Genomic DNA, 144,179 nt, shown 5'->3' with positions numbered 1-144,179 from the left:
GGCAAGCACTGTAAAGCACAGAGAGGTATGCTAAAGCATAGGTAACCACTGCAAAGCAGAGAGGTCTGGTAAACCATATTAAAAAAACATGGTAGTTAATGGTAAATGCATTGTATAACCATGGGGGAAGCATGGGGGGTGTGGGGGGGGGGGGGGGGGGGTGGCTGCAAAATGACTTGCTTATTTACCATAAGGAGGGTGCAACCCCTGCCTGCCATGCAATCCCGGGTCCTTCTCTCTCAGCTTCGGCTCCCTTGTCTCTGATCGAGATGCCATCTCTTAAACAATCAGACCCCCCCCCCCCCCACACACACACAGCCAGCGGATGCCCTTCTAGTATAATACAGTATAGCACTGAGTCCCCACTAGACCTGAGCAGCTCTCAGTTAATCTGCGTCTCAGAGCTTTGCAGGTTCGTGTTCCCTGATTGAATTTCTATTAGGGCTGGCAGTGCATGAATGTTCAGCACCAGTGTGTGTAAGGAAGTGATAAATGATGAATGCTCTCCCTTCCAAGTGCAGGACTGCAGCGACAGCGCCATCAATACAACTGTCAAGACCGTCCTGCCCTGCGACACATCACACAGGATTATTATATTTGATAGTGCAGATGCATCACCCCTTATATGCTGAAAACAGACATGTTATATATTTGAATATATTGACACACTGTGCTGACAAATCAGCATTCAGCCATTAGGCAGTCCACAAAACCCCGGCTCTTGCAAAGTTTCTACATCGCAGACTACTGATGCAAACATGACAGAAATATGAACTGGTACTCGGTTGTAAAGGTGAGGGAAGGACCGCTTTTCTTGTTTTGAAATCAACACCTTAATGAATGGATTTATTGACTACCCGCTGCTAAAGATTTACACATCAAAGTACATTGTAACTATGCATGACAACGTTGTAATTATGTGTAAGTAGACACGTATTCACTAAGTCAGTGGTTCACAAACCTGGTCCTTGTATCTTGTGGTAAGCCCTTAATTGAACTAATAATTAGCTTAATTAGGGTGTTTTAATGGTTTTCTGCTCTTAGACAGTTGGAGATTTCAGCTTAACTACAAAATGTTATAAGTAACTTAAAATAAGCAAATTGTTAGGAGCTGAGAACAATTAAAAAGGTCTAATTAAGCTACTTGTTAGTTCAATTAAGGGTTTGATTAATTGAGAGCTCAGTTGGAATGAAAACCAGAAGACACAGGGGGTCCCCAGGCCCGGAGTTGAGAAATACTGCACTAAGTAACTGCTATATAAATACACAGCAATTAAGAAACACTTAATATAAAGTGTTACCACACTTCTGTAAGGGGGGCTTGAGGGGGAGGTAACTAACGGTGTGGGTTCTCTCCACACACACCAGCACCGGCATTGCCACTGAAGATCATTTGAGAAGGGTGTAGTTAGCACACTGTGGTATCATTCTACCGTCCCATTACCCCCCTCAGTATAATACAGAACCACTGTATCGCCATTGATGATCATCATCATCTGTTTACTCTGCGCTTGTAGATCTCTTGATCCGCCCCTCCTGCTCTGCACTGGACTCGCCTGACCTCAGCACCATGTTACTGGATCCTCAGCTGATGCACTATCCTTGCACTATCGCACTGCTAACATGTCACTGTAGATATAACTTGCTGTGATCCTAAATTGTTATTATTATTTATTTCTTAGCAGACACCCTTATCCAGGGCAACTTACAACTGTTACAAGATATCACATTATTTTTACATACATTACATTATTTTTTACACATTATTTTTACATACAATTACCCATTTATATAGTTGGGTTTTTACTGGAGCAATCTAGGTAAAGTACCTTGCTCAAGGTGTCCCCCACCTGGGATTGAACCCATAAGCCTCCGGTCAAGAGCCCTAACCACTACTCCACACTGCTGCATCCTAGTTGATATTGTATTCTAGCAGTGTTATTATTTGCACTTACTGTAAACTGCACTGTGTTTAAATATGAAGTTTGCATTGTGACCCTGTACTGCCCTGGAACACCTGTGAGTCACCTTGGATAAAAGGCATCTGCCAAATAAATACATAATACATAATAATATTTTTAATAATCTCACATACAAGAGAAGCTTGTTTATCTGACCCTGTGTGTCCAAACTCAGTGCATTGTAAAGTGACACAGAGAATGTGCTTTTAATATTTCAATGTAGCTGCTTCCAGGGCTGGCAGATCTGTCCTCAGCTAAACTGTCGCTGGCAGATTCATTTCTCTGCCGGTATGATTTTAATTCCCGTGCCTCTCCCAGCATCCAACAAACATCTATTATCCCTGCTTAGTCTGTCTTGATCAGGTGGATAATGTGACGATCAGGAGCAGATGGAAGGCAGCGTTCCTTTTTAAAACACGTCCCTTCGGATTTTTTTCCCAAGAAATAATGATTGCTTTTACAAAGCCCTGTTAAAACAAGCTGTCAGAGTTGTGCTAAATCAGAATTAAGTTAAGATGAAGTTTTCTGTCTATCTATCTATCTATCTATCTATCTATCTATCTATCTATCTATCTATCTATCTATCTATCTTATAACACAGATGTGTTTTTATAAAGTTTTGGAACGCCCAAAGAATTCAAAAATGAAATTTAAAACCGACAAAGGAGATATTATGTATGTACAGTGGTGTTCAAAAGTTTGGAAACAGCCAATGATTTACAGCAAGACTAGGGGTGGGGACTGTATTGCCCACGTCTCCTCACTCGGACCCCTTACTTACTAAACACCCTGGTATCTCTGAATAGATCATTGTCTCCTCTTTATAAACATGCTCAATATTTTAATGAGCAAGACTTCTCACAAGTTGAACGGTCCCCCGAAATGTTCTCCTTTTTCTAGGAAAGCAGCACAATTGGGGATGGGGAGATTGCTGCCGGATAATGTTGAAAATATTATAGGAAAGTTGGTGTTTCTTATCCGTTTCACTTAAAACCGGACATTAGGGCGTCCGGGCTTGTTAATGTGGAATGACCTTCCTACAGATGTCAGGACTGCCCAGTCCCGGACCCCCTTCCGGCGCCTCCTCAAGACTCACCTCTTCAGACAGCACCTGTAGAAACTCCTCTTTTCCCTCTGGACACTTTATCACTCTTCCTTTAATGCGCTTTACTTGCTCTTCTGTCCCCTATTTTACTGCATCTAATCCTGTACTTCAGAGTACTGTAATCTGTCACAAGTGTTATTTAATCTGTAGTATTTTGTATTTAATTATATCCTGATGTAATTATCACTGACACTGTTATCTGCTCCGTTATTGAATCGTATTTTGTCATACTTGTACTTGCTAGAACCAAAGTCACTGTATTTATCTTGCTCTTAATTGTATTATCACTTGTACTGTGATTCTTGAAATGTATTTGTTTACGACTGTAAGTCACCCTGGATAAGGGCGTCTGCTAAGAAATAAATAATAATAATAATAATAATAATAATAATAATAATAATAATAATAATAATAATAATAATAATAATAATAATGAACACAACACAGAATAAACTGCTACACTGAGCCCACTGTTCCAACTCATATCACTAGGGTCCTGAGCAGATGGATAGGAACCCAGACCTACACAGGGAGGTGAAAAGGCAGGATTGAGAGGCGAGTGAATCTGCCAGCATCTCTCTGTCTCTCTGCACCTCCTGGTCCCCAAACTCTTTCCATTTTCACTGTGAAGCACTGAAGCCATCATCTCACTCAGGCGCTTATTCTGATGGATGTGTTATTTTGCAAAAGCAGGTAATGGATTTGCAAGGTCAAAACATCCAGGGAAAAACAAAGTTTCAATTTATCTGTCGAGAATTGTCTGCGCAATATTAATCACCTTAGAAGTCAGTCTAAGCCCGTGGGTAAGAATTACTTTAGCGCCTTTTCCAAATCACTTACAGTGGCATTTCAGACAGGCAGCCGCACCACAGTAGTAACGGTTATGTGTAGGGACCTACTTAAATCGTGAAATTGAGGGGTCACCGCGAAATTCACCTCTTAGGGGCCAATGCATACAAACAAGTACGGAGAGGAAAAAAAAGAAACTTGTTTAAATGAACTACTGCACAACGCAAGTGACGCAAACTACGCATCTTCCTTCTGCAGATAGCCCTTTTTGATTCCTTCGCCGTCCCGTGTGCATTGCACTTAAGCAGAAAACAAACAAACAGAAAATGTCCACAAATAACATTTACAAAATAAATTCTACAAAGCAGTTAACGTTCTTGTTTACTATTCAAATGGGGGTGGGACAAAGTTGGTGCTGCATTGTTTTGATTTAGGTTGCCAAAATCTAGTTTTCAGCATTGGAGGTAAAATAGTAGAAATGGACGACAAAGAAAGCAAAGTATATTTCGGCTGATGATCGTTTCAAGATATTTCCCAGAGAAACTGTACATGCAGACTGAGGTCATTGTTTTGCATATCTTAATGTATATTTGGAGAAAATACGATCGATCGCTTTTTAGCTTCAGAATCACACATTAAACAAAAGGCTACTACAGAGGCTGCTGAACAGAACGGAAAATAAACAGCTTTCAGAAACCAAACTGGAAAGTCAGCCCAGACTAAAAGTATTCCTGTCTGCAAGTTAAATCAGTACTAAAACGATCCAGCACAGCCACCTCGCTTCAACCTGCTGATTAGTTGTAATTTTAGACCCGAATAGTCACGTCTTCTTTGTTTTGACTCGGTACTAATAAAATAAATTATTGGATGGGACAAATAACATGACAACGAACGTGCTGCATACATTGACTTTATTAAAGGATGCCAGATGCCCTTGTGTAACCGAGTTTTTGGGCTGTTTCTAATCGATTTCCACATCTGTATAACTTGATAAAGCTTTGCCTTAACTTCCAACCAATTCAGTGGATGCAGACGTGCAGTCTCAATGTATGGGCAAGTCAACTGCAGGGGGATGCTGCATGCGTGCCTTTAACAAATGACAGCACTCTGTTTTAGTAAGGAAGCAAGTACCACTATTTTTAGGCTTTATAGTGTTCTGAAATACTGTCTACTTATGTTTATTTAATGTTTAAAAAGGTCCGCGAAATCCTAATTTTATTCCGCAACATACCCATGAAAAATACTTAAATTTACCGCGATTTAAGGAGACCCCTAGTTATGTGCTAGGGGCAATGGTAGCACGTTAGGACGCACACAATTGTGAAGGGACGAGGGGGTCAAAACGTTATTCTTTTTGTTAACCCTGTAAAAACGGGTATCTGTATCACACATTTTATAAATAAAAGAAGCCGTTTTCTTTTTTGTTATAATTTGCAAACCATTTTTTGGGGGGGTGTTCTTTCGATAAAAAACAAAACAAAACAAAAATCGTTCACCTCTAATACTTTTAAAGCGGAGCTTCGAGCCAATAGCCACTGCTTGTGAGCTGACTGACAGGGCAGAAGTTGGAACTAGGATCGTCATGGTGACAAGCGGTAATTAAGCAACAGTTAAATAACTGACCCCGTGTCAGAGCAGCTCGAAAAGAACCCACAACGGCTCGGTTCCGCTTTATTATTTCTTAGCTGACGCCCTTATCCAGGGCGACTTACAATTGTTACAAGATATCACATTATTTTACATACAATTCCCCATTTATACAGTTGGGTTTTTACTGGAGCAATCTAGGTAAAGTACCTTGCTGAAGGGTACAGCAGCAGTGTCCCCCACCTGGGATTGAACCCACGACCCTCCGGTCAAGAGTCCAGAGCCCTAACCACTACTCCACACTGCTGCCTTAGCCCATTGAGCTAGGGTTACCATGTGGCTCCAGATTAACCGGACGCTGTGAGAGAGAACGGGATTTCAAACTTGCCCCTAAATTGAAACAAATGAAGGTGTAAATGAACCATCCTTAGCTACAATTAATAATGGTGCTTAAATACCCGCATGCGCGTCAAATAATTGTATTATACCAAGAATGAATTGCAGCCATGCTATTTTTTTCTGTTTGTTAAAATTCAATCGCCCATATTATTCTGCAAATACAATCGCATCATCATCTCGTTGCTCTATCGATAAATTAGCTATTCGATAAGATCTGATCAGAAGCAGCTGATCAGTGTGAATTGTTTGCCGCGCCCAAGCAATTCCATCACAGCAGGATTAATCTCAGCAAAGGCGGAGCTCATTTATACGTGAATTACCTTCAATTTAGGGGGAATTTTGAAATCCCGGTCTGTCTCAAAGCGTCCGGTTAATCTGGAGCCATATGGTAACCCTAATTGAGCCCATGGCCAAACACAGACGTTGATGAAAAATGGGACACAGACGGGACAACTACCCAAAAGCGGGACAAAAGCAACATTTTACTAAACCTGTGGGGACACCAGGACGTGCTCCCTAAAAAGGGTGACTGTCGCGGGTAGCTTAATACCAAGAACAATTATATTCCTGAAATATTTCACCGACCCTTTTTCAACCCCTTTCTAATGTTGAATTTCTTAGTGGATGTTGTGTGCGTTCTGTAGGCTTCTCAGCTCGGATCATTATGTCAATTACTTCAGAAGAGTCTTAGTTAGTGAGCCTGGCAAATGGCGTGCTAAGCAGAAACAGCCCTAGAGAACGATACAGAACTCACGGGTAATAGGATGTCAGACAGGTACAGAATCATAGAGTCTTGCAGGACTTTCTCATATATTGCTTGGTTGTGCTTTAAAATGATTTTTATATTTCTTATAAAAGGGGATAGCGTTCAGTATCTGTTTTCCTCCCAGCCCTGGGTTTTAAGTGCAAAGTCAACGATAGCTGCTTAGCGCTGGAGCTTTATATAGGACCTCAAAAGGATTTGACCAGCGTTGCAGAATTAGGAAAAGATAATTCATAAGCCTTTACTTATATTTTTTGATGCGCTTTACACATGTTTTGTTTTCTCTCCACCGCCCCCGAGACAAATGTAATTGAAAACGCAGCCGTGTCAAAGATTGAGGTTAGTTGTGAAACAAGCGATTGCTGCCGTGTCTTTATATTAGCATGACAAACGCGAGGCTGTATTCACTCGCTCCCCCCTCGCCTGATAAGCAATATCCTGTACTGCAGCGGCAGTCAGAAGCGCTCTGCAGAAAGATTTCAATCTCTGCCGCAGCTGAGAGAAGCATGGTAATTGCCTTTCATGCAACACAAAATACTCCAAGGGCTGCTCTCTGAGGGCGACTTTGCATCCCAATATTGAATTAATTACTTATTCTATTACGTGCGTTCGGCAATATTCCTTATTGTGGTTCTTGCTCAGATCAGCTCAGCAGCGGCTTCTGAAGAAACTCTAACATATTAACGTCGCGCTCGGTATAACACTGGCGTTATGTTATCAGTTGCAGTATTATTGAGTCATTTAGCAGACGCTTTTATCCAAAGCGACTTACAGAGACTAGGGGGTGAACTATGCATCATCAACAACTGCTGCTGCTGCTGCTGCAGAGTCACTTCCAATAGGATCTCGTTTGTTTTACGTCTCATCCGAAAGACGGAGCACAAGGATTTTAAGTGTGGTTAACATGTAGAAAACAGGGCAGCAGTGTGGAGTAGTGGTTAGGGCTTTTGACCGGAGGGTCGTGGGTTCAATCCCAGGTGGGGGACACTGCTGCTGTACCCTTGAGCAAGGTACTTTACCTAGATTGCTCCAGTAAAAACCTGTATAAGGGTGTCTGCTAAGAAATAAATAATAATAAAAACAGAGAGTACTGATTAGAGGAGAAACCTCAAAATGGAGCAAGGTAACCAGTGGTGTACCACAGGGATCAGTATTAGGTCCTCTGCTATTCCTAATCTACATTAATGATTTAGATTCTGGTATAGTAAGCAAACTCGTTAAATTTGCAGACGACACAAAAATAGGAGGAGTGGCAAACACTGATGCAGCAGCAAAGGTCATTCAAAATGATCTAGACAGCATTCAGAACTGGGCAGACACATGGCAAATGACATTTAATAGAGAAAAGTGTAAGGTACTGCATACAGTCAATAAAAATGTGCATTATAAATATCATATGGGAGATGCTGAAATTAAAGAAGGAATCTATGAAAAAGACCTAGGAGTTTATGTTGACTCAGAAATGTCTTCATCTAGACAATGTGGGGAAGCTATAAAAAAGGCCAACGAGATGCTCGGATATATTGTGAGGAGTGTTGAATTTAAATCAAGGGAAGTAATGTTAAAACGTTATAATGCATTAGTAAGACCTTGTGTGGAATATTGTGTTCAGTTCTGGTCACCTCGTTATAAAAAGGATATTGCTGCTCTAGAAAGAGTGCAAAGAACAGCAACCAGAATTATCCCAGGTTTAAAAGGCATGTCGTATGCAGACAGGCTAAAAGAATTGAATCTATTCAGTCTTGAACAAAGAAGACTACGCGGTGATCTGATCAAGCATTCAAAATCCTAAAGGTATTGACAATGTCGACCCAGGGGACTTTTTCAACCTGAAAAAAGAAACAAGGACCAGGGGTCACAAATGGAGATTAGATAAAGGGGCATTCAGAACAGAAAATAGGAGGCAGTTTTTTACACAGAGAATTGTGAGGGTCTGGAACCAACTCCCCAGTAATGTTGTTGAAGCTGACACCCTGGGATCCTTCAAGAAGCTGCTTGATGAGATTCTGGTATCAAGCCCTTTTCTTTAACCACACTGGACCACTATCAGCCTTGAAAAGTACATGTGTTTTAATGTATTTATTTAAAAATGTACACACACACTCACACACACACACAAACACACGCACACGGCGCAAAACCTCATTAACTTGTTCTCAGCAGGAATCCAGGAAACAAAGTAGATAGATACACGTTTAACACAATCAATTCTCACGGACGTTTCTCATTTGTCACCGACTGCATTTACTTCGAGCAAGAAAGCAATTATGAATCGAATGTTTAAATGCACTCCGTGTAGCTGCATTTTGAAGGCATCGCGTTTTTTAACAGTAAGCATGAGAAACGATTGTGTAACTGCCGGCGTAGCGTGATGCACGGCCGGTACGGATTCTGTCCCCTGTCGGTGAGACGAGATGAGGTCAAAGCCTCTGAAACCTTGAATGTAGCCCGGCTCTTTTGCACGCTTGCGGTCCGCAGAGTTGCTGGTTCGAGCCCAGCCTCCATCTTGTTACATAAGCAGATGACACATATTATTATTATTATTCATTTCTTAGCAGACGCCCTTATCCAGGGCAACTTACAATGGTTACAAGATATCACATTATACATTATTTCACATTATACAGTTATCACATTATTTTTACATACAATTGCCCATTTATACAGTTGGGTTTTTACTGGAGCAATCTAGGTAAAGTACCTTGCTCAAGGGTACAGCAGCAGTGTCCCCCACTGGGGATTGAACCCACGACCCTCCGGTCAAAAGCCCTAACCACTACTCCACACTGCTGCCCATAATATTAAACAATCAAATATAAAGTATAATAAACAAAAAGGGGAAGAGAATTACAGTTATGTTATACTAAAACCTCTAAAATTGCTATTATAATATATTGCTTGCTTTAATATATTTATTAAAATGTGTATTTAAAATCCAGACTAGGTCTCTTGTCAGCCACACCGGCACAACATACAACATCTGTAAATATGCAGGAGAAGGGCTGAGGAAAGAACTGTAATTTACAAATTAAAATTCCTTTCACAAAATATAATCCGCTGTGTGATAATGGCATCTGGCACAAATATGTTAAGCTAATTGTGTGAGAGACAGAGAGAGAGAGTCACTCAGAAATAATGATCCTGAACTTTACCCAAAATGACAGCCTTTCTGCTGGTTTTTGTGTCAGTTAATGTCACAGTGGCTGTTGCAGATTTGTACAGCAGAACACTATGTGACCACAGACAGATTAATTTCCCATTTATTAGTATTAAAAAAGGCAGTATTTAATGACTGAACGAGATTCCTTCACACGGACGCGCAGGTCTAGTACATCCTTACTATAGTGCTAGTGTGACTGGATTAAACAGGGCTTCGTTCCTCAGGATTTGCTCTTGGAAATGCAGACACACAGGGCCACTACAATGGCAATGGTTATGTATTATACTAAGGGGCAATGGTAGCACATAAGGGTAGCTATAATGAGATAGGACTTCCACAGTGTGCTAACCACACCCTTCCCGAATGATCTTCAATGGCAATGCAGACCATCAGGGGCACTACAGTGGAAATTATTATTATTATTATTTATTTCTTAGCAGACGCCCTTATCAAGGGCGACTTACAATCGTAAGCAAATACATTTCAAGTGTTACAATACAAGTAATACAATAAGAGCAAGAAATACAATAACTTTTGTTCAAGCAAAGTACAAGTGTGACAAACCACAATTCAGTAATACAGCAGATAATAGTGATAGTTACATCAGGATATGATTAAATAGTGATAGTTACATCAGGATGTGATTAAATACAAAGTACTACAGGTTAAACACTTGGCAGATTACAGTATTCTGAAGTACAGGATTAAATGCAGTAAAATAGGGGGCAGATAAGAGCAAAATAAAGCACTTTTACATGAAGGGTGATAGTGTCCCAGGATACAAACAGAGGAGTTCTACAGGTGCTGTTTGAAGAGGTGAGTCTTGAGGGGGTGCCAGAATGTGGTCAGGGACTGGGCAGTCCTGACATCTGTAGGAAGGTCATTCCACCACTGCGGAGCAAGGGTGGAGAAGCAGCGGGCTCTGGAGGCAGGGGAGCGTAGCGGAGGTAGAGCTAGTCTTCTAGTGCAGGCGGAGCGGAGAGGTCGAGTGGGGGTGTAGGGAGAGATGAGGGTCTGGAGGTAGCTGGGTGCAGTTCCTGCAGTACCACAGTGTTTTAACAATACCCTTCCCATATTAGTTTCAATAGCAGCGTCGATACAGTTGCTCTGCACTGCGTTTAGAACAAGTTGCTTTCCTGTTATCTCACTTTGCTGCATAATGATTTGCATGAGCAGCCTAGCTACAGTTAATGTGCATTGAAGTATCCGGACATGCATTTGTATTCTGTAAGCAGTAGCAGGTAGACACTTCTAAAAGGTTACCAGCATTATTTAGTCATTTATCCAAAGCGACTTACAGAGACTTGGGGGTGGACTATGCATCACAACTGCTGCTGCAGAGTCACTTCCAATAGGATCTCGGTTTCACATCTCATCCAAAGGACTATGGCAGGTCTCCAACCCTGGTCCTGCAGAGCCCCAAATCCTCAGACTTTATAGGTCTCTGTGTCATCAATGGCTAATGATCGGAACATCTGTTAATCTTGACTAATTAAGCCAATAATTGGTGCAATTAAGTAACAGAGCTTGGTTGAAATGAAAACCAGCAGACCCAGTAGCTCTCCAGGTCCGGATCTGGAGACCCCTGGACTATGGTAAAGCCCGGCAAAGCGGCCTACTCAAGTATTGGGAAAATAAAAAAAATGTAGCCAAGCTAAAGAAAGGTTTGATACGTTTAAAAATGCAGGTAGATTAACTGTACGCTATTTAAAACAGAATAATATGGCCAGGAATGGTGTGTGTGTTCGGAACATAGGGTTGGCAGGGAGGGGGTTAAAATTCCTCACTGCCCTAGAACATGTGAGGATGCGGCTGGAGCCTTAATTGAATGATTAATGGTTAATTAGACTCCAGCCATGTGGGATATAAGGAAGTGAAAGCCCTTTGTTTGGGAGTTGGGGTTTGAGAGGAGTGCTGCGGAGTGTTTAGGAGCTGTGTGTTTATACGTGGTCAGTGAAGGTGAATGTCCAGCCTGACTGTCCAGTTGCTTTAGTTTAACCTTTTATTTTGGCCCTTGTGCCTGCTTATTTGTTTGTGTGTTTTTTGTTTGTTAATAAACGTTCTCGGAGTCTCATTCCTGACGCTGTCTGGTTCCAGAGTCCTGGACTCACAGTCACAGAATTGAGGTAGCGCATTTTAACGGTAAGTGCAGCGATAACTACTGTAGGCGCAGTTAATGCGTCTGTATTTTGTGTTCGAAATGTCTGGACAGCTTGTAAAAAAAACTTATTGAATGAAACAATTGTCTCCTGGGATAAGAAAAAAATGATTTTCTTAAGTTCAGCGTGTACAGGATGTGAGTCACTGATAAAAGGTGTCAAGGGCAGCTATTTCAAAGCTCTGTTTCAGAGCCCCGTGTGAAACAATGCTTTCTTCTGGTGCTATGAATATATGTTTGGGGTAGGGGGGTGGAGGGGGGCTACCGTTGGGGTGTAATCATCAGCTGCTCTCTGTCACTGATGGTGCAAAAAACCTGCCTTCTCTGTCTCCATTATCCTCTCTAAGTGCCTCCTGTGTTATCACGCTGGTCCCCATTGCTCTAAGAGCCTGCAATTTCCACTTGAGACCGAAAGCAAATTGCACAACATAATGCTGCAAATCACCACTCTGCAGTCTGTGAGTGAAGCCAGGCGCTCAGCACAGCACTTCTGTGAGTGGAAGCTGAATAGTTCAAGCAAACAGGACTTTTTATTCCCCAGGAATGGAGAGTGGGCAACACCCCCAACCCTATCCTAACCCTATCCTAACCCTATCCCAACACTATCCCAACCCTATCCTAATACTACCCTAACCCTATCCCAACTCTATCCTAATACTACCCTAACCCTATCCTAACCCTATCCCAACCCTATCCTAATACTACCCTAACCCTATCCCAACTCTATCCTAATACTACCCTAACCCTATCCTAACCCTATCCTGACCCTATCCCAACCCTATCCCAACCCGATCCCAACCCTATCCTAACCCTATCACGACCCTATCCTGACCCTATCCTGACCCTATCCCGACCCTATCCCGACCCTATCCCGACCCTATCCTAACCCTATCCTAACCCTATCCCAACCCTATCCCAACCCTAACCCAACCCTATCCCAACCCTATCCTGCCCCTATAACTATTATATACAGCTCTATTATTAATACACACGCTAAAAATCCAGCTATATTTGTTTTCTACTCATTGTAAAAATATAGCGTTGCACGTCCAAACTGTTTAAATAACGTACCTGTCATTTTTCTTTTCATTGCGAACATCCTGACAACTTTTTACGCTTATAACTTTAAAGTCTGTTTCAAAGATCTTTTCAATATGTCCGCTCTAGTGCACTGAGGTTTGAGATCTGTCCTCTAAATCACTGCAGGAAAAAAAAAAACATAACGCGTGCTCTGGCTTTTCAGTTCCGTGCCACATCGTGGATCGTTTTTGCTGTGTTACCTGTTTGACAATGTGGGCAATAATCCTGACGCTGTCAGTGCACTAGAGCAGACATTTTGAAAAGAGCTTTGAAACAGACTTTAAAGTTCTAAGTGTGAAAAGTTGTCAGGATGTTCACAATGAAAAGAACAACGACAGGTACGTTATTTAAACAGTTGTAGCAGCCCCTGGGGGGCGGGTAACGCTAGATTTTTCGGAACTTACTTTTTAATATACATTGAATATACCTGGTTTGAAGCTGTGTAGATTCTGCGCTTTGACAGCTTCCCTTATTATAAATTGCTGTTATGAATGAGTCATTTAGCAGACTCTTTTATCCAAAGCGACATACAGAGACCAGGGGGTGAACTATGCTTCATCTGCTGCAGAGTCACTTCCAATAGGACCTCGTCTGTTTTACGTCTCATCCGAAGGACGGAGCACAAGGAGGTGCAGTGACTTGCTCAGGGTCACACATACACAGTGAGTCAGTGGCTGAGCTGGGCTTAGAACTGGGAACCTCCTGGTATCAAGCCCCTTTCTTTAACCACATTGGACCACCAAACCTCCATTAGAAGGGCCATCCCAGTTCTGCCAGTTTCCCTTCTGAATAAATCCTCCTGACAATTATTAATCGCTTTTAATGTATAGCTGAACAGCTGCCTGCCAATCTGCAGTAAAGTTAACCTACAGCTTTTTGTAATGCCGGCCCTCGCATTAAACTGCTCTCATAAAAAATGTTCTAAGAAGAATGATCGCGATCTACGATTTTTTTTTAAGTTAGAAGAATGAACAGCTTTAACCAACTCATCCCGTTCATAAATCATTTCGGTTTTCATTAAGAAGCTATAGGCCTTACCAGGAGCAGTGATCTCATCATGAAGAACTGTTTAATAGCTCCCACTGGGCAGGGATACAGTGTGTGTGCTAATAGTCAATTACTGGGCTTTTTCTAACCCGTCACAGATAGAATAGAAGGTGTTTATTTCCACAGCTTTGTATGTCCCGCATTGACGTGCGTTCTGCTTGAATTACTGTGCTTCGTTTTATTCGCTTCTTGTGACTGATAGTCTGGGAATGTAGCATGTTCTTTTCTTTAAATAAAGCCACAATTGTATTTAATCCATAAAAGCAGTTTCATAGCAGTGGTGCAGCAGTTTCCTCCATCCTTTAGTTCATTCCTATTTTTTGGAAAGGAGAAATACAAAAACGTGATCATTTTAAGAACAAAACACCTCGAGAGTGCTTTAGAGAACTTAAAATATGTAATTTAGTGGCTTGGTTCAAGATTTGCAAGATTAACAGGGGTTTTGCCCCCTGGTTTTTTATGTAATGGAAATCTGTTAGCCATTAGTGGGACCAATCAACACATTCAATAAAACGAACCAAAATTTAGTGAGAACTACAAAATAGAACGAATAAAGTGGAAGCAAAACATTTTAAATAATAATAATAATAATAATAATAATAATAATAATAATAATAATAATAATAATATAAAGTGAATAAAGAGCTATACATGTGAAGATATAATGAAACAATCAGTGAATTAAATCATTCAGTACACAAAATAAAGAATAGGTCGAGATACACGGTCAGTAAAGGCATTACCGTGCTGGAGTGCAGGGGGAGTTTGAATACTGTTTGAATCCAGTTTGAATCCTGCTTCAAACTCGTTTCAATTCTGTTTCAATCCTGTTTCAACCCTGTTTTAATCCCGTTTCAATCCCATTTCAATCCTGTTTTAATCCCGTTTCAACCCTGTTTCAATCCCATTTCAATCCTGTTTCAATCCGGTTTCAATCTCATTTCAATCCTGTTTTAATCCCGTTTCAACCCTGTTTCAATCCCATTTCAATCCTGTTTCAATCCGGTTTCAATCTCATTTCAATCCTGTTTTAATCCCGTTTCAACCCTGTTTCAATCCCATTTCAATCCTGTTTCAATCCGGTTTCAATCCTGTTTCAATCCGGTTTCAATCTCATTTGAATCCTGTTTGAATCCCGTTTTGCTCTTGGGTGGGTGGGGTGATTTGAGCTCTCGTGGGTTGGGGAGGCAAATTGTCTGGGGAAGCTGGGTCTCTCCTCCATGTTTCAGTAGCTCAATAACAGTCTGTTCAGGTTCAGTGGTTGAAAAGAGGCGACTGGCTTAACAGGCAAGGAGACCCTCGTACTGGGCATTGCAAAACTGGGTAGTAAACCAAACAAACAGAGGAAATGCTTTTTAAGATGCAGAGAATAAAATGCAGGCCCATTCTGTATCTGGAAACGAGACGAGAAGAGACAAAAGGATTGGTATCATCTACATTTCCTTCCCTGTTTAGTTTCATATTATGTGTGTTCTGCATGCTGTTTCTGTCGCTGTTCTGCTTTAGATCCTGATCCTAACTAATCCATCTTCCTCAAGGCTGACTGTGGGGAAGTTTATCAGTGTTGCACAGGATTCGGTCCTCCTCAAGGCTGACTGTGGGGAAGCTTATCAGTGTTGCACAGAATTCGGTCCTCCTCAAGGCTGACTGTGGGGAAGCTTATCAGTGTTGCACAGGATTCGATCCTCCTCAAGGCTGATTGTGGGGAAGCTGATCAGTGTTGCACAGGCTTAGGTCCTCCTCAAGACTGATTGTGGGGAAGCTTATCAGTGTTGCACAGGATTAGGTGCACGACGCATCACCTGTGGGCCGTGGTGAGCAGCGCAGAGCTAACAAGCCCGATTTAATTTCTCTCTGGAACAACACTAATGGCCATGCAGCCGAGTCAAATGAATCCTCACTCCTGCAAAATGAGACTTGCATTGACTCAGGGATCTGCAAATGACACCCGAGTTCAACAGACAACAATGTCTCGTTCCACTCCCTGCAGTAAGGAGGAACAGCAAGGAGATGCGTGCAGCGGCTTGCGTTTCCACAGCGACGCGCACAGCGGCTTCAGATTAACTTCCATGTACAAAACGAGCGCCGGGTTTCGCGGACTGGAATTGTTTTTTTAATGAAGTGATATCCTGCTGGAGTTGCTCTCTGGTAAGATGCTCCACACAGAGAGACAGACCCCCCCACTGATCTGTCAGTTTCCCTGTTTTAAATGAAGGAAATGGATTTAACATTCAGCTCTTCCGAAGTCCAGTATCTCATTATTGATCATGTATTGATTTTAATTTGCCCCGGCAGATTCTCCCAGGTGTAAAACGCTGACACACACCCCCCCCACCTCCCCCAGCGTGCTGAAAAGCCGCACACTAATTAAAGACATCAATTCAGCATCTCTCCTGTATTATTGACCTTCATCTACATTAAACCCTGATCCAATTCATTCTTTATTAATAAGGAATTGGCGATCGGTGTTCCTGTGGTGACACAAGCAAACTACAGACAGCCCTGCAGGCAAGGAAAAATTGGAGAGAGGACCGGGACTGAATGGTAGGGAGGCAGCAGAGAGTGTTCAGGTCAGGATTGAGGTGCTCCCTGTCCCTGCCTCTCCCTGTCTCTGTCTCGCTCTTTGTCCCTGTATCTATCGCTCTCTCTCTCTCTCTCTGTCTCTGTCTCTCTCCCTGTCCCTGTATCTCTCTCTGTCTCTCTCATCTCTCTCTCTCTGTATCTTTCTGTGTCTCTCTGTCTCTCTCTGTCGCTCTCTCTGTATCTCTCTCTCACTCTCTCTCTGTATCTCTCTCTCGGTATCTCTCTCTCTCTGTATCTCTCTCTCACTCTCTCTCTGTATCTCTCTCTCACTCTCTCTCTGTATCTCTCTCTCACTCTCTCTCTGTATCTCTCTCTCTCTGTATCTTTCTCATTCTGCCTGCCTGTAGCCAGTGTCATTACCCCTCTCCTTTCATGAGCTCTACAAAAAGGAAGAAAAGAAGGATAAAAAGGGGATTTGCTACAGAGCTCCGAGTCTCTTGGCCTGCTTCCCAGACGCTCGCTCGCTCCCACGCTTGCTTGTTTTTATAACGATGAGCAGAGGATTAAATCCAAGCTCGCCGTTTAATTTAGATCCAAGGAAGGTGAAGTTTCTTTGACATGGAAAAGAACTGTGGATATTGAAACCTGATATTGCTATAACAGGTCTGTTTAATTACACCCCTAACCCTAAACCCCACCTGCTGTCACCAGCCTTCAAACCAATCCCCAAGGCTTTCAAATACATTGTAGGGATGTGAAAAGGGGAAGGGCGCACGTTTCGCTTCCCCGTCTTGTTTTCCCCACAATCAGCATTGATGGGTTAAAAAAAACTATTTTAAGTTTGAAGTAAAGCTGAAATCACATAGGAGAATGATACAGAATGAAGCCTGACGAATGTGGAAATTGCACGCCTTTAAAGCATAGCTTACAATTCATTAACCCTGTGAATATAAAGTATGTAATTACCTAATAATTTGGCCTCAGTCTTTTTTTTATAGCACAGCATTAAAATCAATTGCAGAACCTTACTTGGTTGTCTTTGCTTGAGGGTGACGTTCTCTGTAATACCCCATAGGCTTTATAAATGAGCTGAAGCCGTTGTCTGGATGTCAGAAGCAACGACCTGAAGAATTCAGAATTCCCTGTGAATGTTAGACTGGACAATAAAACCGCTGGCACCCAGCCTGAGCGCGGTCTGTGGCATTGCAGAGCTGCCTGATTGAAGAAGACTGCGCCTTCAGCATAACGGATTTAAAGGGGGCAGGTGGCACAGAGTGTAATACCAGCCTTTCAGCTTCCTCTGGAGGTCTGGGTTCCAGTCTGGGGGGCTAGGTGGCGCTAGCGGGTTCATGTTAATACACTAGACCAGCATTTCACCTTCCTCTGGAGTCCTGGGTTCCAGTCTGGGGGGCTAGGTGGCGCTAGCGGGTTAATGTTAATGCACTAGACCAGCCTTTCACCTTCCTCTGGATGTCTGGGTTCCAATCTGGGGGGCTAGGTGGCGCTAGCGGGTTCATGTTAATGCACTAGACCAGCATTTCACCTTCCTCTGGAGGCCTGGGTTCCAGTCTGGGGGGCTAGGTGGCGCTAGCGGGTTCATGTTAATGCACTAGACCAGCCTTTCACCTTCCTCTGGAGGCCTGGGTTCCAGTCTGGGGGGCTAGGTGGCGCTAGCGGGTTCATGTTAATGCACTAGACCAGCCTTTCACCTTCCTCTGGAGGCCTGGGTTCCAGTCTGGGGGGCTAGGTGGCGTAGTCGTAGTGGTTGAGTTTGCATACAAAGCCCTCCAGCTTCTAAAAGGGATTCAGAAGTCAGATGCAGCACAGAAGCACAGGCAGCATCCGTCTTCTTTATTTGATTTTGTGACCGTTTGGGCTGCCGTGGATTCAGGTCACCCAAAATAAAAGAAGACATCAAGTACTGAAGGTTATTGATGGCTCAATTATCTCCCCCTGACCTCTTCAAGCTGGCCGAGACACCAGTATTTATGGTGACGATGCAACAGCGGCCGCTGGCCTTTCGTGTGCACCATTGCACTAACATGTCACTGTAGATATAACTTGCTGTGATCCTAACTTACTGCATCCTAGTTCATATTGTATTCTAGTAGTATTATTATTATTTGCACTGACTGTAAACTACACTGTGTTTAAATATGAACCTTGCATTGTAACCCTGTGCTGCCCTGGAACACCTGTGAGTCGCCTTGGATAAAGGCATCTGACAAATCAGTAAATAATAATAATAATAATAATAATAATAATAATAATAATAATAATAATAATAATAATAATAATAATAATAATTCATCTGGCTTTGTGGAGTGATCAGTAAGCCAGGATGAGGCTGGCTTGTCCAGACCTCGTTTACATCAGGCTGTTTCTCAACAGGATGAGCAGGTACAAAATAGAAGGCTGGGGGACCTCTTAAATTAGCTGGGAAATTGAATTGCATTTTTTTTTCTCCTCTTCTTCCAATGCACTCAATTTATAAATGAGCTGAAGCTGCTGTCTGGATACCTTTTTTTATGCTCTCTGGATTTGGCTGAACTGAAGGAGGCATTATAGAATGAAATACAGTACATGGGGGGGTTGGGAGTTTCCTGCATTCAATTTAAATCTAATCTAACACAGTTTAGCAAAATTGACTGTCCCTGAAATTGAAATTTGAATTTTTAATTCCGTGCCACAGCGCCCCACTTTTGCAGGGGTGCATTTTCTCAGAGTTTTGTGGGGTGCTAAAACATTTTGTGGGAGCCCTGCCACCCCACAATCAAAAACTCTCCCATAGTCAGCTTTCAATTTGCATAATTTTTTAGACCTATGCTGGAAAATGTGCACTTAAACCATGCACCAATTATTTTTGTTTTAAATAAACTTTGATTAATCCTTTTATATTATATTTTTTTAATTGAACAACGTTTCCATCTGTTTTGACTTTGCACACAAAGTGCCCCGGCGATGCTGTAATTAACAGATTATTAAAAGCAAGACTCACTTCAAAGTGCTATTTGCAAAGCAAAGAAGGGCAGGGAATGCCCCTCCTGTGGAGAATGAAAAGGATTTCAGTGGAGAGATGTGCAAATCTGAAATCTCTCTTGTGCTATAAAGATGATTCCCTTCAAGCACTCCCAAGCAGGGAGGGATTTGTTCATTTGCAATCAAAAGAAGAGCTAACTAAAATCAATGTTCTTACCTCTCATTAGCACTGGCAATCACTGCCAGTCTCTACAGGACTTCCAGCCAAGACTTAAATACATTTTCTTACATCTTATTAGTAGTAGCAACATTATCATCCCCCTACCCCCCTTCCTCTCTCTAACCAAGGCTTTCAAAATGTGTTACTTTTTATAGACACACTACATAATCACAACCCTTTCCCCAAGACTTACGAATCAATTTTCCAACCTCCTGTTTGCTCCATTAAGTGCCTCCTCTCCACCATCCTGTCTTCCTTTTAAAGGATTGCTAACTATGGCTTTCAGATCTATTACTTCCCTCTTATGATCTCCAGTAACATAACCACTGCTCCCAGCAGAGCTGGGACCAGATTTAAGCATTGAGACCCAATCTGGGGACAACAGTCATCCCATCGTTGAGCAATTTAACCAGGAGAGCTTTTGGGTCTTCCCCTTTCATACTGGTACCCTCTACCTGGGTCGTGACCCGGTGTCACGCCACTTTACACCACTTTTTGAAGAAGCAGTGTTGAGCTGGGTGACAAGTCCATGATGATCTGGAAGCAGCCATGTTCACGTGACCACGCTTTAGTCTCTGCACTGGGCTGGCGTCCCTCGAAATCCAGCTTCAGCCAGCCTCTGGCAGTCGTTTTGGAAGACGTGCTTTTGTTCCGGACGCTTCCATCCCAAGCTTCTCTGGATTGAACCGTCGGCCCAAATGTTGATCAGAGCAAACGTTTCTTCATCCCTGCTGCAATCTGGCTCATGCTGCCTCTCAATCAACAAACCGTGAACAAGCAGAAGCGGATCGCGAGTTCCTTGTGGAAGTGAAACCTTCACGCAGGTGTGGCTGTTTGTTACTATCTCCGCTAACAAGCGCCAATCATGCATTTTGTCTCGACTCGGGTACAACCTGGGTCCGTGGTTTCACACTACGTTGGCTTGTGACCTGGGTAGCTACACCTAAGGTGCAAAATCCTGCCAGACGATATTATTTGTCACAACATGGCTGCTGGGCAGGATGCACCCTACAGCCTGGAGATCGCAGGTTCGAATCCAGGCTATGTCACTGCCGACCGGGAGTCCAGGGGGTGGCACACAATTGGCCGAGCGCCGAGCGCCGCCAGGCTAGGGAGGGCTTAGGTCCACGGTTCACTGCGCACCAGCGCCCCCTGTGGCTGATAGGGCGCCTGCGAATCTGCTGTAGAGCCGTTCAGATCTGTGTTGTCCTCCGGCACCATGGGTCTTATAGCTTCACTGTGGATCCGCAGTGCGAAAGAAGACGGCTTCGGAGGACGCGTGTGTCTTTTTTTATTTATTTACAAAGATAAATTAAATAAATAAATAAATAAATAAATAAATAAATAAAAAGATTTCTCTCTGCAATGATAATGCACTTTCTTCAATTTCGTGAGGCTGCTTGGAGTGGACTGCATTAACATGACAAAGAGGATGAACGCTACAGCATGCTTTAATTCACCATAATGCTCTGTAATGCGGTGCGCGCCTCGCTGCAGATAAACGCAGGCAAATTCTGTGTGGTTATCAGGGCAATTAAGAGAGCCGTTTCGCAGATGAAAGAACCAGGTGCTGTTTTTGAAAACGAGTATTAGGACACAGGCGTGGACCTGAGGGTCAGTAATACAGCAGCTTTGTTCATGATTTCACTGTACACTACTGCTGTTATTGCAATTTTAAAAATAGCTTGAGGATTAGTCACCTTCTTTAAATAGAAAGATGTTTTGGCTTTGTTAGTAGCATGTATATACAGACGTGCTCAAATTTGTTGGTACCCTTACAGCTCATTGAAATAATGCTTCATTCCTCCTGAAAAGTGATGAAATTAAAAGCTATTTTATCATGTATACTTGCATGCCTTTGGTATGTCATAGAATAAAGCAAAGAAGCTGTGAAAAGAGATGAATTATTGCTTATTCTACAAAGATATTCTAAAATGGCCTGGACACATTTGTTGGTACCCCTTAGAAAAGATAATAAAGAATTGGATTATAGTGATATTTCAAACTAATTAGTTTCTTTAATTAGTATCACACATGTCTCCAATCTTGTAATCAGTCATTCAGCCTATTTAAATGGAGAAAAGTAGTCACTGTGCTGTTTGGTATCATTGTGTGCACCACACTGAACATGGACCAGAGAAAGCAAAGGAGAGAGTTGTCTGGAGATCAGAAAGAAAATAATAGACAAGCATGGTAAAGGTAAAGGCTACAAGACCATCTCCAAGCAGCTTGATGTTCCTGTGACAACAGTTGCAAATATTATTAAGGAGTTTAAGGTCCATGGAACTGTAGCCAACCTCCCTGGGCGCGGCCGCAAGAGGAAAATCGACCCCAGATTGAACAGAAGGATAGTGCGAATGGTAGAAAAAGAACCAAGGATAACTGCCAAAGAGATACAAGCTGAACTCCAAGGTGAAGGTACGTCAGTTTCTGATCGCACCATCCGTCGCTTTTTGAGCGAAAGTGGGCTCCATGGAAGAAGACCCAGGAGGACTCCACTTTTGAAAGAAAAACATAAAAAAGCCAGACTGGAATTTGCTAAAATGCATATTGACAAGCCACAATCCTTCTGGGAGAATGTCCTTTGGACAGATGAGTCAAAACTGGAGCTTTTTGGCAAGTCACATCAGCTCTATGTTCACAGACGAAAAAATGAAGCTTTCAAAGAAAAGAACACCATACCTACAGTGAAACATGGAGGAGGCTCGGTTATGTTTTGGGGCTGCTTTGCTGCGCCTGGCACAGGGTGCCTTGAATCTGTGCAGGGCACAATGAAATCTCAAGACTATCAAGGCATTCTGGAGCGAAATGTACTGCCCAGTGTCAGAAAGCTCTGTCTCAGTCGCAGTTCATGGGTCCTCCAACAGGATAATGACCCAAAACACACAGCTAAAAGCACCCAAGAATGGATAAGAACAAAACATTGGACTATTCTGAAGTGGCCTTCTATGAGTCCTGATCTGAATCCTATCGAACATCTATGGAAAGAGCTGAAACTTGCAGTCTGGAGAAGGCACCCATCAAACCTGAGACAGCTGGTGCAGTTTGCTCAGGAAGAGTGGGCCAAACTACCTGTTAACAGGTGCAGAAGTCTCATTGAGAGCTACAGAAAACGTTTGATTGCAGTGATTGCCTCTAAAGGTTGTGCAACAAAATATTAGGTTAGCGGTCCCATCATTTTTGTCCATGCCATTTTCATTTGTTTTATTATTTACAATATTATGTTGATTAAAAAATCAAAAGCAAAGTCTGATTTCTATTAAATATGGAATAAACAATGGTGGATGCCAATTATTTTTGTTAGTTTCAAGTTATTTCAGAGAAAATTGTGCATTCTTCGTTTTTTGTGGAGGGGTACCAACAAATTTGAGCACGTCTGTATTTATTATACAGCAAGTTAGCTGCTTTCAGTCGAACTCACTCTTAAATGTAATTATTTAATGTGTTCTTTATTTTACTCTTATTTGATTTATCTGCTACTGATTTTATTGAACTTTATAACAGCTCTTATCTGTAATGTGATATTCTGTAACAACTGTAAGTCGCCCTGGATAAGGGCATCTGCTAAGATATAAATAATAATAATAATAATAATAATAATAATAATAATAATAATATAAATATGTTTTCTCTGTGTTTATATATTTGAGTCGGTTATGTCATGTATGTGCTTTGGCAACACAATTCTTTTTATTGTCATGCCAATAAAGCTAATTTGGAATTTGAATTTGAAATATATGCCATCTCACGTCATCATCCTGCTGGACGTTCCTCTTGAAGGACAGCTCGTTTATAGCAGCAGCTTGTTTGCAGCGCTGCTTTTCCCATCCCGCTGCAGAAGGACTTGGAGTCCCAAACGTCAAACTGATATCATTGATTTTGTTTTATCAGTTATGTGAATAATATTATAATAGTATTCAGACCCCTGACCAATTCTCTCATATTACTGAGTTACAAATGGTACATTGAAACCAACCTGAACAACCTGGAGCAAATCTGCCAAGAAGAATGGGCCAAAATCACTCCGACACTGTGTGCAAAGCTGGTACATACTTACCCAAAAGACTTAAAGCTGTTATTGCAGCGGAAGGTGGCTCTACCAAATATTAATGTGTGGGGGTTGAATACTTATGCAAGCAAGATATTTCAGTTTTTTAATTTTCTTAAATATTTCCCAACATAAAACCAATGTCACCTTACAATAATTGATTTTGAGTTTCAGTGCTTTAAATTAAAATATCAAACAGAACGAAATTTCGATGTACCATTTGTAATTCAGTAATATGAGAGAATTGGTCAGGGGTCTGAATACTTTTGCAAGGCACTATATATATATAACCTCAAGGCTTGTCATTTCTATCCATGGCACTTTGAATGGACTCACACAGGTGGCTTCCATTCTCCATCTCCTCCAGTCTGTCTTGACGATCAATCATTCTGTCATGCACTGAGCAGGCGGCAGCGTGCTGTCAGCAACATAATGGCTTCAATTTAACAGGTTTGGACTGAGGCAAAAAGGCTGTCGTTCTATTTATTATGATATTTATTAATTAATTATTCATTTAGCAGACGCTTTTATCCAAAGCGACTCAGATTAGGGGGGTGAACTATGCATCATCAACAACTACTGCTGCTGCAGAGTCACTTCCAATAGGACCTTGTTTGTTGTACGTCTCATCCGAAGGAGGGAGCACAAGGAGCTGAAGTGACTTGCTCAGGGGCACACACAGGGAGTCAGTGGCTGAGCGAGGGGCTATCTCATGGGTTCAGGTTAGGGTTCGAATGTGGATGGAAATACCGTGTTTTTGCGGCTGCTCCTGTCTGGGATCCAGTTGAACGTGGTTTGAAAGCATATTAACGAACATGGCAAAAGCATAGGATAACCATGGCAAAAGCATGGGGGACAAACTGCAAATTTACTGTGGTAGACTTTCATAAGGATATATGAAAAAAAAGCTTCACACCGACGAATCAAATGTGTCCACAGTGCTTCTGTTCAGAGTGTATGGGGATTGAAGAGGATTTAACATAGAACAACAGTGACCCCCAGTGGTCATGCTCTTCAATGACAACACAAAGGCTCCACTGAACTCTCGTTTTATCCAGTGTTGTCAAACTCCAGTCCTCGATTCAAGGTACCCTACTTATAAAACATTTTGAGCCCTGGAGAGAAGTGTTAAAATGTGTCCCAATAAATCAAATAATTAGAGCAATTAAGTAATTGAGAGCTCGGGGCTGAACGAAAGCCAGGAGACTCTGCGGCCCTCCAGGAACAGAGTTTCACAGCCCTGGTTTAATTTTAAATCTCAAATGGAGATATTCCCCATTCATGTGGATTTGAGTTTCTGAGAACGTCACCTGGCATTTATTCTTGCGGAGCGGGAACCGATTTGAAAAGCAGTTCTAGAGAAAGTTTATATAGTGTGCTGTATTCTGCCTATCGTTTGAATAGGTTGTTTCATCGCTCACAATCTCGGGTTTTATTAAAGAGAGAGAGAGCAGTACTGTCAGACCTGGGCCCTGACAGTAAACATGAACAAGACCAGAGTCATGATATTCCAGAAGAAAGCCAGATCTCAGGGAAATAAGTACCACTTCACTCTAGGTAACACCACCCTAGAGCACACCAGCAGCTACACATACCTGGGTCTGACCATCAGTGCATCAGGGAGCTTTAACCTGGCAGTGAATGCACTAAAGGAGAAAGCACGCAGGGCTTTTTATGCCATAAAGAGGAGGCTCTACAATATAAATCCCCCCGTCAAAATTTGGCTCAAAATTTTTCAAAGTGTAATTCAGCCAATTGCTCTCTATGGCAGTGAAGTGTGGGGTCCAATCACCAACCAGGACTACACAAAATGGGACAAACACCCCACAGAAACCCTGCATGCAGAGTTCTGTAAAAACATCATGAGATTACAAAGAAAAACACCAAACAATGCATGCAGGGCTGAATTAGGCCTTTATCCATTGATTATTAACATCCAAAAAAGAGCATTAAAATACTGGATTCATCTAAAAACTAGTGACCCAAACTCACTCCATCATAAAGCCCTGCAATACCAAGAGCTCAGCCCAGAAAAGAGTCCCCTCAGCCAGCTGGTCCTGAAGCTCACTGAGCTGAGCAACACTGACATCAGTCAGCTTCAGGACAGCACTGCAAAAACAATTCCAATTAGTGTAAACCAAATTATAAAACACCTGAAACACTCCTATCTGGACCATTGGGATACAAATACTAAAACACAAAACAAACTATAGAGTGCTATCGGACCTTAAATAGAAATTACACCCTGGCAGAATACCTGGTAACTGTCAGAAACACAAAGCAGAGGCAGATCCTGACCAAATACCGGCTCAGTGACCACAACCTGGCCATTGAAAAAGGCCGACAGAGGCAAACCTGGCTGGCCAGGGAGAACAGGCACTGTGGTCACTGTGAGACAGGAGAGGTCGAGACAGAGATTCACTTCCTGACACACTGTGAAAAATATAAAAACATAAGGGACATTTTCTTCCCCAAATTCTGTGATTTAGTCCCAGAATTCCCAAAAATGTGTGATACCCAGAAGCTGTCAATCCTGCTGGGGGAAGACAAACACACAGCCAGACTGGCTGGTCAATACGTGGAGACCTGTCATAGCCTGAGGGACAGACCGTGAACACGTCACACTAGAGAGGGAAAAGAGAGAGGGAGGGAGGGAGGGATTCTGTTTAATATAGAGAGAGGGAGGGAGGGAGGGAGGGGGTATTGTTTAATTGAGGGAGGGGGGATTCTGTTTAATAGAGGGAGGGAGGGGGATTCTGTTTAATATAGAGGGGGGAAGGGGGTACTGTTTGATATAGAGGGGAAGGGAGGGATTCTGTTTACTGTATTAATATAGAGGGAGGAGGGATACTGTTAGTATTAAGAAAAATTCTTTGTCTGTATATTTGAGTTGGTTATGCCATGTATGTGCTTTGGCAACACAATTATTTTTATTGTCATGCCAATAAAGCCAATTTGAATTGAATTGAATTGAATTGAGAGAGGCGGGCCCTCATGGGCTCACACAGAGAGAGCGAGAGAGCGAGAGAGCGAGAGAGAGAGAGAGAGAGAGAGAGAGAGAGAGAGAGAGAGAGAGAGAGAATATGCAATGTGTCTCTTAAAGGGAAAGCCACTTCTGTAGTCACCGCACCTCAAACAAACAAAACAACGTATATAGATGGCAATCGTTTTTTATTCCACAAGAGGGCGCCACATTATAACATTTACAACTTTAAACTATTATTATACAGTCATTCTGAATATTCACTTTTTTCCATTTCTTTTTCTTTTAAAAAAGATCCACCAACATTTATATAGAAAATATTAAATCTTTCTCAAGAAAAAAAAGAACTAAAAATCTCGTTTGGCTCAGTCATATTATTATTATTATTATTACTATTATTATTATTTATTACTATTATTATTATTAGTATTAATATTATGTTTATTGCTATAGGTAAAAAAAATAGTCTGCATATTTAACAGCATTTGTTAAGTTTTATGAACAACATTAGAACTCCAGTTTTAAATCGACTAAAACGGAAGATTTTTCTTTCTAACCAGAGCGATTCATTTCAAACTCCGTGAACTGTCTACCTATAAACTGGTATGGAAGATTACATTTGAACCTTTTTCAATAAAAGACTTTCAGGCAACGGTCTTGAACACTTTCAAGTTTAAACCAATTGCAGAATTTGCAAAACCGCTTGTTCGAGGAGTTTTTATTTGACATGAATAAAAAAATAAAATGTACTTTCACTTTCAACATCCAGTTTTCTATATTGTAACAGTGGGTGTGTACATTTATTAAAACACCCCATTGCTTTTGAATTGCTGTGTGTATAACATCAAACCGCTGGAATTAAAAATCTTGTAGACTCTGCAGTCAAAATGCAGCACAGTGATGCTGTGTTTTACACATCCTGCAACATATTAAAACAAGGAGGAAACTAATGAATCCGTGTCCTGGTGTAGCTGATGCTGGTCGGTCATCTCTGCGTCTCTTTGCCCATACAGCACAGCACAGCAGAGTGTTTGTGAGCGAACTACATTCAAAGTCTTTCTGGGACACCCTGTCAAACATTAGCAAGGACCAGGGTTATTCAAAAGCTACCTTGCTTTACGCAGGGACAAATTATAATTTTTTTTAAAACATCCAGAAAAGTAATCCACATTCTAATTAGCCCAAGCCTTTTAAAACTAAGATTGTACCCCCATTTGGCACGATGGTAGCTTCCTTGCTAACACCTGCACTGGGAGGTGGCGCAGTCCAACACAGAGATAGGGGTATTTCCAATCTATAAAACTACATCCCCTAAATTAATAAGTTATATAATACAGCCAGCTGGCAGCACTATGTACAGTTAGATTTAAAAGGTGCACAACTTATTTAAAAGGTGAGGTTATTTTGGCATAATATATATTTGCTTCAATATAGACCACTATATTTAACACGCTATCTAATTTGCAATAAAGAGTTTTACAGTAGTTTCACATAGTAGCAAGTCTTAAGCACATCTAGGACTAGACTCTGCAGGTGAATAAATACAGTGGAGAGGTTCATCTACACAAGTCTCTACAGAGACCATAAGTCACCACATTTCAAAGGCGTAGTCAAAATACATTTTCCTGCCTTTAAAAGGAGCTATCGTTACCCTTTTACTGGCCCCTAGATTATCGCTTCATTCAACGTGCATAAAAAATAAATAATAATAATAATAATAAAGTTGTCTTGTTAAGCAACATGTTGGTCCGCCAATATTATGCTTCCCCAGTTTGTCCCCCTCCTGCCAAAACCCTGCTGAATTGTGTCTGCATCATATTACGTACCTGAACCTTGTGTAATTGTAATCCATATAACCGACTGATCGCATATCATTTGTCATTCTATCGTTATTGTATTTTCAACCACTTTTCAATACTGCTAATAATAATTTAATTAATAACAGTAATTTAGCAGACGCCTTTATCCAAAATAACACTGTAATTGAAATTGAAATTACTGCAAACAATTCTGCTGTCATTGTAATTGCAAATCAGAATTGACTCCAGCGATGGTCCAATTATCTGCTAATTAGTATTTCAACTACCTCTGGATTAATGATTAATGATCGTCAGCTCTCAGGAAATCATACGAGTGAAAACGGGCGCGGTGCTGAATGGATGAAGGAATGAGAGAGCGATATGAGAGCGCGATTTGTTTTACAGGGCCACGTGACACGCGGAGTTAACGGCTCCAGGAAGGGGCCGGTTTCACTGCGCGCGCGGTGGGGGTGTGGTTTCAGAGGTTGGTGAGTCTCGCTTATATAAGAAAATACTTAAATAATGAAATAAATAAATAAATAAGAAGACAAGGAGCAGATTGTTCGAGACCTCTCAGGTTTTCGCTACACCTTCAAATCCAGTCCTGTGACTCAACACTCACGAGAAAATAGTCTGGTTCGACAGCAAAACTTGTCACTCTAGCCTGCCTTGCACGCATTAGCATGGGTTAGTGTCAATTTTTAGAAATCCCTCCACACAACCCTTCTAGAATTCAGCCTCCTTTCTCTCATCGCTGGCAGGATGATCAAGGTGTAATTCCTGGAGGTTCCAGCAGAGGGGGCTGTCTTAACATTTCCTCTACGGCGCCTTCCCAGAACCCTTCAGTGCATAAACATGTCAATCTTTTTTTTTTTTTTTTTTTTTTTTTAAACGGAAACTTGGTAGTCCAGGTTTGGTTGCATGAAAACTGTTATTGCTATATTTACAATTGTGCTCTCTGTGGGTGCATCGCTCTTCCAGTCTCTCTCCCGTCTTCCTGCTCTCCGATTGGTGCAGAGGTTCAGTGCTGCCCCGCCTCCCGGATCCTACAGGCCACTGCCGTGATAAGCGCTGCCCCTTTTCCGCTCCCGTCTTCCGATTGGAGGAATGAGACTGTGCACTTTGGGGCCAGGTCCCTCACGGTCTCGTGGAGTACGTTAGAGAAACTGGCAAAAAAAAAAAAAAATTTTTTAATTAAATTACGCTTAAATGAAACGTGTTTAGCATTATGTATTTGATTTCTTAATTTGCATGATTTTTAGATATCGCATGATTCCATTCTCACGTACTGTGGGTGTAGCTTGTACAGCGTGCCGTCCACGCCCACGGTGACGCGCAGCGAGTCCAGGCCACGGTTCTCCCGGATCTTATCCACCACGGCGGCCAGCCCGGCCCCGCAGAGCTGCGCGCCACGGCGCGCCACGGCCGTGCACACCTCCTTCACGATGATGCTGTCGTCACACGTGCTCTCCAGGCCCAGGTGCTGCAGGATGGAGCGCACCTGCCTCAGGGCCAGGCGGTCACTGACAGGGAGAGAGCAGAGAGAGTCCATAAGCATACAGCAAGGGAAGGGGGGAAGGGGGAGGGAGAAGAGGGGAGGGATAGATAGATCGATAGATAGATAGAGGGAGAGGGGGAGAGAGAGGGGGGGGAGAGAGAGAGGGGGGGAGAGGGAGAGAGAGAGAGAGGCAGACACACAGAACCATACAGCAAGGGAAGAGAGAGAGAGAAAGCGCAAAAGAGAAAGGGGGAAGAGAGGAGAGACACACAGCCATACAGCAAGGGAAGAGAGACACACACACACACACACACACACACACACGCAGACGCAGGCACTGACCCGCACACACACACACTCTGTTACCTCTCTATCTGGGACAGGAACTTGGTCTGGAAGATTCCTCGAGTCTTCAGCCTCTCTGAGATCCTTCCCCTGAAGAGCAGCCCTCTCTTCGTGAAGTCAATCAGGATGTTCCGCACAATCTCTCCCAGATACATCCCACTGATCATCTTCTCAAACCTGCACAGAGAGAGGAGGTGGTGAGAGAGAGAGAGAGGGAGGAGAGAGAGGAGAGGGGAGAGAGGAGGAAGAGGAGAGGGAGAGAGGAAAGAGAGGAGGGACAGAGGAGGAGGTGGGAGAGGGAGAGAGGGGGGGAGAGACACAGAGATCGTGTGAACACACGTCTTCCGAAAAGTAGCTGGTTTGTAAGTTTAAGCTAAAGAAGCTATGAATCTAGTTCTCGAGCGTGTGATCATCAGTTCTTGTATTGCTTCAAAAGTGTAGAGGACGGGAATGTTTATTTATCAGGGGCAAGAGGGTTGGTGCATAACAGGGGTCTCCAGCCCTGATCCCAGAGAGCCCCAGTCCTGCAGGTTTTCCAGGTGTCTTTACCTCACCATTGGCTAAAGACCTGGAACACCTGTTCATCTTGACTAAGACAATAATTGGTTCAAGTAAGTAACAGAGCTCAGTTGAAAGGAAAACTAGATGACCCTGTAGCTGTGCAGGACCAGGGCTGGAGACGCCTGGTGTAGAACACTCCCCAGGTAATTATTCTTTATCTCTTAGCAGACGCCCTTATCCAGCGCGACTTACAATTGTTGCAAGATATCACACATAATTTTTACATACAATTGCATTATTTTTTACACATTATTTTTACATACAATTACCCATTTATACAGCTGGGTTTTTACTGGAGCAATCTAGGTGAAGTACCTTGCTCAAGGGTACAGCAGCAGTGTCCCCCACCTGGGATTGAACCCACGACCCTCCGGTCAAGAGTCCAGAGACCTAACCACTACTCCACACTGCTGCCCTATGAAAAAGCACTGGGGATGTGCCACCTTTTCCCTATGCAAATTATATATATTATTTTTTACAAAGAAAAAACATTGTGTTCCCTGTATCATTTATGCAGCAGGACCAGCATCATTACGAGGTCAAAGACACCTCCAGCAGCACAGTAGCTGACTGTAGCGCTATGGAGGTCTCTGCGTACCTCTGCTTGCCCGGGTTGAGTGACAGCTCGTCCACGGCGCAGTCGAAGGGAGTCCTCACGTCGTCCAGGCAGCCGCTGTCCCCGAAGGCGCCCCACTCCATGTTGACACACATGCGTCCCTCGTCCCCGTCCACCAGCTCCACGTTGCACATCTCCTCCATGTAGCAGGTGTTACTGCCGGTGCCTGAGAGAGACACAGGAGCACAGCACTGAGACCTCGCACCCCTCTGTAGCAGGGCGGTAGGAAGCCCTGCTGTTTAAATGTATTAGATGTTGTAAATATGACAGCGTAGCTGTGTTTTTATTATTATTATTATTATTATTATTATTATTATTATTAGTTTATTTAGCAGATGCCTTTATCCAAGGCGACTTACAGAGACTAGGGTTTGTGATCTATGCATCAGCTGCAGAGTCACTTACAACAACGTCTCACCTGAAAGACGGAGCACAAGGAGGTGAAGTGACTTGCTCAGGGTCACACAACGAGTCAGTGGCTAAGGTGGGATTTGAACCGGGGACCTCCTGGTTACAAGCCCTTTTCTTTAACCACTGGACCACACAGCCTCCATGTTTTTGTTTAGTAGCGTGGATGGGTAGTCCCATCCACAGTAATTTAAAAACCTCGTGCAGAAGGTGGCCATCTCCCGAATTAAGCGATTAATTTGTTGCTAAATCGGGAGATGGTCACCTGCATAAAAGCCTGCAGCTCTCTACCCTCGGGGTGGGTGTTAAGAGCGGAGAGAGCGAGCGAGCGAAACTAAAAATTAAATACAGGATCAGTGAAGGCTACAGCCCAGCCTGACCTGTACTGTTTAATATTTTGTGTTCGAGATTTTATTTTTGAATTATTTAAATAAAAACGGCGCCGTCGTGCCTTTGTTATTCTGAAACTGCAGTACTGCTGGTGTCAGTTTGTTTCCCTTCCTGCTTCTGCCTTGATGTCACCACCCAGCCACCCAATCACACCCTCTCCCTGCTAACCCCTCCCCCCTCTCCCCCTCCTCCACCAGCTGCTCCATGCACAGCAGCACACACACAGACCGCTATCCTCAGAGATTAAAACCTCCCTCTCCACACGACCAATTGAGAGAAGTGCGAGCCTGCGGGGGGATTAAAGGGGTCCCTCACCTACGATGAGCCCCACTTCACAGCACGGATCCTCATAGCCGCAGGTCATCATGGTCCCAACTGTGTCGTTCACCACAGCGACCACGTCCAGGTCAAACTCCTGCAACACACACGCCAGGGAGGAGTCAGGCATCTTCAAAACTGATCTTAACTAACAAACACTCAAGGGATGGCAATAAGACTCCTGTTGCATAGCATTTTGATCCATTCCTGGTTTCACTGTGAGTTTAATAAGACACACCTGAGCTCTCGTTACCTATACACACTGTGGCTAATCAAGCTGCTAGTAAAACCTGGAATGGGTGAAACTGCTGTGCAATAGGAGTCTTATTTCCATCCTTAGTGCGAATAGAGAAACACTAAAAGAAGCTTAGTAAATTGAATGACGTTTTGACTAGATGTCTTTCTGAAGGTCTTCAATATTGAAATGAGTTTTGGTTCAAACTCCTATCTAACTGGGTGGTAAAGTGTGATGGATCTTTACACGATATTTATAACTACAAACTCCTGTAAAACCTTTTTTATTCCCCCAAAAAAATCTCCTCACCCGTGACAACCATGGCGATACCGAAATAGCAAGATAATACAAAATAAACACATTTAAATCTAGACCCGATCTTCATGCAAAGCGACGCGATGGTTTTGAGAATGAAAGGGTTGGATTTGATTGTGTTTATTTGCTGGTTTAAGCGTTCAACGCTGACCTCTCTCCGATGAATGGCGTCTTTGAGCAGACGGACCACGTCTTCACCCTCACAGCCCGTCGCTTTGAAACCCTTCGTCCACTTCAACAAGATACCCTGAACCAGGGAGAGAGGGGGGGGGGGGGGAGGGAGAGAGAGAGAGAGAGAGAGAGAGCGCAGTGGGGGGTGGAGAGAGAGAGAGAGAGAGAGAGAAATCTTAAATACTGTACCACTATTACGGCTTCCGGTGGACTTTTTTCTTTTGAATTATGTCTCAATCCTAAAATTCTAGGTGATGCAAAACTTTTGGCTATAGCTGTAATACAACTACTATCATTATTATTAATTTGTCATTTAGCAGCTTTTATCCAAAGCGACTTACAGAGACTAGGTGGGTGAACTCTGCATCACAACTGCTGCTGCAGAGTCACTTCCAATAGGATCTCGTTTGTTTCACGTCTCATCCGAAGGACGGAGCACAAGGATACGGTGTCCATATTAGGACAGCGTCATTTCTCATGTCTCAGCGTCAGTTATCAGGAATTTCTTTGTCATGGATCAATTAGTTTGCGATCAGTCGTCATTTCTCAATCATTTTTTCTGTCATCCCTCATGTGTTTATGTCAGCCATTATTTCTATCAGGTATCATTTGTATTTTGTGTCCTCCGTCACTTGAATTTCAAGTCATGGAAAACCTCTGTCAATTAAATTCTCTGTCAACCATCAGACAGCATTTCTAAGTTTGCATATCCTATGATTTCATTGGCTACTGCCGGGATTTGAACCTCCTGGTATCCAGCCCTTTTCTTTAACCACCAAGCCTAAATTACACACGCTCCTGCTCTAGCTGTGTCCGGTCTTCACACTGCGATCGCGAGACCCAGTCCCAGCCCGTTACCTCGTCCAGGCTGTTCTGCTGACAGGGGAAGGAGAAGGTGAATCCCATGGGCAGAGCCACGCCCTTCATCCCCATGTACTCCAGGAAGTCAGCGATGCAGTGGACAATGTGGTCAAACAGCTGCAGGAGAGGAGACAGAGTTTCAATACCGTAGTCTCCAAGTTTTCTCTTAGCCAAAGTGTTCTCTAAAGGACAGAGCTGACCACCAGACACAGTAAGTCAATCACAATATGAACCAATAAATACAAATGTGTTTGTTACTTGTGTCATGACGCACGTGCGTCAGCATATGAAATGAACAGCAGAGAAAAGCAACAGGCAAGCGTACCTTAATAAACTACAATAATAAACTTGGACGTTCTGCTGCCCTTTGTAGACATCTTTCTGTCCTGTGTCTCCCTCTCTCTCCAGTCTCTCCCTCTCTCTCCAGTGGGATGCATTAGATCTTGTTGTGCATCTCCTCTCCCCCCTCTCTCTCACCTCCTCTCCAGTCCCCTGCATGGCCTCCAGTGGGATGGAGTAAATCTTGTTGTGCATCTCCTCTCCCCCCTCTCTCTCTCCCCTCTCTCTCTCTCACCTCCTCTCCAGTCCCCTGCATGGCCTCCAGTGGGATGGAGTAAATCTTGTTGTGCATCTCCTCTCCCCCTCTCCCTCTCACCTCCTCTCCAGTCCCCTGCATGGCCTCCAGTGGGATGGAGTAAATCTTGTTGTGCATCTCCTCTCCCCCTCTCTCTCTCTCTCCCCCTCTCCCTCTCACCTCCTCTCCAGTCCCCTGCATGTCCTCCAGTGGGATGGATTAGATTTTGTTGTGCATCTCCTCTCCCCCTTCTCTCTCCCCTCTCTCTCTCTCACCTCCTCTCCAGTCCCCTGCATGGCCTCCAGTGGGATGGAGTAAATCTTGTTGTGCATCTCCTCTCCCCCCTCTCTCTCCCCTCTCTCTCTCTCACCTCCTCTCCAGTCCCCTGCATGGCCTCCAGTGGGATGGAGTAAATCTTGTGCATCTCCTCTCCCCCTCTCTCTCTCACCTCCTCTCCAGTCCCCTGCATGGCCTCCAGTGCGATGGAGTAAATCTTGTTGTGCATCTCCTCTCCCCCCTCTCTCTCCCCTCTCTCTCTCTCACCTCCTCTCCAGTCCCCTGCATGGCCTCCAGTGCGATGGAGTAAATCTTGTTGTGCATCTCCTCTCCCCCCTCTCTCTCTCACCTCCTCTCCAGTCCCCTGCATGGCCTCCAGTGGGATGGAGTAGATGTTGTTGTGCATCTCCTCTCCCCCCTCTCTCTCCCCCTCTCTCTCTCACCTCCTCTCCAGTCCCCTGCATGGCCTCCAGTGCAATGGAGTAAATCTTGTTGTGCATCTCCTCTCCCCCTCTCTCTCTCACCTCCTCTCCAGTCCCCTGCATGGCCTCCAGTGGGATGGAGTAAATCTTGTTGTGCATCTCCTCTCCCCCCTCTCTCTCCTCTCTCTCCTCTCTCTCACCTCCTCTCCAGTCCCCTGCATGGCCTCCAGTGGGATGGAGTAAATCTTGTTGTTCATCTCCTCTCCCCCTCTCTCCCCTCCCTCTCTCTCACCTCCTCTCCAGTCCCCTGCATGGCCTCCAGTGGGATGGAGTAAATCTTGTTGTGCATCTCCTCTCCCCCCTCTCTCTCACCTCCTCTCCAGTCCCCTGCATGGCCTCCAGTGGGATGGAGTAAATCTTGTTGTGCATCTCCTCTCTCCCCTCCCTCTCTCTCACCTCCTCTCCAGTCCCCTGCATGGCCTCCAGTGGGATGGAGTAAATCTTGTTGTGCATCTCCTCTCCCCCCTCTCTCTCCCCTCTCTCTCTCACCTCCTCTCCAGTCCCCTGCATGGCCTCCAGTGGGATGGAGTAAATCTTGTTGTGCATCTCCTCTCCCCCCTCTCTCTCCCCTCTCTCTCTCACCTCCTCTCCAGTCCCCTGCATGGCCTCCAGTGGGATGGAGTAAATCTTGTTGTGCATCTCCTCTCCCCCCTCTCTCTCCTCTCTCTCACCTCCTCTCCAGTCCCCTGCATGGCCTCCAGTGGGATGGAGTAAATCTTGTTGTGCATCTCCTCTCCCCCCTCTCTCTCCTCTCTCTCTCTCACCTCCTCTCCAGTCCCCTGCATGGCCTCCAGTGGGATGGAGTAAATCTTGTTGTGCATCTCCTCTCCCCCCTCTCTCTCCCTCCCTCTCTCTCACCTCCTCTCCAGTCCCCTGCATGTCCTCCAGTGGGATGGAGTAAATCTTGTTGTGCATCTCCTCTCCCCCCTCTCTCTCCCCCTCTCTCTCTCACCTCCTCTCCAGTCCCCTGCATGTCCTCCAGTGGGATGGAGTAAATCTTGTTGTGCATCTCCTCTCCCCCCTCTCTCTCCTCTCTCTCCTCTCTCTCACCTCCTCTCCAGTCCCCTGCATGGCCTCCAGTGGGATGGAGTAAATCTTGTTGTGCATCTCCTCTCCCCCCTCTCTCTCTCTCTCACCTCCTCTCCAGTCCCCTGCATGGCCTCCAGTGGGATGGAGTAAATCTTGTTGTGCATCTCCACGGTTCTCTTCTTCCCGTTCCGCACGCGCACCAGCAGCACGCGGAAATTCGTCCCGCCCAGATCCAGCGCCAGGAAATCACCCTTTTCTGGAAAAAGAAAAAACACATGACTTTAAAGAACTAGATTTTCCCCTACGTTATTTATTTATATATATATATTTAAAAACGACTGTAAAGAAATGTTCCCCTGCATTTGACTGGCCGTTTTAAAACTACACTAAGATCAATAAACCAATCTAATCAAATCAAATGCAATCAATACCCGAGCCTCTGTGCGTGGCCCTGACGTTTTGCATCTATATAAATATCTATATCTATATATAGATCTGTAAGTCGCCCTGGATAAGGGCGTCTGCTAAGAAATAAATAATAATAATAATAATAATAATAATAATAATATATCCCCTTCAGTCACTGTGTGCACAATTGCCCTATATGAAGTTTCTATCTATATCTATCTTATAATGCATAATGTTATGGCAGGGCTCCATAGAGTTCACACAAACTGTTTTAAAAATACCTAAAAATTAAACTACATTCATGACCAAAGTGGATATCTATCTATCTATCTAAAAAGACTGAAAGAACATTTTCCCCCTGCAGCTGACCGGGCCATTACAAACTAAACAATCTAATCATACTAAATAATTAAAAATAATGTGTAAAAAATATATAATTGTATGTAAAAATAATGTGATATCTTGTAACAATTGTAAGTCCTGGATAAGGGCATCTGCTAAGAAATAAATAATAATAATCATACTGTATATAACTTTTGTTTAAAACAAACGCAGTCACTATAATGGGTTGAAAATGCATGAATAAATGATCGCATGACAAACGCGTGCCTCAACTATAAAATCAATCATTTACAATTACGCAGATGTGCCGAGACTCCAGTTACAGTTCCACTGTAATTGCAATGGATTCCGAATTGCACAGTTACAAACTCCTTGACCCCAGGGCTGAATTCCGAATTGCACAGTGACAAGGGCTTGGCTGGCTCATCTTACCCGTGCCGTCGGGTGTGGAGCGCACGTACGTGGGCAGCATCTTGACCGTGGCCGCGTCGTGCGTCTCCTTTCTGAGCCCCCTCTCCATCTCCTCCCTCATGCGCTGCTTCACCCCGGCCAGCTGCTCCTTGCTCAGGCGGAAGGCGTCCAGCGTGGCCCGCCGCTCCTCCTTCTGACTGCTCAACCGGTATGCCACGGCGGTCACCATGGCGGCGCCCTTCCCACTGCCATCCTCCGAGCGCAGGAAACGCACCCCGCAGCCCGGAGCCAGCCTCCGCACCATCTTCTGCAGCTGCCGTGAGAACCTGCGCGGGGGGAGAGAGGCGGGGGGGAGAGGGTTACCTCTGCAGGCAGGAAAGACAGACAGACAGCGGACCTCTGTATTTTTTTTTAAAATGCTGTGTGGTACCACAGGGTTAAGGGTCAATTCCAATTCTATTACCCCAATTCCAAATCCCATTCCCTTTTAATCAGTTCCGACACATCATTGATCCAAATTGCAATTACACTAGCTGGTTACATACAAGTCCATTCATACTAGCTGGTTTATATTATAGGTCAATTCAGACTAGCTGGTTTCATACAAGTCAATTCAGAGTGGCTGTTTTTTCTAATACAGGACCATTCAAACTAGCGGTTTCATATTATAGGTCAGTTGAGGAGTAGCGTTTTTTTGTTTTGTTTTTTTAAATACAGGTCAGTTGGGACTCGCTGTTTTTTCTAATACAGGTCAATTCAGGCTAGCTGGTTTTAGATTACTGATCAATTCATAGTAGCTGTTTTTTATAATAAAGGTAAATTCAGACTAGCTAGTTTTAGATTATAGATCAATTCAGATTAGCTAGTTTTTAGATTACATGTCAATTCAGGCTAGCTGGTTTTAGATTACATGTCAATTCAGGCTAGCTGGTTTTAGATTACATGTCAATTCAGGCTAGCTGGTTTTAGATTACATGTCAATTCAGGCTAGCTGGTTTTAGATTACATGTCAATTCAGGCTAGCTGTTAAATGTGGATCTGGATTAGACCTGGATGTCTAATCCAGGTCAGTTTGCACTAGCTGGCTTGAGAGGACATGCCCAGCGGGGTCTGTGTTTAAGCTGCAGACGGACAGGCAGGCAGCGAGTAAGAGTGCTGCTCACTGCGGGTGCTTCTTGTAGACCGATCCGTCGACCCCCACGGTGCTTCGGAGCCGCTCCGCGCCCTTGTTCTCTCTGATCCGCCACAGCACCGCGGCCAGCGTGGCGGCGCACAGGTTAGCGGCGCGCTCGGACACGATCTGGCAGATCCGCTGCGTCGCTACGCAATCCTCCTCCGAAGCCTCCAGACCCAGCCGGGACAGGATCTCCTCTGCCTTCGACAGACCCTCCTTCTCCCTGAGCAGAGAGGGGGGGACAGGGTCAGGAACGCACACTCAAAAACTCTCCGAAAATCAGTAGGGCAAAACTGGAAGCAAGAAGGACTAGGAGTTTAATAAGACTCACCTGAGCTTGTTACCTATACGCTGCGGCTAATCAAGCTCGTAGTAAAACCTGGAATGGGTTAAACAGCTCTGCAATAGGAGTCTTATTGCCATCCCTTTAGGAGAGGCCATAGTAAAAGGCTAAATTCCTAAAGCTATTTACATTAGTCACCATCACAGTTGTTACAAATGAAATACAACAGAAGCCCGCTACGACCCCAGAATGGAAAGCTCTGGTTTGTGTTTTGAATTATCCTGCGTTAAACCATTGAAGCCTCCTTACTTCTCGATGGCCGAGACGAACTTGGTCTCGAAGTGGCCGGTGGTCAGCAGGTCAGGGGTGGTCCTGCCTCTGAACAGCTGGCCCTCCTTCGCCATCTTGACCAGGATGAGCCGGACCAGCTCCCCCATGTACATCCCGCTGATCATCTTCTCAAAGCTGAGGAACCAAAGAGACAGACTGTCAATGCACAGAGACACACGCTGTCAATGCACAGAGACACACGCTGTCAATGCACAGAGACACACGCTGTCAATGCACAGAGACACACGCTGTCAATGCACAGAGACACACGCTGTCAATGCACAGAGACACACGCTGTCAATGCACAGAGACACACGCTGTAAATGCACAGAGACACACGCTGTCAATGCACAGAGACACACGCTGTCAATGCACAGAGACACACGCTGTCAATGCACAGAGACACACGCTGTCAATGCACAGAGACACACGCTGTCAATGCACAGAGACACACGCTGTCAATGCACAGAGACACACGCTGTCAATGCACAGAGACACACGCTGTCAATGCACAGAGACACACGCTGTCAATGCACAGAGACACACGCTGTCAATGCACAGAGACACACGCTGTCAATGCACAGAGACACACGCTGTCAATGCACAGTGACACACACACTGTCAATGCAGAGACACACGCTGTCAATGCACAGTGACACACACGCTGTCAATGCACAGTGACACACACACTGTCAATGCACAGAGACACACACTGTCAATGCACAGAGACACACACACTGTCAATGCACAAAGACACACAGTCAATACACACAGACACACACTGTCAATGCACAGAGACACAAACACACACACATTGTCAATACACAGACACAATATACACAGAGACACACAGACACACACACACACACACAGTCTTCTCAAAGCTGAGGAATCTTCTCAAAGTTGAGGGAGTTCAGAGTTGTAAAATGCTCTAATACAGTCTGTCTGTCTGTCTGTCTGCGTTGCTCACAGCTGCTTGCCGGGGTTCAGGGAGCCCATGTCGATCTCGCGGTCGAACTCCGTCCTGATGTCGTCCAGCGCCCCATCGTCCCCGAAGGCGCCCCACTCCATGTTGACACACATGCGTCCCTCGTCCCCGTCCACCAGGTCAATGTGGCGCATCTCCTCCATGTAGCAGGCGTTGGTGCCGGTGCCTGAGAGAGAAGACACAGGACGGCACACGCTTAGAGCACGCACACGCTTGGAGCACGCACACAGAGACACTGCTTATCAGGATTTCTCGGTCCCCCCCCCAATATCTTGTGTAAATAAACTGAAATTGCTGATCAGAGACAACGAAGAAATCCCCTCTACAGGCAGACTATCCCCTGGACACTTTGTTCAAACCAGCAAACTGTTTAACTCTTTCATCCATGGCGACTTCATATTAGGGCAGATTTTAAAAATAATAAGCTCTTCTAGTCCTTACATGTGGACATGTGGAAGACTAGCAAGCGAATGCATGATCACCTCATATGAGGATGCCATTTCCCCCACATAAAAGCAAATTAAAAATGAATTTATTATCCAAAACGACTTGCTGTAAAGAACCAACTGTAGCCAAGTTACTGCAAATTTTTCTTTTTTCTTCTTTTTAAATAGTGGCTCAGTCCATTCCAACACAGAGGGTGATATTTTCAAAGCATTAACTCCTGTCTACTATTAACTCCAAAGTGAATAGCTTGTACACTAGACAGACTTCTTCCCCCTCCCTCTTCTGTTCGGCACAGAGTCCCGTAACAAAATCCATGTCCAAATTTACGTAAAACAAAGTTGTTCTTTTTCAAAGCGTTAATTTTCCTAACCTATTCCTTTAAATTGGGGGCAGCAGTGTGGAGTAGTGGTTAGGGCTCTGGACTCTTGACCGGAGGGTCGTGGGTTCAATCCCAGGTGGAGGACACTGCTGCTGTACCCTTGAGCAAGGTACTTTACCTAGATTGCTCCAGTAAAAACCCAACTGTATAAATGGGTAATTGTATGTAAAAATAATGTAACTGTATGTAAAAAAAATAATGTGATATCTCGTAACAATTGTAAGTCGCCCTGGATAAGGGCGTCTGCTAAGAAATAAATAATAATCATTATTATTATTATTATTGTTTATTTCTTAGCAGACGCCCTTATCCAGGGCGACTTACAATTGTTACAAGATATCACATTATACATTATTTCACATTATACAGATATCACATTATTTTACATAAAATTACCCATTTATACAGTTGGGTTTTTTTTACTGGAGCAATCTAGGTAAAGTACCTTGCTCAAGGGTACAACAGCAGTGTCCCCCACCGGGGATTGAACCAATCCAGAGTCCAGAGCCCTAACCACTACTCCACACTGCTGCCTATTATAATAATAATAATAATAATAATAATAATAATTATAATAATAATAATAATAATAAATCTTTTTTCCCTCCTTTTTAAAAAACTATAACCAAAACTGCAAATATAATATTTCATGGACTTGTTCCTCGTTTTTTAAATTTTTTTAATTTTATTGCATTATCCTTTCATGCATGAAACTTAAACCAAGCAACTAAGTTCTATCTTTCAAGTTCTACTCTATTAAACCCTTTCAAGACTTTCTGCTTTTCTTTTTGTAACTCAGGGGCGTCCAATCCACTCCAGGTTCGTTTAACAGGTAAAACGAGAAAATTAACAACTTCAGGGTCTGGATGGAGGTTTAATTCATTGGTTCAGTTAAACAATTTAGAACAGGTCTGGAACAAAGACCAGGAGTGGAAGGGCTGGCTTTGGACACCCCTGTTTAAACATGATTGTTTGTCTTCTTTAAAAAAATAGGAGTTCATTAAAAACGAACAGAGGAAACGCTTTGAAGATACGGCCCCGCGGACTCGGGTCCGAACTCACCGACAATCAGTCCGATTTCACAGTCGTGGTCGTCGTAGCCACAGGTCATCATGGTGCCAACGGTGTCGTTGATCACAGCCAAGATATCAATATCGAAATCCTGCATAATAGCAAAATCAGAATCCTTTTCACTCTGACATCAAGGAAGCTTTCCCGTCCTGTCTGGATATTACGAACCGAACAAAACATGCAAACGTCACCCAGGACTAGAGTATGGTTCTGGGTATAAAACAGAAGAGATCTTAAACCAGGAGGCTCTCAAACTTCCTGGACGGCCGCAGTGTCTTCTGGCTTTCATTCCACCCCAAGCTCTCAATTACTTAACACTAGAAGGATCAGAGATATATTCATACCTAGAAGCCCCGCAGCAGTCTTTCTGACGGCTGTATTCAAAACACTGTAAATAGTATAACGAACGGAGAAACAGTCGGATGTAATTCACTTTTTTTTTTTTGAGTACGTCACAAACATCTGAACCACCGAAGCATAATATATGCGAACATTTATTTTACAAAGCAACGCAACAGAAATCGGTTTAGTATCAGATGCGCAAAAGCAACTGGGCAATGTAGATAAACTCAGAACAAAAATTTTTACAGAAGCACAACAAGTTATAGAAGTCACATTTATTTTTATTTTTTTCTGCTGTTACAGACACCTTCTCCTTGAGTCTAAGGCTGTTCACAATCAACACAGATCATTCTCCAGGCTGCCCTTTCTGCACAGGGCACAGCTGTCCGAAGTTTTAGTTTTATTGCACTTGCCAACCTGGCATTGGCGTCTCTTGCGGCTCTCAGCGGGGTTGCCAGCTTCAGCGGTGGGTACACGCTTGGCAGTCTCCCTCTGTTCTAAATGCTTCTTGCGAAGTTCCTGTGCTAACTGTAAAATATATTCTCTCCTTGCTAAATTCTTCTCTGTGCATGCTTTGTAAAGTACCCAGGAGTTTACATTGTAAAAATACCTGAACAGCCCACCAGAGGGAGCCAGCTTTCACAGAATACTTTCTGTGTCCTCTGATCCAAAACATCAGCTCCATATTTTGTTGCGTTGTAAAACTCCACTAGTCCTGATGGTAATTGACTGATGAAGTGTGCTGAGCAGAAGTACATTTTGACGGCTTGCATTTGTAAATGGTTCTAATTACAGCTAAACACATTGAGGACTGGTAAAAGTAATAATGTGGCATACCGTTCTGTATAATCACAATACAATTGTTTTCTGTGTGGCCGTCCATGTGACTGCTCCCGGGGCTTTTAGGTATAATGTAATATATCTCCTTTATTTCTGCACTCCCGCGTTTCATGCTTTGTGAGAATATTTAATACAGACAGACAGAACGGTATATGAACGCGCAGCCCCATGTGTGTTACACGAGTGGAGAAAATTTTAATTTAAAAAACAAAAACCACCAAAATGACTGCCGCGGTGCTTCTGTTGTTAATTGGCTTAATTATTTTATTAATTGGATATATTTAATACTTCTCTCCAGGCCTCAACATGTTTCATAGGTAGTGTACCTTGAATCAGGTGCGTTTTTAAATCATCAACTGTAAAAGACCTTGAATAAATATTATATATGTCAAATTGAACAGATAATCAGATCAAGGATTCAAGGATTTTAATGGCGAGCTGCGACACAGAGCAAACGAATCAGCAATCTCCCTCCCGACCTGTGAGGGCGCTGTGTAACAGGAACAGAGTGTCCAGGACTGGATGGTTTGACAGTTCATTCCAGGGGCAGTCGGAAGTCGGCTATCCAGGAAGGGGGGGCGGAGCCACTATACCAGAAGTCATCGCCCTAATGCGGTAGACGAGGTGTCAGTCATGGATTGGAGGAGACGTGATTGGACTCGCTACCGAAGGGGGCGGGACTGACAGTATATCAGGGGATATGGTTACGGACTGACCGAAACGAAAGTAAACGGAGTAAACGAAAACCGTGAGGGTTTAGTGTTGTTTTCTCTGTCTATTACTGTTCCTGTTCAGCTGTCGCTGATAAGCCAGCATCAAACCCAGACTGCACTGCACCAGTCAGCACCACTGTTTTGTATTCACAACCCCACTTGCACCCGGAGCACTCACTGCTGGATTGGCGTTTTAAAGTGTGTGTTTGTTATTATTATTTCGGGACTGAACCCCGTGGTTTTGACTGGCTGTACACATCGTACAGCCAGTCAAATCGTATTTAAAAGCAATTAATAAAGCTTTGTTTTCACCAGTGAACTGTTGTTACTGAACACTGCATCACCACCACCTGCACACTACAAACCACTTTGCCACAAGAACTTAATTTGGAATGAAAACCAGAAGACCTTGCGCCCCCCGCCCTCCCCCCTCCCCCCTCCAGGACTGGAGTTTGACACCCCTGGATTAACCAATGCATTTTCTTGCTGTTCAGTTTGCAACAGCCTGCATTCAGTGGAAACACATATCACATAAAACAGATGGGGCATTTCTTTACATCACTAGGGGGCAGTGTGTTGCAGGGGGGACTGGTTTTATTGTTACACTTTGTACTGTTTGGCGACAGCTCTTTCTGAATGTCTTCTATGTTTCACAGTACGATACAGTAATTAACTGCACTGTACAGCAGCGGTGTGCCCCTGAATCTGAAGGCATCGGAATGCCACTAAAATACAGATTTCCATACACAAGAATTATTATACGAATTCTACATTTGAAAACTGAACTTCTTGTAAACGCATAGAACAGGCATTATTAGAGTTTGACTACATCGCTGCTGTACAGTAGACTAGATAATGCTCTCTCGCTCTCTCTCTCTCGCCCTCTCGCTCAGCCCAGCAGAGCCCGTCCTCTCCCTGTGACGGACAACTGGACAGACCTGTCACTCACCCCTCTCTTACTGATGGCTTTCCTGAGCAGAGCGACCACATCCCGCCCCTCCACGCCGCTGGACTTGAACCCCTTCGTCCAGTTAATCAGAATACTCTGGAGACAGGAGAGGAGACGGGCAGGGAGACAGGGAAGTTACAGGGAAGAGGGATACAGGGATATCTTTCATAACCAGCAGAGCAGCACTCCAGTCTACTCAATAAACGCATTCATGTTTAACAGAAAGTGTGTGGAGGTGCTTGCAGGCTTGTGATGCCATGGCAACTACACTCACTTATTTCTATTTAAATCTATGAATGTGTTTGTGATGTCATTAACTACATAGATGTAACAATCTCCTATGCCTTTCTATTGAGTATTTTTCTATTTATTTTCCTTTAATCTTCTGCATTGTACAGTATCTAATTTTGTTCCTTGTAAAACTAAATTTTTTGTAAAGTGTTTAACTATTGGTTAATTTACCAGGAATGGAAATAAGACTCCTATTGCATAGCAGTTTCACCCATTCCAGGTTTTATTACGAGCTTGATTAGCCACAGTGTGTATAGGTAACAAGCTCAGCTGTGTCTTATTAAACTCATAGTAAAACCAGGCATGGATCAAACTGCTGTGCAACGGGAGTCTTATTTCTATCTCCGAGATCACCAGCGGTCCGGAGTGGTTTCTCCGCAGGTTTGGGAACGGATCCTCACCTCGTCCAACTTGGATTGCTGGCAGGGGAAGGAGAAGGTGAATCCCAAAGGAAGTTTCTTATCCTTGATTTTCAGTTTCTCCAAGAAATTAGCCAGGCACTCGGCGATGTGGTCAAAGAGCTGGGGACACAGCAGAGAGAGAGAGAGTGAGACAGGGAGTGAGAGTGTGAGACACAGAGAGAGAGAGCGATGGAGGGAGAGAGAGAGAGAGAGAGAGAGACAGGGAGTGAGAGTGTGAGACACAGAGAGAGAGAGCGATGGAGGGGGGGAAAGAGAGAGAGAGAGAGACAGACAAAGAGAGACAGAGAGTCAGACGAGCAGAGAGGAGGGAGAGAGAGTGAGACAGACACAGAGAGAGAGAGAGAGAGAGACAGACAGTCAGAAAGAGGGAGAGAGAGAGAGAGAGAGAGAGAGACAGGGACTGAGAGTGTGAGACAGACACAGAGAGAGCGATGGAGGGAGAGAGAGAGAAGGGAGGGAGTAATCTTAAATACTGCACCACTATTATGGCTTCCGGTAGACTTTTGCGACATCACCTTGTAGCTTCATTGATTACATGATGTTAAATAAAATATCTAAAGTTATGATCATATAGTTTCTTTTTTATTATGTCTCAAATCAGAGCGAATCAACCGTCCGGCTCAGCGACAGGCATGCCGGTGTTGCTGTGCCGTCAATGGGACCCTTGGTGACGTCTGATCAGGTGACCAGGACAGCCCCTCACCTGCGTGCCGCTGCCCCTCATCAGATCCTCCGGGATGGCGTAGATCTGATTCTCCATCTCCACCTTCTGCTTCCCGTTGTCCGACACCTTGACCCGCAGCACGCGGAAGTTCGTCCCGCCCAGATCCAGAGCCAGGAACTCACCGCTCTCTGAGGGGCGACAACACAGGACAGCCGGGTCACTAACAAACCGGGTGAGCAGTTTAGACTGCGCTTGTAGATCTCCTGATCCACCCCTCCTGCTCCGCACTGCACTCGCCTGACCTCAGCACCGCGTTACTGGATCCTCAGCTGATGCGCTATCCTTGCACTATTGCACTGCTAACATGTCACTGTAGATATAACTTGCTGTGATCCTAACTGGCTGCATCCTAGTTCATATTGTATTCTAATAGTATTATTATTATTTGCACTTACTGTAAACTACACTGTGTTTAAATATGAAGCTTGCATTGTAACCCTGTAACACCTATAAGTCACCTTGGATAATGGCACCTGCCAAATAATAATAATAATAATAATAATAATAATAATAATAATAATAATAATAATAATAATAATAATAATAAATAGCACAGGCACCACTGCTGATCAGGGCTGGGCTCGTTTTAAAATTTGTTTGTTAGTCAGTGAAACAGGCTTCAAATGAAAGCATTTGTCTCAAATATCAATTCCTTTGAAGTCTGACGCAAACCCTCACAAACCTCCTCCACAGAGTCCTGTCTAACCCAGGGATGGAAATGAGACCCCATTGCACAGCAGTCTGATCCACGCCCGGTTTCACTAGGAGTGTAATCAGACGCACCTGAGCTTGTTACCTGTACACACTGTGGCTAATCAAGCTGTATTAAAGACTCCTATTGCACAGCAGTTTGATCCACTTCCAGTTTCACAATAAGTTTGATGTCAAAAGGTTGCAAAGAAAGATTATTCTCTGAACTCAAAGCAGAACAAACACTGCTTGCCAAAGAGGAACTAAGGAGAGGCGTATAATCATAAAGTATACTGCAGTTATGGAATTACCCTGCACTGGGAATCAGGCAGCTTATATCCATGTCGGCAAGTTAAACTCCACTAATATCCAAAGTCAACAGTGAAGGTAAACATTGTTGAGAGCTCTCCTTGTGTAAATACAGCTCTGGGGCTGCAGCTCAGAGGAGACAGAGTTGTCTCCTCTGAGTGCGGGGATGGGAATAAGACTCCCGTTGCACAGCAGTGTGATCCATTCCTGGTTTCACTAGGAGTTTAATCAGACACACCTGAGCCTGTTACCTATACACACGTTGTGTCCGATCAAGCTGGTAGTAAAACCTGGACTGGGTGACACTGCTACGCAATAGGAGTCTTATTTCCATCCCTGACACTGCTGGTCTGAAATATAAACTCAACTCCAGCCAAGTTCTTGGATCAATCCGGCTCCAAGATTTCCAACAAAAGAAACAATTAAATCCTTAGTTAGGGGACTCGGCAGTGGATTGAAGTGAGTAGTTTGTTCCTGTTTTATTTCCAGCAGCCCACTTGCTTCGTTTCAAGCTGTTCCGTGCGAACAATGAGGCTTCTGTGCGTCGAGATCTCCTGCTTTATCACTGTCAAGGTGGAGTGGAGTGAGAGATTTACACAATATCAGGCAGGCAGATTCAACACCATGCTTGCCTGTGCTTCGCTATGCGTCACCGCTGTATACCAACAGCAGACTTCAAAACAGCCACCCAAGCACGTTTCTTTGTTGTGTTTATAAGGACTTCAGGGATGGAAATAAGACTCCTATTGCGCAGCAGTTACACCCAGTTCAGGTTTTACTATGAGCTTGATCGGCCACAGTGTGTATAGGTAACAGGCTCAGGTGTGTCTGATTAAACTCCTAGTGAAACCAGGAATGGATCACACTGCTCTGCAACGGGAGTCTTATTGCCATCCCTGGACTTTATGCATTCACTCCCATATTGTAGAGATTTACTATTCTAAATTCCAGAGCGGCATTGGGGGAATACTAAGTTACAGTGGCTAAAAGGAAATACTTTGTGGCTTGGAACTGGGTTTCAGGAGACTCGGTTTCAGGCCACTGCACGGCACACCAGGCAGGGAGATTTGGGGTTTGATACAGCAACCTCAAACTGGGTCTCTGGGTCTCCTGGAACCAGGTTTCAAGTCGCTGTTTCTGTTCCTGTTCCTGTTACTCCATTGAAAGTTCTCATTTAAAACAGGATGTATGTGTTGATTAAACATTACGGGAGGCCCATGTCTTTATGAGGCAGGTTTCGTCAGTTTCTCGTCTTGCAAGGAATTTCTTTGACCTTGACTGCATTGCAACACAACCTTCGGTACTTTTGCCTGCTCTGATAAGACGTTTCCGAGCAGGAAGCCGGAAATCCTGTGCGTTGCTTGGTAACCACGATGACAGGAAAGGCAGGTCAACATAACCGCTGGGGTTGGGAGATTAGCGAGAGTGTGATTGCATGTGAAGAAACTGCTCCTTATTATTCTTATTAATATTATGAATTAGTCGTTTAGCAGACACTTTTATCCAAAGTGACTTAGAGAGACTAGGGGGGTGAACTATGCTTCATCAACAACTGCTGCTGCTGCTGCAGAGTCGCTTCCAATAGGAGCTCGTTTGTTTTACGTCTCATCCGAAGGATGGAGCACAAGGAGGTTCAGTGCGAGTGCCCGGTCATCTCCGAGCGGACTTGGACTGTGACCTGTGACCTGCAGCGGTCACTGGTGTCGCAGTGAACATCCACATGAATCAACAACTCAGCTTGGCATCTCAGAACAGGGTGTGCTTAGTGCAGCAGTGTGGAGTTGTGGTTAGGGCTCTGGACACTTGACCGGAGGGTCGTGGGTTCAATCCCAGGTGGGGGACACGGCTGCTGTACCCTTGAGCAAGGTACTTTAACTAGATTGCTCCAGTAAAAACTCAACTGTATAAATGGGTAATTGTATGTAAAAATAATGTGATATCTTGTAACAATTGTAAGTCGCCCTGGATAAGGGCGTCTGCTCAGAAATAAATAAATAAATAATAATAATAATAATAATAATAATAATAATAACGGGGGCTGAATTCACAATGAATGGCTTCAGAACTGGGAGGAGATATTCCAGTGTTATTCCTGTAGGATTCAGACCGGGATTCATTAGGAATTATAATTTCAATTACAATGCTACTTTGTTCAATTACAATTATGCTGCAATAACTATAATTACATTGAAACTAAAAAGTAACTACCCACACATTAAGATGCTTCCTCTATTTTTATATATAACCCAGGAAGTCCGCTGTAATTGCAATGAATTCTGAATTGCACCCTTACAAGGGCTTGGTTGGCTCTGCTTACCCGTGCCGTCGGGAGTGGAGCGCACAAACGTGGGCAGCATCTTGATCGTGGCCGTGGCGTTGGTGTCCCTGCCCAGCCCCTTCTCCATCTCCTTCAGGAAGCGCTTCGAGATCTCCAGCAGCGTCTCCTCGGACAGGCGAAGGTGATAGAGGTACTTATCCACCTGGAACACACGCACAGAGGCAAGGGGTGAGAACTGAGAAGGGAGAATAAGGAGGCTTGGTGCTCCAGCGATTAAAGAAAAGAGTTTGATACCAGGAGGTTCAAATCCCGGCTCAGCCACTGACTCCCTGTGTGTGACCCTGAGCAAGTCACTGAACCTCCTTGTGCTCCGTCCTTCGGATGAGACGTAAAACAAACGAGGTCCTGTTGGAAGTGACTCTGCAGCAGCAGTTGTTGATTAAGCATAGTTCACCCCCCTAGTCTCTAAATCGGAAGACAGCTACGAGAAAGTGATATTTGAGTTCTGAAGGTCTCAGAAAACCACAAAAGGACAAATCGCAAAAGTACAAACAATAAAAACATGTGTGGTTCAAACGTAAAATCAGCAGCACACAGGGATCAAAGAACGGAGTAAATAATCATGCATTGATTTCTTTACGTGGACTGGAGGAGGGTGAAGCACTGGCTGGAGGTTCCAAGCAACTCCCAAATGTGATCTTTGTAACGAGAGAACGAAAAGTGCCACTGGTGTGGCATTATGGGGGGGACGGAGAAGTAAAACTACAAATGGGTCCTTATGGATTAGGACCGTCCAAATATACAGCCTTGGAACTATTCCAAAATAAAACAGATTATTGTTTGTTTTTTAATGGGGGGGGTATTAATTACGTCTCATCCGCAGGACGGAGCACAAGGAGGTTAAGTGACTCGCTCAGGTTCACACACAGTGGCTGGGATTGAACCTGGAGCCTCCTGGTAACAAACTCCTTTCTCTAACTGCAAACCTCCGTCAAGCAGACTGACCTTCCGTGGGCTGGTGCCTTCTTCATCAGCATTGCCGTATTTCTGCTCGACTTTTTTTTTCAGATTTTATTTTTAGGTTTTCATCCTGTCGTGACACCCACAGCACATGACACAGCAGAGCGATCCGATTGGCTAGTAAGGTCTGTATGATTGACAGCAGGGAGTATGACCTCACGCCTCCGAGCGACTCTGCAATTGAACCTCCCTGCGGAGGATGTAGGGTAAACTGTTCCAGCTCCGGTAAAACCCGCTTTATATCAAACCCCATCCGAGGAGCAGACTCTCTCCTGGACTGGTTAATCGAGCTCACACAGTTCCTATGGAGTTCTTTCCAAGGTTAGGCCGATTTCAGTTTGTTTGGGTTTCGTTTTTCTCCTGGTCGCTGTGCTTGCTTTGTCTCATCCAGAACTATTAAAAACACTCAAAGTCACATTTAGAAACACCGAAAGAAGCTTGGCAAGTCTCACGAGAAATCCTTTAATGAAAAAACCGAGAAAGACTTCCAGTCAAAACACCAAAAATAAAAGCAATACCAGCAGAGATGAAAGAAGAGTTATACTGATTATTACAAAACTATTTCTTTTTTTAGAAGTTTTTAGAATCAGATTGAAGTGAAACCGATGTAAAAAGACCAACTAAAATAATCCATTGCACTCGGAATCTGACCTCCACATGAATAACTTCAATCGATCTTGCATTAGGAGCTGGGAAGCAGGGCATTTTAAAAACGTGTCCCACTGACTGATCAATGCCTCCCTGATTTTTTAATCATATGCCCTGCCTGTCTGTCTGCGGTGGTCAGGGTTGCACCAGCACTGGCTAAGTCTACCCTTGTCCTAGACTTGACTTCAGATCTCTTTAAAAAACTGAAATCAGCCACAAACGGTCTGGAATCTCAAAGCAGGGATGGAAATAAGACTCCCATTGCATGGCAGTTTGATCCATTCCTGTTTTCACTATGGAGCCTAACAAGACACACCTGAGCCTGTTATACCTATACAGACTGGGGCTAATCAAGTTCATAGTAAAACCTGGAATGGGTGAAACTGCTGTGCAATAGGAGTCTTATTTCCAGCTCTGGAGTAGTTCACAGGTCCTATCAAAACACACGCTCAATTAAATACCAGCCACATTATAGCAGCAGAGTGGAGTAGTGTTTAGGGCTCTGGACTCTTGACCGGAGGGTCGTGGGTTCAATCCCAGGTGGGGGACACTGCTGCTGTACCCTTGAGCAAGGTACTTTACCTAGATTGCTCCAGGAAAAACCCAACTGTATAAATGGGTAATTGTATGTAAAAATAATGTGATATCTTGTAACAATTGTAAGTCGACCCGGATAAGGGCGTCTGCTAAGAAATAAATAATAATAATATATAAATAAATAAATAAAACTAAATAAGCAAATAAAATTAAGGGTGGATTAACCAGTGTCTAATAAGCTCTATCTTTTCACTAGAAGGAGTCTGCTCCAGCCTGTGTTACACGCGTCTCTGAAGAGAAAGCTGTTGACCTCATTGTCAAAACACCTTGGTACGGGCTTATCAAAAACACAGGAATGTTAGACGTTAAAAGGTTAAACAGAAAGACAATCCCCTTCCCTTCTCCACCCCTCCATCCCACTCGTTCCTCCCCTCCCAGCTGGTTTTCGTGGCCCTGCCTCTTTACTGTAAAACAGGTTTCTTTCCCTGCAGTCTCGTGACACAGGTGGGTCTGCAGAGAGGGGGGGAGACGCGATGACCAACAGAAAAAGAATCTTGATTCGCTGCAGCCTCCCTGCATTCTTCAGAGCCTCCGTCACAATGTCAAGCCCTGTTTGAAACAGGCTGCTGTGAATTCATCTGGCATTTCAAAAGAGTTTGCCTAAGATTACAAAAATTAAAAAAAAAACCCTGTAACAAACTGAACAAGCTGAATGACACACGTTTCCTCTGAAGACACGAAGCAATACAAATGTATTTTTATACAGCGCCCTCCCTTCACACCACAGACAAAATAAGAGCGCTCTATTTTGGCAGCGGTGTGGAGTAGTGGTTAGGGCTCTGAACTCTTGACCGGAGGGTCGTGGGTTCAATCCCAGGCGGGGGACACTGCTGCTGTACCCTTGAGCAAGGTACTTTACCTAGATTGCTCCAGTAAAAACCGTATAAATGGGGAATTGTATGTAAAAATAATGTGATATCTTGTAACAATTGTAAGTCGTCCTGGATAAGGGCGTCTGCTAAGAAATAAATAATAATAATTGTATATATATATGAGTGAAAGATTTCAGTTTGTTTAAGGTTCGATAGCCCTTTTGCAGAACACCCAGACACAAGATTTGAAGTTTTCAAGCACTTTCGTACGATTTTATTAAATTACAGAAATAAAAAGACAAACCAAAACAAAAGCCTAACTCCATTTCGGAGCACTAACTCAAACTTTTTTCTCTCTCCCTCACTAAATCTGGACGGCTAAGCCGTTTACCAGTAAAACAAAACAACACGCTTTCACAAACACGAACAAAAAGGTTCACACAGTATCTTTTCCACCCCCCGGTCTCTTCACTCTGACAGCCTCTCCCTTCACACCAACTGGAGGCTGCCCTGAACAAACATCGTGTCTCTGATTTATAGCTGCCTGCTAATTACAGGCAGGTGAACTAAAAATTATTAAAAACTAAAAATAATTACACCTGTGGCAGACCCACACATTGATCTGGCAGGGACAGAAAATAACCCCACCCCTGCCAATCAGAGACACATTTTCTTCAGGCAGGAGAATTATAAATAGTGGCAGAGTCAGGGGAGGAGAAAAATGTAGTTCAGGGGTTAGTACAAGACTACATTACCCAGAAGGCCTCAGGGCTATTAAGCAGACAATGAGGGACATCTGCTGGTAACTGAAGCAGGGCCAAATCTTTCTGGGACTGGTGTGGATCCAGTCTGGGTATGACAAGTGTGGGAAAACGGCACAGTGCTGGTTTTGTTACTGGAAAACGGTAGCCATCCAGTTCATTACTTTAGAACCAGAAAAGTTTAGTTAATGCTCCAGCTTGGGAGTTAGACTTTTGTTTTGTTCTGTTTGTAAGTCAGCAGGAATGCGCTGAACTACAGTTTGTGCGTCTGGGTCAACTGGTTTATGGGGGCAGACCAGCCTTGGCCAGGGACTTAACCACTATATATGATTTAAGACGATTCTTTGGAACAGCCAAGAAGAGTTCAGCATGTTCTGATCTCAAGGAAACGATAGGAGTTAGTCGCTCTTGGAGAGAGGATGGCCCGAATCCATGAAGGACCTTATTGGGTTGCTCACTGGTAGCCAACACAAGGCCCTGAGCTCTGGAGAAAGTCTGGCAGCTGCGTTCTGGACAAGCTGAAGACTTCTAAAGTTTATTGGCAGATATACCACCAAACAATGAATTACAGCAACACCTCTCAGTGTGACTCCTCTGAAGCAACTAAAAGTTTCCCTGATCAAAACGGATACAGCGTTCTTGCACAGAATCTTCAAAAATCAGGGGAAACTGTTGAAACGCATCCTCTAGAAAATCCTCACAATATTCTGCCAGCATGGAGGTCTGAAATCTCTTTCAGCTTCTGTCTTCAAACAGGCTCTCTAAACAGAGCTGCACAAACCGATTGTTCTGATCAAGCACTCCGCAGGTGAGGGTCTCTGCTGTCGATCGTGCTGATTTATCCATTCAGAGTGAAGAGTGAAGAAACAGCTGCTTGAGTTTGTGTGGATCGCTGTTCTCCCCAAAGTCTAAGAAAAGCAGCGACCCACACGAACCCCAGCAGCTGTTTCTTAATTCACTCTGAACAGGGAATCAGCCCGATCGACACCAGCCACCCTCTCTCTGAATAAATCGGTTCAAGAAAGTTTGACTGTTTTCTTCCTCCTACTTCATACTGTGTTTCTGTAAGGCAATCTTCAGGAATATTCACGTCTCCTGTATCTATTGGATGTGAATGTCGGAGGGGGGATCGCTGCAGCGCAAAAGCATTTCGCAGTGTCCTTCCTCATGCAAGGGCACTGCCACTGCAGCCAGCCCTGCCGCTGCTTCATGTCACACTGAAGCTCACACGGGAAAGGTTACCTCCCTCCCCCACTCTAACAGCGAACGTAAAGTTTGCAGACAGGTCAGTTCAGCTATAGGGAGCCTATTGATATGTACTGTACCCGGCATGCTGGCTCGGGGTACTGTGAACATAACTATTGATATGTACTGTACCCGGCATGCTGGCTCGGGGTACTGTAAACATAACTGGCATTCCTTCAACTGCCATGTTTCAAACAGGAGAGAAAGAGTCGCAGTGCTGGATTGAGCAATCAAGGGTCTCCCAGCGGGGAGAGAGGGAGAGAGTGAGGGAGGCAGGGGGAGAGAGAGAGAGAGGGAAGGAGAGAGAGACACAGGAGAAAGAGTTGCAGTGCTGGATTGCCCAATCACGGGTTTCCCAGCAGGGAGAGAGAGGGAGGGAGAGGGAGGGGGAGAGAGAGAGAGAGACAGAGAGGGAAGGAGAGAGAGACAGAGGGAAGGAAAGAGAGACACAGGAGAAAGAGACACAGAGCTGGATTGCGCAATCACGGGTCTCACAGCGGGGAGGGAGAGGGAGGGGGAGAGAGAGAGAGAGAGACAGAGAGGGAAGGAGAGAGAGACAGAGGGAAGGGAAGAGAGACACAGGAGAAAGAGACGCAGAGCTGGATTGCGCAATCACGGGTCTCCCAGCGGGGAGAGAGAGGGAGGGAGAGGGAGGGGGAGAGAGAGAGAGAGACAGAGAGGGAAGGAGAGAGAGACAGAGGGAAGGAAAGAGAGACACAGGAGAAAGAGACGCAGAGCTGGATTGCGCAATCACGGGTCTCCCAGCGGGGAGAGGGAGAGGGAGAGAGAGAGAGAGAGAGAGGGAAGGGGAGACACAGGAGAGAAAGATGCAGTGCTGGATTGCGCAATCACGGGTCTCCCAGCGGGGAGAAGGAGAGAGAGAGGGAGAGAGAGAGAGACATAGAGAGGGAGGGAGAGAGACAGACAGAGAGGAGACACACACACAGAGATAGGAGAGACAGGTGGAGAAACACAGAAGGAGGAAGAGAGAGACACAGAGACACCCCCACACACACAGAGTGGGAGGGAGACACAGGCACACACACACCCCTGGACTGTCTCAAACCATTCTGCAATGGGAGTCTTATTTATCATTATTATTATTAAGCTCACATAACTACTATAAAACCTGGGACTAGAGTATACTAGAGCCTCAGACACTGAAGAGGTAGCCTTCACAGCGCAGAGTCCCAGCGGGATTCCTGTTACACAGGCACCGAAGCGACGGATCTGGAACAGCAACGAGGGAAGGGATCAATGAAAAGAGGAACAATTCAAGATCCTTCCTGTTCACAATTATGTAACGCGTTCAACAGCAGATCTACACGGCTTCAAACAATTCCGGTTGAACAAGCAAACGGATTTTGTTTTTTTAGCATCGCAGTAAAAAGGGGCAGGGAGGTTTGAGGTGCGGTGCTACACAGCAACGTTACTCGCATGACAAAAAAAAAAAAAAAAACCCAACGAGGTTTTGAGTCCGATTACATAAGTATGCAAATCGAAGGGAGAGATGGAGGTCGAATGGTTCGCTGATGAAGCAGAGAAAGCCAACAGGAGGCTGAAGCCTGGTAGCAAGCTGCTTTCAACACCACTGGAGACTGTGTGACCCGGGGGTGGCTTAGCGTGTAGAGCTGTGGACTGGGAGCCTGGGGATCAAGTTAAATCCCAATTAATTTTTTTTTAAATATAATTTCAACAGATTTAAAAGGCTACATATTGCAGGTTTTTGTGTGTGTGCGTGTGTCCAAAAGTTTGTCATTCAGTCGCTGAACGCCTGGCTATAATCCACTTGCATGACCGCTGAGAGATGGTTTGGCACTGCAGACAGCTGTAGAAGAGAAAGCTTTTAACTATCGCTTCCTTATCAGTATAATGGTGCTTATGTTGTTGACACTGATTACAAACACAGAGAGCTTGTTCCGTGCGGCCTCAACAAAGCATACAGCAACGCTTTAATCAAAGAGACCGGAGAATCGCGTCACTTTCCTGCCCCCCCCCCCCCCCCCCGCTGTGGTATACTGGGAGCACAACTAACCAAAATTACAAAATGGAGCACCGACTTTTTGAATAACTTGCAATAGTGGCAGTGATCATATTAACACGTTTTAGAAAGTACTGCAGTTCTCGAATTTGATGACGCGTTAAGCCGAGGGCACACGAACCCGCGTGTGGTTTAGAACTGGGGTTTCAAGGAACTGGGGTTTCAAGAAACTGGGCTCACCAGGCAGGGAGACTTGGGGTTTCATACAGCAAACAGCAAACCTCAGACTAGGCCTCCTGGGACCAGGTTTCAAGCCGCTGTTTCTTTAAAAGCGGCTCCGTGTTCCCTCGGCTTTGTTAAGTCCATACATACGTGTGTCACCTCAAGTCACCTGCGTTTGGTGACGCAATTCTACAATAAGAGTGTTGCTGCTATGACGTAAAAAAAAAAAAAAAACGTTCTTTCGATTGAGATGATTTGAGAATACGTGATAATGTCGGTTCAGGGTGGGGGAGTTTAGCAAGACGTGATACTGAACTGACAGGGATGTCAAAGCGCTGACCGTAATAAATTAAGACAGGCGGAAAACTAAGAAGACCTTCAACCGTTAATAAATAAATAAATAAATAAATAAATAAATAAATACAAGATTGACGTTTATATTATTATTAAGGGGTATTATTGGTTTAGAAAAATGATATCATTTTTGTATCGAAGCAGAAATATAGGGAAGTCACGAGTTATCCTGTTGAAATTCATGTGTACGTGACAGAACTCAGATCAGCCCACAGAGAGCTGGTTTAATAGGAGATACGCTAGGATTACTACTAGACCCTGTCATCGCTGTCATTTGAAATACAATTTACCCTAATGTTACGGACATAAGGCTTTTCTCGGGTTCAAGCAAAACATATTCTTATTATTCCACTTATAATTAAAAAAAAAGTTAGTTCGCTTATTACATATATATATATATATATATATATATATATATATATATATATATATATATATAGCGTGTTAGATCGGAGTTATAACGTTTAGCACTACTGGTTACACTTGTGTTTAATATTTGTTTTGACGTTTGTATTTCAATGTAATCTATATAAAATTTAAACACAGACTCGTATTACAGAAGATTCACGTTCCATTCATTTACGTCGGTGCTTTTTATGAATGGTCAATCGGCGCGTAAGAGTCTTGAAAAGACGGTATTTGTCTGTGGTAGCATGCAAATATACCACTTGAAATGCAGTACATTATACTGTATTGTATGTAACTGTAACTTGGTCCCACGTTAGACTCAGGAAATACTGCATATCCGATCACGTGTTTATAACATTCAACTTTAAAAATGAAAACAAATAAAACTCTCGATGCGGACGTTACTTTCAATGCTGACTGTAGGCGACTTAATAATATTATTACAAGCACGTCCGAGTAGGTTAAAGTTGTTTTTTAATTACAGATGTCGGTAAGGACTATACGTCGTGCGTTTCCATTCAGATGTCTGTTAAAATGACAAACGAAGGAGACCACAGCGGAAAAGAAAAACCGACCGACTTGAAAATCCTCTGAATACACGCCAGAAAATAAAGCACATGGGCGCTGGCAAACTTTAAAATAAAAGCAGAGACAACCAATTTAAAAAATTAATTAAAAAATACACTCACCTTTTGTATCTGATCATGACTTAATTCCGTGAAAAAATACGCCAAAAGATGCGCAGCGATCATTTTCCACAGTGGGGAGAAAAAAATAAAATATATATATTTATAAATAAAGAAAGCAAAAATAAATTGTGATGTAAATCCGTCCGGGTTCCCTTCCTCTTTTTATTCTATATATAGATATTTTACAATGAAATAAATACTATCGGTATGGTTCGTCTCTCGCCTTTCCCACAACTGAGTGCCGGCTAGATTAATACAATGTGACGAGACTGAGTGTGTGAGTCTATCACATGTAACTCGAGCCTCCAATGACATCACACAATCCCACCCTTCTGATTGGCCGAGAGGAAGGTGTGTTGCGTGGCTTTAGCCGGCATTTCTTCCTAATTTGATAGAAAACCGGCCGGTGTTCTGGAAATCCTGTGCTTCCCTTCAAAATGGGCTACCCTGCGTTTTGATTCATTTGTAGCTCATTTGGAGAGGCAGGAATGGCAACACAAAATGGGCGCATCGTCCCAATTAGATATGCTAAACTGTATTTGCATTCAACGGTCACACACAACGAATCAAAATCGATGTTATTATTAGTTTATTTAGCAGACACCTTGATCCAAGGCGATTTACAGAGACTAGGGTGTGTGAACTATGCATCAGCTGCAGAGTCACTTACAACTACAATGAGTCAGTGGCTGAGGTGGGATTTGAACCGGGGACCTCCTGGTTACAAGCCCTTTTCTTTAACCACTGGACCACACAGCCTCCGATATATAATATACGACAGATAAAACCAAATACAATCAAAGTTAATACATTTAAGCAAAATGGTGCTTGCGCCGAAAAATGGTACTTAATTTTTTTGTAGGCGTGTCACAAAAAAAATGAATCACGCATGCGTAGTTTGTGCAAGTAGTTGAATACAGGGATGGAAATAAGACTCCTATTGCATAGCCGATTCACCCATTCCAGGTTTTAGTATGAGCTTAACCAACCACATTCTATAGGTAACAAGTTCAGGTGTGTTTTATTAATCGTAAAATCGTAATGGGAGTCTTATTTCCATCCCTGCATTACAACACACAGAGCGACTGAGTCACACAATCACACGGCACCTCTGTTGACTCTAGTGACACTGACACAGTGGTGGTGGAGGGGGGAGGGTCGGGAGAAACCATTAGGAACGTCTGTTGTATCTTAGTAGCCCATAGCAACGTGACACACACACGCACACACCACACGCACGCACGCACGCACGCACGCACACACACACACACACACACACACACACACACACACACACACACACACACACACACCACTGATGATTCATCTTCTCTTATGCACACGAAACCCTCCACATTTAAAAAGTCATGGATATAAAATGGAAAAAAAAAAAAATTCTATGAAAAATATATTTATTATGTGTCTACATATACTTCAAATGTTGGGTTTTTTTCAATAATTCTAGTTTGTTGTTTTTTTTTGGTGCTATATAAAAGCTGCATCTCCCTGCTGCCAGTCACACTGAGTCACAAGGCCACCTACGCACGAGCTAGAGGTTTGGAAGTTCCCGGTTCAAAAAGGCATCTTAACAATATTGCACAGTAGCGCATTTATGATATTAATGAGTAAACGATAGGGTAGTAAATTATTAACTAAACCAGCTTCTGTTAAATTAAGATTTGCAACAAGGAATCACAGACCGCCCTGTACCTCTCACAGCAAAATACACAAACCAATACAAAAAACCCAAGGCAATCAGATTTGAAGCTACCTGCACTATAATTACACTTTGCTGTGCTTTTACTACTGGAAACATTTATAACCCTCAATATAAGTCACTCATTATAACAGGGATGGGAATAAGACTCCTATTGCACAACAGTGTCACCCATCCCAGGTTTTATTACCAGCTTGATTAGTTAATGTGTGTCTAAGCAACAAGCTCAGGTGTGTCTTATTAAACTCCTAGTGAAACCAGGAATGGATCACACCGCTGTGCATCCCTTATTTCCATCGTGTGCAAGCTGGGGGTGTTTTGCATGTTTTGTTTTTTGGTGTTTTGCTTTACCGTGTTTTCACTGAGCTTTATCACACTTTATTACAGTGCTAAACCTTTATAAAAGGGTCCCAGAGATTTGTGAATCTGTGCTAAGAGTTTCTTCCTTGTGATGCAATTTTAAGTTCACTGCAAGTTGGTCATTAGCTCAGGTCACTGGCCCACACTGTCTATGTCTTGTCAGCACTGATAAGCTGCCTGCGTGCTGTTTTGTCTTATACCGCTGTCATCTGAACTCTCCTAGTCTCAGCAAACAACTGGCCTTGGGTCCGTCGCAGAGGCTAAAATAAAACAGGATGATCCGTGTGAAAGATCATTGCTCCAGATTGTGTCTAAATCCACTGTCTTCCCAAATTCAGACTACTGACTCTCTCTGCTGACATTTGCTCAATATAAATGTTCTCCTAGTAAAAGCACAGCAAAGTGTGATAAAGCACAGTGAAATAGGTAAGCATTGTAAAGCACAGAGAGGGATGGTAAAGCATAGGGAAGCATTGTAAAGCACAGAGAGGTGTAGTAAAGCATAGGGAAGCATTGTAAAGCACAGAGAGGTCTGGTAAAGCATAGGGAAGCATTGTAAAGCACAGAGAGGTCTGGTAAAGCATAGGGAAGCATTGTAAAGCACAGAGAGGTCTGGTAAAGCATAGGGAAGCATTGTAAAGCACAGAGAGGTCTGGTAAAGCATAGGGAAGCATTGTAAAGCACAGAGAGGTCTGGTAAAGCATAGGGAAGCCTTGTAAAGCACAGAGAGGTGTGGTAAAGCATAGGGAAGCATTGTAAAGCACAGAGGCATGGTAAAGCATAGGGATGCATTGTAAAGCACAGAGAGGTCTGGTAAAGCACAGGGAAGCATTGTAAACCACAGAGAGGTGTGTGTGAAAGCCTGGTTATAATAATAATAATAATAATAAGCCACGATAAATGCACAATGCACAAGCATAAAAAAACTGCACATGTACTGTAGTTAACTTGTTGTGTCGGTGTTCTGAGGTTTATCGTGGGTCTATCTGTTTTATCTCTGCAGGAAGCTATGCGGTGTACACTTGATGACCGCGCGCGCTTTAAACTGTTTATACAGTTTAGCATCTGCAGATATTCTGGGAGACACACGCGGCCGTCCCTGCATCCTCTCTCACTCTAAACAACACGTATAATACTGATACGTTATATTAGTGTTACCATTGTCGCCGTTATCGTCGTTGTTGTTAAACACCGCTGATTTTGTTCCAATCCTGTTTATCAAAAAACACCATTCAATCACTGTTTTCATTTTGTGAATATTATATGGACATCAGTGTGGAGTAGTGGTTAGGGCTCTGGACTCTTGACCGGACGGTCGTGGGTTCAATCCCAGGTGGGGGACACTGCTGCTGTACCCTTGAGCAAGGTACTTTACCTAGATTGCTCCAGTAAAAACTCAACTCTATAAATGGTTAATTGTATGTAAAAAAATAATGTAATAGTATATAAAAATGATGTGATATTTTGTAACAATTGTAAATCGCCCTGGATAAGGATGTCTGTTAAGAAATAATAATATATGGGTTTAAATACATAGCCACAAAATTAGTTTATTTTTCCAAAGAAAGTAAAGAACACAAATACAGCTAACATAAAAAAAACAGTCCAATAGACTAATATGAATATACTATAATTGTAAGATATGTTTGTTTATTATATATAAGTACTTTTTACAGAATCAAGGGTTTTGCGGTGCGCCTAACCGGTACTAAATGCTACAACACGATTTTACTGTGAACCGTTACATTACTAAATAATAATCACTTTTTTACACAGAGAATTGTGAGGGTCTGGAACCAACTCCCCAGTAATGTTGTTGAAGCCGACACCCTGGGATCCTTCAAGAAGCTGCTTGATGAGATTCTGGGATCAATAAGCTACCAACAACCAAACGAGCAAGATGGGCCGAATGGCCTCCTCTCGTTTGGAAACTTTCTTATGTTCTTGTGTTCTTATGTTCTTATAAAGCACTTGGTACAACAGAGATGGAAACAAGACTCATGTTGCATAGAAGTTTCATCCATTCCAGGTTTTACTACAAGCTTGATTAACCACAGTGTGTCTAGGTAAGAAGTTCAGGTGTGTCTTATTAGACTCATAGTAAAACCAGGAATGGATCAAACTGCTATGAATGGGAGTCTTATTCCCATTCCTGTATAGGCCATGTGATGTGATGTTTTTGTTTGACAGTCTCTAAAGATTTTACTGACAAAACTGCTTAATATATTCAAATGGAAGTACTGAACCCATTCATTGTTTGATATGATTATGTTTACTTGAGTTACATTTTTATAAGCCATTATTAATAACATTACTAAACACACAAGATGCTCCACAGATATTTTGTACATTTTCCTACAGATTCGGGCTGCCTCAAGTAATCCGTTTCCAGGGACCAGCGTTGGAGACACTCGTGTCTAAATGACCGAAAGATTAAAGGGAAACTGTAGGATGGGTGGAGCTAGCCGGGTTGAAAGGTCACGCTGTACCACATGATGGCAATGGAAAGAGGAAGTCACTTCAGTGCTGGCGGTTAGGGTTTTCCCGACAAGCCTCTCCAAACCAGGTAAAGGCAGATTTTGAGAACTCAATACTGAAGCAACTGAACTCAGAGCCATGCAGACCGCAAACATTAGAGAATATTAACACTGGAAGCAAGTGCAGCTCTCAGGAGTTGTGTTTGTTCCACAGCAATCGCAGAGCTCATATCCCGTGCAGTTTCTCCACCTTGCGGCATTTCACCATTCCAGCACGACTTCACGAAATCAGATTGCGAACAACTCACGCAAATCTCTAAGCACTCCCTGTTCTGAGATGCCAAGCCTACGTAGATATTTAAGAATTGCGCAGACAAGTCTCAAAGTGCAAACCTACAGCCTCAAAAATGCCATTATGGATTATATTAAAATGTTATGATGATTCTGCAATACAGAGATTGAACTGCTCCCTCCACCCCCCTGAGAGAAAGGGTGCTCCCTTCAGTCCAGTCCAGGGCAGGCTTGAGGCATGGAGACTGAACTGCTTCCTGTCTCCCTCACCCCCCTGAGAGAAAGGGGGCTCCCTCCAGTCCAGTCCAGGGCATGCTTGAGGCATGGAGACTGAACTGCTCCCTCCCTCCCTCACCCCCCTGAGAGAAAGGGGGCTCACTTCAGTCCAGTCCAGGGCAGGCTTGACGTATGGAGACTGAACTGCTCCCTCCCTCACCCCCTAAGAGAAAGGGGGCTCCCTCCAGTCCAGTCCAGTCTAGGGCAGGCTTGAGGCATGGAGACTGAACTGCTCCCTCCCTCACCCCCTAAGAGAAAGGGTGCTCCCTCCAATCCAGTCCAGTCCAGGGCAGGCTTGAGGCATGGAGTCTGAACTGCTCCCTCCCTCACCCTCCTAAGAGAAAGGGTGCTCCCTCCAATCCAGTCCAGTCCAGGGCAGGCTTGAGGCATGGAGACTGAACTGCTCCCTACCTCACCCTCCTAAGAGAAAGGGTGCTCCCTCCAATCCAGTCCAGTCCAGGGCAGGCTTGAGGCATGGAGACTGAACTGCTCCCTCCCTCCCTCACCCCCCTAAGAGAAAGAGTGCTCCCTCTAGCCCAGTCCAGGGCATGCTTGAGGTATGGAGACTGAACTGCTCCCTCCCTCACCCTCCTAAGAGAAAGGGTGCTCCCTCCAGTCCAGTCCAGTCCAGGGCAGGCTTGAGGCATGGAGACTGAACTGCTCCCTACCTCACCCTCCTAAGAGAAAGGGTGCTCCCTCCAATCCAGTCCAGTCCAGGGCAGACTTGAGGCATGGAGACAGGACGCTGGTTTTAGAATTCCTAGGCAACTACTTTGTGGCCCAGATAGAAAGACTCCGATAGCTATTAACTGCACGGTCTTGCGTCACGTGTCTGTTAGCATTGCGCTGCTCAGCAGTACAGTATAGCTGTGCGCTGTTGTATAACGCATATAACTCGAGGGGCGCGCTAGCTGTTGAATTACGGGAAGAAAATCTATCTGATGCATTTAAAATAAATGCTGTGTCATTCAACACTGTGCGCTAGGATTTCAACGTTTTTAAAATGGACAGGACTTTTCATTATCATACTGGTCTTAGTCAGCTCGCCCTGTTGTTATAACTAACTCGCTTTTCCCGAAGCGCTGGTAATTAAAACGCAATTCCTGCTTAATTGACCGGCGAGCCGAGTCTAGACGAAGCCGATGGTTAAACAGGACAGAGCGCTTGTCCACTACAAATGCTGGACGACTGCCAAAACCTAACAGGAAGAAAAAACCTGTTCGGGATTATCAGATGACAGCCTCTTTCACAGTGGATAACAATACTGTGAGATCGTCCTACGGGTGTTTGGTGCTGCTGCAGGTCAGTTAGCCAGCCCGCCTGAGAGCGCCTGACAGAGGGATACTGTGTGGGCGGAACCCGCTTGCTAGAACGGCACTGAACCGGACTCGAGACTAAAAGAGCATAGCCGACAAAAAGTCTTTTGTTTCGTTAACAATAGACAGGAAAGCGATCTTTTACATTCGCACTGTCATTATTATTTAGCAGATGTCTTTATCCAAGATGACAGAGAGGTTAAGTGACTTGCTCAGGGTCACACACAGTGAGTCAGTGAGTGAGCTGGGATTTGAACCGGAGACCTCCTTGTTACAAGCCCTTTTCTTTAATCACAGGACCACCCATCCCCCATCACCCCCAACCCCCAACCCCCCTCCAACCCCCCTCCAACCCCCAACCCCCAACCCCCAACCCCCAACCCCCAACCCCAATCTGCTAAAATATTTTCTTACAAAAGTATTTATAAAGTTTTCTAAAAAATCCAAACATTTTTTAAAGAAAAGTCTAGACGTACATGGATATGATTTTCCTATATATTGAGTTATATTGTAACAAATTTCAATGCAAATTTTGTCCGATCAGCTAGTTATCATTGCCATAAGAGCGGGCAGGGTGGAGCGAGGAGAGCATGAGAGAGGGAGAGAGAGGGAGAGAGGAGGGAGGGAGGGAGAGAGGGGGGAGCTGAATTAGATCACACAGCATGTTTAATTGGAAACATGCTAGGAGAGACAGAGACGTGCAGCCCTGCACACAGCAGCATCCCAGCCAGTGCATTGAGGGGATTAGAGAAGACACTGTGCAAACCAGCAGGACAAACACACACACACACACACACAGATACACTGATACACAGACACTCACACACACTGATATACAGACACTCACACACACACTGATACACAGACACGCACACGCAAGGATACACAGACACGCACACTGATACATAGACACGCACACACACTGACACATAGACACGCACACACACTGATACACAGACACGCACACACTGATACACAGACACGCACACACACTGATACACACACACACACACTGATACACAGACACGCACACACACTGATACACACACACACTGATACACAGACACGAACACACACTGATACACACACACACACTGATACACAGACACGCACACGCACACGCACACTGACACATAGACACGCACACGCACTGATACACAGACACGCACTGATACACACACGCACTCTCTCACACACACACTCTCTCACACACACACACTCTCACACACTGTCTCTCTCTCTCTCTCTCTCTCTCTCTCTCTCTCTCTCGCTCTCTCTGTCTCTCTCTCTCTCTCTCTCTCTCTCTCTCTCTCTCTCTCTCTCTCTCTCTCTCTCTGGCAGTTCCAGTTCCAGTGCTCTTGTGTTCAATTGTAATTCCAGTGATGCTGCAGTAATTACGATTCGAATTACAATTACACTATAAAGCAACATAAACGCCTGCACACACGAACATGCGCACTCACTCTGTGTGTGTGTGATGCAACTACAATTGCATCCTCGACACAACCGTTTTCTTTAATGTTTATTTATTTATTTGTTTTTTAAACATAATGATTTCTGATAATGGTTCATATTGCATTTTTTTTTTTGCTCAGTCTCTGTTCAGGTGCTTTGACAGGGGCCGGTTGCAAAAAGCACGTCAGGATACATTCTCCCTTAACTACACTTAAGGGCTCAACTAAAAGGAAATAAACTCAACCCTGCCTTGCATAAAAAAAAAACAGTTTTCTAAAAATCTAAAACGTTTTTAAAGAAAATCCTAGGCCTACATGGGGATGATTTTTTTTTGCTTCTAATGAGTTAAATTGTAACAAATTTCAATGCAAATTGTGTCTGATCAGCCTTCCCGAGATATAGCCTTGGCTAGTTATCATTGCCATAACAGAGGGCAGGGTGCAGACCCTTGTGCCGATCTAGCCTCTGTTGAGAATATCTAAGGAAGGCGGTTCAGGGGAAAGCACGCTGGGGGCTGGTTTCACAGCACTAATCAGGGTTTATGAAACCGTTCGTAATAAGACTCACAGTATTGTAGTGTTTTCAGTACCAATTGCTCGGTATGACTCCAAACAGCATTAAAAAAACCATCAAAGGCAATGAAAAAACAAGACAATGACATCTAGATTCGCGGTGTTTAGATCAATTGAATATCATTGAATCACTTAATACTGCTATTGCAGAAAAGGAAATATCAGCTCATTTGAGACACCTGGTGGCCATTCTCATGTACTGCACACAGACTGTAGCACTATAATACAAGCCTAATTGTGGTTGCACAACAACTGCTATTATAATAATAATAATAATAATAATAATAATAATAATAATAATAATAATAATAATATATTATTAGTAGTATTATTATATGTCGCAGTGCGTGCATTTTCTTACAATATACTGGTTTCACGTCACGTTGAATTCAATCCGTTCTTTTACCTGTCATTTCTCTACTAGGTTGTTTCCTGCGAGATTGATTCACGTTTCAAATGCCAAGCCAATCGCCGCTTGACACAGGTGTGCTGCACCTCAGGTTGGATTCTGGGAAATGTAGTCTTTTAACTCACAGTATTAAGAACTCTCCCGGCGCTGGAGCCTTGGCAAAACTACAACTCCCTAAATGCAACAACTCCTTGAAACAACACTTCACACCTGAAGCGCTGAGATACACCTAGCCTATCTAATTTCTCAATTAGCAATATATAAATTAGGCGGCTCAAACTGGTAAACGCGTATTTGCATAAACTGAACAACTAATTAAGAAGACCGTTAACTAATTTAAATTGCTCATATGCACCGGGGGTGTCGGTGCAGCGAGACGGTGGTCGTTTTTGTAAGCGATAAAACAAATAATCATAAAACACACAATACTAAGAAGTAAAATTGAATATTTCTGTATGGTTGGGATTGGCATGGCTGTGGGTCGGCTGCCTCCCGCCTCTATCCTGTGCACTCCCGAAGCGGAGCTGATGCAGGACGTGTTGAGCGACACCTGCGGCGGCGGGGTCGTTCCTGTCCCGGCCACGGTCACTAAGCTGAAGCGGGGACCGGCCGGGGAGTACCGCTCGACAGAGGACTGGCGGGACATAGTGAAAAGACGACACCTTGCGAACGCCAAGGAAAGACAGCGGGTGAGTCTGTATTTAATATATATATATATATATATAATGTATGTGTGTGTTAAACCGCTGCTACTTCACGTACTGTTACCTGTATTATGCGTTTTCAACTGTATTTAATGTACCATTTTATGTATAATACTACTATAATGTGTTAAGCGGCACATTCCACTGTATTTAATTTTTTCAGCTTTTAAAGTATTATGGATTTTCTTGTTACTGCATCTTGTAAAGCACTTTGATAGTGGTCCGCTATGAAAGGCGCTATATAAAATAGATTGAAAACCAGGACTGGCTCAAACTGCAGTGGGTCGTATTATTATTATTATTATTATTATTATTATTATTATTATTATTATTATTATTATTATTAATAATAATAATAATAATAATAATAATAATAATAATAATATCTGCTCACCGACTGAATGTAAAACCTGGCCTGGTTCTTAAACGGCTTGTAACAGTCTAATTCCATCCGTTGTATTTATTACATTTCTTTCCCTTTTTTTTTTTTTTTTTTTTTCAGATTCGTAATCTCAACAGCGGCTTTTCGACTCTGAAAACCATCGTGCCGCTCATCCCCCGGGACCGCAAGCCCAGTAAGGTGGACACGCTGAAGGCCGCCACGGAGTATATCCGCCTTCTGCACAGCGTGCTGGACCAGAGCGGGGGGGCCGAGGTACAGCGCGGGGAGAGGAGGGGGCGACAGGGGCTGGAATCACTCCGTCTATCTCTCGAAAAATTAAACATTTTGAAATCTAACATGAAACACTTTACTACTGTTATGGCTTCTGGTAGTGTTTTGGGTTTTTTTTTAATCATTTTGTAGTTTTTGATATAATTGGTGTGACAATCCTAAAATTATAGGGCGATGCAAAAACTTTTGGCTATAGACGCACACAGCGGTGTGCACATGTATTACAACACCAAGATCTGTCATCGTTATCCTTCATATACCCGCCTGCATCTCAGTAATCAGTGATATAGAAACACACCCGTGTGTGAATGTTCGACCGCTTTGTGCTTTAATCAGGTATCTTAAACAACTTTTAAAGTCGTGCATTTGACCATTTCTGGCTAAGTGTTCCTAAACTATGCATAATCAGGACGGGGGTCACTTCCTGTCTTACAATTCCAGTTCCTTTATTAAAATCAATTCCAAAATTCCTTTAACTGCTTTTATTTGAAGCTAATTTAATTCAGTGACTTCAATGCAAGGCATCTGTTGCCACTGTTAGAAGCTCACTTTAGCAGAAGGCTGCCGATTGCAATTTTGAGCAATGATGTGCTGGAATTGATTAAAAGGGAACGGGAATTGATTTTAAAAAGGACCCCACCCCTGTCCATAAACACTCTAGTCCTAAATTTAGAAACTTCATAGTCAGTTGCAATATTCTTAAAGCCTTTCTCTTTTGAGAGTTTCTTGGAGTGTCTAAAACATTAACCTCTCCCCTCCCGGCCGGGTTTCTGTGCAGCAGCTGGAGAGCGGGGTGCCGACAGAGAGGAGGGACGCTCTGACCTGCGCTGTCCCAGGGAGCAGCCTGCCGCCCCCCCAGCCTGGCAGCGTGTTCATCCGGGCTCCGGGGCCCCTGACCGAGCTGGAGGGCCACGCCCTGCTGCTGAGGAGCTGCGCGCTGCCGACGTACATCATCCAGATCCAGCCGGACCGCAGCCTGGTAACGCCTCTACCTACAGATTTAGTAGTAATATTTATCCAAAGCAGTTGTGATGCAGAGTCACGCATCTGTTAAGCCCTGAAGGTACACGAGGAATCGAGCGCTGCTTGTTCAAAATGTTTCTTCAAATCCATTGCGAGAGCGACTCTAGCATCATGAGGAGTGTTAGCGTCATGGTATCTGTGGGACTCGTACCTTGAAGGGTTAACCACACAGCGCTAATCATTTTGTTTCGTCTTTTCTTATTTAATTAATATTCTCCACTCCTATTTCAGTTATTCCAGTCTAATAAATGAAGGGGGTCGCTTTGCTCCAATATTAGCTTGTGTGAATCGCAGCCTCAAAGGTAAGTAAATGTCTTATTTTATGAATACTTTTACCAGCCCTTTTAAACAGTACGTGCAATTTCAAAGTCTTGGGTATTTCGGTATTTTAAACATGGTTTGTGTGTTGTGATTTTTAGACCAGTGTTTGACTCGGAGTCCCCGGGCTGAGGCGTGGGCCCCTCCCTCTCTGCCTCCTCCTCCTCCCCCCGATCCCGCACCGCATGACGTCACTGCTCCTTTGCTTGGAAACGGATTCTCGCATCAGAAATAAATGGATCACTTTAAAATGCGAGGATGCAAACTAAACGAGGAGTCAGCCGGATGTCTTGTCCCGTACATGCTGGATAGTAATGATACCGTTTTTCTATTGACAAACGTCGTAAAATTAAGTTGTCATGAACTGGTACTGTTCATTTTTGTGTGTATAAATGTGTTTTTCACTCCTCTGTAGAAATGACCTCTTAGTCTAGTGGGGCCCCGGGTGATTGTCCTGGTTGCTGGCCCCTAAAACCAGCTCTGCAGCCGACACAAACGAGCCACGTTGAGTTTCTGTTCACCTGTTATTTTTCATGTGTTCAGTGACAGTGAGCTGGAGAATGTACCTTTCTACATTTAAAGGAACCTATTGCATTTATTTTGTATAAAAGAAATGGCAATGTTTTTCAACTGTGGGACGGCTGCTGTGTTTTTTTTTTTTTTTTTTGCAATATAACTTATTGATCTGTACACGGAGCACTTACCAGATGTGAACTTTTTTTTTCATGATGAATGAATTCTAATGTATGTATAGACCACGTTATTTAATTAAAAAAAATATAAATCTGTATTAATGGTCCCTTACTTTTTTATTTTATTTTTTTTTTGGGGGGGGGGGGGGGGTTGATTCATCCAACCTGTCGTCACATTAGACGTTATCGATCTAATACCAGTCCATTAACTAATCAAATACCCCTTTATTGATTACCGCTGTAGAAAAATCTCTCTCCCTTGCGAATTTATAAATGGCAGCAATACCACTCTGCGCCAGCAGAGGGCGGTATCTCCACCAAACTCATACCGGGAGACATTCTCATCAATTCTGTTCAGTCAGAGGGATTTAACTCGCCTGTGTGTCTGCTGCTGCTGTTCTAGCGATGCTGTGCAGGAGCGCATCAGTGTAGCTTGAATTCTAGACAAGGAAAAAACACGTTATGTTTTAATATTAACCAAAAAGATCAAATATCTAGGCATACACTGTATTCCATGAGTGCCGCAGAGCCGGCAATTGATGCTGTTCGTTCTTCAATTATGCTGTTTTTCTATTGAGGGGGGGTAATTCACAGGCGTGGCATCTGAGGCGATTCTACGGGATACGGGCAGATCGGTGGAAAAACGAGTCCACAATAAGGGAACTTCATTAACAGACCTGCATTTTCATAATAAACAGTAATCGCTAGATCAGGAACCGTTTCATTACACATACCGTTCAGAAGATCAGGCCGTGTCTTACGGTGATGCAGTGAGCAGGTAAGTGTGAAATATATCCATGCTTTGATTTATTCTGACCGTGATATGCAGGGTCTCTCAGGCAGGGAAGAGGAGGGATTAGCGTTTGTTGTGATGGTTGTTATTCAGAGTCTGTTCCAAATAACATCGAATTTTATTAAATCATATTTAATCGTGTATTGCTAAATTTAATACATAATTATATAACTACTGTACTAATGAGTTCTTCAAAATAAGCGTACATTAGACTACAGTAAAACTGTCTTTGTCCGACTTGTATTGTGCTAGAATATATATATATATATATATATATATATATATATATATATATATATATATATATATATAATTACACACACGTTTTTCGGGTGTATATACGTTTTTTTTTTTAGGTATTTCTTACCTCGACTCTTTCCCCATAGGCCGAGGTCAAGTTTATTTCGGTAAGTGATGCGAGACCGAGCGAGAGGAAGCGGTGTGCTCGATTCACAACAGCCGAAGCGCCGCTGTGTCGAAACATAATCCTTTTGTTTGTTTTATTAACCCAGTCATAATGCTGGATGACGCACGATTCATGGTTTAAAATATTATCAATATAGTTAAATAAATCCAATAAAATAAATACACGCAATTGCTTGGCTATATGTGTTTTTGTTTTAAAGACAAAAACACATTTTAAAATAGATGCCTACAATTTGCTACCGTGTTTGTAACGATATGATAAATATTTTAATCAATTTATTTGTTCAATATACCGAGTTTTCACAAATATCACTTCACTAGACTAACGGCAATACACCCATTGTTCAAACTGATATTTTGACGTCAGATATTACAAAGAAATGACCATAATGTCATTGGCTAGTTTTTGTGACACTGTGCTTTGCAATAATATAGTTTGGATATTAGTAACTAATTCAGTAAATGCGCAGTCCGTTCCTGTGGGGACGCGGCTCTCCGTTGTTCGTGGTGCTGATGCTGAGGCGCGGTTGATCCGGGCTGGTTGCCTCGGTAGCGGAGCCCGGAGGCTGCAGGGCTCAGAGCCGAGGGAGCCGTGCCTTGAAAGTGAAACGCCGCTCGCTGTTCTTTGTCGCCTCGCTGTGTGGGGGCTGGCGGCGGCACTGTTGGTTCAGTCGCATTATTTAATTGTGTGTCTATAGGGGTTAAGAGAGCTCTGTTTTGATCCTTCATTAAGTAAACGGCGGCTGTGTTCGTGTTTGTTGCTTAATCACGATAGCTAGTTTTAAATCGGGCACGGTGACTGCATTGTTTGAATAAGTAATGTTGATGCACTTCGTGGTTTGCACACACCGGCTCTTTGGTAGGCTCACGCATCACTTTGTGTTTCGATGCAGTCTGGCAGTGTCTAAACATTGCACAGAATCGTCCTGATAAGGCAACCTAGATTTATTTTTAGAGGCGGTAGTGCTTATCCATCTTCAGTATTGTATCCTTGCAACAGCACAACAAAAATAAGTGAACTTGCTTCATTTTTAGAGTTATGTACCTTAAATCAATTAAACACACCCTCCAATTCTCTCCTTAACTCTTTACCTTGCAATGGGGAAACTTTTCACTAAACTCACTTGCTAAAATAATTAATGAAAAAAAATCATTATAATTCTAGTTAATAATAATCCTAGTTAGGAGGCTGTGTGGTCCAGTGGTTAAAAAAAGGGCTTGTAACCAGGAGGTCCCCGGTTCAAATCCCACCTCAGCCACTGACTCACTGTGTGACCCTGAGCAAGTCACTTAACCTCCTTGTGCTCCGTCTTTCGGGTGAGACGTAGTTGTAAGTGACTCTGCAGCTGATGCATAGTTCACACACCCTAGTCTCTGTAAGTCGCCTTGGATAAAGGCGTCTGCTAAATAAACAAATAATAATAAGGATTAAGAAGATGAAACAGAATCCTGTTTTTTTTCTCTAAGCCTTTCATTTCAATAAGCCAGGTGATCATCAATCGTGCAGTTTTATTTTTTTCTGTGTCAGTCTCTCAAAACGTCTTCTGCCCCAATCACTCAGCGCTGCGCTCTGCATTAAACTTTAAAGAGTTTTTCCTTCTCCCTGAATCACCAAAATCCGGAGCCTCTGTTTTTACAGCATTCAGCGAGTGGGTGCGTTCTATCTTAAAGAGAGAGAGAGAGAGAGAGAGAGAGAGAGGGGCTGAAGGGGAACCTGACTCCCAAATAAAGTTGTGTTACTTTTATAGTCCCGTCAATAAATGCAGAGCTAGGTGTGTTGCAGGGGGGAACAGGTTAGGGGTTACACTCTGGGGTACTTGGAGGTACAAGGATGGCAATAAGACTCCCACTGCACAGCAGTTTCACCAGTTCCAGGTTTCGGTTTAATAAGACACCCCTGAGCTTGTTCCCTAGACACACTGGGGCTAATCAAGCTGGTATTAAGGCTCCTATTGCATAGCAGTTTCAATCCATTCCAGGTTTTACTGTGAACTTGATTAGCCACAGTGCAGAGGTAACAGGATCAGGTGAGTCTTATTAAACTCATCGTGAAACCACCCGACCCCGCCCAGGGGTAGTAGCCAATGAGATGCCTGGAAATAAAAAGCCAATTTTCTATGTATTAATACTACAAGGAACTCGGGGGTTAATTTGATTAGTTTTTGGATATTTAGATTCTGCAGTTGGAGATTTCAGTGTGGAGAGATTGAGTCCTGCAGGCAGGCAGGGAGAGAGGCAGACAGACAGACAAGCAGGCAGGCAGGCAGGCAGACAGACAGACAGGCAGGGAGAGAGGCAGGCAGGCAAACAGTCAGTCAGACAGACAGACAGGCAGTCAAGGAGACTGGCAGGCAGTGACAACAGTTCTGTACTCTCTAAAGTGACCATGCTGTCCTCCTTTTAAGGTGACTTTGTTTACAGCTTTTTAATTGGCCGGTGGTTTCATTTTTGGCTGGAGCACTTTAGCATAAACTGGGCGGGACTTATCTTGTGTGTGTTTAGCGGTCACGTGTGTGTGTGTGTGTGTGTGTGTGTGTGCGAGCGTGTATCTCTCTCTCGTGCGAGTGCAGGAGCAGGAGAAAGGGTCTTGGATTACCTGAAGCAGTTTAGAAAGAGAGACAGCTCTGGTATGTATTGCACTAGCTAGCACTCACAGCAGATTAAGGGGGCTGTAATGCACACTTTCAGCTGAGCATGTTAGAGAAGATAGCATCTCCTAAATAGTGTTTTCAGTCAAGACCTCTTTACTGAAAATGAGAGGTTTTAATCTTGACACTTGCTATTGATTGATTGATCACCCGATCTATGATTGATTAATCGATTAGTCACACCTGTTTGCTTGTGATATGAAATTGCATTGAACGACAGTGTAATACAATGCATCAACATAATGCTTATGTCCTGCAGATGTTTCATAATGCATGCTATTCTTTATTATGCATATATTTACTTTAATGTGTTTGTAAATGTTTGCTTAAGTGTGATTTGGAGGTTCGCCAAGCTCTCTAGAAATACCCTTGGCCGTTTTTCAAAATTTGTTTTTCACAAGTATTTTTTTTTTTTTTATACAGCGTTCAGGTAGACAAGATTAATCGATCAGTTATTATTTAATCGATCAAAGCCCGCAGGTGTGATTAATCAATGAATCATCTATTGATTTAAAACCCCCTAAAACATCCATATTGAGGGGAGATAATCCGTGCTGTAAAAATACAAAAAAATAAAAATAAATCCATCTGTAGCTAATCAGGATGCAGGCTGATCAAATCGATAAATACAGTTATCATTTTAAAGGGAGTTTCCGTCATAATTTATTGAAACAAGTGTAACGCAGCTAGCAGAGAACTACAGCAAGAACTCACCCAGGCAGGAGCTGGGAGAGAGGCGGGGAGGCAGGGAGAGAGGGAGGATGGGGACAGGGTGGGGTGTGGCGCGTTTGATTATCTCCACTGTGCAGAGCAGCGTTTCAACTGCCATGGGACTGACATCAGCTCATAGCAAGCAGGCAGGCGAGGGAGGGTGCCAGCCGGGGAGGAGGGATCGTTCTAGTACCCTGCTGTGGAGCAAAAGAACAAACACAAAAATAAACTAGTTTAACTCGTGCTCCCTTATAAAAGTTTACTGCTGTATTTTTGGAGCTTCGCCCCCTGCTTTTCACAAGGTTATACTCTGTGTGTATCATAGTTTGTCCTGGTTTGCATGTTTATTAATATGCTTTACCAGACCTCTGTGCTTTACAATGCTTCCCTATGCTTTACCAGACCTCTCTGTGCTTTACAATGCTTCCCTATGCTTTACCATACCTCTCTGTGCTTTACAATGCTTCACTATGCTTTACCACACCTCTCTGCTTTACAATGCTTCGCTATGCTTTACCAGACCTCTTTGTGCTCTACAATGCTTCCCTATGCTTTACCATACCTCTTTGTGCTTTACAATGTTTGCCTATGCTTTACCAGACCTCTCTGTGCTTTACAATGCTTCCCTATGCTTTACCACACCTCTCTGTGCTTTACAATGCTTCCCTATGCTTTACCAGACCTCTCTGTGCTTTACAATGCTTCACTATGCTTTACCATACCTCTCTGTGCTTTGCAATGCTTCCCTGTGCTTTACCATGCTTTCACTGTGCTTTATTACGCTTTGCTGTGCTTTTACAAAGGGAAACTTTAAGGGTTAGCAACTAAAATAAAACGATAGTAGCAGGTAGGAGCTATTGTTTTATTCCTCTTAGTTACAAATGTTCAGAAAAAAAGATCCAATGCACGCAGGAAGAAACACAGATATATACATGATAGGAGGCTCGGTGGTCCAGTGGTAAAAGAAAGGGACTTGTTGTTACCAGGAGGTTCAAATCCCAGCTCAGCCACTGACACACTGTGTGTGTGACCGACCCTGAGCAAGTCACTTAACCTCCTTGTGCTCCGTCCTTCGGATGAGACGTAAAACAAACAAGGTCCTGTTGGAAGTGACTCTGCAGCAGCAGTTGTTGATGATGGATAGTTCACCCCCTAGTCTCTGTAATTCACTGTGGATAAAATCGTCTGCTAAATGACTAATTAATTTATTTATTTCTTAGCAGACGCCCTTATCCAGGGCGACTTACAGTTGTTACAAGATAACACATTATTTTTACATACAATTACCCATTTATACAGTTGGGTTTTTACTGGAGCAATCTAGGTAAAGTACCTTGCTCAAGGGTACAGCAGCAGTGTCCCCCACCTGGGATAGAACCCACGACCCTCCGGTCAAGAGTCCACAGCCCTAACCACTACTCCACACTGCTGCCCACGTAATGGGCAGCAGTGTGAATTAACAATTACATGTTAATTCACAATTAATCAACATGTAATTGTGAATGAATGTCCAATTTCCTGATTCGATTTTGCATTGTAGCCAGTGGGCAGTGCAGATCCATTTATAATGAGAGTCTACAGCTCTGGCCAAAAGCATTGCATCTCCCTCTATACAGAATAAACTAATTTTGCTTCATGAAGTCGAATGCAACCTTCTGAATAATGTTAACATATTGAATTACAGACCGCTTTGTAGTTTTCCATATCACTTAACGGAAAACTGACAGCAATTGAAAAATGTGTCATTTCGAAATCCAACATGAAATACTGCTGTGTTACTGTTACGACTTCCAGTAGACTTTTGCCATATCATTTTGTAGCTTCTTTGATTACATGATAAATAAAATTCATATTTTTTTAACATTTTGTCTCAATCCTAAAATTCTAGGTGATACAAAACTTTTAGCCACCGCTGTAACGGTATTCTCCGTAATTCTCAGATCTCACTGTGGACTATTTCCCATGGCTACGCCTTTACTGTTGTAAGCAGTACGATCTTTCTGTGGTATTAATTCTACTGCTGTTGACCATTTCTCTCTCTCTCTCTCTCTCTCTCTCTCTCTCTCTCTCTCTCTCTCTCTCTCTCTCTCTCTCTCTCTCTCTCTCTCTCTCTCTCTGTCCCCCCCTCTCTCTCTCTCCCTCTGTCCCCCTCTCTCTCCTCTTTCTCTCTCTCTCTCTCCTCTTTCTCTCTCTCTCTCCCTCTGCCCCCTCTCTCTCCCTCTCTCTCTCTCTCTCCCTCTCTCTCTCTCTCTCTCTCTCTCTCTCTCTCTCTCTCTCTCTCTCAGCTGACCTCCTCCCCCTCCCCGGCCAGTGAAGATGAGCAGTGAGGCCCCCCCCTCCCCCTCCCCCTCCCCTCTCAAGGAGCACAGTGACGACCCCCCCTCCCCCTCCCCCTCCCCTCTCAAGGAGCACAGTGACGACCCCCTCTCCCCCTCCCCCTCCCCTCTCAAGAGCTGTGATGGAGACCCCTCCCAGCAGCAGGACTTCCACCCGATGGATCCCGGGAAGAGAGCCTCCCTCATCCTGCAGAGCCCGGTGAGCCGTGGGGAGCAGTCCTGGGGTTAACTGCAATTCAATTACAATTACATTTTCAATTACAGCAGCGGCATTGTTTGCTGAAACTGCAGTGACAATTGCAAACCACAGTTACAGTTACGCTGCAGTGATTGCAATTATATTTACACTAAAAATTAACAGAAACAACTGCCCACATCCCAAGGGGTCACTTTTATATAAAAGTCTAGGTCAATTTGCATAGACATTTCTTCCAGGGTCATGCTATGCATTTCCCTATTGTTTGCCAAGTTTTGCAATATGTTTTACAGGGAGGTAAATTCGACTCCTATTGCATAGCAGTTTTTCCCAGTCCAGGTTTTACATACTGTGTATAAAAAGTCTGTGGCAGTGTGTGGCAGTGTGTGTCTGACTGTGTGAGTGTGTGGCAGTGTGTGTTTCAGTGTGTGTTTGTGTGTGTCTGTCTATGTATGTTTGTCTGCCTGTGTGTGTTTGTGACTCTCTCTCTCTCTCTCTCTCTCTCTCAGTCATTCAGGGAGGAGCTGGACAGTCTGATCCAGGAGCAGATGAAGAAGGGAAACAACTCCTCCAACCTGTGGGCCCTGCGGCAGATCGGAGACTTCCTGGCATCACAGGGAGCGCCTGCCACCCTGCCCGTCTCCCCCTCCTGTAGGTGAAATCACAGACCCCCCTCCCTCCCCTCCTCACCCCCCTCCCTCCTCTCCTCACCCCCCTCCCTCCCCTCCTCACCTCTTACCAGCCCGCCCATCTCCCTCAATCCAGTATCCCGAGGAGGATCTATCACTGTGTAAAATTGTATGTTTGTATATTCTCGTCTTAACGTCCCTAGACTCGTGCACTCCAAACTCTTGGCTAGCTGCCCAGCATTCAGTTCAGTTGCCTCTGCAGGGTTAGCTGTGGCCGTCGCTCTGTGCTCGGACGTCCAGCCCGTCTGAGAGGCAGTGGTGTTCCTGTGTGTGTGTCCAGCACTGTGTGTGACTCCTCCCCCTCCCCCTTCGTTGCAGCTCTGATGGTCATCCCCATCAATGACCTCCACGGCACTGACCCCACCACTCTGGCTAAAGGAGAGAGGCTGATGCGCTGCAAGCTGACCAGTGTCTATCGGCTACTGGATCTGTACGGCTGGAGCCAGCTAGCCAGGACCTACCTCACTGTGAGTGCCTGTCTGTCTGTCTGTCTGTCTGTCTGTGTCTCAGTGTCTGCCTGCCTATCTCTTTGTCTAGTTATCTGTCCATCGATCTGCCTGCTTCTCCGTGGTCTGTGTGTCTGTCTGTTTGTCTGTCTAGTTATCACTCCATTTGTCTGCCTGTCTGTCCGTCAGTCTTCTAGAAACAGACGAACGATGCGGCAGATCCTGGTGAGAAGAAAACCATCTGTTGAAGCATCATCTCCTGTGATCCAGCCTCCTTATACCAGCTGTCTGCTGGGCTACCCTGACCCTGACCCTGACCCTGACCCTGATATCTGCTGGGCTCCGTTATCAGCAGTGTGTCTTTCTGTTTGCTTTGTCTGTGCAGCTGAGAGTGAGCAAGGAGCAGGACCACTTCCTCATCGTTCCCCAGGGCCTGTCGTACAGTGAAGTCACAGCATCCAGCCTGGTGAGTGCGAAACCATCTCCCTCCTCTCCTCCTCCTCCCCCTCCTTTCCTCCTCCCCTACTCCCCTCCCTCTCCTCCTCCTCTTCCCCTTCTCCCCTCCCCCTCCTCTTCCTCTCCTCCTCCCCTCCTCCACCCCTCCTCTTTCCCCCTCCTCTCCTCCCCCCACTCTTCCCCTCCTCCTCCCCTCTTCCTTCCTCCTCTCCTCCCTCTTCTCCTCCCCTCCTTTCCTGTTCCCCTCCTCCTCTCCTCCCCTCCTCCTTCCCCTTCCTCTCCTCCTCTCCTCCTCCCCTCCTTTCCTCTTCCCATCCTCCTCCTCCTCCCTCTCCTCCTCCCCTTCCACTCCTCCTCCTTCCCCCCTCCTCCTTCCCATTCCTCTCCTCCCCTCCTCCTCCTCGTCCTCCTCCTCCCCTCCTTTCCTCTTCTCCGTCCCTCTTCCTCCTCTCATCTCCTCTCCTCCTCCCCTCCTCTTCCTCCTCACCTCCCCTCCTCCTTCCCTCTTCCTCCTCCTTCCTCCTCCCCTCCCCTCCTCTCCTCCCCCCCGCCCCCCCCACCCCTCTCACATCCCCTTGACGTGTTCTCTCGTCTCTCAGGTGAAGGTGAATGTTCTGGGGGAGCTGGTTGAGAAGGGCAGCACCGCTCTGGAGGTGGACAGGGCTGGGTTCCGGCTCCACTCCGCCATCTACTCCGCACGGCCGGATGTGCGCTGCCTGATACACCTGCACACGCCTGCCACTGCCGCGGTACGCAGCCCTCACACGGGGCTAATGTGAGAGTAACACGAGATTAACACAAGTCTAACACGCAGCAATGCAGAGCAGCGCTGAGACCAGAACTGCAGTGCTCTGCACCAGAGACAGGGCCCTTATAAAAGTGCCCCACTGTGCAAGCACAGCAAAGTGTAATGAAGCACAGAGAAAGCAAGGTAAAGCATAGGCACGCATTGTAAAGCACAGAGAGGGCTGGTAAAGCATAAGGAAGCATTGTAAAGCACAGAGAGGTCTGGTAAAGCATAGGGAGGCATTGTAAAGCACAGAGAGGTCTGGTAAAGCATAGGCAAGCATTGCAAAGCACAGAGAGGGATGGTAAAGCATAGGGAAGCATTGTAAAGCACAGAGAGGCATGGTAAAGCATAGGGAAGCATTGTAAAGCACAGGGAAGCATTGTAAAGCACAGAGAGGTATGGTGAAGCATAGGCAAGCATTGCAAAGCACAGAGAGGGATGGTAAAGCATAGGGAAGCATTGTAAAGCACAGAGAAGGACGGTAAAGCATAGGGAAGCATTGTAAAGCACAGAGAGGTCTGGTAAAGCATAGGGAAGCATTGTAAAGCACAGAGAGGGATGGTAAAGCATATTAAAAAACAAATCCTGGTACACTGTGGTAAATGAACAGTGTAACCAGGGGACAAGCCCATTTCCGTCACTCTGCAGCAGCAGCACTGCTACTGTGCAACTGCATTGCATTCACACTGATTACACTCGCAGCTTATTATATCCTGGTCTGGTCCTCTCCCCTTCTCTCTCTCCCTCTCCCTCCTCCTCTCCCGCCCCCTCTCTCCCTCCCCCTATCACCCTCTCCCTCTCCCCCTCTCCCTCCTCCTCTCCTTCTCTCCCCATCTCCCTCTCTCCCCGCCAGGTCTCTGCTATGAAGTGCGGGATCCTGCCTGTGTCTCACGAGGCCCTGCTGGTTGGTGAGGCGGCGTACTTCAGTTACAACGGAGACGTGGAGGGGGAGGAGGACAGAGTGGAGCTGCAGAAGAGCCTGGGGCCCACCTGCAAGGTGAGAGAGTGAGGGGAGAGTGAGAGAGTGTGAGTGAGTCTTAAGAGTCTAAGACATGTTAGAGTGAGAATCCATGTGGAAGGTGAGTGGGAGATGGAGAATATTGTCTCTACGTAAACAAACTGGAAAGTCAACCACGTCTCCCCCCCCACCCCCGTGCTCAGGTACTGGTGCTGAGGAATCATGGCGTGCTGGCTCTGGGGGAGAGTGTGGAGGAAGCCTTCTACAGAATCTATCACATCCAATCAGCATGCGAGATTCAGGTGAGCTCACCAGAACACTGCGCTGTGTCTCAGTGTGGGAGTGTCACCCTGTCTCTGCGCTGTGTCTCAGTGTGTGCGTGTCGCCCAGTCTCTGTGCTGTGTGTGTTGGCGTGTCTCTGATCTCTGTGTCTCTGTGTCCCTGTGTCTCTGTGCAGTGTGTGTGTGTGTCTCTGATCTCTGTTTCACTGTCTCTCTGTGTCTGTGCAGTGTGTGTCTCTGTGCAGTGTGTGTGTGTGTGTGTGTGTCTCTGATCTCTGTTTCACTGTCTCTCTGTGTCTCTGTGCAGGTCTCAGCTCTGTGCAGTGTAGCTCTGTGCAGTGTGTGTGTGTGTGTCTCTGATCTCTGTCTCTCTGTGTCTCTGTGTCTCTGTGCAGGTCTCAGCTCTGTGCAGTGCCGGCGGGGTTGATAACCTGATCCTGCTGGACAGGGAGAGACAGCGCCCCCACCAGGCTGGCTCAGTGGGCTGGGCGGGATCCACCTTCGGGCCGATGCAGAAGTGCCGTGCGGGCGAGCACGAGTTCGAGGCTCTGATGAGAACCCTGGACAACCTGGTGAGTGAGCCACGAGCCACGAGCCACAGTGAAGGCAGAGGAAAGTGTGATGCAGCACAGTGAAAGCAAAGCATAGTGTAATAAAGCACAGCGAAGTAACAGCTTAAAAAAACAGTCCTTAGTCCTTAGTCTCTCGCATGTGCGTTAAGCGTGTCTGTGTCTGTGTCTGTGTTGCCAGGGTTACCGGACGGGTTACGCGTACCGCCACCCGGTGCTGCAGGGGCGCTCGAAGCCGCGCAGCGAGGTGCAGATCCCTGCGACCGTCACGGCCTTCAGCTTCGAGGAGGAGCCCGTGCCGCGCTCCGCACCCCGCCACCACACCCAGCGGCAGCAGCACGAGAAGACGCGCTGGCTCAACACACCCAACACGTACCTGCGGATCAGCCAGAGCGAGGGCAGCCCTGGCACCAAGACTACGGTAAAGAAAAAACAACAGGAACCAGGCAACAGTCCCGGGGAGGCAGTGACTAGTCAGCACTCCAGGGATGGGAATAAGACTCCTGCTGCACAGCAGCGTCACCCAGTCCAGGTTTTACTACCAGCTTGATCAGCCACAGTGTGTCCAGGTAACAAGCTCAGGTGTGTCTGATTAAACTCCTAGTGAAACCAGGAATGGCTCAAAAATAGTGATATCTTGTAACAATTGTAAGTTGCCTTGGATAAGGGCGTCTGCTAAGAAATAAATATCAATAATAATAATAATAATAATCAAACTGCTGTGCAACGGGAGTCTTATTCCCATCCCTGCACACAACAGTGAGTAACTCTGTCTCCTCTGAGCTGCAGCTCAAAGCTGTATTTACACAAGGGGAGCTCTCAACAATGTTTACCTTCACTGTTGACTCTTGATATTAGTGGAGTTTAAATTGTTGTCAAGGAGATAAGCGGCCTGATTCCTAGTGCAGGCTAATTTCATAACTGCAGTATACTTTACGATTATACAGCTCACCTTAGTTCCTCTTTGGCTGGCAGTCTGCTTTACGACTTTCAAGAATAATCTTTCGTCATAGCTATTATTATTATTATTATTATTATTATTATTATTATTATTATTATTATTATTATCATCAAGCGAGCCATTCTGTGGAGCTCAATGAGAAAGGTTGTAATCATGATTATTACTGGAGTGATGGCCAAATGCTTTTGAACAGTTCATTCATTTAATCCCCACTAATGGCTGTTTGCCCGTATGGTTTCAGTATAGAGTTACACAACACAGGGAGAAAGATGTAGGACAAGCCTTCTGTACAGGGGAGTGCCTGAGCACTGCAATGCAGGGGAATCGCAGCTGCGTGCCTGCGCTGCCACCGCCACCCAGTGGAGAGAGCGGGTATGACAGCATGAGAGATGAAACTGTTCAGTAAGAGGCATTTCTAAGCAGGCATCTTACCGTGCTTAAAGAAATAAACTACATTTTTTTTGGCTAGGATTAGGATTCAGAGAGGGTGTGAGAAGATGGAAAGGGAGGTATAGGAGAGAGAGGGAGATGGTGAGAGAGAGGGGGAGACAGGGGCTTGGGGTGGGGGTGGCCCTCATGTGGGTTTCAACAATTGGAAACCATACTTTAACAAGTGACCAACAATACTAAGCACAGGAATTCAATGTGAGCTCACGGACTGGGGGGGTGTCAGGGTTAATTCAACACAACAGAAGGCTGCTCCCTGTGTCAGCGCCCCCCCCCCTCTCCCCGCTGTGCGATCAAAAACCAGCCCAGCTCCGCACAGCACCTCATCAGCACGCTCCCCTCCCCCTGCCTAAACCAGCCCAGCTCCGCACAGCCCCTCAGATCAGCATGCTCCCCTCCTCTCCCCCTTCCTAAACCAGCCCAGCTCCGCACAGCACCTCATCAGCACGCTCCCCTCCCCCTGCCTAAACCAGCCCAGCTCCGCACAGCCCCTCATCAGCACGCTCCCCTCCCCCTGCTCAAACCAGCCCAGCTCCGCACAGCCCCTCTGATCAGCACGCTCCCCTCCCCCTGCTTAAACCAGCCCAGCTCCGCACAGCCCCTCAGATCAGCATGCTCCCCTCCCCCTGCTCAAACCAGCCCAGCTCCGCACAGCACCTCATCAGCATGCTCCCCTCCCCCTGCCTAAACCAGCCCAGCTCCGCACAGCCTCTCATCAGCATGCTCCCCTCCCCCTGCTCAAACCAGCCCAGCTCCGCACAGCCCCTCTGATGAGCACGCTCCCCTCCCCCTGCTCAAACCAGCCCAGCTCCGCACAGCCCCTCTGATGAGCACGCTCCCCTCCCCTCCCCCTGCCTAAACCAGCCCAGCTCCGCACAGCCCCTCTGATCAGCACGCTCCCCTCCCCCTGCTCAAACCAGCCCAGCTCCGCTCAGCCCCTCTGATCAGCATGCTCCCCTCCCCTGCCCCTGCCTAAACCAGCCCAGCTCCGCTCAGCCCCTCATCAGTACGCTTCCCTCCCCCTGCCTAAACCAGCCCAGCTCCGCACAGCCCCTCTGATCAGCACGCTCCCCTCCCCCTGCTCAAACCAGCCCAGCTCCGCTCAGCCCCTCTGATCAGCATGCTCCCCTCCCCCTGCTCAAACCAGCCCAGCTCTGCTCAGCCCCTCTGATCAGCATGCTCCCCTCCCCTCCCCCTGCCTAAACCAGCCCAGCTCCGCACAGCCCCTCTGATCAGCACGCTCCCCTCCCCTCCCCCTGCCTAAACCAGCCCAGCTCCGCACAGCCCCTCTGATCAGCACGCTCCCCTCCCCCTGCTCAAACCAGCCCAGCTCCGCTCAGCCCCTCTGATCAGCACGCTCCCCTCCCCTCCCCCTGCCTAAACCAGCCCAGCTCCACTCAGCCCCTCATCAGTACGCTTCCCTCCCCCTGCCTAAACCAGCCCAGCTCCGCACAGCCCCTCTGATCAGCACGCTCCCCTCCCCCTGCTCAAACCAGCCCAGCTCCGCTCAGCCCCTCTGATCAGCATGCTCCCCTCCCCTGCCCCTGCCTAAACCAGCCCAGCTCCGCTCAGCCCCTCATCAGTACGCTTCCCTCCCCCTGCCTAAACCAGCCCAGCTCCGCACAGCCCCTCTGATCAGCACACTCCCCTCCCCTCCCCCTGCCTAAACCAGCCCAGCTCCGCTCAGGCCCACTGATCAGCATGCTCCCCTCCCCTCCCACTGCCTAAACCAGCCCAGCTCCGCACAGCCCCTCTGATCAGCATGCTCCCCTCCCCTCCCCTCCTCTCCCCCTCCCTAAACCAGCCCAGCTCCGCACAGCCCCTCTGATCAGCACGCTCCCCTCCCCCTGCTCAAACCAGCCCAGCTCCGCTCAGCCCCTCTGATCAGCATGCTCCCCTCCCCTGCCCCTGCCTAAACCAGCCCAGCTCCACTCAGCCCCTCATCAGTACGCTTCCCTCCCCCTGCCTAAACCAGCCCAGCTCCGCACAGCCCCTCTGATCAGCACACTCCCCTCCCCTCCCCCTGCCTAAACCAGCCCAGCTCCGCTCAGGCCCACTGATCAGCATGCTCCCCTCCCCTCCCACTGCCTAAACCAGCCCAGCTCCGCTCAGGCCCACTGATTAGCACGCTCCCCTCCCCTCCCCTCCCCTCCCCCTCCCTAAACCAGCCCAGCTCCGCACAGCCCCTCTGATCAGCACGCTCCCCTCCCCCTGCTCAAACCAGCCCAGCTCCGCACAGCCCCTCTGATCAGCATGCTCCCCTCCCCTCCCCTCCCCTCCCCCTCCCTAAACCAGCCCAGCTCCGCACAGCCCCTCTAATCAGCACACAAATATGAGTAAACAGCAGTTGCCATGTGACTGCATAACATCATTATTATTATTATTATTATTATTATTATTATTATTATTATTATTATTATTATTATTACTTACTGATTTGTCAGATGCCTTTATCCAAGGCGACTCACACAGGTGTTCCAGGGCAGCACAGGGTTACAATGCAAGCTTCATATTTAAACACAGTGTAGTTTACAGTCAGTGCAAATAATAATAATACTACTAGAATACAATATGAACTAGGATGCAGCTAGTTAGGATCACAGCGAGTTATGTCTGCAGTGGCACAGCCCTCTCCATGCCTGCGCTGTGATTGCATTGCTCTGTGTGTCACTCAGTGGCTCCGAGCGGAGGAAGCCAAGCCCAGCAGTGGCTCTGCCATCAAGACTGAAAACCCCAACCTGTTTGTGCCTCTCTTCACCGACCCTCGAGAGGTGCTGGAGACCAGGAATAAGGTACTGCTCCCTGTCTCTACCCCCTCTACCCTCCCCTCTGTACCCCATCTGCCCAGTGTACCCCCTCTACCTGCCTCTCCTCCTCCCCATCTCTACCCCCTCTACCCTCCCCTCTGTACCCCAACTACCCAGTGTACCCCCTCTACCTGCCTCTCCTCCTCCCTGTCTCTACCCCCTCTACCCTCCCCTCTGTACCCCATCTGCCCAGTCTACACCCTCTACCTGCCTCTCCTCCTCCCCATCTCTACCCCCTCTACCCTCCCCTCTGTACCCCAACTACCCAGTGTACCCCCTCTACCTGCCTCTCCTCCTCCCTGTCTCTACCCCCTCTACCCTCCCCTCTGTACCCCATCTGCCCAGTCTACACCCTCTACCTGCCTCTCCTCCTCCCCTTCTCTACCCCCTCTACCCTCCCCTCTGTACCCCAACTACCCAGTCTACCCCCTCTACCTGCCTCTCCTCCTTCCCGTCTCTACCCCCTCTACCATCTCCTCTGTACCCCATCTGCCCAGTCTACACCCTCTACCTGCCTCTCCTCCTTCCCGTCTCTACCGCCTCTACCCTCCCCTCCTCCCCCCCTCTGTACCCCCTTCTCACAACGCCCCCCTCCCCTGTGCTCTCTGTGTGTTTCAGATCCGGGAGCAGAACCGACAGGACATGAAGTCAGCCGGACCACAGTCTCAGCTCCTGGCCAGCGTGATCACAGACAAGAGCCGGAGCCCGGTACAGTGCAATCACGCTCCCTCATCCACTCACACGCTCCCTCATCCACTCATCCACTCACACGCTCACACGCTCCCTCATCCACTCATCCACTCACACGCTCCCTCATCCACTCACACGCTCACACTCTCCCTCATCCACTCACACGCTCCCTCATCCACTCACACTCTCCTTCATCCACTCCCACTCTCCCTCATCCACTCCCACCCTCTCTCATCCACTCACACACTCACACGCTCCCTCATCCACTCACACTCTCCTTCATCCACTCCCACCCTCCCTCATCCACTAACACGCTCACACTCTCCCTCATCCACTCACACGCTGCCTCGTCCCCTCATCCACTCACACGCTCACATGCTCCCTCATCCACTCACACGCTCCCTCATCCACTCCCACCCTCCCTCATCCACTCACACGCTCCCTCATCCACTAACACGCTCACACTCTCCCTCATCCACTCACACGCTCACACGCTCCCTCATCCACTCCCACTCTCCTTCATCCACTCACACGCTCCCTCATCCACTCCCACCCTCCTTCATCCACTCACACGCTCCCTCATCCACTCCCACCCTCCCTCATCCACTCCCACTCTCCTTCATCCACTCACACGCTCACACTCTCCCTCATCCACTCCCACGCTCCCTCATCCACTCCCACGCTCCCTCATCCACTCCCACCCTCCTTCATCCACTCACACGCTCCCTCATCCACTCCCACCCTCCCTCATCCACTCCCACTCTCCTTCATCCACTCACACGCTCACACTCTCCCTCATCCACTCCCACGCTCCCTCATCCACTCCCACGCTCCCTCATCCACTCACACGCTCCCTCATCCACTCCCACGCTCCCTCATCCACTCCCACCCTCTCTCATCCACTCACACGCTCCCTCATCCACTCCCACGCTCCCTCATCCACTCACACGCGCCCTCATCCACTCACACCCTCCCTCATACACTCACACGCTCCCTCATCCACTCCCACGCTCCCTCATCCACTCACACGCTCCCTCATCCACTCCCACGCTCCCTCATCCACTCACACGCTCCCTCATCCACTCCCACGCTCCCTCATCCACTCACACCCTCCCTCATACACTCACACGCTCCCTCATCCACTCACACGCTCCCTCATCCACTCCCACGCTCCCTCATCCACTCACACGCTCCCTCATCCACTCACACGCGCCCTCATCCACTCACACTCTCCCTCATCCACTCACACTCTCCCTCATCCACTCACACGCTCCCTCATCCACTCACACGCGCCCTCATCCACTCACACCCTCCCTCATCCACTCCCACGCTCCCTTCATTCCTAGGGGGTGCCTGTGCCTGTACTCGTACTTACAGAATAATTCTCTTAAGATATTTTAAGCTGTTAACCGCGATAGCAAAGCCGACCCCCTCCAATAGCAGTTCTGTGATTCTATTGCGTCATTTAAGCAAGAGTAAAAAGTTTCATTTCGGGTTTCCCTGGATAGGGTTGCAGTTAAAATATATATGAAGACACAGCTTTGTTTAAGCAGAAACAACTCAGTTTCAATGATTTCTCGCTTCTTTACCATTTAAAAGGGCGCATACAATTCTTACAGTTTATATAAAACCTTACAATGCTTTCATATCTTAGTTCATTCATTGATGTGTTTATTCGTTCCTTTATTTATTCATGAGTTAATTCACTGGCAGTTCATTAATCCGTTACTTAATTCAAAAGCCTAGAAACTTACTCAACACAGTCAGGACTCAGATATCCATTACCCAGATACACATCAGTCGCGTTTTACCGCCCTTGTATGAAGAATGAAATCAATCCTCATTATATATGTAACAAGTGAATGCACTTCCCCGTCACACACGATTTCAGACTCTGTCACCAGTTTTCTGATACAAAGCCCATCTCTTCAATGTTATAATTTATTTGAATATCCATCACAGCCCACAGCGCTTCCTCCAGTATCACCTGACGAAAATGCAGCAAAAACAAAGCAGAGACAAGCTAGGGTAATGTAACAGTTAATCATTAAACAGTTTTAGATACTGTGATGTATTTTATAAATCTGTGATCTTTAGTTTTCATTTGCAAGTGAACTGTGACATACAGTCCACGTGTCGTCTCTTTTGGCAAGTGATATTTTCAGAATCGTATCGTTCTGAATTAAAATACTCTGTTGAAAATATAGTACTGTACCAACAAAACCAATACAGAACATCTAAATGGAAGCCTACTTATTTTAAAACACAGTCCTTTCAGCTATGCGTTTTGGATATCGTATCTTTTTTGTGTTCCCTGAAAAACGGACAAGGGTTGGAACGGGCCAGAATGAAATAATCAGGTATCCGTCACACGCGGTTAACCGTCACTGAAGTCAACATTTTATAGGGTCGGATATGCGAGTGCTGACTGTATTCTGCATTCACTCAGCAGTTTGATTTGTTCATTCACCGATGTACCATTCATGCATGAGTTTGCTCATCTATTAGTTAATTCATCCCTTGATGTATTCATTCTTAAGATGATTAAACCATATACTAGTTCATAATTCCTTTTATTTTAATTTATTGTTTTTTCCAAAGCCTGCCTGTGTTCTATTGAACATAGGCAGGTCATGTCCTTCTCTCTGTAATTGAATCATTAAATAAGCTCCCTGTCCCCCCCACCCCCGTCCCCTCTCTGGTGGTTCAGTCTGCAGATACTGAGCTGGCACACGCGGCCAGGCTCACGGATCCAGGGGGGGAGCCTGAGACAGCCGTGCCCGACCCCGAAACACCCAACCCCTTCAACCAGCTGACAGACCGAGAGCTGGAGGAGTACAGAGAGGAGGTGCAGAAGAAGCAGAGGGGCAGGCAGGACGGTACGGAATGGGGGAGGGTTGCTGTTGCATTTTATTCATTTCTCTTTTTTTGCTCAAGCCGCATTTTGCAGAATCTGCGATTTCTGACCTCATCTTGGTTGCATGCGAACGCCCGGAGGTCACTCTGCCATGGAGTTTGCTTGCTGCTGACAGAGTGTCCTGATTTGGTCGCCGTGTATGCATATTGCTGACTTTACAACTAAGTGCATACAGTATGCATATACAGATCAGAGAGCCCAGTCCAAAACCTGGAATGGGTGAAGCTGCTATGCAATAGTTGTGGCTGCTTATTTCTGCAGGTGCTGACGACCAGCTGGCTGATGAAGGCGTCCCCTCCCCCTCCAAGAGCCCCCCCGCCTCCCCCTCAAAGAGCCCCCCCGCCTCCCCCATCAAGAGCCAGACCGCCTCCCCCACCAAGTCTTCTGCTGGTAAGAGAGCGGGCCAGGGGGTTTCTCCATAATGGGGCGAAACCAGTTAACACATTACAGCTAACAAAATCATTCCAGGAAATGATCCTCATCTGTGCACATGCATTCACTGTGCAGGTCTTAGATGTGCCAGGTTTTTTTTTTTAGTTAACTTTTCATTTGATAAGGTGATATCTGGTACTACACTGCGCTAAAGAAATCTCTGTTTGCAGGTCTAGCTTTCAGATTGCGTGGCACTTCCTGGAGGGTAAAATTGTCCCCGCCCCTTTTGAGGCCGGCTTTCCTGTCTGTAACCAACCAGCTGCTGCTTCCCCTATTGACTGACATGCTTTGCAGCCAGTAAGACCCCCAAAAGACACTGCTGAGGTGAAATGACCCCGGAAGTGCAAGTGTAAAAGACTTCCTGGAGGGCAGGAGAAGCAAACTGAGAACTTTCTTGTACCCAGTGTAGTACCAGACGTCAACAAATGAAGCTGCAGATCTAAAAACTATTTACAACACAAACTACAACGGCAAGACGGGTGCTTTGTTGTGAAGCAAAAAAATAAAAATAGAAATTCCACATGCTGCTTGTTTGTTATATAAATAGTGTTTACATCACATGTGCGTAGCCTACATGATAGAACTGAAATCGTTTTTACAAACCATGAGTATCAGTCCAAGAGCTGAGTGTTTTTCGTTGACTTCTAGTTAAAAGAATCAGTAACTATTTACAGACGTAACCCTCTTCCACATACCCCACTGTATCACGATTTAAGCATGCAGCTCAGCCTTCAGTGAATGTAGAAAAGCAGAGACAGCAACAAAGCCAGCTTTCTAATGAAATGGAACAATGCATCTGTTAACAAAATTGTGAATCCCATATAAGTTCTAGAACAACGCTATCACTTGAAATGGGTCAGCGTTCATCGTACTCCTGGCTACAGGAGGCAGGATGAAGTCGGGGTGTCGTGGTGATCACCCCACTTCAGGAATCGCAACTAAAGAAAAAGTTACAGATATATTTCTGGAACACGCTGGCTTTGTATTGGGCAATGGTCGAGCAGCTTCACAACAATATACAATGAAGAGAGGAGTCATAGACTTAGATTAAAAACGTTTAATCAAAAAAAAAATTGTGTGTTAATCACGTGTCGGTCCAGTCAGCTGGTCATTCTCGTGTATAAAAGGGATTGTGAATCTGAACAGCCTAATCATCAGTAAACACAACAATGAGGTCACTAGTTATTAACAGAAATTAAGCAGTGATCAGTCATGTGATCTCTGGGGGGACAGCGGACACAGCACTGGTGTGTGTTCATGGGGGTCTTGAATGCTTCTCCAATGCACTCCCAAGTGCCTGTCTTGTATATCTTACCTAAACGTTGTGCGTGAAGCTAAGCCTTGTTTTTGCTTAGTTTCTCTTTGTGTCAGCATTGTTGCGGCCAAGGTCAGTCGGGCTCCCACACTCCACTCAGTGCTGGGTTCCTCTGTGTTTTAAACATCCTCCCACAACTGTGCGAGTCGCAGTGTTTGCCAGTGTGCTCACAATATCTGCCTAACCCTTCGCTCTCCTTGCAGCTTGATTTAGTCATATTCATTATTACTATTAATCAGGCAGATGTCTTTATCCAAGGCGACTCACAGGTGTTCCAGGGCAGCACAGGGTTACAATGCAAGCTTCATATTTAAACACAGTGCAGCTTACAGTCAGTGCAAATAATAATAATACTACTAGAATACAATATGAACTAGGATGAAGCTAGTTAGGATCACACCAAGTTATATCTACAGTGACATGTTAGCAGTGCAATAGTGCAAGGATAGTGCATCAGCTGAGGATCCAGTAACGTGGTGCTGAGGTCAGGCGAGTGCAGTGCAGACCAGGAGAGCTGCAGGTTTTATAGTCAGCTGTGCTCAGTTCTGTAGTGGCTGGGCAGGGTCTTCTGAGTGCAGACGGGGTGTCCTGTGTTGTTTCTCATTGTACTGTGTCTTGTGACTTTGTCTCCATCTGTCTACACTACTGTCTGTCTCTCTCTCTCTCTCTGTCTCTCTCTCTCTGTGTCGCAAAAATAGGGCTGTCTTCAGACTCAGAATACTTGTCACTGTAGTAAGTATCGAGACATTTCCAAATGTCTTCTCTTCCTAGTCTATTTATTTCTGCTCTCTCAAGTACAGCTGGTACACCAGTGTGTATCCATTAGCTCCCCCTCTGCAACACTCTGCCCCCTAGTGGATGTTAGAAATACTACATCACCTACAATCTACATGTTAACTTTCTATAGATCCCCAAAATTGACGCCCAGGAGCTACTGTTAAATACAAGTGTTGTTGCTTTTTTTTCTTTAGAAATGTGTTGTATCAGGAGATTTGTGTTTCATTTCAGAAATCTTTCATCTTGTGCGCCTCTCCATTCCTTTTGCAGGTCTCAAACGGGCACTTTTGAAAGCAGCACATGTTTATAGTAATCTTTTTTTTAATTTTTATTTTGTATTTAAAACCTGATCTTGGGTACTACTCTCTAAAGAAATGTCAGATTGGGTCGCACCTCCGAGGTCACCTGGTGGCTGAAATTGCTTCCGCCCCTTCGACGGCTCCTTTCCTGTCAGCAGCCAATCATTGCTTCCGTTACAGACCGACGCACTTTCAGCCAGTGAGTCAGGAAGTGCAGGGTGTAACATATTTCTTGAAAATAAGGCATGCAAACTGAAAACTTTCTTTAACCTAATGTAATACTGGCTGTTGTGAAAATGCGTGTTTGCCATGTTTGCTGTGTTTCAAAAGTGCAACTTTGAGACCTTGTATAACGGATAGAAGGAACTGCACAGCAGGTAAGAATTTAATAGATTATTTTGTTAGATATATTCACTATAAGGGTATAGGGAGGGCAATAAGACTCCTGTTGCATAGCCGTTTCACCCATTCCTGGTTTTACTAGGAGCTTGATTAGCCACAGTGTGTATAGGTAACAAGCTCAGGTGAGTCTCATTAGACTCAAAAACCAGGAACAGATCAAACTGCTATGCAACTGGGGTCTTATTTCCACCTGTGCAGTAATAATACTGGTTATCACAGGGATGGGAATAAGACTCCTATTGCATAGCAGTTTCACCCATTCCCGGTTTTACTTTGATTAGCCACTGTGTGTATAGCGAACAAGCTCAGGTGTGTCTTATTAAATTCATCGTGAATCCAGGAATGGATCAAACTGCTCTGCAACAGGAGTCTGATTTCCGTCTCTGGGCTGCTTTATTTGATGTATAATATAATCACAGTTATCTGTGACACTGATATATATCATTTTTTTTTCCTTCTCTCTTAAAGATAAAGATTCCAAAACAAAAGACGTCTCCAAGACGACACCAGACGAGCAAAACAAACAGCCGGAGCAGAAGCCTGCAGTGGTGCTTAATGGGAAGGAGGAGGACCAAACCGTGGAGCAGGAGCTGAGCAAGGGAATGAAGGAGCTCTCCACACAGGGAGAGACGGGGAAGAAAGACAGCGTCCCCCCCGGGGCCCCTACCCTGTCCCCTGAGGGGTCCCCTTCCAAATCACCGTCCAAGAAGAAGAAGAAATTCAAGGCTCCCTCCTTCCTGAAGAAAAGCAAAAAGAAAGAGAAGGCAGAGTCTTGAGTTGTTTTTTTTTTATTAGCCGATCATTTTAATAGTTGTGTTTTTGGTATTTTTTTTTTTTAATTATGCGGCAGACCCTTGACTTGGGGGTCTGTCTTGACTTCCCTGTCCTTTTTGAGACCTCCAGCCTTCTGAATCCTCTCAGCGCTGCGCTCCTTCCTGCGTTCAGGCGGGACTGTCACCGAGCGCTCGCTGTTTCGAGCCCGTAAATATATACAAGTACATATATATATATATATATATATATTATTATTATTATTTGTTTATTTAGCAGACGCCTTTATCCAAGGCGACTTAGAGACTAGGTGAAGTGACTTGCTCAGGGTCACACAGTGAGTCAGTGGCTGAGGTGGGATTTGAACCGGGGACCTTCTGGTTACAAGCCCTTTTCTTTAACCACTGGACCACACAGCCTCCTTATATATATATATGTACTTGTATATATATATATAAAGAGAAAATGGTATTTCAGGTACTTAAAAAGGTACAATAATTAATTACAAATCAATTATGAGCACTGTTTTTTTTTGTATTCAGCCGATGAAGGACTTGTAGTCCGAAACGTCCTGATAATTGATTTGTAATCAGTTATTCTTCCTTTTTAAGAACCTGAAATATCCTTTTCTCTTTTTTCTTTTTTTTTTATTTATCATTTTGGTACACAGCAGTTTTCCTTTTTCTCAAACTCTCCAAATATATATGAATGAATTGATTTATATATATATATATATATATGATATAATATATATGAAATAATTGCTTTGTAATCAATTATTCTTCCTTTTTAAGTACCTGAAACATCCTTTTCTCTTTTTTCTTTTTTCTTATTGATCATTTTGGTACACAGCAGTTTTCCTTTTTCTCAAACTGTATATATATATATATATATATATATATATATATATATATATATATATGAATTAACAGTCCAGTACCTTGGTTTATTTTGACTCTGCTTGTAAGCAGAGTCTTACTAAACCGTATCAGAAGGAACTGTGAAACGAGGACTAGTTTACTCTGTTATTTTTTATTAGGATTGTCAAGGTTATTATTAATACTGTGTTGTTGTTGTTATTATTATTATTATTATTATTATTATTATTATTATTATTATTATTATTATCATTATTCTCATTGCTGTTAGTAGTATTATGATCTCTGCTCTGAATATCTGTTTATTGGCTGTAGAATGAAACGGTGATATTCTGCACAGTGTAAAGTTGAAGTGACCTGCAGTGCACAGCGTGAAACGGGTCTCCTGCTTGTTCCAGTGAAAAGACTGAGAAAGAAAGTTAAAGAATGTTAGCGGAATGTTGAAAGAAAGAAAGAGAACGTTGAAAGTTAACGGAATGTTAGAAAAAAGAATGTTAGAGAGAAAAGTGAAGAAGGAATGTTAGAGAAAGAAAAAGTCACAATGATCAGACAGTACCGGGTATACACTTAGCACTGGTGCTGATTATCAGTAGGGTTATTTTTTCATGTATAAATGTACCTGCACTTAATACAAACCACCCAGACTGCCCCCCACAGTCCACCTGTGACGATTGTAATAAGAGAGTCCACAGCCACGCATGTCCACGTTCTCCCTCTGCAGGCGCTACAACACACACACTAGAAGTAGTTAAGGGGTAGCATGTTTAGAATTCAGCTTGGGTCAATCTCTTAAAATCGCCTTTGTTAAACCCCCTGCTTACTTACCCAGCGTGTCCCAAATCAGTCTAATAACCCCAGTGCTTGTTTCATCACGAAACTTCGTTCTTATCAATTAGGGTTCAGGTGCAACACAGACACCAGCATGGTTAACATGAATTGCCCCTAACTGGGAGTCCCAGTTCAGACCACTTTGATCCCAGGCTGCTGCTGCTGCTGCTGCTGATGGAAAAGGAGGGGACTGATTTCAAACCCGTTTTCAACTCGGTTCCCAGTGGCATATAAAAACATTTTTTGTTTGATCGTGTTTTTGGTTAAAATTCTTATTGTAGTGTATTGTTTTCTGTCTGTTTTTTGTTATTATATTTTTTGCAGATGTTGTAAAGTGCGATGCTCCCTGTGTATATGGGGTGTTATATTACGATAACGTGAGCCTAAAACAACTAAACATCTTGTTTTCTAAGGGAAAGGGTTAATGAAATTCAGGTAACATTTTAAAATAATAGCCGCAAATTCCTTATGAATCCCCGGGCTGAATCCCGCAGGAATAACACCGAGATATCTTCTGCGCTTCCTCTGAGTTCTGAAGTCATTCATTGTGAATTCAGCCCCCCCTGTTAATTCATGTGGGTTTAATCACCGGGATTCATTCCATGCTCCTCTGTAATGAATACTGTGGATCGCGTGTATAAGACATGCATTCATTATGAATGAACACTTCTCACAATCCCCAGGTGGGGGAGCAAGAGGGTATGAATGCATGTCTTATGCACGCGATCCACAGCATTCATTACAGAGGAGCGTGGAATGAATCCGGGTGATTAAACCCACATGAATTAACAGGGGGGGCTGAATTCACAATGAATGACTTCAGAACTCAGAGGAAACGCAGAAGATATTCCTGTGGGATTCAGACCGGGGATTTGTTAGGAATTTGATTCCCTTGTTTTAAAGCGTTACCAAAATAGTTTTTGTGTGTTTTATCAGCCTTTTTTTTTTTAACAAAAATAACAACTTTACACACAGGCTGCCACACTGATATTCTTTTACTTCTGTGAATTGTGAAACTCCGGGAAGTCTGTTTCTTACCTTGTGTTTGGCTGTGTGAAACTGTGTGTCTGACAATCTGTTTAAAAGGGGTTTTTTTTTTTTCCTTCCCTATTCAAAGAGAGCTGTTATTCGTCAGCTGTTTCACTGCTGGCGTCCTGCAGGACTCTGTAAATAACTGGCACGGGCTGTTAGACGGTGGGATTGTTCATGTGTGCTTGTGATAATCTGCCATGTACTCTCTTGGCTTGTGCGCAGTGTATAACGAAGCAATGTCAAGTGTTTTGGTTGCAGCTAAGATTTGATGTGGCAATAAAGGTTTGTGGTTCTGCTAGTCCGTGTTTCTGTAACGGCTGGAAGAATGCCAACAGGGATGGAAATAAGACTCCCATTGCATAGCAGTTTGATCCGTTCCTGGTTTCCCTAGGAGTTTAATAATAAGACACACCTGAGATTGTTACCTGTTGTCAGGATGGCCTCTATACCTCTCTGGTGTGGGTACGCCAAGAACCCGTCAGTTTCTGTACCTCGAAACCATCCATCCTTTTTCTGGTAGCATCTCCTCCATTACGCAACAGCCCCCTACACGCTGTCCCGTTCAGGCTAGACCAGCTGCCTTCGCTGGACCCCTTCCAACTACAAACATGCCCTTTGTTCTTTTGAAGGGCGCAACCCATAGGAGCCGGAGACAGAAATGGCCACTGCCCACTCACTTTTTAATATTATTATTATTATTATTATTATTATTATTATTATTATTGTTATTATTATTATTATTATTATTATTATTTGTTTATTTAGCAGACGCCTTTATCCAAGGCGACTTACAGAGACTAGGGTGTGTGAACTATGCATCAGCTGCAGAGTTACTTACAACTACGTCTCACCCCAAAGACGGAGCACAAGGAGGTTAAGTGACTTGCTCAGGGTCACACAATGAGTCAGTGGCTGAGGTGGGATTTGAACCGGGGACCTCCTGGTTACAAGCCCTTTTCTTTAACCACTGGACCACACAGCCTCCTTTTTAAACATAAGAAAGTTTACAAACGAGAGGAGGCCATTCGGCCCATCTTGCTCGTTTGGTTGTTAGTGGCTTATTGATCCCAGAATCTCATCAAGCAGCTTCTTGAAGGATCCCAGGGTGTCAGCTTCAACAACATTACTGGGGAGTTGGTTCCAGACCCTCACAAAGAAGGGAGGGGGGGATGCATATATATAACACAATATAAACTCTCGGTTTTATACCAATGTGATTATGAGAATCCACTGAATGGACCTGCACTGGTGGATTTCATAGGGCTGATTTGTATAATACAAATGTATGGTTGTATATCAATTACTGTCATCTCTGCTAAAATACAGCCCTTCAGTGCACACTATAGTAAAGTTCTATATTAGCCCACTGCTGTCTTATACAGTCGTGCAATATAAACCACATTCTATAGTAGATACTGCAGTGTACAGTACAGCACTATGCTGTAATGCAGGATAACAGTTCTGTAATAGACTACAACACTATGGTTCTGCAGCAGGTACCACAGGATACTAAACCCACTTCAGTAAATGCTACAGTATATTCTACAGATTGGCCCCGTTTTCGCTCAGGGCTAACTGTTGTCTAAGTGCAGACGCAACACAGCCTGCGCTGCGACTGACTTGCGACCAGGAATATCGCAGACATCAGAAAAAAACGTATTATGACGCTAAAGCCGGTGCTCAAGACAAATTAGTAAAAAGAAAAAAAAACTATGAGGGGCACTGGAAAGGGGGGGCTCCCACAAACATACAATTAACCAGTGCCATTTATTAGTTCCAAATACCCACATTACATTGCACATTGAACGCTATGGTTTAGATACCGCTATGCCGCTAGCATTAACAGAGACAATTGAGGAGATTACCTGTGCATTTTACCGTCACGAACAACCGCCGCACGGTAGGTGGCGCCAGAGGGCTGAGAGAACGAAACCGCGGAACGAGTGAGTGTTGGATTTGTTGCCAGGGGGATGTTTTAAACGGGTGCAGGATTTGTTTCTATCGAGTTCTGTGATCGTTTTTGTTGTGTTTGGTTCAGGGTGTAAATACAGAAGTTGTTTGATATATTTTGTAGATTTTAATACGACTTTGAGGGATGGGGAGAAGCAGGAGTCGATCACCAGCGCCGAGGCGAGGTTAGTACGACATTGTACTAATAATTATTATTATTATTGGTAAGACAGGACCTCGTTAAAACACGGTTTATTAACTCACAGTAGTTTAACAGTCGTTGTTTTTAGGTTTGCTTTGAAATATGTTTATTCGTCTGATAATATTTACATCAAACGGTTGTACACACACAAGGCAACCCGATTTACAAACAAAACGTTGATTTAACCGCACAGGGTTTGAAATGTGTTGAGCTGGATTTGATAATTTTGTAGATTTCGATTCGATGTGAAACATGATTATCTGTGGTGCACGTTAGTATTTAATTATACAACCACAATAGTTTTAATGATTTATTTGTGTGTTTTATTTGGTGTGTCTGGTTCGAAGTTGAACTGAAAAGCGAGACAGGCGTAGAGATAACGTAATTTCATCTAACGTGAATTCAGCAATAGCCCTGCAGCCAGTCCTGGGTTTAAAAAATACCTCGTTTGGTTCTTGAAACGACCAGGTGCCAGAGATGGAGCAATCGGACCCCTGCAACTAGATCCACTCAGAACCGACCGCGCTTCTATCACAGAATCAACAAGCTCACCTGAGTCTGTAGGGTTACTAATGTGAATATGTAATGATGGGATGGCAGAGGGGCAGCAGTGTGGAGTAGTGGTTAGGGCTCTGGACTCTTGACCGGAGGGTCGTGGGTTCAGTCCCAGGTGGGGGACACTGCTGCTGTACCCTTGAGCAAGGTACTTTACCTAGATTGCTCCAGTAAAAACCCAACTGTATAAATGCGTAATTGTATGTAAAAATATTGTGATATCTTGTAACAATTGTAAGTCGCCCTGGATAAGGGTGTCTGCTAAGAAATAAATAATAATAATAATAATGGCAATAAGACTCCTATTGCATCAGTGTCACTCCTTCCATGTTTAAGACGAGCTTGATTAGCCTAGATAACAGGTTCAAACTGCAACACAATGGTAGTCTTGCATCCTTCCCTGCAGTTGTAGGGGAGAGATGGTTTATTTAGCTGGGCTTCAATCACGAGAGGGAGTTGTTGAAACCCAGGTAGACGTTTCTCTGTAAGGGTTCAAAATGAAGGTAAACCTGGAATTAAATACTTAGTGATGCTATAAGGGTGAGACCAGACCCTGTTTCAAATCTTAACAATGCTTGCCATTTATTAGTTCCAAATGCCCACATTACATTCTACATGGAACGCTATGGTTTAGATGCAATACGTGCCGCTAGCATGAACAGAGACAGGCAGTTGACGAGATTACCTGAACCCCTGGAGAGACGGCCTCAGACTGATACACATATGGTCCTGATGATCTGGAGGCATTGGGAGCTTCTCTGTGTGTGTCGCCTCTATACCAGCTATTACTGATGATCTGGAGGCATTGGGAGCTTCTCTGTGTGTGTCGCCTCTATACCAGCTATTACTGATGATCTGGAGGCACTGGGAGCTTCTCTGTGTGTGTCGCCTCTATACCAGCTATTACTGATGATCTGGAGGCATTGGGAGCTTCTCTGTGTGTGTTGCCTCTATACCAGCTATTACTGATGATCTGGAGGCATTGGGAGCTTCTCTGTGTGTGTCGCCTCTATACCAGCTATTACTGATGATCTGGAGGCATTGGGAGCTTCTCTGTGTGTGTCGCCTCTATACCAGCTATTACTGATGATCTGGAGGCATTGGGAGCTTCTCTGTGTGTGTCGCCTCTATACCAGCTATTACTGATGATCTGGAGGCATTGGGAGCTTCTCTGTGTGTGTCGCCTCAATACCAGCTATTACTGATGATCTGGAGGCATTGGGAGCTTCTCTGTGTGTGTTGCCTCTATACCAGCTATTTATACTCTATCAGTTCAGAGCGTATGTGACTACAGTGTGTTTCTGTTATCTTGCTAATTATAATAGAAATGAGTTATTCAGCTGTTACTCCATGCAGGTGCAACCAACCACTAACTACTCTCTGTTACAAGGTTACTGTGGTTCATTCTTTACCATAGACCTCCTTTCAAATACATTCTTACACATGCTTTAGCACTCCAATCATTCTAAGCCAAAGGCCAAGCGCAATTGCCTTAACAACTCTACTCATGAGTCACCTCCAGCAAACTGGCTTAACATTACCAACGTATTTTCTTTCATATGATTGCTGATGCCGTTTCACTCTGAATCTCTCTGTCCCTCTCAGAGCGTCGTCGGTCTCGCTCGGCCTCCAGGGAGCGGGAGAGGCGTCGGCGGGAGAGAGAGCGCTCGAGGTCACGTGACAAGGACAGGAGGCGGAGCCGGTCTCGCTCCCCCCACAGGCGCCGCTCCAGGTGAGTTTATGACCCGCCTCTCAAACGGGAAAAGCCCTTCGGGAGCATCGCATCGTGCACAGCGAAACCTGACTGATAATCCAGCCCCTCTACACGCCGGCATTCTGCAACACTTTGGAAATGGACGGCCAAAGTTTTAAATAAACTGTATCGTAGCCTTTTTATTTTTAAATACTAGCGCAAGATGACGGCAGCAGGAGCAGGGCACCTGTACCTTTTTAATGATGTCCGAACAGGAGCCGAAGGTGTAGAAAGTCGCTTTTTATTATGATCCTCTATATAAATGCATTCAGATATGTAAGCAGCAAGTATAACACTTGAAAAAGGATATTCTAGGAGGCTGGGTGGTCCGGTGGTTAAAGAAAAGGGCTTGTAACCAGGAGGTCCCCGGTTCAAATCCCACCTCAGCCACTGACTCATTGTGTGACCCTGAGCAAGTCACTTAACCTCCTTGTGTTCCGTCTTTCGGGTGAGACGTGGTTGTAAGTGACTCTGCAGCTGATGCATAGTTCACACACCCTAGTCTCTGTAAGCCGCCTTGGATAAAGGCGTCTGCTTAATAAACAGTACTTGCCCCAGATTCTAGTGGGAGCCGAGGCGACGGGCGTCTGTCCTTCAACAGAAGATCAGCCAGCTCTGTGTTTTGTCCTCCAAGTCTGTCTCGCTAATCTTTTTTCTTATCTGCCTTGCTTTGTGTCTCGGCTGGGGCGACGCAGCGGGTTGCGCTGACCGTTCCCACAAATCTTCCTTCTCTCTCCCGTCTCCTACACAGACCTTGAATATGTGTTGCTTATCTTGACTTGGCAGGCAGTCAGTAGCTCCTGACTTCACAAAGAACAGATGCTGCTGCTCACACATTGCATGTATAGAAAGAAGTTCAGTTCTCAGCAAGGAAGAAGAATATGATTTATTTTAAGTATATTCAAATATTACTTTTGGTTCAAGGTACTAGGGTTACCTCCATGTGCACCAAGACAGATTAGGACAGTTCAGGTGTTTCATCTCACAACCCCAATGCATTCTGGGAGGTGTAGTCCTGCTGTAAAAGGTACCTGAGACAGGTAATGTACCAGAATGCATTGCAGGGTGTTGAAAAGCCTGAACTGTCCCAGTGTCCCTGGAGGCCTATACTAACCCTGTTAAATACAGTAAAACGGGTCCATCTATACCAAGCATCAAAAGAAACTTATCACTATTCTAACACATTTATTTTTGAAAAAAAAATAAGGTATGTAAATGATGGACATTGACTAAATGTTTTTGGTTTCTTTTTAATTACTCGATCATTCATCCTTGACCATGACACGCTTGAGTGACTATGAAGCACATGCACTTAATCACCTAATTAGTGAGACAGCTGATTGGACGCTGGATATGGAGCGATTTCAGCTGTTGAATTGCAAGCTTGAATAAAAGCAATAAAGAAAATCACAGAAAAAAACAAACAATATGCCACGTCTGTCAAGAGAGCAGCGCCTTCGTGCGATCGGCATGTTGGAGGCTGGACTAGGGCAGCGTACTGTGGCTCGCCGTCTTGGCTGCTCACCGCCAGCAATTTCAAACCTGGCGAGACGGTATAACCAGACACACTCTGTCAATGACAGCACCACCAACCGGGAGACCAAGAGTCACAACACCTGCCTGAGATTGACAGATCATTCTGCAGCATCTTCGTGATGTCAATTGTTAATCAGCACAATAAAAAGTGACTGCACTGAATAACATTTGATGAAACATGTGGGCGAGTCTTTTGTACTGCACTGTGTGTCTTGAAGAGTTTTTGTTTAAACTTTAACATTATTGGTAATCACTGCCCCCCTCCCCCCCCAGGTCGCCACGGAGACCCAGGTCCAGCTCTCTGTCCCCTTCGAGACAGAAAGACAGACGGGAAGATGACAAAGAACCCAAGGAGAAAGTGAAGGAGCACAAGATTTCAGGTGACAGCGCCAGGGCGGACAGGATTGAGGCTGGAGCCTTTATTTCCTCAGACCCTGATTTAGCATTCGTTTCCTTACTTTAGATAAAGCAATGCCACACCACAGGCATGGGAATAAGACTCCCATTGCAGAGCACTTTGATCCATTCCTGGTTTCACTAGGAGTTTAATAAGACACACCTGAGCCTGTTACCTACACACACTGTGGCTAATCAAGCTGGTAGTAAAACCTGGAATGGGTGAGACTGCTGTGCAATAAATCTTATTCCCATCCCTGTCCTATTGTGCTACCGTTGCCCCTTAGTACAATACAGAACCATTGTGTTGTCATTGAACTGCATGACCACTGGGGGTCACTGTTGTTCTATGTTAAGTCCTCTTCAATCCCTCCATACAGTCTGATCAGAAGCACTGTGGACACATTTGGTTTGTCATTTTGAAGCTTTTTCACTTTGCAGAGAGATACAGATTAATATACTCTTATAAAAGCCAACTACAGTAAATTTGCTTTTTTTTTCTTATATAAAAAAAAAGTTGGAATGGGTGAAACTGCTGTGCAATAGGAGTCTTATTTCCATCCCTGCTGTTGCATGGCGTTTTCACACGCTGTAGGGGTGCTTGACCTGTACCCCCTTTCTGATTATATACAGCACTGTGATGATTTAAACACAGTGGAACATTTTCGAACGAGAGGGAGGCCATTTAACCCATCAGAGGTCGTCCGCTTCCTAGCAGCTGTTTGATCTCAAACTTCGGAGAATGAAACTGTTTGAATCAATGTGCAAATCAAAGCAGGATGCTCATAAAATAAACATGCTGGTTAAACGTCTCTCTTTCTCTCTCTCAGAGGAGGATATGGAAGGAAAGACGGAGGAGGAGATTGAAATGATGAAGCTGATGGGGTTTGGGAGCTTTGATTCAACGAAGGTGAGCGCAGACACGAGACAACTCTTACAGACTCCGTAGCGCAGAACAGAGAGACTTCTCGTAGGTCTCAAGTACAATACAGGGATGGCAGTAAGACTCCCATTGTATAGGGAGATAACATCTCTTAGGAAACGCATCCAAAACTCTGGAGCTCTCCATAGTGCTAAACTGAGAGAGTCTTCTGTTCACAACGTTTGCCATTCCTTATTAGGTGACTAACACAATTCAGGGGTGGCAGTAAGACTCCCATTGAACAGCAGTTCCTGGTTTTAATGTGGCACACCTGAGCTTGTTCCCTGTACACTGTGGCTGATCAAGCTCGTGTTAAAACCTGGAATGGGTAAAACTGCTATGCAATAGGAGTCTTATTCCCATCCCTGGTGGTGCTGAAACGCACTCTCTTGATCCCTCTAAAGGAGCTCAAACACAAAGTTGACATCAGTGTTGCCGAGACAAGCTTTGGTTTTGGGCGATGCCCCTAAATAGTTTTTTGTAATTTGTTTAACTTATTCACGTTCGTTGTTTTCACTTGAATTTGTGTTTTCTGTGTTATATGTAGGGTTTTTTTGGTTTTTGTTCATTTCATTTTTCAGTGCTTATTTTTTTTTAGCTGTTTTGAGTTTTATGTAAATCAGGTTTTATCGGGACTTAACCTTTTTATATACAGTAATCCATCGCGTATCCAGCTCTGGTGGGACCCGAGTGAAGAAGTGTTTTCAATCTCAATGGGACTTTGCTGGTTCAATAACAGTTCCATTAAAGAGATCTAGTGAGGTAAAGGGGTTTCCTTCTGTTTTGAAGGAGGTGCGCTCCTGGGTCCCTGCTTACAAGGATAGTAGAGGTGTTGCTGTATTAATGTGCAGTAGCCGAAGTTTGAAGATAATACGTTTAGAAAATGTCTGATGTGGGGGTCAGATCCTTTTGATCAATTCCATTTCCTTTTTAAAATCCCATTTTATCAATTCCTATCAGGACACAGGCTTCGTTGAGCAAACAGCTGTACAACTTGTGAAACGCATGGACTGTACAGCTCGTTAGCCACGCATGCAATCGCACGACTACGTGGTGTTCACAAGCTGTGTACATGCTTGCTTCATAAAGCCTGTGTTGTACAAAAGGACTGGGAATTGATTTGAAGAATGGAAAAAAATTGACCCACCCTTGCCTGTGTCCACAAGGTGGCGCCCTCTCACTGTCGCTGACTGCATGATTTCTAATTTTTATTTATTTTTTTTTGACAGGGAAAGAAATGTGAAGGGTCAGTTAATGCATATGCTATCAACGTCTCACAAAAACGAAAATACAGGTGAGTACTGCAGGGGCGGGGGTGTCAGCACAGGGATGGAAATAAGACTCCCGTTGCAGAGCAGTTTGATCCATTCCTGGTTTCACTAAGAGTTTTCAATGAGACACACCTGAGCTTGTTACCTATACACTGGAGTGAATCAAGCATAGTAAAACCTGGAATGGGTGACACTGCTATGCAATAGGAGTCTTGTTGCTATCCCTGCAGCTTGTTTCTCTTGTAAGCAGACATTAGGGGTGCTTGACCTGTACCCCCTTTCTGATTATATACAGCGCTGTGGTGATTTAAACACATTGGAACATTTTCAAACAAGAGGGAGGCCATTTAACCCATCAGAGCTTGTCCTCTTCCTAGCAGCTGATCTCAAAACTTTGTCAAGTTCTTAAAGGGTCTTAAAAGATCCCAGTGACTCTGCCTCAAACATGGCTAGGTAACCCATTCCACCCTCCCTCACCACTCTGTGAAGAAGCATCTCCTGCCCTAAAAATAAAGACTTTTATTAGATTACAATGCAGACCAACCCACAAAACAGCTGCTGTTTGAGCAGATTACGTTATTCCTAACGTTTTACAGACCCAGATTACCGCTAATCTTGGGCTACCCTGATGTTACCTTAGGCAAGGTCGCTCAAGATTAATGCGAATCCAGTGTTTGTGAAACAAGATGCAAAAGTTTCGATTTAGCAGGGGACTAGAAACAGGATTTGGGCGTGGAGGGTTGGGTAGTGTGTGTAAAGTTCACTTTAACACACAGCCACCCAGGCTAGTGGATTTAGTCCTGCCTTGCTGACGATGGTCAGGTTTTGGGGAAAGAAGAAATTCCAAAGGAACTAGGTAGTCTCTAAACATTCCTGTTTAGTAAAACACTACAGGGATGCAAGTGAGACTCCCATTGCATCGACTCACGATATCTGTATTACTGTCACTACTTCTAATCCAATGGAATTGTCTTCAATAAATGCCTTCAGGGATAGAAATAAAACTCCTGCTGCATAGCAGTTTGATCCATTCCTGGTTTTACTATGACACACCTGAGCTTGTTACCTATACACAATGGCAAATCAAGCTCTTAGTAAAACCTGGAATGGGTGAGACTGCTATGCGACAGGAGTCTTATTCCCATCCCTGAATACTATGTTACCTTTTTTTAAACATTAACTTTTTCAGCCCCACTAACGACTCTAACGTTTAGACTTTCGCTAAAAGATAGAAACTCCACAGATCCTGGCCTGCTAAATCCTTGCAGTTCATGTCGCTTTGTACCTCAAAACCAGTTCATTTCAACACAGTATGTATTATCTTAAATTGGGATGCTGTCTTAGAAATGTAGTGTAATTGCTCAACCTCTGAATGTTGCTGTGTTCACGTTGGTACACAGTCCTGTCTGGCTGCACATTTGGTGGGGTGGGGGGTGAGATATGTTTCCAAGGGGCTCCCTGTGCAACAGAGAGTCTGCAACAGCCAGTCAGAGTCCTCAAACCATCAGGTGCGCCACTGCAGGGAGACGAGCTCTCCGATTGGTTAGAAATGATGTAATGTGTTAGAAAATATGATGTAATGCATGTGTGTCCTTGTGGTTCTATGTTTTAGTTGGCTGTTTTTCTCTCTTTCGCAGGCAATACATGAACAGAAAAGGAGGATTTAACAGACCGCTAGATTTTATTGCCTAAAAACGGGTTTAATATTCGGGTTCGATTAGTTTTGTGCTCCTCTTTTGACATTTTGCTATTTTGCTGTTTTCTATTCATTTACTAGTGACTGATCCCCATTATGTGGAATATATTCAGCAGTGTGTGGAGCTGATTCTGATAAAGTGAGTTCCTGGAATTCTCATACGAAGGGCCACTTTTGTTGTATTGTTGTATGTTGTGCATCAGATAACACACACAGGGGCATTTTAGTTGCTCAGTTGCATTGACTTTCCAAGAGAGAACCAAGAAAGCTCGTTACTGTTTTGTTTTAATAATTATCTTGTGTATTCCAAGCCGATTTATCAAAAATTGTAAACTGCAATTCGGGTAAGTTATGCATTTAAATAAACAAGCAAGCTGCTTAAGCCGTGGTTGGTTTGGAGTTTTATTTTCTTATCCGCACGTTCGCACACACACCTGGATTTTACTGCAGGTCACCCAAGAAACTAAGTCAAGTAGACCAACATTTCAGCAGGAACCTCCTTCACTGCACTGTCCACAAACGTTTCAGCTGGTGTAGAAATTTACGAACGAGAGCAATCCATTGTGCCCGTCGGTGCTTGCCCGGTTCCTAGTAGCTAGTTAATTTCAAGACTTTTATCAAGCCAGGTCTTCAAGGATTCCAGTGATTCAGCATCTAGGTAACCCAATCCAACCCCTCACCACAGTGAAGATTACTGGCACTGATACAGATTACAGAGACTAGGGGGGGTGAACTCTGCATCATCAACAACTGCTGCTGCTGCTGCTGCAGAGTCACTTCCAATAGGAGCTTGTTTGTTTGACGTCTCATCCGAAGGACGGCGCACAAGGAGGTGAAGTGACTTGCTCAGGGTCACACACATACACAGTGAGTCAGCTGCTGAGCCGGGATTTGAACCTCCTGGTTGAAGACCCCTTTGCTGTAACCGTTGGACCACCGAGCCTTCTGTTTTTTTTCTTTTTTATTGGCCGATCATTGATGGCTGTTAAACCACAAGTGAATGCGAAGCGTCTGCTAATAAATAAATAATAATAATAATGTCTCAGCCGAAGGACGGAGCACAAGGAGGTGAAGTGACTTGCTCAGGGTCACACACACACACACAGTGAGTCAGTATTGAACCAGGAACCTCCTTTTTCAAGCCCCTTTCTTTTAACCACTGGACCACCAAGCCTCCAAGCGTACGGCTCTGAAATCCAGCCTCCACGAAGACCCACAGCTGGGTTTCGGGGAGATCCGCTCGCCCAGCGAGGGAGCAGCTCCAGGGTCTGCAGATCGGCGGCTGCAGGTTTCACAAAACGCTCTGTAGGAAAGGAACGTCCTCCAAGGGGGTTAGCAGGACAACGGCGCCTCGTGCTGGAGCCAGGATCACACAGCTGCTGAATGCGAAGGCAGGGAAAAGAGGGTCGCTCCCCGAGTTTTGCTTATCGTATCGGGATCTGCAAACACGTGAGGCTCTCGTTTGCATAGCAGCATGCAAATGTCTAGACAGAAAAAAAAACCTGCTGTTGAAGTGGTCTAGTTCCCCACCCCCAAGTTAAACAGGTTTGCATATTTCAGAAAGGGGTTGGCTGATCATCCTGTGTATGGTAGCTATGATAATCTCATGGTCCCAGACATGGTTTTAACTGATTCGCTTGCATGGTGGAAAGTCATACATAGCACAGAGTAGCTGGTGAGGGTGCATTACTGCGGGTCTTTTTCGTTTCAGGTTTAGATAGTCATAGCAGGCAGAATACAAACTGTTGCAAGTTGAGTTCATTCTATAGGGTGATAACTTTCAGCCACAGCTGTCACGGGATTGTGTTAGAATGAGTGGGACCATCCCCAGCCACTTGCATGTTCACTCTCTGTAGGCCTATTGTTTCCAGGTTTTATGTCTCCTCTCATGTGTGCTGTCTTGCTTACAGTTCAGTGGTGACCTGCAGTCCTCTGATTCCATGCTGATTGTATTAAACAATGTCATTTTTAAATAAGTTTATTTTCCTATAAACTACAAACGTTTAACACTAGTTGACTAGTTCTACAATATATCTGTTTTTTATTATATTACAGTGTATAATGTACTTACAAATTGAAGGCACAATACAAAACTCTCGTAGTTTATCATGTGCTGAAACAGCCAGCCCCTCTACATGGAATTACTTATTATTATTATTTATTTATTTATTTATTTTAATCAAGTTTAGCGCAGTTTAGTTTTGTTTTACAAAGCTTTAATTAAATGTATTTTTTTTCTTTTTTTTTTCTTTTTTTTAAGACTAAAATTAAGTTATTTATTACTAAACTGTTATTTAATTATGTCAAGGAATTTCAAACTTGATTTTATTAAGAAAAACGAGACTTCAAAACCAGTCTAGTTTTGCCCTTGATCTAAAACGTCCCGCATGTGGGCACGGTTTTCAAAAAGGTCAAAGAAAGACCTGGGTCGCAAAGTGCGTTCTATAAGCGGATTTGGGTCACTGCGTATATATATATATATATATATATATATATATATATATATAAAATTTACCTCTCAGAGGGTTCATTTAAAACGACCTGTGTATCCACTTGTTGGACCTTTAAAATATACATAAAGTTATTTGGTTACTTAGAATTTAGATCATGCTTTAAAATATGTTTGCTACTTTGTTCTTATTTTGCCCCTTTTGAACAGGCCCGTGTTCCTCGACCATTCTAACCCTCCCCTGCCAATTCAGATTCAAAATCCCGCAACAGAAATATCTACCCCCGCCTGCGCTTGACCGCCCGGACGACTGCGTGTTGAAACTGGGGGTAGAGTCGCTCGTTATCCAGTGTGGTGCCATTTAACGCGGCGTGGCTAATTGAAATGACCAGTCTATCGGTCGGTTATTCGATTTACTGCAAACAAATTAGATTAAAGTAAACGAATTGGGTGTGAAGTGCACGGTCGTATTGAGTTTAGTCTGTGTTTTTTTTGGTTTTTTTTGTAAAAGGTTACTGTCATAACACGTAGCACATGCTAGTTATGTAATTAGTTATGCAATTGGCAATGCTATGTATTGGAAATATAGATATAGATATATATATAGAGAGAGATAGAGAGATAGATAGATAGATAGATAAATAAAATATCTATCTATCTGATGTGTTTATGTTTTGTTGAAAAAATAACAATAACTACCTTACTTTTTTGTATGCTTTTAAAAAAAAATGTATTTCTATTTTAGCAGTATACGTTTGGATAACTATTGTAAAAAATGTCCTGTTTGTTTAATATCTTTAATAATACAGGAGACTTTCTTAATATGTATTTTACAATAAATAAAATGACTTCCATATTGCAAAGTAGACGACCCACCAAAACCAGCGTGATTGGTCGGTACGTCAGCCGGGCGGAGTTATGGGTGGAGCTATCATGATTCAGCTGTCAAATAAGTAGCCGAAGGGGGGTGTGGTCTTCTTGGGAAAAGAGGGTGGTTACCAAGGTTTCTCGTGGACACTTTGGACCAATCGTTGAAAGCATTGTGGCGACAGCAACAGAAGCTGACCAATAGCGTCCGTCCTGTGATCAGAGGCTCGGTCGCAAATAGTTGTGAAACTGACGCCATTTCGGCTCTAATACGTCAGAATCTCGAGTTAACGTCTAGCGAATTCGGAGCCAAAATGGCGACCACAGCGAGACAGTTTCATCACTTGGTTCAATCTAAACCTTGGCGACGGCAACGTTCGCGTGTTGAGATTGACACCCCGGCCACCCAGTTGGGAGGCAGAGCGTTTTAGCTGTTTTCCAATCGAAAGGTAACTAAGGCGGGACTCACTCAGTGGGGTAGGTTGAGGTGTGTCTGTCACTGTTTTATTTTTTTCATAAACAAACCGCTTTTCAGTTTCTGTCAGTCGGTGCAGCTCGCGCTGAGGAGTTCAGTCTTGCGTTTAAACAACTACATTTAATTAGTGTTTTTTTTTTTGTTAAAGAAGTTCAATTTTAAAACATTTTATACACACGACTAGATACTTACTGTAATATTTCTAGATATATATATATTATATACCGCAAACAAACAAACGAACCGACGCTGTAAGTCTCCTGTCATCTGAGAGAAACTCGATATCAACCATAGATATATTGTAATATAACGACCTGTTTAATTCAACATTTTTTTTTCTTTTGTTATTAACTATTTGTTGTTGTTTGGACTGAAAAAAAAAAAAGCAAACATCGGCTGTACTTTTATTTATTTTGACCAAAAGAAAAATTCTTCCGTTTGACCCAATTTATTTTACGAGAGAAGGATTCTGCGTTGCTCAAGACGGCATTTGAGTTTTGCAAACCGGTTATTTAAAGAAAATATCTTCGTTCCATCAAAACGACAGAGTCCTACAAAGTGTTATTTATTTATTTGTAGCTTTTTTGACCCGGATCGTTCCTACTTTTACTGCTTTATTGTGGAAAATGGCGGCGGTCGAAATGGTGCAAATGCTGCTGGAAGCTGCAGAATACTTGGAAAGGAGAGAAAGAGGTAATCATATTTAATTAATAATAACAATAATAATAATACTGTTAATAGTATACGTTATTACACAGCGATAAAACGAGATCCGTTCATTGTAAATCGTTGTGGATCCACTTGACAAACATTGTGTGTGTTGCTAAAGAAAATAAAAACATTGATTCAGTTTTGGTGTTTATTTAGATGTATACTATATGATTTAGCAAACATCAGTGTAAACAAATGGTGTATATAACCGTGTGTTTATCCACAATGTGCTTGCTTGTTTATAAATACCTCTTACATAAGCAGCCCAGTGCATTTATTAAGGGATGCGTTGTGCACAATGCACACCAATCACGGTGTTGTGTATATTTTCTTTTTCGACTAACGAGTGTTTGTTTTGCAGCTCTTATTTAAAAAGGGGTAGCAGTATTAAACGGCGTGGTTTGCTGCTGCTGTGCCCGCTCTTGGCTGTAGTGCTTGGTGCGGTGCTCAATGTGTTGGTTGTGTTTTTCACAGCATTGGGGGTTTACTGGAGTTCAGATGACATCACTGATTCAAGCCTGCTAGCAGCAGATGCACAGGGAGATTATATATAGATGGATGGATGGATGAGATAGATAGATAGATAGATAGATAGATAGATAGATAGATAGATAGATAGATAGATAGATAGATGATGTAGATAGATAGATAGATGATGTAGATAGATAGATAGATAGTGTAGATAGATAGATAGATAGATAGATAGATAGATAGATAGATGATGTAGATAGATAGATAGATGATGTAGATAGATAGATAGATAGTGTAGATAGATAGATAGATAGATGAATGAGAGATAGATAGATAGATAGATGAGATAGATGATGTAGATAGATAGATAGATAGTGTAGATAGATAGATAGATAGATAGATAGATAGATAGATGAATGAGATAGATAGATAGATAGATAGTGTAGATAGATAGATAGATAGATGAATGAGATAGATAGATAGATAGATAGTGTAGATAGATAGATAGATAGATAGATGAATGAGATAGATAGATAGATAGTGTAGATAGATAGATAGATAGATAGATAGATAGATAGTGTAGATAGATAGATAGATAGATAGATAGATAGATAGATAGATAGATAGATAGATAGATAGATAGATGATATAGATAGATAGTGTAGATAGATAGATGAATGAGATAGATAGATAGATGAATGAGATAGAGAGATAGCTATAGACAGAGAGAGAGATAGATAGATAGATATAGCTATAGATAGAGATAGATAGATAGATATAGCGATAGAGATAAATATAGATAGATAGATGCGTTTCTTTTGTATTGTTATACAGTCTTCACACCGATGCTGGGTTGCTTTAAATATAGTTTGCATTCTTGTTATGGCTGCAGTATAATGGATTGGTTTGATTTCTCCCCTCCCCAGTGTGATTTGTATGTGTTTTTGTGTATTCATTTGCAGAAGCGGAGCATGGTTACGCATCCATGCTGCCGTACAATAACAACAGTGTCAAAGAACGAGACAGTGCGAAACGGAGAAATAAATCCAAGAAGAATTCCAGCAGCAGGTACCGGAGCATTTCAAACCATATCCTCAAGAGTCAATACCGACTTACTGCAATGGAGACGACATTAGAGTAATAATAATAATAATAATAATAATAATAATAATAATAATAATAATAATAATAATAATAATCATCATCATCATCATCATCATTAAATATATTGAGGTTTATTAAAAATGTTGATCGATAGTATTAAATTAAAACAGCCCCCTCCTTCCCCATATCTCCATTCTTCCCCTTTAACACGACTTGGCTACTGGAGGAAATGCTAAAGAGAGGAAAATCATTTGATTATTTGCAAAGATGCGGTCTCTGTGCAGGCAGCCCGGCCGCGGGGTGTGAGTGTCAGGCTGATAAAGATCTGCTTTGACAGTTTTGTACCAGATATTAATGGGGGAGGCTTGCCATGCGCCATTTTTGTTGATGTTACCGGTCGAGTCCAGGCTCCAGAGGCGGGTGTGTTGTTTTGTGTACACTGGATTAGCTGAATCAATCGTTAAAAGAATTGAAAAAAAAAAAAAAAAAAAATTAATTAATTAAATAATTAATGCCTCCGTTCTGTACGTGGACATTTGTGTGACGTCATAGTATTCAGATTGGCTTTCTTCCTCTGTCTGATCAACATTAAAAAAAACGTGTAATATTGAAAACAATGAAAATAGTCCGGATCCCTTCTATACTAAAATATAGGGTTTTAGCAATTTCACATGGATACTGTTATGTGACGTCACATAGTATTCAGATTGGCTTTCTTCCTCTGTCTGATCAACATTAAAAAAAACGTGTAATATTGAAAACAATGAAAATAGTCCAGATCCCTTCTATACTAAAATATAGGGCTTTAGCAATTTCACATGGATACTGTTATGTGACGTCACATAGTATTCAGATTGGCTTTCTTCCTCTGTCTGATCAACATTTAAAAAAACGTGTAATATTGAAAACAATGAAAATAGTCCAGATCCCTTCTATACTAAAATATAGGGCTTTAGCAATTTCACATGGATACTGTTATGTGACGTCACATAGTATTCAGATTGGCTTTCTTCCTCTGTCTGATCAACATTAAAAAAAACGTGTAATATTGAAAACAATGAAAATAGTCCAGATCCCTTCCTATACTAAAATATAGGGCTTTAGCATTTTGCTGTGAACGTTGGCTAACACTGCATCCTGATAATGGCACACACGCGTCTAGGGTTATCGAAATAATACAAATTGGACCTGCCGTAATAAGAAGGGATATTGTTTCTTTCAGATGTCACTTTCAGCTGTAATAAAAATAAAACTTAATCATAAAATAAGCGAGAGAAAGAAAAAAAAACGTTTTGGAGACCACAAGTATAATTTATTAATAATAATTCTTAGTAAATACATCTGCGGTATATGTAATGAGTCTTTTTTTTTTTTTTGAATTCATATTTAATTGATGCCAAGTTAAGATCAATGCGCCGCCACACATGAATGCAACTCTCCATTCATCATGCAACACTGCTTCGAGATTTTCAAGAGGGGCTGTGTTTGTTATTAGGAGGGGTGCCAGCTGACACGCTGTGTAAAGGGCTGTTCTCAGTATTGGAGTCGGCTTGTTTCTTGCTCAGTGTACTTTATAAAACATCTTGGGAGCTGTATAAACACAAGCCTCCATGCTGCTTCAGTTGGACAGGCATTTGGGGCAGCGTTTACAGGAACTTCAAAAACATAGTGGAGTTGTGATCATCAAATCAAACAGATCACCCCTTTTTCTGTGCAATATGTCTCTATTAATAGCTATTAGGATGAGGGCCCATAGTGATAGAAGAATCCATCATTCCAGATCTCAGCTGGCATTGAGGTTACTGTACATAGCAAAACCCTCAAGAATGCTGAGTATGGATAGGTTTTTATTTTTTTAAAGTGTATTTAGTTTTGAGCTAGATATTTGAAAATGCTTTACCGGCATGTCAATATAATGAGGGGGAAATCCTCACTTTAGAGTCTGTCAGGCTGCCACTTCTCACTGTGGTCTTTAAATTACAGAGCTGTAGTTTCTTCAGCAAGGCGACATCACTGTGCTTTTGAATAATGTCATGGTTATTCAGCAGTGTGGAGTAGTGGTTAGGGCTCTGGACTCTTGACCGGAGGGTTGTGGGTTCAATCCCAGGTGGGGGGACACTGCTGCTGTACCCTTGAGCAAGGTACTTTACCTAGATTGCTCCAGTAAAAACCCAACTGTATAAATGGGTAATTGTATGTAAAAATAATGTGATATCTTGCAACAATTGTAAGTCGTCCTGGATAAGGGCGTCTGCTAAGAAATAAATAATAATAAAAATAATAATGGTTATAAACAGCAAATCCTCAAACTGGGAAGAGACTAGTTGCCAATACATAGTAAATGCCAGTGCTTTCAGAAGTATGTTTGAGATTCTCAGCAGCTCAAACCTGCAAAATAAAATGCAAAAACCCTCCCCAAAAAAACGCAGCATCAAAAATATTACTCAATTCACATTTGTTCAGAAAGAAACCACAAGACCCGTTTTCCAGTCCCGTTTTCCAGCGCAGGGTTGTGCAACCCCAGTTTCACGGGCTGCTTCCTGATCTGTAGTGGAGCTGCTGTTTAGGGTGTAACTTAAGCTCAGTGGATATCAAAGTGAAAGGGAGGGGGAGTCGGGGTCATTTCTATTTTTACACAAGATGTCTTAGTAATAGGAACCGACTACTGCTGTTCAAATATTATTAGATTTGGCCTAATTGCGGGATAGTCCTGAATAAGTTTACAAAATAATTATATAACTGTAAGGGTGTGGATCAGGGCTTCCCAACCCTGGTCTGCTGGTTTTCATTCCAATTGAGCTCTCAGTTATTTAACTAGACCCTTCATTGAAATAATAATTTACTTAATTGTTCTTGGCTCCTACAAAGTTGCAGAGTTCAAGTTACTTATAAAATGTTACGGCTAATCAAAATTTGCAACTGTTAAGAGCTGAAAACAAGTAAAAACATCTAATTAAGCAAATCATCAGTTCAATTAAGGGTTTAGTTCAGTAATTAAGAGCTCAGTTGGAATAAAAACCAGCAGACACAAGGGGTCCCCAGGACCGGGGTTGATAAGTCCTGGTGTAGAGAGAAGCTAGGAGATGTCATTTGTTAGATAATACTTTTACTGTTTTCTTGTTATTGAAATGCCACACATTATCTTAACTGGGGGAAAAACAAAACAGTTAAAAGCAATTCGTGTGTACGAATCTCATTACAAAATATATTTATAACCCTGTGTATTGTATAGTTGACACGTAGGCTACACAGGTTTCGATTGTTCAATATTTTATTATCGTTTCATCATAAAGTTATATTACAGACCGGAATTAAAAAACACTTCCCCCTTTTTTTTTTAACATTATGCCACTGCAGCAGTTTAAATGTTAATATTTATTGCTTTCCTACCACAGTTCCCTATTCTTCATCAGTATTTTTCCAGCTTTTCAGCCCCCCTCCCCCTCCTTTCCCTGTCTCCCAGAGGAAGGGAAATTTAGCCCAAATCTCCAGCCCAGACAAGCTTAGATATTTGGCACAGATTAAACCACTATGTTTGTGTGTGTGTGTGTGTATCTGTGCGTGCGCGTGTGTGTGTATCTGTACGTGTGTGTGTGCGTGCGTGTGCGTGTGTGTGTGTATCTGTACATGTGTGTGAGCGTGTGTGTGCGTGTGTGTGTATCTGTACTTGCGTGCGTGCGTGCGTGCATATGTGTCTGTGTTTCTGTTCATTAAAAAGTGCTGTGTTCACTTGGATGTTCTGTTCATGTGCACATTCCGTTCTTCAATTTTTATTACTATTTCCAAGACAGTTGCAAATGCATAAATAGCGATGACAATACAAAACCACTTCACATAAATAGTTTGTACAGCCTGGTTTATGATACCTTTGCAATTCCCGGTTCGTACTTTGAGATCGGCAAATGATGGGGTAATTCCAAGAGTATATAGATATATATATTTTTTAATCTAAGCTGAAAACACATTTCTTTGATTTGGCCTTTCACTGGCAAGCAGTTTGGAGCTCTTTTGGTTGCTGTTTGTTTGTAAAGTGCTATGGGGTGCTTGCCCACGAAAGAGGCTATATTAATGAAATGGGTGTGGTATGGATAGCGTTCATTGATACATTCTGTAATAGGAACACTATGAACATGGTAATTGTTTCCAAATGCATACATGATAATATCTACAAATGGTTGTCCCAACGCCATTTTAAAGGTGTACTATCCAGTGTATTATTATTATTATTATTATTATTATTATTATTATTATTATTATTATTATTATTATTATTTATTATTATTATTTATTTGGTAGATGCCTTTATCCAAGGCGACTTACAGGTGTTACAAGGCAGTACAGGGTTACAATACAAGCTTCATATTTTTTTACAGTGTAGTTTACATTAAGTGCATTAATGCTTGTACATCACCAAATCATTTTGGAGGCTGTGCTGCATTACACTACTGTCCCAATACTTGTTGCCTGCAGATGACTGCCTTTGTCAAAGGCTCAGAGATGAATACCTTGCATTACAAGAGTACATGACCATCAACGTGGCCTTAAAGGAAAGTTAACCGAATTTCTGAATTAACAAATTGCAAAATAGCCAGCGAGCACTGTAGATCTAAAAGCGCTTTCTGTACCTTCATGTGATTCTTAATGTAAAACCGTTTAACCTAGGTTTTTTGGTGTTTTTTTCAAATGTAAAATGAAACCATAATATTTACCATAAGAATACTGTCGTCTCCTTACACACGCACACGCACACACCTCTTCTAGACATATTTGTGCATCTAATTGACATCTGGCCTTGGGTCATAGAAGCATACTTTAACATGTTCTCAAACCCCCCCTCCTGCCCTCCCCCGCCCATATCTTCTAGTAGTGTTGCTGTATTCCTGTCTCTCTGCACTCTACCTGATCCCTGGTCTTGAGTGCAGAGGCCTGGGTAGAGCCTCTCTATCTATAGACTATACTGATCCGGTGGAGGGGGGTGTAGTGACTGCTGGATCCCCTTACATTCTAATGTCCCCAACAAAAATATGGCTGAACCGTTTCGGTTTTTAATTCACAAGACTTCAGTTTCGATTGTAATTGCACTGTGCACTGTGACACAGCTGCTAACAGCCCTCCCTTTCATTGCCAAAGTGTAGAACTGCAATAGTGATTATTGATCTCCATGGCGTGCGTTTAGCCTCAATTACATTTCCAATGTTCGAATTGCTCCACCTGGTGCCCCATTTCGAGCCTCAAGTGTGTGTATGTATGTATGTGTGTGTCTATCTATATCTATCTATAATTACAATTCGCATATTTTCAGTTGCATTTGAAGGCTTTCAGGGAGTCTACACATTTTTATTTGATTCTTGCTTTTGAACACTAAAGTGTATCAACTCATGATTATTATCTTCAATTATTACCTGTCTCATAATCAATAATCGGAAATTGGTTTAGTGCGTCTACTAAAATATATATATATATATATATATAATGCCCTTTTTAAATTCTCAGAGTTTCGTCGTTCGTGTTGTATAGTTAATATTTACAGCTGCCCTTGGGGCACAGAAGCCTAGTTTAACACGTTCTCAAACAACCCCCCCTGCCCTCCCTCTGCCTAAACATTGTATAGATAATCTACAACAGTCGTGACAAGCAAACGGATCATTTATTTCAAGACAGTTGAATGCATTTACCTTGTGAACACACTACATTTATAAATCAAGAAGCTTATTATTATTATTATTATTATTATTATTATTATTATTATTATTATTATTATTATTATTATTATTATTACCATCAACACTGGCTAAAACTGTACCTAACATTCATCCATTGACGTTGATCAATTATATTGAAAGAGTCAAGAACGGCTGAAATAATAGAAGGAATTTATGCAGGGAATACTTCAAGACTGACTGCATAGCAGTTTGAGTCGTTCCTGGTTTTCCTTTGAGCTTCAGTTGTAGGTTAAGTAGAGTCTATTTAAGCTCACAGTAAAAGCTGGAATGGCCCAAACCACTATGAGTCTTAAGTTATTCCATGAAGCGCTATATTTGTTTAGCCACAGCTTTCTTGGCCGCTGGTGCTAGCTGAGTCGGATTGAAAGTATCCTGCAATAAATTAAACGCTACCAAGTAACACAACCCAGCCCATGTTTCTGGGTTACAGTTGCTATGTCTGTCTTCAGGGCTGCTAGGGTTTTAAAAGCACAGGGGCAAGAGGCTAAATACCAAAAGAAGTGTCCAGTCTGTCTTTGTAACATATTGCGCTGTTACACGCATGCATGTGCAACAAGCTAGACGTGCAGTAGCTGGGTAAGTGCAGTATTGTTCTGAGACTGTAGCCTTAATATAATAAGAAGTATCATAATACATTTAAGAACTGTTCTAGTCAAGAACACACCTTGGGGAGGGGGGAGGGGGGAGGGGGGAGGGGGGGATATACAACTGTGTTGACAGAGTTTGACAAAACAAGACCGTTTTCTAACAGTTTTTTTTTTTTTTTTTTTTTTCTTTAGATCAACGCACAATGAAATGGAGAAAAACAGGTAAGGTTCACTGTTGTGTGTGTGTGTGTGTGTGTGTGTGTGTGTGTTAAGTTTGTTTTTTTCATCTGGGTTTTCGTCCTAAAAAAAAAAAAAAAAATCTGAAAGAGATCTGAAAATGTGACTTTTTCATTGCTGTACTTTTATCCAAAAAAAAAAACTATTAACTGGAAGATTTTGGCCTTGCGTGAATCATTTCTAGCTTCATGTATGGCCCCTAACAGGTTTCTAACAGACCCTCTCTGCTACTGTGTTGTGTGTTGGCGTGGGTGGGGGGTTGGTGGGTGAAGACTGTGTGTATTCATTTACATTCTAATAAAGGGCGACCCTCATCAGTGGAAAATGAATGGGTTTCCCTGATGTTTGTGGAGATGTGAATAGGGACCCTGGCCTGATTTAGATGAGTAATGTATGCAAGCTTCTCCTGTGACACCGGCAGTCTTGCATTCGCAGTTCTCGCACAGACAAAGGGATCCGAGCGTGCGGCAGCAACAGCAGCAGCAGCAGCGCAGATGTATACTGTGCATGTTTGTGGAGGCTGGCTTTGAATTATGCATTGGAGGAAAACAATCCAGGGGAATGCGTGCATGTATAGATGGATTGTATAGATTTTAATGGACTCCGGTCAGACAATGAAAAGAGTCTTGCTGGGTGAAAGGGGCTTCATTAACCTGTAGTTAATGTTGATCAAGTCTTGCATATATTATAAATAGAGCTTCTAGTTTTATTTCGGATCACGTGATGTCTCTTTTAAACATATTTTGAGCCAATTCGTTTTCTTAATCAAACACTAATTACCAAAGGAAGTTGTTTTTTTTTTACCCTCATATCTTGATTGAGTTAACAAACGACGCGCATTGATCTCACCTCGTTTTATTTGAACCTGCATTTCATTCTGGCTCCAATCGCAGAATTCATCTTATTAATTTCCACTGCGTCAGTTTCTAGTAGTGCGTCGATAATTTAAACAATCTGGTATTCAGCTAAGACTGAACAACTATTAATTAAGGTTCAAAGGGAGGGAGAGAGATGGAAAATAAAAACTGAAAACTAGACGCCATAATTATACAGTGTCCACACCAACCTTCTTTTGAATATCCTGCGTAATATGATAAGAAAATGTTCTGTGTGTGTGTGTGTGTGTGTGTGTGTGTGTGTGTGTGTGTGTGTGCGCCCTCCCCCAGAGGAACCAAGAACCAGGACTAGCCTAGAATACTGTGTTTTACAGTCAGTGCGAACGTCATCCATGTCTTGGTGACTGATTCTAAGCACAGCTGAGGTTTATGACCAGTTTTGAAAGTGGCAGTCTCTTCTTTCTCTTTGCTTTGTTGTTGCCCAAGGAGTTTAGACGTGCTTTAAAAGTAGTGTTTAAACATCACGCCCGTGTTGTAACTTTATGGCACATGATCAGGGAATTCCCAAGCTGGCCCGTCCACAATTGCATAATACACAGAGAGAGAGTCAGAACGATTCCTTGTGAGTCATAGACGGAGTGTGCTCCCTTGGCATGCAACTGCCTTTACTACAAGGAGAATTTCTACAACATGTGATTTCTTGGTGGCAACGCCTTGCAACGGCGCAAGCTGTGTTTTGAGATTTACTGACGTTAATTGATGGATGAGAGCTCAGTTAACTAGCCATGGATCAGCTGTCTTCCTAAGCCAGTTTAACCAATTAACCTCCAGTAATCTGAGAGCTTTGTCTTGTTGGTGTGAAAGGGCGTTGATGCATCATCGTGTGTAACACCTGTCACTCCTGACAGAAACGAGAGACGGCAGGCCTTCAGTGGTTGAAAATCCAAACGATTTCACATTAATTATCGTGAGGCTTTAAATCATATAGACAGTAAAAGGGAGGGGGGGGGGGGCATAGTATTTAACTAAAGGTTTATCAAAAATGCATTTTTTCTTTGTTTTTCAAGAACGGAGTATTTTGAGTAAGTGCTTTAGAAATCGGTTACTTTGAAATTGAAATTCAGAGCTGTGTGTAAAATATTTGTTGTCTAGCACAACCCTGTCCACCTCCTCCTCAGGATGTTTTCAGTCTGCTGTGAATTTCAAATTCATTTTCGAGATCGGTTTAAAGTTCACGATCATTTACCCCGAGTGACAATACAAGGCTCGTCTCATCTCTCCAACCCACCCAGCCTCTTTTTAATTTGCTCCACATGTCAGAATTGTAATTTGGTTCCTGCGCTGTTATCCTTGGGCTCAAAAGAAGTAATTACATTGTGGTCATTCGGTCAGCTGCCCGGGTCAAGAGGGCACAATAAAGGTCACTGACCCCATTACGTGTTCCCTTTCCCTAGTGATCTTTGAATTTTACAATTTTCCAAAGATCCTGTTTTACTAGAAGCGTCCGCAGGTCTGAGAGGAGACGTTCTCATAGAGGCAGGGCAATTCATCCTCAATACCAGACCGCTTTTTACTTTAATATAAACAGTCAAGCTAAAAGAAACTAAACAGAATTTTTGACCAAAGCTGTATTCTGTAGGTGAATCGTTTAAAGATTGTGGTTAAATTGTGGAACGTTTACAAGATGCATGGGTCAAAGTATTAAAAAGAAAGCTGAAAGTTCTGTTGCTAGGCTGTCCAGCAGATAGCACTTGGTCCATATATGGCTCTTTGAGAACCACGATATGAACGAATCCATTTAAGGCTATCAGTTGTTTTTTAGGAGAAGACAACAAGGACAAATGTTTGTGTTTGAAGTAAATATCGTTGACTGGCAACAAAACTGAAGAAATCATAATCTGGGAAAAACATATTATTATTATTATTATTATTATTATTATTATTATTATTATTATTATTATTATTATTATATTTTTTTTTTCTTGCTGCTATTTAGTCTGCTTTTCAGTAAACTAAAACCACGTCTGAAATGTTGATTTATTTATTTTTTCCCCAATTCATGTTTTTTGTGGAATTCTCGCTCTTTTAAAAGCTCACTTAAAGTCTTTCACTCAAAAAGGTTTCAAAAGCCCCTGTCTGCAGCAAAAACCAAAGCTGTCGCTCCATTAAGAATTTAAGAAAAGGTCTTCTCATTTTAAAGGCTCAGTTTCAGTTCAGCGGAGGAAGGCAGGAACAGCCTCCGGGCGTGTTTCAGGGAATCGGATGCTTTGGAAGACGTCAGAGTTTCAAGGTGGCTGCATGTCCCAGGATTTATCAGTACAGAACCGTCTGTCTAGCCTTCTGAAAGTGCCAGTCGGGGGGGAAGCTTTTCAATCTTCAAACAGCATTTTCAAAAGCAGAATGGTGATCTTATTCTCTTGTCCTCTTTAGGGCTGTAGTGCTGCTGTAGATTTAACAAAAGGGGTCTCTCTCTCTCTCTCTCTCTCTCTCTCTCTCTCTCTCTCTCTCTCTCTCTCTCTCTCTCTCTCTCTCTCTCTCTCTCTCTCTCTCTCTCTCTCTCTCTCTCTCTCTCTCTCTCTCTCTCTCTCTCTAATGAGTCAGTAATCAGCTGAAGTGAGGGAGACTCGCTTGTTATCCTTAGTTTTGCTTTGGGGGGTGGGGTGGTGGGGTCGGTATTCCTTCTATTGTTCATTGTGTAACGATTAGGCCAGTGCTGAGCTTTTTACTTATTGTCATTTATTTATTTGAACTCTGCATGACTTATTTAATGCTACGCCTTCCCATCAATTAATGTCTTCATTTATTTATTACTTTTTTTTTTTATCTTAGTCATACTAATCTTTCAGTACTTCATTAGGGTTGGTCAGGTTAACGGGAGCACAGGTGTTAATTTTATTATTTTAAATTTGTTTTGTTTGTTACTAATATTAAAAGAAAGTTCAGTCACTTCGCAAGCATACCTGTCTTCTCTGAGCTTTGTAATCTGCAGGAGGATTATACGTTTTTTTAACCATTCTTTAACCAGGAAAAAAAAAAAAAAACATTTAAGAACGTTATTTACAAGAGTGTCTCTGTGAGACCGGACTGTAAAAGTATTACCATAGATCCTGAAGCATGTCCTGAATCCTTCCCATTAAAATACATGTCATCTTGGACTTTGGTCTACATTTTGCAGAGTCATCTGGTGCTGACACAAGGTGTGAAATTGTGTAAAGTTTCCAGGAGGGATTGCGCTGTGAATATTGTGGCTGGGTGCTGCGTCACTGCTGGGGAGCAAGGTTGTGTAAAGGATGTGAAAACAGCCTTCCTGTCACCGCTTCTGTAAAAATGACCATATTGTGCATACTTCACCGAAAATCCCACAGCGACTTTGAATGCCATCGACAAAGCAAGCTGGTCACAAAAGTTTTGCGTTGCCTAGAATTTTAGTATTGAGACATTTAAAAATAAAAACGATATCAACATAATTTAGATCTTTTATTTAACGTGTAAGCAAATAAACTACAAAGTGATATTGCAGAAGTTTGCCGGAAGCCATTTTTCATGTTAGATTTAAGTGTCACATTTTTTTCAGTTTTGTGTCAGTTTTTCGTTCAAAGTATGTGGAAAACCACAAAGCGGTATTTAATTCAATATGTTAACGTAGCATTAATCAGCAGGTTTCATTCGACTTTATGAAGCAAAATGATTTCATAATGTAGGGGGATGCAAAACTTTTGGCCATAGCTGTATACATTATGGCGATTGGGTATACATATATATATTTTATTTTAGGAATAGATTAGATTTGCATTACCAACGAAAAGAAATGTACTTCGTAGTATGTTATAAAAAAAAAGCTGTAAAGGGTGGTTTCACAGACCCTGGTTAGCACTAACTCACCTAAAATAACATTAGGGTGGTTCAAGATTAGTGCGGATAAGGGTTTGTGAAACGTAGAGTCGTATACTGGTTGTATTAGTGCAGTGGGAGATTGCTGTGGTATAAGCATTGACCTCCTATAGTGCTGTTGCTGTATCTCAGGGCAGTTACTGACCCCTTTCTACAGCTGATACTGTGCGTGTGAGCTGCCGGAGGTACTGTACCCAAGTGACAAGCAGGTTAATAAGAGCGCCCAGGCTGTACTTCTCTTACTCTCACAGAGTTCCCCAGGCTCGTCTGTTGTATTTATTTCCTTTAATTGCTGGTGTTAAACACGGGGGATTAGGTGAGGCTCAGAATACATTATGTGCTGCAGTAGTTTGGGGTGGAGATCATGGCGTGAGGTATACAAATTGAAAGGCGTGGTTCTTGTTGGTGATAGTGGTAGTAAGGAGGAAGTTAATATATTTGTTTTGTTTGAGGAAGGACATTAGATTATAATACAGCTCTGATTCCAGGATTCTTGTAGTCATGGCAAAGTCCAAGGAGACACAGCGGGTGGAAAGTCTGTATAATGCTAACGATGCAATAGAAACTTTTACACTTCCCTTAACTTGCCAAAAGAAGGGGGGGGGGGGGGCAGTACTGGATAGCAGTTTACAAGTTTAGCAGCAATTTCCCGTCTTTATTTAGAGATGCATTTACAACCTGTGATTCAGTAATGGAGAAAAGATTCCTGGTGGCTGCGTGGCTTCTTTCATCCTCCCTTACTGAAGCCAGCGTCTAAAACAAAGGGTTTTTACCTTGAAATTCACTCCGTAGTACATTTTTGAAGTTAGTGTTTGCTGTAGTGTGGGGACTCCTGCTATCTCTTACTATGCCCACCCTGTTCAGATGTCAAGTTTGCTTTCACCAACATGGGCATTTAAATTCCTTTTTCTAAAGAGCGTTTGTGTGTGTGTGTGTGTGTGTGTTGCACAGTGTTCATGTTCATCATTCTTCTCATTAAGTGCAGTGTTGATAAGAGGGGTTACATTAGCACTACAGCTGACACTGAACCTTCAGCCAAGCATTGGATTCAATCGCTACGTAAGCTTGGAACATTTTATTTCAGTGCGTTCTGTATTGCGTAATGAAAAGGGATCTGCAAGCTTAATTGCACAATTTCTGCGTGTTGGTTCTACCTTTCGATTGCATAGACTGTGCTGCTCCTCTGTGGGTTTGGCAGTGGGGGTAAACGCTACAGTACAGTTTCGTGCAGTTAGCATACACATTATACCGTGGAAGATATGGTGGTGAAGGAATGCTACAGCAAGACTTTTTTTTTTTTGGTTGGTTTAATTTTAAAGCTGTTAGGATAGTGATGCTGTAATTGTATTTTATTTTTATTATGTAATCCTGGCCCTTGTTGTGTTAAACTTTGCAGATGAATGATGCACCATTTAAAGGCCCTGTGTAAGACTGCTCTGTGATTTTGCAGTCTCCTAAAGAAATCCTAAAGCTGGCTCCAGGGTTAAAATGAAACAGAAGGGACACAACGGTGCTCTGGAATGAGCCATAGTAACTCCTTCATAAGTATCAAATAACCAAACCATAAACACCTGCCACAGCATTGTCAACAGGGAGTAGGCCCACCATGAGCATGACAGATTCTTTTTTTTTTTAAAAATGATGATAAAAAATAAATAGGTTTTGTTTTGTTCTGATATTTGGAAAAAAAACCCAATGCAAGTTTGTCGATTCAGTTTGGTCAGGGTGGTTTGTGTTTATCAGGGATTGTTATTTTTAGAATTGAAGTTTAATTTATGTTGCTGTACTGTACTGTGTAATAACTGCCTTTTCTGTGCAATATTTGCTTCTAATTTCCTGGAGTTAAAGAAATCCCTCTTCCACATCTCTTGGTGTTTGAATTAGAGTCCCCACTCTGCTGCTTTAACGCCTGTTTCTTTGTGAAAAGCACAGCACAGTGCGGGTCTGTATCTCAGCGGTTGCTGTTTTTTAATGATGCCCTTGCTTGTGCTGGACGCCTGCCTGCAGTGTATGGGCTGCCTCGGGTCCCAGACGGGGACTGGAGAGAGTTTAAAGACTTGGGGGATGTTTATCGGAGCTCACAAACTGACAGGCTTCCTCAGTGCGGGCTGTTTTAATTCGAGACGGAGACTGTTTTCTGTGGCCCACAGCCAGAGCTTCAGTGGCAACTTCAAAGCTGCGTACTTAACTTTTTCACCTCTTTTCTGCATTTGTGCAGGTGCGTCTGCTTGGGTCTTGAACATGATATGTGTGTGTATATATATATATATATATATATATATATACTCATTGACTGCTAATTTTATTTTATTTTTTTCTTCCCCCATTTGAGCTGATTACAAATTAGATTTAAAAAAAAAGAATTCCAAATACTGTTGATCTCTCACTTTCTCTCTCCCTCACCCCAAATAAAGTAGCTTAGAACTGCCAGAATTAATAATTTGCATTTGATTTTTTTTCATTTTGCTTTGTCTAAAACCCAGATCCGCCACTGGTTTTAGATCATTGAAATACACCCTGACGTCACTTTTAAGTATCGTCCAATAACAGCTATGTAAAAAAAAAAAAAAAAACTAGTTTAATTTGTTGTTTTTAATATTTCTTTCTTCCTCTGTTTTCCCTTAGACGGGCTCATTTACGGTTGTGCTTGGAGCGTTTGAAATCTCTCGTACCACTGGGACCAGATTCTAATAGGCACACCACCCTCAGCTTGCTAATGAAAGCCAGAGTGCACATAAAGGTAAGCGCAACAACACGCACCCACACACACACCCCCACACACACACACACACACACACTCGCGCACACAGATTTGTTGATTGGGTGGATGGAAATTTGCCCAGCTCCAGTGTTTTGTTTGGTTTCAGACAATATTATATTGCAACCTACAGTAATTAAATTGCTCTATTATTGCAAGGCTACACAATAAGTGCTGCTATTAGATCATTGCGCCCTTGCAGTGCTTCAAATAAACTTTTCCCTCCCCTAATTGCACTTGTAAATACAATGGACCATTATGCAGCAAAGGGTACATTTTTATTTTACTGTGTTACACGTTCCCATGTGTTGCTACAACTATTTACGTAAGTTAAGGTATGTGTATTGTTTTACATTTTTTAACTTTTTTTTTTTTTTTTTTACATTTTGACCACTTTTTTTTAAACTTTTAAATTGCATTGCCTGTCTCAAGATGGCTTCTCAGAACTACGTTTCCCATCATCCTCCTGCTCACTGGTAAATCCATCTCAGTTACTTATGTGAGCAGGAGGATGGTGGGAAGTGTATTTCTGAGAGGAGGAGTTCACAAAAATTGTAAAGGAGGCTTGGTGGTCCAGTGGTTAAAGAAAGGGGCTTGTTACCAGGAGGTTCCAGGTTCAAACCCGGCTCAGCCACTGACTCACTGTGTGTGACCCTGAGCAAGTCACTTAACCTCCTTGTGCTCCGTCCTTCGGATGAAAAAACATCTGATAATTAATAAGAATTTAACAAAGTAAAGGGAAAGGGGTCACATTTTCCTCTGTGACTATTTTTACTACATTATATGAAAAACTATTATCTACTGTCTTCTAACTCCTCAGCAAGACGGGACTGAAATCTAAAAGGTGCGTGTGTGTGTCTCTTCCAGAAACTAGAAGAGAGCGATAAGAGATCCCAGCACCAGTTAGACCAGTTGCAGCGTGAGCAGAGGCATCTGAAGAGGAGACTGGAGCAGCTGGGAGTGGAGAGGATACGGATGGACAGCACCGGGTCCACTGTCTCATCCGAGAAGTCGGACTCTGACCAAGGTAAGAGAGGCTGCCTTCGATTCCTCGCTCCGCTCTTTTTGCATACGCTATCTGTAGCCTTATAAACAGTCCGTGCCCATGAGTGTCGTTTTAGAGTTTGCATGTAGATTTTTTTTTTATGATTCAGAGTGTTCAAAGGTTATGTAGGGATCGACTGGGCAGACCTTGTATTTTAAACGTGCAGGACGACTGAGATCAGCTAGGAAGCTGTTATAAACCGTTTAATAAATAAATAAATAAATAAAAATAATTTTGGAAACTTTTAAATTAAAAAGGGCAGGGGTGGATATCTACTTCAGAAAGCCTAGCAGATGTCGAACATGTTTGTCTGACCAAACCTTGATGCCACATTCCGAAGGCGTTTCTGACGGGAAATTATGTTTAAACAAGGGTAGGTGCAGCTATCCAATATAAGTTTAAGTTTAAAAGATAAACAGGTTTGTGCAGTAGATAAGGCAGTGCCCCTTAGAAAAACACTGGTTTCAACACCCTGATATTACGTGCCACTTTTTTTAAATTGTCTTAATCAAAACAAGCCTGACAGGGAGGGCTTTACAGAATTAACTCTAAAGCTATAGGTACAAACGCTTGAAAAGCTACATACTGAGCATATATAGACAACTTCTATTAACAACCTTTAACAACAGCTTGTTTCGAGCACTGCTGAAGGACGTATGATGTAATTTTATTGTTTTAACAATTATTCACATTTTGTGTACCTGTATTATTATTATTATTATTATTATTATTATTATTATTATTAATTATTTATTTATTTATTTCTTAGCAGACTCCCTTATCCAGGGCGACTTACAATTGTTACAAGATACCACATTATACATTATTTCACATTATACAGATATCCCATTATTTTTACATACAATCACCCATTTATACAGTTGGGTTTTTACTGGAGCAATCTAGGTAAAGTACCTTGCTCAAGGGTACAGCAGCAGTGTCCCCCACTGGGGATTGAACCCACAACCCTCCTGTCAAGAGTCCAGAGCCCTAACCACTACTCCACTACTCCACACTGCTGTATTACTCTTTATTTAATGTCATCTTTTTAATTCTTTCTTTTGAATCGGGAAGGGCTTTCCAGAATGAATTATCTATAAATCTATGGGTAAAAATGCTTGAAAACGGCATACTGTGCACTAGAGATGCCAGACTTGAGGAATGCGAACTGTCCTTGACGCTCGCTGTGCGTTTTTTTTTTTTTTTTTTTTTTTTCCCGGTTTGCCTTGCAGAGGAGATCGACGTGGACGTGGATGTGGACGTGGACGTGGACGTGGAAGGCACTGACTACCTGATGGGGGACCTGGACTGGAGCAACAGCAGCATCAGTGACTCTGACGAGCGAGGCAGCCTGCGGAGCAGCTGCAGTGACGAGGGTTACTCCAGTGCCAGCCTCATGAGACTAAAACTACAGCAGCTCTCCTCCGACCCCAGCAAGCCAGCAGCAACAGCAGCCGCAGCAACAGCGCTGGGCAGCAGCCTGTAAGAGAGGATAGCCGACCAGCAAGACAACAAGCAACAACAAGCAACAAGCATCGACCATCACCTTCCACCGCCACACAGCTCTCCACTCTGCCCAGTCAAACCCAGTCAAGCCTGCTCGCGAACGGCACATCGAACAGGGTGGGTCCGCCTTTTGGTATCCAGAGGCCAGTTTCTCAAAGCTAGCACTTATTTTGACCTGTTTTCGATATTTTGAAGGTAGTACGATAAGGTTGTGTAAATTTCCACTCAGCAAGTGTATATTCTTTAAAGTATAAATGTGTTATTTTCAGGGGTTTTTTTAATTTTTATTTGTATGGAAGTGAATTGGATTTAGCAGACTGCTACCTAGAACTGCTTTCTGAAACTAGCCCCAGGTTGATTTCCAAACTAGTGACGTGAGGAGGCTAGAATCAAAGTGGTGCTCTCTCTCTCTCTCTCTCTCTCTTTCTCTCTCTCTCTCTCTCTCTCTCTCTCTCTCTCTCTCTTGCTCTCTCTCGCTCTCTCTCATACGTGCCTCTCCTGGGAGGGCAGGGTTCGAATCCTGCTTACCGAGTAACTGGTGACTAAGTGGATCTGTTGGCCTCAGCTAAGGCTGAATTTCTTCATTTAACAGGCTAAACCTGTTTGTGTGTAAACGCCACTTTAAACTATCCCATACGTTTTTAGTGAAAAAAGAGTATCTGTATTTTCCTTTTGTACTTTTATTAAAGGTTTTCCAAAGCTCTGTCTTGAAACGGTTAAAGGATTGATAAAAACCTATAAAACGCACTGGTGCTTTTTTGTTCTGTGTTTATTCACGGAAACACCAACAAAGAAAAATATGCCCCACTTTGATTCTAGCTTTGCTCACTATAAAGACCAGGATTCTCCAGAGTGGTCTCTACAGACTGGGGGGGACCTGTCTGAACAGCTGCTCTTCGTTCAGTACAGGTTTGACTGTTTGTTAGATTTTTTTTCTTCTGTAAAGAACATGTGTGTCTTTTTTTTTTTTTTTTTTTATAAACATTTTTATAATTGGTAGACCAACATCTGCTATTTAAAAAAAAAAAAAAAAAAAAATATATATATATATATATATATATATATATATATATATATATATATATACACAATATATTCTTGCTGTTAAGAACATTTTTTTTATTTAAATGAAAGAGGACTGATGTGCAGCATTGGAATGTGTGTCTGTGTGTCACCAAACAGAAAAATCACCACTATCTCTCTCTCTCTCTCTCTCTCTCTCTCTCTCTCTCTCTCTCTCTCTCTCTGTCCTGAAGGTTGATCTTATCTACCGCTATCACAAATTCTTTTTAAAAACTTTTTTTTTTTAATATTATTTATTTTTATTTCATCACATTTGTATTTTTTCAAAAAGGATTTAAAAAAAAAAAAGCACATTCCAGATACTGGAAGCATTTAAATGCGTTTGTTTGTAGGTTAGTTAGTGAGCGAGAGGTTTGCCAACTCTCCTTTAAAAGAAAAAGATTGAGGAGTCAGTCAGTGTTTTTATTTATCGTTCGCCTTGGTAAAAACTTCACTGTTTCGACTGTAAAATCACAAAAAAAATAAAATAAAGAAAAAAATAAAATGTTCTTTGGCCGTAGCAATAGTTCACATAGACCCATCAGTGTGTGGTATTTTAATATAAACCTATTTTATTATTTCTGTTAAATGTAGCAAACGTTATGTAAATAATACAAAAAAAATATATAAAATTATATGTATAGAAAGTATTTATATGTTGTGAAAATACAAAAATAAAATATTTAAGTATATATTTAGATAGTTACTTATTGCTTATTAAATGCTGTTGTTTTTTGGAGTTTGAGTTGTATATAATGCACAGTATATGTAGTTTTTAAGCATTTTTACTTCGCTGTGGAGAGAATTAATTTTACAAAGCCCTCCCTGTCTGGCTTGTTTTGATTCAAAAGATAGCATTAAATATCAGGGTGTATAAATCAGTGTTTTTCTAATGGGGCATTGCCTTATGTGCTGTACAAATCCTGTTTCATTTTAAACTCTCAAAGAAAACTAACTTTAAGATGTAGGTGGAATTGGTTTCCGATGATTCACCCACGTTGAATGAAAATAATTCACGCTAAATATAGCCGCCCTCTAATCCCCACCAGAGATTCATAGACTGCTTTATTCCCGTAACTAAACACTGCAAACTAATACATCACAGAGAGATCTGTGATTTTATTTAGCCTGATTCCCACTGGCTGTATTAAGCTGGATGGAATAATTTCCCCTTTTTTTAAGGTTTTAAAGTTTTTTATAAATAATAGTATAACGATCAGCTACTCTCCCCCTCGTCCAAGTATCTAGAACAAGGCTTTATAATTTGGATGTTTTATGGTAATTTTTCCTGTTTTGCATCATTGTTATAATGTGAGCGTCATTTCTTAAACAACGTCATATTTAAATACGCGTATCGCATCTCCTGAGGCTAAACTCTGTGCTGGTAACTTGTTTAAAGAAGCTAATGTAGTTCCCCATCTCCTAGAACTCTGTAAAGACTTATTATATTTGCTTTACAGTAAGGTCTCCCTCTTTTCCACTGAGCGACGCAGCTGCTAATCTCACAATGGATGGGGCGTGCTCTGTCTCTCCACACTTTGATCGGTTTGCGACAGAGATTTGCACTTCACAGAGTTGTGTCTCATTCCTTAAAATTGACTCTGAAGTGTGGAATATATATCATTTTTTGTTTCTTTCTTTTATCATTTCTCCTATTCTGTATTCACCTTTAAGATCAAACTTCAGAGAGAGAGAAGGACTGGGTGAAAAGGGCGGGCGTTTCTGTTAAAACAGTAGACTTTTAAAGATCCAGATTTTTTGTTTAATAATAATAATAATAATAATAATAATAATAATAATAATAATAATTGTGCTAATATGTCCTCACCAATCCAAAAGCATTAGTCGATCTGTTAAAAGCCCCTCATTCAATAAACTTTTATTTTTTAAGAAAGGTTCGTAGAAGAGTAATATTTCTTTACAAACTTTTATCAACGTTATCCAACAGGTGGGGAAGTTGGGTTTTTCCATGTAAAAAAAAAAAAAAAAATTAAAGCATTGTTTTACAAAGGAGCATGACGAAAACAGTCAATTACAATGCTTTTGTTTTTCAAACTTCAAAGATCACAAGAGGAAGTCTCCACAAAAGAGGATTTTATATATTTAAAAATAAAAAAACAGTGCGGTCTTTCATCTCCTTGATGCAGGAAATTTTTCACACTGCAAAAAAAAAAAACACATATGTGAGAAACTAAATCCAGATTTCAAAGCAGAGATTTTCCTGCAGCTTGAATCTTCTTTCCCTTCGCCCATTTATAGATTCTGTATTTGATTGCCATCATTGATTCAAAAAAATAATAATAAATAAAATTCAAATAAAAAAAAAAAACATTTGCTGAGCTTCATGGGGTCTAAACTTATTTCAAAATGCATTTTCCTACCTGAAAAGTTTATTGAATTGGATGTTTTCACTCGTACCACGACAATCCCAGCACTTTTAAAAAGGCTGGAGTTTGGGGTAAGGGCATGTTGAAATGTTGCTACCTATAATGTATTTAACAATAATAAAAAAAGGCTGAATTGACAGGGTTGTGAACTTGGGAGCTGGTTTCCTTGTCCATGCTGGGATAAAGCTGAATGACACACGGCACTGAAAACCAATGTCAGGGCAGGAGATACATTTTTAAGGTGACTTGTGACACACGTACAATATTGAAGTGTTTTTATTTTTATAATTCTATAAACTTTGTCTGTACGGATACTCTGGTGCTATTGTCAATCTGCACAACAGTTCTGAACATTTCAAAGACCATTATTATTATTATTATTATTATTATTATTCCCTGTTCTGTTTTAACTGTGTTTGGTTCTCCTGATCTGTATGTACACTGTGTCCTTTGACAGCTAATATTTACCCCTGTCTTTTTATAACAAGACAGGGCTGCATATAGGCCCCTAATGAAGGAATAAAAAAACAAATGTTTGGTTTGAATATTTTATTTTCATTGTCAAGCCTTTTTTTTCAGTTAAATCCTTCTGTATTAATCTCTCTTTTCCTCTACATGCGAAACTAACAGGACAAAGTTTTAGAACTTTTATTTTATGTATTTTTTATTTTTTTTGCACTGTTGTTGATATCGTTGTTGTTGTTGGTCGTTGTTTTTTGTAAGAGGGGAAACATCCCTCGGTCAATAACAGCAGCTACCTTTTAAAAAAGAACATGTTATTCATCGATGTGGGTGTTTTTTGTTTGTGCACTAATGTATAGATGGCAGTTCAAAAGCTGACTTAAAGAGAACGGGGTTGGGGGGGATTATAGGAAACTTTTTCTGTGAAAATGTGGAGCAGTAATTTATATATTTGCCAGTAACAATAAACTTGTTTACCTTACACTTCCATTTGGTCTGCTTGTAACATGAATTGGAGGAGGGAGGGAGGGAGGGAGGGGGTCTAATTACAATGTACAGAAATAACAAAGACATGTCTAAGAATTTTATTTTGACATCCACCTGAAAACGAACCTTTTCACTTTCCTCTTTTCAGTTAAACAATGGGCTAATGCCTTCATCAGTGTTTTTAGTTGAGCATCAATAACCTCCTCCCCCTGGACTAAGGTTTACTATTGAGAAAGCCTGATGAATGGGCCAGCTTTCGCTGCGTAGAATTGTAAGACAAGACCGCAGTGCTCTCTCTCTCTCTCTCTCTCTCTCTCTCTCTCTCTCTCTCTCTCTCTCTCTCTCTCTCTCTCTCTCTCTCTCTCTCTCTCTCTCTCTCTCTCTCTCTCTCTCTCTCTCTCTCTCTCTCTCTCTAAAGCAAAGAAATGTACAGTTGCTTCATGCTTCCTTTCCACACATCATTGCACAGCACCACTTAATACTGCTGACTATCAGTGTCCATCCTGATCAATATAGGCAGCTTAATGGGGGGGGGGGGTCTCAGTTCTGTATGCCAATGTGGAGACTTGTAGGTTCTTAAAGAAAAGACCCAGAAATGTATCCCATAACGGCAGCTTTTTATAGAGTAGTTGAGAAAAAATAAAATTTGTGCTTTTGAGACACTAATCTGTGCCATTGATCCTTCTTTGAACCAGATCAGCCACACCAGTCTCCTTCCGCATTCTACTAAGCAGGCAGATAAAGAAAATGGGAGCAATGGGTCAGCTGAAAATGAACAAGAATCTCGGAGCGGGGAGACTGAGGCTAAAGCAGCTACTAGCACGCTGTTTCATTTCTCTGCTTTTTAAAAATGGTTCAAAAACATCAAACCGCTCTAGATCCAAGAAATTAGAAATAATCGCTAGAAATACTTCATGAAGAAAAAGGAAAGTGGCTGATAAACTGGAAGCTCTCTGTTTTAATAATGAGCCGCACCTCCTTCTTCAGAGAGCCTGGTAGAAATAGCCAGGCAGACTGACGCTGCTGTTTCAGTGTGGGAGACTGACAGGGGGAGTGTTCTGAGAACACTGAGACTGACCGTTCCAAGGTGGAGTTCCGATTCTAAAAGGAATGCTTCGCAGTGACTGACAGGGGAATGTTCTGAGAACACCGAGACTGACCGTTCCCAGGTGGAGTTCCGATTCTAAAAAGAAACGTTGCAGCTAATTATTAAAATAGTGTGTTTTCAGTTTATCGATTTACATCCAAAAAACATCCCATCAGAATCCTTGCCATAAGAAACTCAAACGTCGACAAAGCGTTGCGGCTCGCAGCTTCCTCTGTGCGCGTTCTCATTTGAAAGTGCTGGGTCTGGTTGTGATTTCAGCACCCACTGAGTCTCTCAGGGAAGTTGCGGATGGGGTTGTGTAACCGCTTGCAGCGCGGTTGCTATTGCACGTTCACTTTGTTTCAGTCAGGACTGTGTGGCGCTTCTGGTGAAGGCCTTGGTAGCGCTTGTGCACGAGGTGAATGAATAATAGCACCGGGGGGGGGTGAGGGGGGGCGGCTTGGAGAGTATTCCATTCCCTGTGAGCAAAGCCCTCCATGCATTCTCAGCATAGTTGCTTTTGCTTTTTTCTCTTTAACCCTTCTCTCTGTCTCTGTCTGTCTCCTGTCTCTCTCTCTCTCTCTCTCTTTTTCTGTCTCTGTCTGCCTCTCTGTCTCTGCCTGTCTCTCTCTTTGTTTGTCTCTTTCTGTCTCCTGTCTCTCTCTCTCTGTCTCTTTTGGTCTCCTGTCTCTCTCTTTCTCTGTGTCTCTGTCTGTCTCTGTGTCTCCTGTCTCTCTTTCTTTGTCTCTCTCTGTCTTTGTCTCCTGTGTCTCTCTCTCTCTCTCTCTCTCTCTGTCTCTCTCTGTCTGTCTCCTGTCTCTCTCTCTCTCTCTCTCTGTCTCTCTCTGTCTCCTGTCTGTCTCTGTCTTTCAATTCAATTCACAGATGCTTTATTGCCATGACTACAGCAGGTGTAGTAATTACAACATAAATAATAATAATAATAATAATAAATAAATAAATCCAAACATCTTTCCAAATGATTGCAAATTAAAAAGGTACACGAAATATTTCAATAAAACCGACACATAGAAAGATATTTATTTGCGCACACGTGTGTGATGGAAGGTGAGTTTCTGTCAGGTTTTACTGGTCCCTGTCTCAGATCAGGACACTGTCTGATATATTCAGCAGCTGTGAGGGCTGTGTCGCTATTTTCACCCAGAAAAATGACCATCTTATCCTCTACCTTCAGTCTCTCCCTCTCCCTCCCCCTCTCCCCCTCTCCCTCTCCCTCTCCCTCTCCCTCCCCTTCCCCCTGGTCACACAACCTGCAGATGAGGCTGGATTTGTGGCTTCTTATTCTCTTCTGGCAACACAGGATTTGCTGTTCCTACCTCTTTTTTATTGTATTGGTTTGAGTGACGATTCCGTCTTTGCGAGCTGCACGTCTCTTAAATAAAAAAGATCCCGCTGTCTAAACGGCAGGGCCTGTTGTATCATGGTCATAACTGCCAGGATAGAAAAAATGAAAACATTCCTCGCCTTGGTCTGTTTCAAATTTTTATTTATTTTTTTTCGCCTAGACTGAAATAAAACCAGCCACGGTATGAATGAAAATAAAGTCTGATTCACAGGAACCTGTTCTAAAAGAAGTCAGCAAGTTGTTTCGTGAATCTATGCAACAAAACCTGCCATACCGTAAGGACTGGTTTCAAGGAATGTGGTTTGGGTTTAGTTTTTGTTTAAAAGCACATCAGGTTTTCATTTCATGAACCGGGTTTGAGAGAGGGTTAAAAGTGTGCATTTTCCAAAGCAACGTTTAATCGAAGAAAGCGCGTATTAATGCACTTTTAAAAATAAATAAACAAATAAATTCTCGAAACTTGTGCTTAAAGTTTTGTAAATAGGGCCCCGTGTTTCATTCCTGAGACTGAAAACATTCTTAAAAAAACTTGAAATGACTGTAAATAGCAGTAAGGAGGAGACGTGACCTGGCTAAGGTTATTGATAGGACTCCTGCAGCACAGAGTAGTGGTTAATGTTGTTTTGCTGGTTATGCTGCACCCAGGAGTAAATACCAGTGATGACTGACAACTTGGGACGACCTCCCTGTGAGTCACTCCCCTTTCCCTACACTTGTTTATTTCCGTGCGTCTTTCAAAAGCGTATTTCCAAACACAGACACCCTGTGACTCTAGATACTGATCCTGCAGCAGGGTGAACTCTCCGAACTGCTACAGTGACGAGATTGGCTCGCTGTGGTTTTGAAATGTCACAGTCTCTTCCCAGCTGTTTAGATTCACTCTCTGTATGGTTTTCGGTTTCATTCGTCACATCCTGGTGACTTTTTTAAAAAAAGTTGAAAAGCCTCAATAGAGCTCTCATAATCTCTTAGTACAGCTGGGACACCAGAGTGTAACCATTGACCTGTCCCCCCTGCAACATTCGAGTGGACATAATAATTGCCACAATTCTAACTTGAACAGTGGCTTGAAACCTGGTTCCAGGAGTCAGCTTTGCTGTATCAAACCCCAAGTCTCCCTGCCTGGTGTGCCGTGCAGTGGCCTGAAACTTTGTCTCCTGAAACCAAGTTCCAAGCCACAAAGTGGCTTCATGTTCCCTCAGCTGTAAAATGAGGGTAGAGTGTTGCAGGGGGGGGGACATGTTAACAGTTACACTCTGGTGTACCAGCTGTACCTAGAGAGTGCCCGGACATACTTTCAACTTCTGAGTTGAGATTTGCTACTTAATGTTCAAGAAAATCAGTAGAACTCTGACAGGAGGGTTGGTTCACTTTGTTACAATCCCAGAATTGTTCCTCTATAGAAAATCTAACCGATTTCGAGATTTATACTATGGTGCTTTCTATGTCAAGTAGCACATTTATTTTCAGAAGATTACTGTTTCATGTTTTAGGCGAGAGACATGTTGCTGTGTATATGTAAAAGCCTGTGCTGTTCAACTGTTGTATAAAATAAAATGCATTTCATTATTAGTAACTGGATTTGTAGGGTTTGTCCTTGCTATAAAATTCCAGTCTGCTCAGAATTGGGAAACTGTCCTGTTTTCAACAGTTCGATTCATATTTTGGTATTGTTTTTGAACTTCTGTGTGCGTGTGCTGGCGTGCAGGTGTGTTTGTGTGTGTTTGCTTCTGTGTAAACCGTTTCTATGGTTACACAATAATCCTTTTGATGACACAACGCTTGTCCGCCTTGTCACTGGAGCCAGCTCTTTCGCAATGACAATTCTAGGACGTACCAAGGCAATGTGCTGTGCAACTCCCATAAAGCAGAACTGCTGCCCGTGGATACTTGCGGTTTGCGTGCACAGCTTCAACTAACCACACGCCTACAGAGTCTAAAACGTGTTTAATATTATTATTATTTATTTCTTAGCAGACGCCCTTATCCAGGGCGACTTACAATTGTTACAAGATATCACATTATTTTTACATACAATTACCCATTTATAGAGTTGGGTTTTTACTGGAGCAATCTAGGTAAAGTACCTTGCTCAAGGGTACAGCAGTAGTGTTCCCCACCTGGGATTGAACCCACAACCCTCCGGTCAAGAGTCCAGAGCCCTAACCACTACTCCACACTGCTGCTAATATTATCCCTGTTACTGTCTCCCTGCACTTAGTATCACCACATCGAAATGTCCAGCTTATAATGGGAGTCAATGGGTGGATAATGCCTCAACTAATTAAGTTCCAAATTAATAATAAAATATCAGCCCCGAGTGGCGCATCCGGTAAAGGCTTGGAGTGCAGGATGCGCCTGGACGTCTCCGGTTCGAGTCCAGGCTATTCCTTTGCCGACCATGGACGGGAGCTCCCAGGGGGCGGTGCACAATTGGTCGAGCCAAGTTTCAGTACAATTTTGGAAGTGGTTTTCCAGATACAAGTGGAAATGTAAGTGTGATACACAGTCCAGATGGACACATATATCAGGGATGGGAATAAGACTCCCGTTCCATCGCAGTTTGATCCACTCCTGGTTTCACTATGAGTTTAATAAGACACACCTGAGCTTGTGATTAACTATACAAACTGAAGCTAATCAAGCACCTTTCAAAACCTGGAGTGGGTGAAGCTGCTATGCAATAGGAGTTTTATATACGCCCCTGTATTTGGATCGATAGACACAGACAATCCGTGTATGCCAGGAATATATCAATAACTTAAGCAATGTTAAGACCAGGTTGCATCGCAGTCAGATGAGCGAGTTTCAGATGTACACCAAAGGGATTCATGATGCATATACATACGGACAGACTTCAGCGCTTGCGGGGGTAATCAGGGGTATTAAAGGTATTAAAAAATACAGTCACCCGTCCCCCACGTGCTGCTACAACTGTTTAAATAACGCACCTGTCATTTTTCTTTTCATTGTCAACATCCTGACAACTTTTTACACTTTAAAAGTCTGTTTCAAAGCTCTGTTCAAAACGTCCGCTCTAGTGCACTGATAGCGTCAGGATTATTGCCCGCATCGTCAAACAGGTAACACAGCAAGAACGATCCACGACACGGAACAGAAAAGCCAGAGCATGTGTTGTAATGTTTTTGTTTTTTTTTATTAAGAGGACAGATCTCACACCTCAGTGCACTACAGCGGACATTTTGAAAAGAGCTTTGAAACAGACTTTAAAGTTATAAGTGTAAAAAGTTGTCAATAAAATGAACAATGACGGGTAGGTTATTTGAACGGTTGCAGCTGCACGTGGGGGCAGACATTCTGAAGAGCTTTGAAACCCCGCTGCTTACTCTTTATGTTATTTTGAGCTGACTGTGCTTCTCCCAGTTCAAGATCTGATGAGCGATCTGTGATGCTGCATCTAACCCCTAGCCTACAAACCAACAGCAAGACAGCGTGTATCAGACAACCTTAAGAGCTCTGATCTGTGGCTTGTCGGTTATCTGATAAACTCAGCCCATTAATCAGGCTAGGGAGAGGCCAGTGCTGCCACCCTGCTAATAAATCCTTGTGTCTCAGTATCTCCCTGTGTGAACAAACAGTAAACTGGATACACCAAGGGAGGCTCGGTGGGTCCAGTGGTTAAAGAAAGGGGTGTCGATACCAGGAGGTTCAAATCCTTGCTCAGCCAGTGACTCACTGTGTGTGACCCTGAGCAAGTCACTGAACCTCCTTGGGCTCCGTCCTTCGGAGGAGACGTCAAACAAACGAGCTCCTATTGGAAGTGACTCTGCAGCACCAGCAGCAGCAGTTGTTGATGATGCAGAGTTCACCCCCTGGTCTCTGTAAGTCGCTTTGGATAAAAGCATCTGCTCAATGACTAATTAATAATCATTAACAATTTCCCAATTACGAGTGAGGAATTTTTCAACCAGAACCTATGCTTTACCATACCTCTCTGTGCTTTACAATGCTTCCCTATGCTTTACCAGACCTCTCTGTGCTTTACAATGCTTCCTTATGCTTTACCAGACCTCTCTGTGCTTTACAATGCTTCCTTATGCTTTACCGTACCTCTCTGTGCTTTACAATGCTTCCCTATGCTTTACCAGACCTCTCTGTGCTTTACAATGCTTCCCTGTGCTTTACCAGACCTCTCTGTGCTTTACAATGCTTCCCTATGCTTTACCAGACCTCTCTGTGCTTTACAATGCTTCCCTATGCTTTACCACACCTCTCTGTGCTTTACAATGCTTCCCTATGCTTTACCACACCTCTCTGTGCTTTACAATGCTTCCCTATGCTTTACCATACCTCTCTGTGCTTTACAATGCTTCCCTATGCTTTCTCTCTGCTGTATTACACTTTGCTGTGGGAAACCTCTATAACAGGTAAGCTGCAAATTCACAAAGCAAATTTAGTTAACTTTTGGGTGTAGTTAATAAAACATGTACGCTAAGTTTGGACAGTTTTTGGAAACGGACACAGAGGCAGCCAGAAACACTACAGGTGCGCATATAGAATTCATTATTTATGCGAAGCCGTTTCACGTCAACGTTTGTTTTTCTTTTCTCTCGACACAATGGCAGGTGTTATCTTTGCGTGGGAGGGTTAATGCTTTGTGCCCACGGCGCTTTGTCACGATAATCGGTGGGCGCGGCGGCAGCCACGTCGTCTCCGTTTAACCACACGTGCGCAGAACGACAGCGTGACACCGAGCGTCTGACCCCGCCCACTTTACCTGGAAAACAGGAGAGCCGAGCTGTGAATCAGGACTACCTGCAGGCATTATAACTATAATTATCATTACTATTATTATTATCAGCGTCATTGTTATCCGTACTCACTATAATTATAATTATGGACCCGATGATACCAGACAGTTTCTGTTATTGTAAGAAACACAGACAGCTCCGGCCAAAAGCATTGCATCAGCCTGTTACCTCAATTTGCTTCACAAAGTCGAATTAAACCTGCTGAATAATGTTACGTTCACATATTGAATTAAACGTCGCTTTGTAGTTTTCCCGTATACTTAACGGAAAACTGACAAAAACTGAAACTTTCTAAATCTAACATTAAATACTACTGTACTACTATTATGGCTTCCGGTAGACTTTTGCGATCTCAGTGTGAAGTCTTCCACATTAAATCTAAAATGAATTAAGGATACAATCGAGCCATCCTGAATATGCGACCCACCCACATATATAAGGAGTAGAAGAGACTGTTTCATTGTCTGCGTCCCCATATGAGGTCGCGGTGTATGAAAGGGTTACGGGTAACCCCTATAAGTCACATTCTTATCACGTGACTGTAGTGTCGGTCAACAGACGCTCTCCGTGACACACCGACAGCCTCGCGCGTTACACCTTCCTGAGACACGCACACTTTGTTTAGGGCGTGTGCCAGTGAGGAGGAACAAGCACACACGCAGGCATGCACAAACACACGCACACTCACCTCACCTCCAAGGTCAGCTTGCTCTGCAGTCCAGAGAAAGAGAAACAGAAAGGGAGGCTCTTACACTCTCCGAACAGCCTCCCTCTGCTCTGTGCTGGTGGAGCAGAGAAACAGAAAGGGAGGCTCTTACACTCTCCGAACAGCCTCCCTCTGCTCTGTGCTGGTGGAGCAGAGAAACAGAAAGGGAGGCTCTTACACTCTCCGAACAGCCTCCCTCTGCTCTGTGCTGGTGGAGCAGAGAAAGAGAAAGAGAAAGGGAGGCTCTTATATACTCTGAACAGCCTCCCTCTGCTCTGTGCTGGTGGAGCAGAGAAAAAGAAGGATAATATCGTATATAATGTTATTTATTGATGCCAAATGTGGTGCTATTTGGCTATGCTGATACAGGCTTTTTAATTTTTTTATTATATATATATATATATATATATATATATATTTACAATGTAATAAAAAGGCTATTTAAACTCATGTCAGGCCTTGACTCACACAGTCTAATAAAACGAAACTAAACCGAATTGCAGCTGTCAGCCACACACAGTGCAAAGTGTCTTCTTGCTGCCACCTAGTGGTTAATGCGGGTATAGCCATAATAAAAAAAATATTCACACAGCGCACGATATTAATTCAAATCAAATCAAATCAAAGTTTATTAATATAGCGCCCTTCATACAGGCGTGTCTCAGAGCACTTTACAGGGCAAAAATATTCAAATTTATAAAAACAAAACAAACAAACATGCATGCCAGATGAAAAGAAGTTTAAGAAATATATAATATAAACAAATATATAATGCAGTTAAAATACAAACAGATACAGCAATAAAAACTAAAACAGATATATACACACATATGCATATTATAAAAATGCCAGCTCATACAAATATGTTTTTAGTCTGGTTTTAAAAACAGATAGAGTCTCAGCTTCCCTCACATGAGGTTTTTGTCGCCATCTGCTGGAAAGTAACTGACATTGCGAGAGATACATTATCAGCCAAGGAGACCGTTTTTATTTTACGACAGCATCCCCTTCTATGGCAATTTAATGCTAATTCAATTCACTACTGATATGAGAAATGAAACGTTATATATATATGTGTGTGTGTGTGTGTTTCTGGGAGTCAGTGCAGTGAAGCCAGCACAGGAGTTATCTGGTTTCTTATTTTTCCCGTTCTACTGAGAAGCCAAGTTTGTATCATGCAAACTATTTTACTTCTTGCTTGACTTTAGCGCCCCCGTGTGGGCAACAGGTGTTATGCTTTAAAAAAAAAAAAAAAGTTAAACTATTCCTATGCTTTCAATCGCCGCTTGGGGCGCACTCTACTCGTGTTATCGAGCGGACGAGCGCTGGTCTGACCCTTTTGGCTTATAAAAGCCCTAACGATGCGCAGAGTCATCTTGAGAAAAGAAACCGTAAACCACAAACACATGAAGTTTAAAATTAAACAAAAAGGTCAACAAAGAAACTTAAGAAACTTAAACCACTACTCCGATTAAAAAAAAAAAGATTTAATTTTAACCCAATGTTTTTTTTTATTTTATTTCCTGCCTCGTTTCTTTGTATGCAGTCACCCTGAGCGGTTTATTAATAATGACTCAAATGCGGTGCTTGATAAGTCTGCTTCAATGCGCTGTTTACCAACGCTCAGGAGCCCATGTCTTCAGTTTGATGTGCCTGCTGGATCAGACTACTTCATTGCATTATTTATACAGAAGAGCGCCATCTAGTGGTCTTGCAATGCACTGGCTGTGCACTAGACGGCGCTGGTGCGCACTAATATAAACACCCTTTGGCTGATCTAGCCTGCGTTGCATGTGTCTACGGCAGGCTGCTAGCTCCGGAACTCACAGGCAAAGCGACTTCAGCGCGTGTTTGAGTAAATTCAGAACAGCTGCATGGCCAGCATCGCAAAAATCTATCAACTCTATCAATTGTATTGATATATATAAAGCGCTTTTCCTTCTGAACATCTCAAAGCGCTGTAC

General features: G+C 43.5%; 5 protein-coding genes across 9 annotated transcripts; 4 read left to right on the top strand and 1 right to left on the bottom strand.

The window, feature by feature from the left end:
• Positions 1-26,973: 26,973 nt before the first annotated feature.
• LOC117966087 (hexokinase-2) lies at positions 26,974-59,083 on the bottom strand. Of its 4 annotated transcripts, none has more exons than XM_059008446.1 (18): positions 58,809-59,083; positions 50,111-50,273; positions 46,774-46,922; positions 46,050-46,169; positions 45,358-45,453; positions 42,505-42,604; positions 40,599-40,782; positions 39,608-39,763; positions 39,005-39,238; positions 37,863-38,167; positions 36,788-36,936; positions 34,317-34,436; positions 33,439-33,534; positions 32,735-32,834; positions 31,604-31,787; positions 30,466-30,621; positions 29,891-30,124; positions 26,974-29,767 (listed from the first exon to the last, which is right to left on the bottom strand). In XM_059008446.1, the coding sequence occupies exons 1-18, from the start codon at positions 58,869-58,871 to the stop codon at positions 29,623-29,625; spliced, it is 2,754 nt and encodes a 917-aa protein (XP_058864429.1). In that variant the 5' UTR covers positions 58,872-59,083; the 3' UTR covers positions 26,974-29,622. The 4 variants fall into 4 exon arrangements, with proteins under 4 accessions (XP_058864429.1, XP_058864430.1, XP_058864431.1 ...); XM_059008447.1 differs by lacking the exon at positions 58,809-59,083 and adding an exon at positions 51,077-51,301; XM_059008448.1 differs by lacking the exons at positions 36,788-36,936; positions 37,863-38,167; positions 39,005-39,238; ... (6 more) ...; positions 50,111-50,273; positions 58,809-59,083 and adding an exon at positions 34,797-34,876.
• An 8,887-nt stretch (positions 59,084-67,970) lies between these two features.
• LOC117397880 (factor in the germline alpha) lies at positions 67,971-71,182 on the top strand. 2 transcript variants are annotated; one of them, XM_059008740.1, is made up of 5 exons: positions 67,971-68,370; positions 68,888-69,040; positions 69,840-70,037; positions 70,313-70,383; positions 70,501-71,182. In XM_059008740.1, the coding sequence occupies exons 1-4, from the start codon at positions 68,137-68,139 to the stop codon at positions 70,331-70,333; spliced, it is 606 nt and encodes a 201-aa protein (XP_058864723.1). In that variant the 5' UTR covers positions 67,971-68,136; the 3' UTR covers positions 70,334-70,383; positions 70,501-71,182. The 2 variants fall into 2 exon arrangements, with proteins under 2 accessions (XP_058864723.1, XP_058864722.1); XM_059008739.1 differs by having other exon boundaries at positions 69,837-70,037.
• Positions 71,183-71,439: 257 nt separating this feature from the next.
• On the top strand, positions 71,440-95,091 carry LOC117397870 (beta-adducin). The gene is made up of 15 exons (XM_059008614.1): positions 71,440-71,869; positions 77,955-78,204; positions 78,711-78,852; positions 79,209-79,357; positions 79,722-79,802; positions 80,392-80,541; positions 81,436-81,579; positions 81,744-81,842; positions 82,217-82,393; positions 82,572-82,811; positions 86,474-86,590; positions 87,224-87,313; positions 90,006-90,174; positions 90,474-90,602; positions 93,906-95,091. Exons 2-15 carry the CDS (start codon positions 77,986-77,988, stop codon positions 94,211-94,213), a joined length of 2,214 nt encoding a protein of 737 aa, XP_058864597.1. The 5' UTR covers positions 71,440-71,869; positions 77,955-77,985; the 3' UTR covers positions 94,214-95,091.
• Positions 95,092-98,897: 3,806 nt separating this feature from the next.
• LOC131706815 (U4/U6.U5 small nuclear ribonucleoprotein 27 kDa protein-like) lies at positions 98,898-107,615 on the top strand. The gene is made up of 6 exons (XM_059008616.1): positions 98,898-99,081; positions 101,259-101,385; positions 103,216-103,322; positions 104,169-104,248; positions 105,490-105,554; positions 107,169-107,615. Exons 1-6 carry the CDS (start codon positions 99,042-99,044, stop codon positions 107,221-107,223), a joined length of 474 nt encoding a protein of 157 aa, XP_058864599.1. The 5' UTR covers positions 98,898-99,041; the 3' UTR covers positions 107,224-107,615.
• Positions 107,616-111,071: 3,456 nt separating this feature from the next.
• LOC117966434 (max dimerization protein 1-like) lies at positions 111,072-130,894 on the top strand. The gene is made up of 6 exons (XM_059008556.1): positions 111,072-111,711; positions 113,163-113,268; positions 119,807-119,836; positions 127,204-127,318; positions 128,204-128,363; positions 129,614-130,894. Exons 1-6 carry the CDS (start codon positions 111,645-111,647, stop codon positions 129,865-129,867), a joined length of 732 nt encoding a protein of 243 aa, XP_058864539.1. The 5' UTR covers positions 111,072-111,644; the 3' UTR covers positions 129,868-130,894.
• Positions 130,895-144,179: the final 13,285 nt, after the last annotated feature.

This window comes from Acipenser ruthenus, chromosome 37 (genome assembly GCF_902713425.1).
Source record: "Acipenser ruthenus chromosome 37, fAciRut3.2 maternal haplotype, whole genome shotgun sequence".
NCBI classification, from domain to species: Eukaryota; Metazoa; Chordata; class Actinopteri; order Acipenseriformes; family Acipenseridae; genus Acipenser; species Acipenser ruthenus.
This window is presented reverse-complemented; position numbering and strand designations above follow the sequence as displayed.

Bases quoted from the DNA above. Each gene is read 5' to 3' on its own strand.
- LOC117397870 (XM_059008614.1), top strand. From the start codon at position 77,986: ATGAGCAGTGAGGCCCCCCCCTCCCCCTCCCCCTCCCCTCTCAAGGAG. The intron at 78,205-78,710 runs GTGAGCCGTGGG...TCTCTCTCTCAG, and splicing joins CCCTCATCCTGCAGAGCCCG to TCATTCAGGGAGGAGCTGGA. The intron at 82,394-82,571 runs GTGAGTGAGCCA...CTGTGTTGCCAG, and splicing joins TGAGAACCCTGGACAACCTG to GGTTACCGGACGGGTTACGC.
- LOC131706815 (XM_059008616.1), top strand. From the start codon at position 99,042: ATGGGGAGAAGCAGGAGTCGATCACCAGCGCCGAGGCGAG. The intron at 99,082-101,258 runs GTTAGTACGACA...TGTCCCTCTCAG, and splicing joins ATCACCAGCGCCGAGGCGAG to AGCGTCGTCGGTCTCGCTCG. The intron at 101,386-103,215 runs GTGAGTTTATGA...CTCCCCCCCCAG, and splicing joins CCCCACAGGCGCCGCTCCAG to GTCGCCACGGAGACCCAGGT.
- LOC117966087 (XM_059008446.1), bottom strand. From the start codon at position 58,871: ATGATCGCTGCGCATCTTTTGGCGTATTTTTTCACGGAATTAAGTCAT. The intron at 42,605-45,357 runs GTGAGTGACAGG...GCTATTATGCAG, and splicing joins AAGCCATCAGTAAGAGAGGG to GATTTCGATATTGATATCTT. The intron at 30,125-30,465 runs GTAACAGAGTGT...TCTCCCTGTCAG, and splicing joins TTCCTGTCCCAGATAGAGAG to TGACCGCCTGGCCCTGAGGC.
- LOC117966434 (XM_059008556.1), top strand. From the start codon at position 111,645: ATGGCGGCGGTCGAAATGGTGCAAATGCTGCTGGAAGCTGCAGAATAC. The intron at 119,837-127,203 runs GTAAGGTTCACT...GTTTTCCCTTAG, and splicing joins AATGAAATGGAGAAAAACAG to ACGGGCTCATTTACGGTTGT. The intron at 128,364-129,613 runs GTAAGAGAGGCT...TTTGCCTTGCAG, and splicing joins GAAGTCGGACTCTGACCAAG to AGGAGATCGACGTGGACGTG.
- LOC117397880 (XM_059008739.1), top strand. From the start codon at position 68,137: ATGGTTGGGATTGGCATGGCTGTGGGTCGGCTGCCTCCCGCCTCTATC. The intron at 69,041-69,836 runs GTACAGCGCGGG...GTTTCTGTGCAG, and splicing joins ACCAGAGCGGGGGGGCCGAG to CAGCTGGAGAGCGGGGTGCC. The intron at 70,038-70,312 runs GTAACGCCTCTA...CTCCTATTTCAG, and splicing joins TCCAGCCGGACCGCAGCCTG to TTATTCCAGTCTAATAAATG.